At 41.3% G+C, this 134631-nt stretch overlaps 3 protein-coding genes across 4 annotated transcripts; 2 read left to right on the forward strand and 1 right to left on the reverse strand.

Moving 5' to 3' along the window:
- Positions 1-235: 235 nt before the first annotated feature.
- AFG3L2 (AFG3 like matrix AAA peptidase subunit 2) lies at positions 236-51412 on the forward strand. 2 transcript variants are annotated; one of them, XM_049901873.1, is made up of 17 exons: positions 236-398; positions 5185-5284; positions 5621-5698; positions 7387-7493; positions 7649-7801; positions 9873-9947; positions 22418-22542; positions 24549-24822; positions 26532-26669; positions 30820-30973; positions 32459-32566; positions 32660-32785; positions 38506-38616; positions 41330-41445; positions 44366-44566; positions 46469-46663; positions 51146-51412. In XM_049901873.1, the coding sequence occupies exons 1-17, from the start codon at positions 282-284 to the stop codon at positions 51386-51388; spliced, it is 2421 nt and encodes an 806-aa protein (XP_049757830.1). In that variant the 5' UTR covers positions 236-281; the 3' UTR covers positions 51389-51412. The 2 variants fall into 2 exon arrangements, with proteins under 2 accessions (XP_049757830.1, XP_049757831.1); XM_049901874.1 differs by having other exon boundaries at positions 22421-22542.
- Positions 51413-54661: 3249 nt separating this feature from the next.
- TUBB6 (tubulin beta 6 class V) lies at positions 54662-83501 on the reverse strand. Its single transcript, XM_049901881.1, has 4 exons — positions 83302-83501; positions 82683-82791; positions 81387-81497; positions 54662-56150 (listed from the first exon to the last, which is right to left on the reverse strand). The coding sequence occupies exons 1-4, from the start codon at positions 83356-83358 to the stop codon at positions 55090-55092; spliced, it is 1338 nt and encodes a 445-aa protein (XP_049757838.1). The 5' UTR covers positions 83359-83501; the 3' UTR covers positions 54662-55089.
- On the forward strand, positions 83431-87528 carry LOC126085969 (uncharacterized). The gene is made up of 2 exons (XM_049901886.1): positions 83431-83845; positions 84168-87528. The coding sequence occupies exons 1-2, from the start codon at positions 83496-83498 to the stop codon at positions 84379-84381; spliced, it is 564 nt and encodes a 187-aa protein (XP_049757843.1). The 5' UTR covers positions 83431-83495; the 3' UTR covers positions 84382-87528.
- The last annotated feature ends 47103 nt before the right edge of the window (positions 87529-134631 follow it).

The raw sequence follows: 134631 nt of genomic DNA on the forward strand, positions 1-134631 counted from the left end.
CCCGTCCCCTGGGTTCCCACCTCCAGGTACGGTGGGCCTTAGGGGACCTTCGAGACCCCGAAGGAGAGCGGCGGGCCCGGCGGTTGCGCCTGCGCACCAACCTGCAGGAGCGACATTTCTTGAAGCCGAGCAGCGCTATTGGTTACAAGATCCGCCCTTCGGCTGACGTCATCACGCCGGAACGGGGCGGTGGTCAGAGACGGGCGCCGAAGAGCGGGCGTGCCCTCCTCTCCGCGCGTCCCCCGCCGCGCCTGCGCACTCCTCGCGGCGCCCGCCCGGACATGGCGCTCCGCTGCTTGCTGCTGCCGGGTCGGGGCGGCTGCAGGGCCCGCGGCCTCCCGTTGCTCCTGCTGCCCGGCGGCAGCACGGGTCCGAGCGAGCGGCCCTGTCTCCGGACGGTGAGTCCCCGCGCCCCTACCCAGCGCCCGGGCCCGGCGGCGCGGGAGGGCCAAGGTCACCGCCCCGCTCCTCCCCTCCCCCCGCCCACTGGTTGCTGGGGTGAGGGGCCGCGAGCCCGCCCGCCGAGCCCAGGACCCCCAGACCTTCGGACACTTGCCCGGCCGTTCCCACAAGCACGCTCGTACTTGCCAAACCGAGGTGTCGAGTTTTGGAAACATCCCGCCTCCAGTGCACTCGGATCTGTATGCTTCAAGGATCTTCAAAAGATCATCTTGCCAGAATTCTCTGACTTCTTTCAGGGTGAACCTGTCTAACAGATACGGCAGCCGAAGCCTGGAAAGGTTAACGGACTCGCCTGTCTCGGGCACTGGTTGCCTTCATTTTGGTTGTTTTCACGATATTGGAAAGTAGAGTTAAGGTGTTGTGTGTGTGCTTTAGAGTCAGTATAATGAGCATGAGGTAGTCAGAAGCACACGTTTTGGGGTCAAGCTCCTTAACCTTTATGAGCCTCATTCCACCTGTAGAATGGGGCTATGGCTAGCATTCTGGATTTGGTCTTGTATAAAATTTCCTGTCCTCAGCAGGAGGCTATTTCTCTGTTTGTGGTAACCAGTGAGTATAAGGGTACACATGTGGTATGGTAATACATTTTTCAAAGTGATGGGCAGAACCACTGCAGTAATCTGTTTCAGGGAAGAGTTTATTATATTCAATTCATTAGTCAATGCTTAGCTATTTTGATGACAATTTTCTTGCTGTTATTTCTGTAGCCCACAGCCTTGGTCACACAGAGAGCAGAACAGCATGGTGGTTCAGGCTTTGGGGCCAGTCGGACAGGATCTCAGGTTTGGCCACTTACTAGCTGACTGCCCTAGTGGAAGTTAGCTCGGCCTGTTCACTTAGAGGGGGTCATGATGGTACCTGCATTTGTTTTATTATTTTTACTCTTCTATGTATATTCCGTAATCATCATCATCTCTCCTACTCCATGCTTGCACAGTCTGCTTTTAGGGTTCTTGCATTGTATCCATTTTCCCATCTTCTCTTCCTCTAATCTTTTTTTCCCGTAGTGAATATTGAAGGAACCCTGGCGACACAGTGGTTAAAGTGCCCGGCTGCTAATCGAGAGGTTGGCGGTTTGAACCCACCACCTCACCTGCTCTGCAAAAGAAAAGACCTGGTGATCTGCTTCCATAAAGATTACAGCCTAGGAAACCCTATGGGGTGTTCTGCTCTGTCACATAGGGTCACTATGAGTTGCAATCGACTCGACAGCATATAGCAGCACCACCAGCATATAATTTTAAAAGTGCTTTCACATTTGATCCTCCCTGCAGTGTTCCTGGGCATAGTATCCTGGGCAGAGTTTTTTTTTTTTTAACGTTACAGATGTATAACCGAGGCTCCTAATATCATAGGAGTTGTTGGAGATCTTCGTGCAAAAAAAAATTCAGATTTCCAGCTTTAACAAAATGAAAAGTTCAGACAGTACTTTGCGTATTCCCATATGGCATATTGAATGAAGCCAGGTATCAACTTATCCCTTAGAAGGGTACACACAGCCCCCAACACTCTCTTCCCCCATTTGTTTCTTCTCTGACTCCCTAAGGCATTTGAGTTTGATGCTTCTGCTGTAAGCCCAGTGAGTTCAAAACTGAACTATTTTCATCACACTTATTCTTTCTCTTATCTGGATTATAACCGTCACCTGCTACCATTCAGTAGCCTGACAGAAACTGGGGGTTTGGCCTCCTTATTATTCCCTAATCCTTATTATTCCTTATTCCTACATCCAGTTAATTCCCTTGAATTTAACCTCAGTATTTCTTAAATCCATCCCTGAAACCCTGTCTGTCTTTAAACTGGACATCCTCATCTCTTGCTTGCTTTAAATACTAGTACTTCTATACCGTCTTGAATTCCACCATCACTGCGTAAAAACCAAATCTGATTATTATCATCATTTTTTTCTCCCCGCTTCAAACCAAAACAATGAAAATACACAAGCAAACAAAACACTCTACTGGCTCTTGGCACCTATAGTAGCATTTTGTAAAATGTGTCTGTTTAAACGTGAGTTCGAGGGGCTATTAGTAAATTATATAAAAAGAGGGTCTGTGGTCCAATAGAAGCAGCTCTGGTGACCTGGCGGTTAAAGCCTTCGGCCGCTAACTGAAAGGTCGGTTCAAAAAGATGTGGCGGTCTGACCCCGGAAAGACGTACAGCCCTGAGAAGATGTGGCGGTCTGACCCCGGAAAGGCGTACAGCCCTGAGAAGATGTGGCGGTCTGACCCCGGAAAGGCGTACAGCCCGAAGACCCCCTGAGGTAGTTCCACACTGTAAAACCAAAACCAAGCTAGTTGCCATTGAGTTGATTTCAACTCCTGGTGACACCATGTGTGTCAGAACTGTGCTTCACAGGGTGTTCAGTGGCTGTGACCTTTCGGAAGGAGATCACCAGACCCTTCTAAGGCACCTCTGGGGCTCCCATATGATAGGTGCTCAATTAATGGTAGCTGCTGTTAATATTTTCAGGCTCTTCAAGATTGTCTAGCTTTCTCTTTGTCTCTGGTCAACATCTCCACTTGGACATTTTTACAATGTTGAGTTACTTAGTCTCTGAACACAATGTGTTTTGCCTCCTATATTCACTCTTCCTGGAAGGCTCCTAGCCCACTCACTGCTTGGTGAATCCAAGGCTAGTCTTGCTTGTCTTGTGAAGTATTCTCTAGGGTCTTTAAACATGTAGTCACTTCCTCCTCTGCGCGTTAGGATACTATGGTGTAACTGATTGGTTCCCGTAACTGTCTCCCTTGCACATCTGAGTTTCTTAGGGATACGGACAGGTTCTGATTCCCCTTTGGACTTCCCATAGTTTGGCAGCACCTGGCTTGGAGTAGATGCTCAGTGAATGAGTATTGACTTGTTTCCTTCTCTTGCTTAAATAACTGGTTGTTTTCCTCAATGCTTTTAATGAATTTGGCTTTTGCAAAATACTATATTTATTCAACCATTATGAATTCTTACCCATTATCAGTTATTTGATAGGCCATGCGTTCCAGCAGGTCGGGTGGGGACAGGGCTTAACAACATGACCTCTAGATTGTCTTAGATTAGCATCGCTGGTCAACCAAGAACAGTGTCAGTGTTTCTGTCCTATTTTACTGTATAGAATTTTGTATTTATTTGATGTTAAATCAGCTCATTGTTTTTTAAATTGAGGTATAATTTACATATCATAAAATTCATCTTTTTAAAGTGTCTAATTCAGTAATTTTTTAGTATATTCACAAGGTCGTACAGCTGTCACCACTGTCTAATTCCAGAATGTTTTTGTCACTCCAAAAAGAAACTCTTGTTGTCATTACCAGTCACTCCTGTTTCTCCCCAACCATCCCCCTAGCTGTGGGCAACTGCCAGCCTGCTTCCTGTCTCTACGGATTGGCCTGTTCTGGACGTTTTATATAAATGGAATCATGATATGCGGCCTTTTAAATCTGGTTTCTTTCACTTAGCATGCTGTGTTCAAGGTTCATTGGTGGCGTGACGTGTGTCAGTACCTCGTTCCTTTTTAGGGCTGAGTGGTATCCTGTTGTACGCGTATCCCACGTCTGTCCACTCGTCACCAGGCAGTAGGCGCTTTGGTTGTTTTCTGCTTTTGGCTGTTAGGAACAGCACTGCTGGGAGCATTCCCGGACAGGTCTTGTATGGACCCGTGATTTCCTTTCTCTTGGATGTAGACCTCGGAGTGGGATCACCGGGTGATACGGTAACTCTGGTTAACGTTTTGAGGAACTGCTGAACTGTTTCCACAGTGGCAACACCATCTTACATTGTCAACACTTGTTATCATCTTCTTTATCATAGCGAATCTTGGTGTTATGTGGCTTTACTTTTGGGATGTGTTATTTTTCTCATCAGGCCACAAAGGTGACAAATGGTGATGAATTCTAATGCAGATGGCCTTTAAATATTGCCAACTGAATTTAAAAACTTCCTCCCCCCCAAAAAAATATGACGGTGATATTACTTGAATTTTATCACTGCTAAATTTGGATATATCCCCTCCGTATGTCTTGCCATCTATTGCTTTTGTGCAGCTAAAGATTTAATAGGGAGCTTCTTTGGTTTGCTTATGTTATACTTCAGTTTACGTCGACCGTATTTGCAAACAGCTTTTTAGCAGCATATGCGATATAGAGGAGAGACACATCTGTAATGGGACTTGTATGACCAAGGTTTTCACCGGGATGACAATGTATCAAATGTCTTTAGCACATGTTGCTGGTATAAGGATTATCAGTGATGTTGAACCATAACTCTCTTGTCTTGGAACTAAGATAAGTTAATTTTATGCTCAGCAAGCAGCATTGTTCTCTGATGTGTCTTGCAGTGTCAGACCGTCAAATGAGTCAGCAGGAAGCAGCAGTTTTTCTCGTCCTGGGGTTTGTCTTTTGATTGCTGCCAACTGCGTGCGCAGTGCTGAAGTGAATGTGTTGTCAGGGAATTGTATCTGGGCTGCGATTCCAAATTATATGTGGCTTTAAGGTATTGTTATCTTCTGGATAATTTCTGTCTTTTGGTTCTCTCGTTAGAATGGAGTAGCACAAGTTGTGGATACAAAGGAGTCCTTCCTCATGGAGCTGCTCCTCATGAGTGCTAGTCTGTAACACCTTGCTGAAGGGAGAGACGTTCCATTCACTGCCTATTAGGAAACAAAGCTCTTCTTTTTAGCTCTTTATGGTGATGTAACCTTCACACTTTGATTTGCATGTCATGTTTCAGCTTTATCGATATGCAACAGCTCAAGCAGCCACCAGCCGAAATTCTCTTCTGACAGATGTAATTGCTGCTTATCAAAGATTCTGTTCCAGACCTCCGAAAGGTAAACACTTAGGTGTGGTCTTAAGGTGCATGGTTATTTCAGGTGACTCTTAACTTCTGTCCCCTCTGGTAGCCTGCTTCGCTGCCTCATGCAGTGATGAGACTAGGTCACCTTCAAGCATGATGACACGTTTATAGCTAATGAAATTGGCATGCAAATAAGCTTTTTGTCGTTAACACCTCTGGGTTGTGAACTAGACTATTTAGACTCTGATTTATTCCTACCATGTTATACTTTTTTTTTTTTTTTTTAAATGATGTTGCAGCTTTTAAAACACACACAGACACTGATGAATATTAGTTTAAGGGTATGTTTTTTTTTTTCTTTTTCTAACAGGATTTGAAAAATACTTTCCTAATGGAAAAAATGCGAAAAAAGCTAGTGACCCTAAAGAACTTACGGGAGGAAAAAAAGGTACCTTTTCAGAACATTGTTTGAATTTCATATTTTCCCTAATACATGATGTTGATCTAGTGTTATCTTATATCGGTTCTGAAACCATGAGTTACGGGTACATATAAAACCCTAGATCGTATGTTTCATTACGCCTTAATTTTCGTTCATACTTTTTTTTTTTTTGAAGTAACTCAGGGTCACCTTAGAGATGTTGACTGATCAAACTAAGGCATATTTTTTAGATATTTGGTACAAAATATAAACCATTGGAAAAAATCTTGGGAATGTAGTACACACAGTTTATTTGCCACATGTTGTGGCACAGCACAGTGTTCTTCAAATTGTTCCTCAGAGCCTTAACTTAGGGATTCAGAGAGGGTTTCTTAGGGTCAGGTGGCTGCCGGGAGGAGGGGGCTATGTGGGGCATACCAGGCCTCCTGCCCTCCATCTCACACGTGATAGCACTTAGCACTGTGCCTGCCACATGTTAGCATTCAGTTGGCATCCTTTTGGGGGAGAGGAGAATGTAAGGAAAGTTATAATACAGGCCTTGTTCTTTAATGAGCAGGTGTGCAGAGGAGTGAAAGCAAGGCCAGAGGGCAGGGGAAGGGCAAGCGCTAAGTGAGGACGGGCCGCAGTCCATGATTCTAGAGTGGAACATGGGTGAAAAAGGCAACTTCTCAAGTTTTTTTCCAGAGGGATGGAAAGTAGTCTTTTCATCTTGGCTTGGGGTAGATGAATGATATTAGGTTCACTTTTCAAATACAACTGAATTAGTGTCTGTTTGGTACCTTTTGTGTATGCTACTTTATGGGATATTGTCAGACAGCTTTAAACACATGCTTACTCTGTATTTGCCAGTCCTGAGCCTTGTTTGGGGTGGGGTTGAGGCTTGTCCTCATCGTGCCTGTCCAATGTTGGACGGTACTGAAGGTGGAGGTGCAGAAGCTCCTTGTGTGTGTCACAGTGATGAGGCGTGTCATAAAGCCAGGGTGTCTCAGAGCCACTGAGGAAGGCTGAGTGCCTGTAGCTGCCATCCTGCCTTATCTGAGGGCTTGCTTAATGGTAGCTGGAGTTAGATGATACGCGTTTGTGGGTTTGTGTGAGAGGATAGAAAAGTGGAAAAGGGAAGGAAGATGTTAGGAATGGATTTCACATTCTTGCAAACTGTATGTGGGTATTTTTTTCCTTAACTGATTATCAAAATTATATCTTTCCAACAGAAGAAACTGTTAGCAGTGTTTAATTCATGGGAATGGGAGAGGGGAGCATGGACTTTTTAACTATAAGTTGATGCTCAGGAATTTGTTTATCAGGGTTCAGGTCCCAACAGTGTCACTAAATACTGCAACAGATTACTCAACGAGTTACTTAACCTCCCTGAGCTACAATTTCTTTGTCTGTGAAATGGGTATAATAATAGTAAATTTACAGGGTTATTGGGTTATTGTACAGATTTAGTGAGAGAGTGTATGTGAAGCACTTGCAAGCCCTCCTTGAATGTAGTTCATATTAGTACCATGCTTTTTCATGGTATTTTATTTAGTAATCGATCAGTTGTCATACTACGCGGTAAGTTTTATTATTAAAAATTTTATTATTTATTTATTATTAAAAATTATTAGTATTATTAAGTATTAATAAAAACATTTTGAGAGATACAAAATCCTACTATGCTTTTACACACGTTCTTTGTTTTTGAACAGAGTCAAAGCCAGCCAATACGCCGCATTCTTCTGGAGGAGGAGTTGGTGGTGGTGGAAAACGAGGTGGCAAGAAAGATGATTCTCACTGGTGGTCCAGGTTCCAGAAGGTGTGATTCCAAACTGTGTGTTAATTTTGAGGTTACGATGGGGGCCACAGGAAAGGTTGGAAGATAATAATAATATTGGGGGGTTTTCTGTCTAACATATCACAGATGACATTTTGAAATGTTTTTCTTCATGAAAAATTTCTCTTTTGCTGCAGGGTGACTTTCCATGGGATGACAAGGAGTTCAGGATATATTTACTTTGGACTGCTCTGATTTGGAGTGGTGTCGTGATTTACCTTCTGTTCAAGAGCTCTGGGAGAGAAATTACTTGGAAGGACTTTGTCAATAACTATCTTTCCAAAGGAGTAGTAAGTATGGTCATTGTGGCTGAAAGTGGTTCAAAAGGTGACTTTCAGTAGATTAGATTAAAAAAGGGAGAAACAGCACACTATCCAAGTTTGTGCATTTTAAAGTTAACTGTTTTTTACATTGATTTTTTAAAATGCTGAAAAGTGCTGCAAGCAAGAAACCTGTTCGTTTTGATCAAACAACCCCCAGATTTACCAATAAACCCTTTCTTTCACTTCCTCTTAGAACATAGTTTTGGAAACCTGGCTTGAGACTGTTATTCTTGACAGTCTTCCATCTGCCATTGCCATTTTTCTCGTGCCTCAGCTGCCTCTTCGTCCTGTTGTAGCCTGCCAGCCTTCTCAATGCTTTTTGTGTCTTTACTGCTTTTAGACTCTTGTGGCCTTGGAAATCAGGTTAATGACAGTATTAGAGCTGTTTAAAGTAAGAGCAAATGGCTCTGAGTGAGAGTCTGAGTAAGGCCCATGGACTCTGACATGTTTGTCTCCTCATAAGCCTTGGCTCCTTGTTGGGTCTTTATCCAGTGTGATACCATATTTCATCATATTTAAGATGTTATACATTTTGATCAAAGATTCTGTAGAAGAATTCTGATCAAAAGGGAGAAAATGCAGAACAGAATTTCAAATTCTCACAGAATCTAGACTTTATGGAGCCATGGAGAGTAGGTGAACCCCTGGTACAATTGCCCTGAGATAATCTTTAAACCTTAAACTAAAAATATCCCCTGAAGTCATCTTAAAATTGAACCATACCTCAGCTTAACTAGTAAAAAAGGTCTACCTTGAGCATTATGCTCTTAAGAACTATGTATGAAATCAAATTGACCATAGGAACTCGAAAGGTTACATAGGAACCTTAGAGGGGTGTGAGTTTATGTTAATGTGGGAAGAACAACTCAGAAAAAGAGGGTGAGGATGATTGTATAACGAAGAATGTAATCAATGTCATTGAATTGTTCATGTAGAAATTGTTGGATTGGTGTGTTTTGCTGTGTATATTGTCAACAACGATAACTAAAGACACTGTTAATGCTGTTGAATGTAAAACACACATTATTTTATGTATTACTAAGAAAACTTTTAAAAGCTGCCAAACAAAACTAAGATATGCCATTGATTATAAAACGTATCCCAATTTCTGATATGTTAAAATGTGAAAAATGTGCTTCTTAGAATTGATGAAATATAGTGAGAGTAAAAGAACTAAAATTAGGCATGTGTAACCTTGGGTAAGTTCATTAACCTTTCAACACTCTGATTTTTCATTAATGCAATGAGTAGTATAAAGATAAGGGGTAAGTACTTACCAAGGTAGTATGAAGAACCCCAAATTATTTTTAAAGGTCATACAATAAGGTAAAAATGAAAAAATGGAAACGGTCATATTAAGAAAAAAAATTATGGTAAAGTATATATAAGACAAACTTTGGCATCTTAATCATCTTTCAGTGTACAGTTCAGTGACATTAATTACATTCATCATGTTGTGCTACCGTGACCACTGTCCATTTCCTGAGTTTTTCATCCCCCACCCAAAAGTTCAGTACCCCTTCAGCAAAAACTCCCGTTCCCTCCTCATCCAGCCCCGTTAGATGCTGTGGAGTTGATTCTGACTCGTAGCGACCCCGTGGTAAGCACTGATGGATAAAAAACTTGGGGTACGTTCATAAAGTAGAATACCAGTCAGAACTGACATGTTGACACGATAAACTTCACGTATACAATGGTGAGAGAAAGAATAAAACAGAGGATGCGTATGAAATGAGATGATTTTAATGTTTAAGACAGGCAGAAATGCGTCCGTGTATTGTTTAGGGTTACATGCAGGGTAGCACAGGCGTCAGGACATGCTCGGGTGGTGGTACCTCATTCAGAGGGGGTCCCTTCTGGGGGAGGGAGTGTTGGTGGGTACCTGGGCAGCTCCACAGCATTTGTAGTGGTCCTGGTATTACCCTTTATTCTTTTCTGTATGTCTGAAATATCGTGTGCATTTTAAATCAACTTAAAGGAATATTTCAGGTATTTTCTCTAAATTTATGTTTGTATATTTAACTTTTTAAATTCCTAGGTAGACAGACTGGAAGTTGTCAACAAGCGTTTCGTTCGAGTGACTTTTATAGCAGGAAAAACTCCCGTTGATGGGGTGAGTTATTAATTGATGTGAATTAGCTTTAAATGAACTTACAAGGTCTAGAGCTGAAAAGAAAGCGTTCTCTCACGTTGTGGTAGATCGGCAGCAGTATAGGCAGGGCTGCAGGGCTGACAGCTGACGTGGTCAGGGTGTGACTGGGTCACACGTTAGTGATGCAAGGGTTGAGTCCGTGGGTGGTAGTGGTTGTCGTTTTGGGTAACATGTTTTGGCTGTACATTTAGGAAACAGTAAACTCTCAGTTTTCAGTATTTCATTATGGTCTATGATTTTTGAAGACTGAGACAACAGTGTTTTGGTTAGGAAAAAAATCTTAAAATCAGAATTGCTTATGTCTGAGACAGCTTTTTTCAAATTAGATTAAGATACGTTCTGATCATACCTCTCCCAATCCTTTTGTATTATATTAATTTCCATTTCCTATTTTAAAAATAATTTGTATTTTCTTTCCAACCAGTTTGGACTCTTACTACTTCAGAGATTCCTGATGGAGTTGAGTGGGCTAAGGGAAATAAGGAGGAGAGGGGAGGAGAGGAGGACTAGAGAGTATCCCAGGTGATTCCCTCCTACCCCTGACTCTGATCCCCGTCTTCCCTCCTTGTTCCCTGGATGTTTGTGGCCTTTTACCCTCCCTCAGGGCCAGATCCCTCTACTAGGCTGGGTCCCTTCTCCCTTAGGATAATTTTGTTTAACCATTTCCTCATTGTCCTACAGAAGCCATGGTGGCATAGTGGTTAAGAGCAACAGCTACTAACAAAAAGGTCGGCAGTTGGTATCCACCAGGCGCTCCCTGGAAACCCTGTGGGGTAGTTCTGCTCTGTCCTGTAGGGTCGCAATGAGTCAAAGTCCACTTGATGTCAACGGGTTTGGTTTTTTTTTCATTGTCCTACATGGATGGGCAACATTTGAGGACAAACTAGAACTGATGGTAACCATATCTCTCTTTTTAGCAATGTATCAGTAAATAAAAGAATGTCTGTAAAGTCTTACAGCTCTGGTGTTTTAGTCACATTTAGGAAAGTAATTTAATTTTCAATTTTTATTGCGCATTAAGTGAAAGTTTACAAACCAAGACAGTCTCTCATACAAAAATTTATATACACATTGTTATATACTCCTAGTTGCTGTCCCTGCAATGAGACAGCATATTCCTTTCCTCCACTCTCTATTTTCATGTCCATTCGGCCAGCTTCTGATCCCCTCTGCCCTCTCATCTCTTCTCCACACGGGAACTGCCCACATACTCTCATGTGTCTACTTGATCCAAGAAGCTCACTCTTCACCAGTGTCTTTTTCTATCCCATAGTCCAGTCTAATCCCTGTCTGAAGAGTTGGCTTTGGGAATGGTTCCTGTCTTGAGCTAACAGAAGGTCTGGGGACCATGAACTACGGGGTCCTTCTAGTCTCAGTCAGACCATTAAGCCTGGCCTTTTTATGAGAATTTGAGGTCTGCATCCCACTGCTCTCCTGCTCCCTCAGGGGTTCTCTGTTGTGTTCCTTGTCAGGGCAGTCATCAGTTGTAGCTGGGCACCATCTAGTTCTTCTGGTCTCAGGCTGATGTAGTCACTGGTTTATGTGGCCCTTTTTGTCTCTTGGACTCCTAATTACCTTGTGTCTTTGGTGTTCTTCATTCTCCTTTGGTCCAGGTGGGTTGAGACTCATTGATGCATCTTAGATGGGTGCTTGCTAAGCATTTAAGACCCCAGACTCCACTCTCCAAGGTGGGATGCAGAATGTTTTAATAGATTTTATTATGCCAGTTGACTTAGATGTCCCCTGAAACCATGATCCCCAAACCCCCACCCCTGTTGCACTGGCCTTGGAAGCATTCAGTTTATTCAAGAAACTTTGCTTTACGCTTAGTCCAGTTGTGCTGACCTCTCCTGTATTGTGTGTTGCCTCTCCCTTCACCGAAAATAGTTCTTTTCTACTACCTAATTAGTGAAAACCGCTTTCCCTCCCGGCTGTCGTAACCATCAAAGAGTATTTTCTATGCTGTTTAAACTATTTTTTGAGTTCTTATAATACTGGTCTCATACAATATTTGTCATTTTGCAGCTGACTAATTTCACTCAGCATAATGCCTTCCAGATTCCTCCATGTTATGAAATGTTTCACAGATTCATCACTGTTCTTCATCGATGCGTAGTATTCCATTGTGTGAACATACCATAATTTATCCATTCATCCATTGATGTGTGTCTTGGTGGCTTCCGTCTTTTTGCTATTGTGAACGGTGCTGCAGTGGACATGGGTATGCATATATCTGTTCGTGTAAAGGCTCTTATTTCTCTAGGACATATTCCGAGGAGTGGGATTGCAGGATCGTATGGTACTTCTATTTCTAGCTTTTTAAGAAAGCGCCATATCGATTGCCAAGGTGGTTGTACCATTTGACATACCCACCAGTAGTGTAGAAGTGTTCCAGTCTCTCCACAACCTCTCCAGCATTTATTATTTTCTGTTTTATGGATTAATGCCAGCGTTGTTGGAGTGAGATGAAATCTCATAGTAGCTTTGATCTGCATTTCTCTAATGGCTAATGATCCTCATATATCTGTTAGCCACCTGAATGTCTCCTTTAGTGAAGTGTCTATTCATATTTTTTGCCCATTTTTTAATTGGGTTATTTGCCTTTTTGAAGTTGAGTTTTTGCAGTATCGTGTAGATTTTAGAGATCAGGCACTGATCAGAAATGTCATAGCTAAAAACTTTTTCCCAGTCTGTAGGTAATCTTTTTACTCTTTTGGTGAAGTCTTTGGATGAGCATAAGTGTTTGATTTTTAGGAGCTCCCAGTTATCTAGTTTTTCTTCTTTGCATTCTTTATACTGTTTTGTTACACTATTTAAATAATGCCATGTATTAGGGCTCCTAACATTGTCCCTATTTTTTCTTCCGTGATCTGTATCGTTTTAGATTTTATATTTAGGTCTTTGATCCATTTCGACTTAGTTTTTGTGCATGGAGTGAGGTATGGGTCTTGTTTCATTTTTTTTACAGAAAGATATCCAGTTATGCCGGCACCATTTGTTAAAAAGACTGTCTTTTCCCCATTTAACTGTTTTGGGGCCTTTGTCAAATATCAACTGCTCATATGTGGATGGATTTATGTCTGGATTCTCAATTCTGTTCCATTGGTCCATGTATCTGTTGTTGTACCAGTACCAGGCTCTTTTAACTACCATGGCGGTATAATAGGTTGTAAAATCAGGTAAAGTAAGGCCTTCCACTTTGTTCTTCTTTTTCAGTAATGCCTTATTTATCCGGGGCCTCTTTCCCTTCCATATGAAGTTGGTGATTTATTTCTCCATCTCATTAAAGAATGTCCTTGGGATTTGGATTGGAATTGCATTAAATGTATAGATTGCTTTTGGTAGAACAGAGATAATGTTAAGTGTTCCTATCCATGAGCAAGGCATGTTCTTCCATTTGTGTAAGTCTCTTTGGGTTTCTTGCAGAAGTGTACTGTAGCTTTCTTTGTATAAGTCTTTTACATCTCTGGTAAGATTTATTCCTGAGTATTTTATCTTCTTGGGGGCTACTGTAAATGGCATTGATTTGGTGATTTCCTCTTCGATGTTCTTTTCGTTGGTGTAGAGGAATCCAACTGATTTTTGTATGTTTATCTTGTATCCCAGTACTCTGCTGAACTCTTCTATTAGTTTCAGTAGTTTTCTGGAGGATTCCTTAGGGTTTTCTGTGTATAAGATCATGTCATCTGCAAATAGAGATACTTTTACTTTTTACTTGCCAACCTGGACGCCCTTTATTTCTTTGTCTAGCCTAATTGCTCTGGCTAGGATTTCCAGCACAATGTTGAATAAGAGTGGTGATAAAGGGCATCCTTGTCTGGTTCCTGATCTCAATGGGGATGTTTTCAGGCTCTCTCCATTTAGGGTGATGTTGGCTGTTGGCTTTGTATAAATGCTCTTTATTTTGTTGAGAAATTTTACTTCTATTCCTATTTTGCTGAGAGTTTGTATGATGAATGAGTGTTGAACTTTGTCAAACGCCTTTTCTGCATCAATTGATAAAATCATGTGATTCTTGTCTTGTTTTATTTATGTGGTGGATTACATTACTTGTTTTTCTAATGTTGAACCATCCCTGCATACCTGGTATGAATCCCACTTGGTCATGGTGAATTATTTTTTTGATATGGTGTTGAATTCTGTTGGCTAGAATTTTGTTGAGGATTTTTGTATCTACATTCATGAGGGATATAGGTCTCAAATTTTCTTTTCTTGTGGTGTCTTTACCTGGTTTTGTTATCAGGGATATGGTAGCTTCATAGAATGAGCTTGGTAGTATTCCATCCTTTTCTATGTTCTGAAATACCTTTAGTAGTAGTGGTGCTAACTCTTCTCTGAAAATTTGGTGGAATTCTGCAGTGAAGTCATCCGGACCAGGGCTTTTTCTTCTTGTTGAGAGTTTTTTGATTACCTTTTCAATCTCTTCTTTTGTTATGGGTCTATTTAGTTGTTCTACCTGTGCTTGTGTTATTTTAGGTAGGTAGTGTGTTTCTAGGAATTCATCCATTTCTTCTAGGTTTTCAAATTTGTTTTAGTTTTTCATAGTAATCTGATATGATTCTTTTAATTTCAGTTGGGTGTGTTGTAATATCGCCTATCTCATTTCTTATTCGGGTTATTTGCTTCCTCTCTGTTTTTCTTTTGTCAGTTTGCCCAGTGGTTTATCGATTTTGTTGAGTTTTCCAAAAAACCAGCTTTTGGTCTTGTTTTTTCAGTTGCTTTTCTGTTTTCTATTTCATTTAGTTCTGCTCTAATTTTTATTATTTGTTTTCTCCTGGTGCCTGTGGGTTTCTTTTGTTGCTCTCTTTCTATTTGTTCAAGTTGTAGGGATAGTTTTTTGATTTTGGCCCTTTCTTCTTTTTAGATGTGTGCATTTATTGATATAAATTGGCCTCTGAGCAACGCTTTTGCTGTGCTATAAAGGTTCTGATAGGAAGTGTTTTCATTCTTATTGGATTCTATCAATTTCTTTATTCCATCCTTAATGTCTTCTAGAATCCAGTCTTTTTTGAGCAGGGTATTGTTCAGTTTCCAAGTTTTGATTTCTTTTTCCTGCTTTTCCTGTTACTGATTTCCACTTTTATGGCCCTATGGTCAGAGAAGATACTTTGTAATATTTCAATGTTTTGGATTCTGCTAAGGCTTACTTTAGGACCTAATATGTGGTCTATTCTAGATACTGTTCCATGTGCACTAGAAAAGAAAGTATACTTGGTTGCTGTTGGGTGGAGTATTCTGTATACGTCTACGAGATCAGGTTGGTTGATTGTGGCATTTAGATCTTCTGTGTCTTTATTGAGCTTCTTTCTGGATGTCCTTCACTGAAAGTGGTATGTTGAAGTCTCCTACTATTATTGTGGAGCTGTCTATCTGAGTTTTCAGTGCTGATAGTTTGTTTTATGTATCTTGCAGCTGTGTCATTAGATGCATAAATATTTAATATGGTTATATCATTTTGGTGTATTGTCCCTTTAATCATTATATAGTGTCCTTCCTCATCCTTTCTGATGGACTTAACTTCAAAGTCTATTTTGTCAAAAATTAATATTACCACACCTGCTCTTTTTTGATTGTTGTTTGCTTGATATAATTTTTTCCATCCTTTGAGTTTTAGTTTGTGTCTGTAAGTTGGCATGTCTCTTGTAGGCAGCATATAGACGGACCTTGTTTTTTAATCCATTCTGCCACTCTCTGTCTCTTTATTGGTGCATTTAGTCCATATATAATCGGGGTAATTATGGATAGGTATGAATTTAGTGCTATCATTTTGATGTCTTTTTTTGTGTGTTGACAGCTTCTTTTTCCCACTTGATTTTATGTGCTGAGTAGATTTTCTTTGTATATTGTCCTGTCCACATATTTGTTGTTGTTGATTTTGTCTCTGCTGAGTTTGTATTTTTCCCTTGTATTTTAATTTGATGCATAGGATAGTTTGTCTTCTTTGTGGTTATCTTATTATTTACCCCTATTTTTCTAAATTTAAAACTAACTTTTATTTCTTTGTATCGCCGTATCTTTCTCTGCGTATGGAAGGTGTATGATTACATTTCTTAGTCTGTCTTTATTATTTTAATGTTGTCTTCTTTTATATAATAACATTGCCGTTACCCTCTGTTGGGCTTTTTTTTTTTTTTTTAAGCCTTTTTTTTTTTTTATTGTATTTCCCTCTCTGGGTTGACTTCTGGTTGCTCTGCCCAGTGTTCTAGTCTTGGGTCAATACCTGATATTATTGATTTTCTAACCAAAGAATTCCCTTTAGTATTTCTTGTAGATTTGTCTTGGTTTTTACGAATTCCCTCAGGTTGTGTTTATGTGGAAATGTCTTAATTTCACCTTCACATTTAAGAGACAGTTTTGATGGATATATGATACTTGGGAGGCAATTTTTTTCTTTCAATTTTTTAAATATGTCATCGCATTGTCTTCTTGCCTGTATGGTGTCTGCCGAGTAGTCCGAGCTTATTCTTATTGGCTCTCCCTTGTAGGTGACTTTTCTTTTATCCCTCGCTGCTCTTATAATTGTCTCTTTATCTTTGGTTTTGGCAAGCTTGATTATGTCTTGGTGATTTTTTTTTTAAGATCTACCTTATGTGGAGTTCGATGAGCATCTCGGATAGATATCTTCTCATCTTTCACAATATCAGGGAAGTTTTTTGCCAACAAATCCTCAACAATTGTCTCTGTATTTTGTTATCCCTCCCTGTTCTGGTACTCCAATCACTCATAGGTCGTTTCTCTTGATAGAGTCCCACATGATTCTTAAGGTTTCTTCATTTTTTTTTTAATTCTTTTATCTGATTTTTCTTCAAATGTATTAATGCCAAGTGATTTATGTTCAAGTTCAGAAATTCTAGCTTCTGCTTGCTCAATTCTGCTCCTCTGACTTTCTGCTGAGTTATCTAATTCTGTAATTTTATTGTTAATCTTCTGAATTTCTGATTGCTGTCTGTCTATGGATTTTTCCAGCTTATTAAACTTTTCATTATGTTCCTGAATAATCTTTCTAATTTCTTCAGTTGCTTTATCTGTGTGTTCCTTGGCTTGTTCTGTGTATTGCCTCATTTCCTTCCTGATGTCTTGAAGGGTTCTGTATATAAAACTTTTGTATTCTGCATCTGGTAATTCCAGGAACGCACTTTCATTTAGAAGATCCCTGGATTCTTTGTTTTGAGAGCCTGTTGAGGTGATCATGGTCTGTTTCTTTATGTGACTTGATATTGACTGTTGTCTCCGAGCCATCTGAAAGTTATTGTATTAGTTTATGCTTGCTTACTGTGTCGCAGCTGCTTGCTTTGATATTTTTTTGGTATACCCCTATGGGTTGCTTGAGTGAGCTAGCTTGATTATTTTCACCTTTGAAGCTCTGGTGTCCTGTCCCCAGCTGGCTAGAGCTGTTATCAGGTATATCAGCCTAGGAATCCATTCGGTTTTCTTGTATGAATTCGGCTCAGGTTTCCAGGTAGCTGATATCAAGTGTGTGGTACAGGCTGTGTCCTACAGTCTTAGAGGGACAGGGGTAATTGGCGTATGCACCGGTACCTGATTGCAGCAGGGGGTCACACTCTGAACAAGGCAGGGGGCTGAGAACCGACCCCCAAGTGTCTCTGAGGAAAACGCATCTCCGTTCCCTAGAGTGTGCTGGTGGGTGGGCTCTGCAGAGGGACCATGGGCACCCAAAGTTTTTGTTTTAAGGACTGGGAGGTACCAGCTGTCCCTGGACCCCTGTCGTGGGTGGCTGGGTGACCCAAGTGGAGCCACCAGTCCTTAGGTCCCTGTTGTGGGTAGGTGAGGACCTTGTTTAATAGGCAAAGCAATGTCAAACGTCAAACAGCCACCTCTGCACCGCACAGTTGAAATGGTTGGAGTTTGCCAACAAGGGCTTATCCTCCTGAAATAGGTCCACGCAGGTCCGTGCAGAAGGGAAAGGTGCAAGGTCCATAGACGATTCATGCCTGGAGAGGAGTCGCTTCTGTCCTGAGCTCCCCCAGTTAAGGGAGCTGGCAAATTATCTTTTCCCCCCAGTTACAAATTTTTTCCTTCCCCAAGGCCGGGAAGACGGCTGCAGATGTTCACCAGGGTCTATCTCTGGCCCAGGGATTCAGCCGCTGAAGCTGGCTTGGGAGTGGTGGGGGCGGGGGGCGCGGTAGAATATATACAGGTACTTAGCTTTTGCTGAGAGCGTCCTTCTCCTCAGGTTCTGGAGGTGTGAGTGGGCTGTGTAGCTGGCTGCTGCTTCCTGAGGAAACTGTGGCTGAACACTAGTACCAGCCGCTGACGCCAGTGCCATTCTGAGAATGGTGCCTGAGGGCTCCCTACGATTCAGGTCCGGCAACTCCTCTAGGCCACTCCTCTCTGCTTCTGAATGGCCTCTTCCTTCCCCTGCCCCTCAGTTCATTGTCTGAGCTTGCCTTTGATGCTCAGGGCTCCCAGCTTGTCACAGATATACTCTTTTTACTTGTTTTTTGGGTCTTTGTTGTATAGAGGGCTCGTCGGAAGTGTCTGTTTGAAGTGTCTGTTTATTCCGCCATCTTGCCTCCACCTGTCTCCTCTCATTGTAGTTCTGATTTGCATTTCTCTAATGGCTAATGATCGTGAGCATTTCCTCATTTGTCTGTTAGCAGAATGTTTTCTTCAGTGAAGTTCATATCCTTTGCCTGTTTTTTAATTAGGTTATTTGTCTTTTTGCAGTACCGTGTAGATTTTAGAGATCAGGCGCTGATCAGAAATGTCATAGCCAAAAGCTTTTTCCCGGTCTGTAGGTAATCTTTTCACTCTTTTGGTGAAGTCTTTGGATGAGCATAAGTGTTTGATTTTTTGTAGCTCCCAGTTATCTAGTTTCTTCTCTGCTTTGTTAGTAATGTTTTATATACTGTTTATGCCATGTATTAGGGCTTCTAGCATTGTCCCTATTTTTTCTTCCATGATCTTTATCTTTTTAGATTTTATATTTAGGTCTTTGATCCATTTTGAACTAGTTTTTGTGCATGTTGTGAGGTATGGGTCTTGTTTAATTTTTTTGCAGATGGATATCCCATTATGCCAGTACCGTTTGTTAAACAGATTGTCTTTTCCCTATTTGACTGGCTTTGGGCCTTTGTCAAATGTCAGCTCCTCACATGTGGATGGATTTTTGTCTGGGTTTTGAATTCTGTTCCATTGGTCCATGTATCTGTTGTTTTACCAGTACCAGGCTGTTTTGACTACTGTGGTGGTATAATAGGTTCTAAATCAGTAATGCTTTACTTATCCAGGGCCTCTTTTGCTTCCATATGAAGTTGGTGATTTGTTTCTCCATCTCATTAAAAAATGTCGTTGGAATTTGGATTGGAGTTGCGTTGTATCTATAAATGGCTTTTGGTAGAATAGACATTTTTACAACGTTAAGTTTTCCTATCCATGAACAAGGTATGTTTTTCCACTTATGTAGGTCTCTTTTGGTTTCTTGCAGTAGTGTCTTATAGTTTTCTTTGTATGGGTCTTTTACATCTCTGGTAAGATTTACTCCTAAGTATTTTATCTTCTTGCGTGCTACTGTAAATGGTAATTGATTTGGTGATTTCCTGTTCAGTGTTCTGTTTGTTGGTGTAGAGGAATCCAACTGATTTTTGTATGTTTATCTTGTATCCCAGTACTCTGCTGAACTCTTCTGTTAGTTTCAGTAGTTTTCTAGAGGATTCCTTAGGGTTTTCTGTGTATAAGATCATGACATCTGCAAATGGAGATACTTTTACTCTTTCCTTGCTAGTCTGGATGCCCTTGATTTCTTTATCTAGCCTAATTGCTTTGGCTAGGATTTCCAGCACAATGTTGAATAAGAGTGGTGATAAAGGGCATCCTTGTCTGGTTCCAGATCTCAAGGGGAATGCTTTCAGACTCTCTCCATTTAGGATGATGTTGGCTCTTGGCTTTGTGTAAATGCCTTTTATTATGTTGAGGAATTTCCCTTCTATTCCTATTTTGCTGAGAGTTATTATGAATGAGTATTGGACTTTGTCAAATGCCTTTCCTGCATCATGTGATAAGACCATGTGATTCTTGTCTTTTGTTTTATTTATGTGGTGAATTACATTAATTGTTTTTCTAATGTTGAACCATCCCTGCATACCTGGTATGAGTCCCACTTCGTCATGGTGAATTATTTTTTTGATATGTTGTTGAAGTGTTTTGGCTAGAATTTTGTTGAGGATTTTTGCATCTAAGTTCATGCAGGATATAGGTTTGTAATTTTCTTTTTTTGTGGTATCTTTACCTGGTTTTGTTATCAGGAATATGCTGGCTTCATAGAATGAGTTTGGGAGTATTCTGTCCTTTTCTGTGCTCTGAAATACCTTTAGTAGTAGTGGTGTTAACTCTTCTCTGAAACTTTGGTAGAATTCTGCAATGAAGCTGTCAGAGCCAGGTTTTTTTTTTGTTGGGAGCTTTTAAATTACCTTTTCAATCTCTTCTTTTGTTATGGGTTTATTTAGTTGTCCTACCTATGTTTGTGTTAGTTTAGGTAGGTAGTGTGTTTCTAGAATTTCATCTAGGTTTTCAAATTTGTCAGAGTACAGTTTTTCATACTAATCTGATATGATTCTTTTAATTTCAGTTGGTTGTTGTAATATCGCCCATCTCATTTTTTATTTGGGTTATTTGCTTCCTTTCCTGTGTTTCTGTTGTTGGTTTGGCCAGTGGCTTAGTGATTTTGTTAAATTTTTCAAAGAACCAGCTCTTTGTCTTGTTAACTCTTTCAATTGTTTTTCTGGTTTTTATTTCATTTAATTCTGCTCTAATTTTTATTATTTGCTTTCCTCTGGTGCCTGAGAGTTTCTTTTGTTGCTCTCTTTCTGTTTGTTCACGTTGCAGGAATAATTCTTTGATTTTGGCCCTTCCTTCTTTTTGTATGTATGCATTTATTGCTATAACTTCTGAGCGCTGCTTTCGCTGTGTCCCAAAGGTTCTGATAGGAAGTGTTTTCATTCTCATTGGATTCTATGAATTTCTTTATTCCATTTTTGATGTCTTCTGTAACCCAGTCTTTTTTGAGCAGGGTATTGTTCAGTTTCCAAGTGTTTGATTTCTTTTAAGAATGTAATTTTAATTGGTGTTTCCCTCAGTTTGTTTGCCTTATGATGAAATGTTTGTTAATAGTCACGCAGCTGTTTTTTCCTTAGACTTCTAGTGCTTGGAATTAAATTGGTGACCCCTTTCAGGAGGACAATTTGGTGGTGTGTGTATCAGCAGTTTTGAAAGCATGTACACGCTCCGTAATTTTGTTTCTGGTACTTTATCCTAGGGAAATAATTAGGGGTGCACGTACAGATTTCTATACAGGGATGTTCTCAAACATTGTTTATGTAGCAAGAAATTATAAATAAATGTCCCACCTTAGGAACCTGGTTAACACTGGGGAGCTCTCGATTCCTTGCTTTAAGCATCTGTGCCGGGGAGTGATGGTTCTCAGTAGGCAGTGCTCATCCCAAGAGGGGACCTTGTCTTCTAATGGAAACCCGGATGGCGTAGTGGTTGAGTTTGGCTGCTAACCAAAAGGTTGACAGTTCGAATCAACCAGGCGTCCCTTGGAAACCCTATGGGGCAGTTCTGCTGTGTCCTGTAGGGTCGCTATGAGTCAGAATCGACATGATGGCAGTGGGTTTAGGGTGTGTTCTAGTGGAGCCCCGGTCGCACAGTGGCTAAGAGCTTGGCTGCTAACCAAAAGGTGAGTGGTTCGAATTCACTAGCCGATCCTTGGAAACCCTATGGGGCAGTTTTACTCTGTTCTACAGGGTCGCTATGAGTTGGAATAGACTCAATGGCAGCAGGTTTGGTTTTTTTTTTTTTGTATTGTTATGTTAAAGATGTTTTAGTATATCTGGAAGTGTCTCTTTAATGTTTTTTATCCGTAGAAAGGTACGCTCTGTACTAAAACAAACATTTGACTAACTGACATTAGATGGGAATTGTACCTAACTGTTCCTACTTCCATGCAAATCTGACTTAAAGGCAGATTTAGGAACAGAACCCGCACAGGCATTTAGCAAGTCCTCAGCAAGTTTCAGCTGTTGTTGCTATACCACGTTAGTTTTTTAATTTGGGGAAAGGCAGCCGAGAAACACCTGGGAAGTAGAAATGAGGAAAAGAACGTGTATTTATTTATAAAAATGATTGTCTTTCCAAATAGGATTTTAGTTCTGTTCATTATGTTTATGATTTTAGAGCTACTGAGGAGTATTGGTAAAGAAATGCGTATTTCCCAGGGTTTGCCGAGTGTTCTCAGTGAATAAAACTTAATTACCACAACAGTAAAACCAGTCTTTTGCTGTTTTTTTTATTTCCATGTTTTTCAGTAGATTTTTCAGTATTTCTGAAATATTCTTAAAAAGTTGAACTCTTTAGTGAATTGAATCTTTTGTGTTTCTCTCATTCCTGGAATATTTTTTCTATTTTTATAGCAGTATGTCTGGTTTAATATTGGTAGTGTGGACACCTTTGAGCGGAATCTGGAAACTTTACAGCAAGAACTCGGCATAGAAGTGGAGAATCGGGTCCCTGTTGTCTACATTGCCGAAAGCGATGGGTAAGCAGCGCCTAAAACTGTTTGACAGACTCTTCCTGCCCCTCCAAGGCTCACTGTGTGGCCCATGTCACCGGGCGGCAGAGTTACCAATTAAATTCTTAAACATACCTTCCTCAACTTGGGTGGGATTTTTGTTTGTTTTCAAAACCGTGATTAACTTACTGACGTCCCTGGGTGGCACAAAGAGTTTAAGCACTCGACAGCAAACCTGAGTGGTCAGCAGTTTGAACCAACTCGGAGGTGCCTCAGAAGAAAGGACTGGCAGTGTTTCCAAAAGGTCATGGCCTTGAAAGCCCTGTGGAGTGCAGTTCTCCTCTGCACACATGGAGTTGCCACGAGTCAGAATCCACTCCACGGCAGTGGGTTTGCTTTAACTAATTTACAGGTTTTGCACCTGACTGATTCATTTCCCACACATTTATATTTATCTTGATTAAGCAGTGGTTTGGAGTATTAATACTTAATTTATTGTCCTTTAGTAAGATTTATCATGAAGAACTCCTTTGTGTTAAAAAGTGGCATTTTCACCTTTTAACTATCATTTACATTTGTATTTCTCTCGTTTTCCTAGGATTTTTATGTAATTCTTTCACCTGCCTTGTCAGAGCTGCTTCTTTGGGGATTATTTGTCTTTAATGAGACCACTTAAAGGTCTGGGTGGATGCTCTGTTCTCATCTTTCAGGAAGGGCACATTATTTTAAGAGTCTTTGGGTTCATCTGGAAACCTATTGCCTTGGAGTGCATATAAATGCAGAGCCAGGGGCAGAACGCATGCAGTTACCCCGTTTTATTAGATGCAGAAAGTATACCTTGCTATAGAGTGACATGTTTGGAGTGAAATTATAGCTAACACTTAGTTTTTCTGGTTATGTGAGAAGAGCAGAAAACCTGAAAGCTAGTAATTGAGTTACTCGGATTTAGGGGATTTCTTGACTCTTGGTTTGTGTAGACCTATAATCTGCCTGCAGCGTTTGAATCTAGATAGAGCTGTTGCCTCTATCACATCTGTCAGTCCCCTGACCCCAGAGACGGTAATATAATTTTTGAATTTTGTAGGCTGGTACTGACACATTATAAAAATGTTTTGTTGCACCATTCTTTAAACTTTTATTGTCAGTGCATGGGTTTGTTTTGTTTCCAAAAATAAGCCACAGGTAAATTTTTCATGATTGTCACTGCTTGTTATAGCAGCATTAAAAATTTCGTAAGAGAGGAAAAATTAGAAAGCAGATCCTGGTTTTTGTTTTGAACCTTAATTACCTTAATTGTGTATGCAGTTGTGGTTCACATTTCTCAGGATAAGTTAAAATTGTATCTGTACCCATACTTAGGTTGAAGTAAGTTTTTTAAACAAACAAACTAAAGGCAAAAGGCACCCCCGGTTTTGAAGTCATTCCCCTTCCCAAGAGGCCCCACCAGCCAGCACGTGTTGCCGCCCTCCCTGCAGTCTCTGTGGAGCCCACACAAGGAGCAGAGAGTAGACATGGCAGAATTAACCAACAGAGGTTCATTTCTTAAGAGACATTGACCTTGAAGTAGATACACTGTTAAATTAATAAGGATTTACTCTTTGGAAGACAGTTTTCAGGATAAGTTAATACATCCCAATCAGAGATTCCTGACCAACACCAGAATCTTGTTAAAATTTTTGAGTACTTTGAACACTGTTTTCCACTGGGATACAATGACTGTACATCAGCTAGGCTTGTACGTGGTGATTGTTGGGCTCGGAATAAAAACCAGTCGCCGGCACACGTTGAGATGAGACTTTTCTCTGGTCTTGTCTTTTGTGATTCTACTTCAGTGGCATAACACACTGAAATTCTCTTTGTACCTCAGATAAAATCTTAGAATATTCAGGGTTTTTTTTTTTTTAAAATAGAAAATGTATGCAATTATATCTCAGGCAGTTTTATCAGAAAATATATCTTTCAAAATATTTAAAAAAAAGACCAAGGATTAACAATTTTAAAAACAAATTCTTGTTGTGTATTATTCCCTTCAGTTCATTTCTTCTGAGCCTGTTACCCACAGTCCTCATAATTGCTTTTTTACTCTACACCATAAGAAGATGGCCTGCTGGTATTGGTCGAACAGGCCGGGGGATGGGTGGATTCTTCAGTGTTGGAGAAACCACTGCCAAGATCTTAAAGGATGAGATCGATGTGAAATTCAAAGATGTGGCTGGCTGCGAGGAGGCCAAATTAGAGATAATGGAATTTGTGAATTTCTTAAAAAACCCAAAGCAGTATCAAGACCTGGGAGCAAAAATCCCAAAGGTAACATGAACTTTCAGATTATTTTCAACTCATTAACCTAAATTTCTGAAGTATTTCTTGATCTGTGAAGTTATTATTTTATGAAGTCTGAGTGCTAATTACAATATAACTTTTTTTTGCTCTTCCTATATCTTCACCTATGAGTCTGCTTAACTCGAGTCTTTTTGGGCTAGTTTTTCAGTGTGAATGTGTCATCTTGCAGGTGATGTGTAGATTTCTGAAAACCCATAGGGGTTCAGTCGATTCTAACTCACAGCAACACTATAGGACAGAGTGGAACTGCCCCATGGTGTTTCCCAGGAGCGCCTGGTGGATTTGAACTGCCAACCTTTTGGTTAGCAGCCAAGCTCTTAACCATTGTGCCACCAGGGCTCAAGACTTCTAAAAAGACTCGTGTTATTTCCTCTTGGATGCCTTCCCTGATCCTCCTTCCCCTGACTCTAGTCTGGCTGAGATGCTCCCACCGCCTGCAGCCGTAGCACCCTGAGCATGTCACACACTGTTGTCTGTCATCCAGACACTTGCTGCTTCGACAGGTGACTGTGGACTGTCACTGTTCACAGCACAGGGATGCAGTGGAGAAAAGATCAGACAGCACTAATTGTCACCCTCCCTCCTTCAGCAGACACACACAGTCCCACTGTGCTAGCTCCAGGCCCACACCTTCTGGCTCTCTACCCCCAGGGCTAGGCACAGAATAGGAACTTGATAGTTGTTGACTGGTTCAGTTATTAAAGGAATGACTGAATTAAAAAAGTGTTTAAGTAATTCTTTTAAAGTTTACTTTAAAGGAATCCTTGTAAAGGGAATCATTTCCTTGTTTTTTATATTTTGTGTATATGAACAAAAAGTCATTATTTTATAATTTGCTGTTACGTAGTTGGTAGGGAGTTGGTACCTATTTACATCTTAAATAATTATATATTGTTGAATCGAACACTTACATTTTTTCTTCTTAACTAAGTTCATCATTGGTCATTAGATTCTTACTTCATTTGTGAAAATTTTAAAGGGAAGAAAGTAAGCACACAAAAAATCTTAAGAGTTTTATTATGAAGTCTGGAAAAAAATTTTGTGACCATGTTAGCCACCTCCTCATACCCAGTATTTATGGTAGTGTATCTCTTTATCAAAAAGAGAGGACACTGCTTATAGCTAGTCACTTAATGGAAAATAAATATAAAAGCAAAACTCATAGAGTTAGGTTTTAAGTCACATGTTTGTTCTTGCTAAAGATTGTTCAGCTGTGTGTGAAAATAGAGGTGGGAGATGGGGTTTATCGAGTTCAAAAACCAATTTTACTTGAAGAATGTCAAAGAATTATGTAGATTAAGAGTGTGTTTGTGTCTCCTTGAATTATTTAAGCAAACCTCAGCTGGTTTACTGATACATTCCTATCTTAAGTCACCCTTCATGTACTATTAAACTGATTATCGAAGAAGCAGCACTAAAAATCTTATAAAATAAGAGGTATTTAAGATTACACATTCTTACCTAATCTTTTAAAACAAAATGATTTCTAATAATTCTTTTGTATTCTTCTTACTAATAATATAAAAATGTTCTACTGTAGGTCAAATGTTTAAGCAATATCTAGCGTATATCAGTAAGATTTATAGACAGGTTTATACCTTGAAATTATTTGTGGATATGAGGTTCACTCTTCTGAAATTCTCATTAAATATAATTTGTCTTTTGTATATTTGAAGGGTGCCATTCTCACTGGTCCTCCAGGCACTGGGAAAACGCTGCTAGCTAAAGCGACAGCCGGAGAAGCCAATGTCCCTTTCATCACAGTTAGTGGATCTGAGTTTTTGGAGCTGTTTGTTGGTGTGGGTCCAGCTAGAGTAAGTCTGCTGTGTAATCTGATGGTACAATTGCCCTCCAAGGCCCTGTCTCACCAGCCGCTCGCTGCCTTGAGCTCTTTCAGAGCCAAGCCAACATCAGGCTGGTGATTTCTACCCACCTTCCCCCATCCCTACGAGCACTGTAAACTTTTATACAATATAGTTTTAATTCATGTATTTCAAGAAGTGGCTTTAGTTTGTGGGTTTTTTTTTTTTTTTTTGGTAACAGCTTTGTTAAGATATAATTCACATATAATACAATTCATCCATTTAAAGTATACAATTCAGTGGTTTTTAGTATGTTCACAGATTGGCATCACCACAGTCAATTTTAGAACATTTTCATCACTCTAAAAGAAATCCTGTATCCACTAGCAGCCATTACCTTATTACACCAGTCCTAGGCAACCACTGATAAACTCTCTTTTTGTATAAGTTTGTCCGTTCTGGGCGTCTTATATAAATTGGATCATAGAATACATGGTTTTATGCCAGGCTTCTTTCACTTAGCACAATGTTTTCATGTTATAGCATGTATCAGTCCTTCATTCCATTTATTACCAAATAACATTCCATTGTATGAATATACCACATTTATTAGTCCATTCATCTGTTGATGACATTTGAGTTTTTTCCATCTTTTGACTGTGGTGAATAACGAATGCTTCTGTGGACACTCTTGCACGAGTTTTCACACAGACAGATGTTTTCATTTTTCTTGGGTATGTGTGTAAGTGGAATGGTGGGGTCATATGGTAGTTCTGTGTTTAACTTTTTGAGGAACTGCTAAACTCTTTTCTACAGCAGCTGCATTTTACATTCCCTCCAGCAGTGTATGAGGGTTCTTTCTCGATGCCCACATCGGCGCTTATTTGTCTTTTTGGTTATAGCCATCCTAGTGGGTGCGCAGTGGCACCTCATCGTGGTTTTGGTTTGCATTTCCTTGATGACTAATGTTGAGCACGTGCCTGTCACCCATGTGTAAATCTTCTTTGGACAAATGTCTGTTCAGCTCCTTTGACCATTTTTAACTGGGTTATTCGTCTTTTTGTTGAGTTGTAAGAGTTTTTTATGTATTTTAGATATGATTCCCTTATCAGATATATGATTTGCAAACATTTTTCCAGCTTTCTTGATAGTGAAGCACAAAGTTTTTAATTGTGATGAAGTCCAATTTCTTTGTCCTTTTGCTCTTATGCTTTTGGTGTCATATCTAAGACTCTTGCCAAATCTGAGGTTCTGAAGACTTACCCCTATGTTTTTTTCTAGGAGTTTTGTCTTTTACATCTAGATCTGTGATTCATTATAAGTTAATTTTTGTATGTGATGTGAGGTAACGTTACAACTTTTTTTTAATACCGTGTTTTCGGTGAAGGTTTACACAGCGGTTTAGGTTCCCATTCCACAATTTGTACACAAATTATTCAGTGACATTGGTTACATTCTTCACAATGCATGAACATGCTCCTTATTTTCATTCTTGTTGTTCAGTTTCCATTAATCTCGTTTCCCTCCACCCTTACATTCTCATCTTTTTTAAGGTAATTGTTGACTGTGCACATTCATTCTTGGCATGTGGCTATCCAGCTGTTCGAACATCATCTGTTGAAGAGACTATTTTTTCCCCGTTGAATGGTCCTGACACCCTTGTACAAAATAAATTGACCATAGATAGATACATGGGTTTTTTTCTGGGTTCTCAGTTCTTTTCCATTCATCTGTGTGTCTGGCCTTATGCCTGTATCATAGTGTCTTGATTACTGTTGGTTTGTAAGTTTTGAATTCAGGAAGTATGAGTGTGGATTAATTTTTAAATAAATGCTCAAGTTTTTTTACTCTTTGTGTGTTTTACCCGTATCTAAAATGTTGCCTTTTTTAAAAAGTGCCACTGAAATGCAAAGTGCTATCACAGTTACTTTTCCAAACATCAGGATGCAAGTTACGGTCAATAAGAAAGCATTGTGTCATAAATTGACAGTATTTTTTCTTTCTGGCAAGTATGGTAATGATGGGTCTTACAATTGACGGCATCTTTGATTAGATGAAATATATTAGGTGAATGCATATGGGTTTTGCCAGGCAAATAAGTCTTCTGAAAAAAAGGGAACATGGGGGAGTTGAGTGTTTATAATGGTGGGCCAAGGAGGGAGCTGAAGACAGGATAGGACTAGGGATGGTGAGAAAGCAGTGGGACTAATGGAATGGAGAGCTGAGAAGTAGGGGAAGAACTGAAGAACTGTTAGAATGAGATGCTTGAGTCTGAGGGATGATAGTCAGGGGAGTGCCTGAGGCTGGTTGTTTGGAGGGGACCTTGCCAGTGGTAGCCATACCAGAGTAGAGCAAAAGATTGTGGAAGAGGTGGGTCAAGGAACTGAGAGACCAAGAGCCCCATAGATGTGGAAATCACTAAGAAAATGGGAAAGTGAAGGATGGAGAGGAAGAGCCAACACTCTGCGAATAGGCTGCACCAAGGAGCCAGGCCCACAAACAACTACACCAAGGAGGGAGAGAGTGCCTCCCAGTGGCTGAGCCTTAGACTGTTGTTAGGTGCGGTCGAGTCCAAATTCATTGTGACACTATGTATATACAACAGAACGAAGCATTGCTCAGTGCTGTGCCATCCTCACAATCATTGCTGTGCCTGAGCCCATTGTTGGGGCCACTGTGTCAGCCCATCTCATGGAGGGTCTTTCTCTTTTTCGCTGACCCTCTACTTTACCAAGCATGTTGTACTCCAGAGACTGATCCTTGATAACATGTCCAAAGTATGTGAGACGTAGTTTACCATCCTTGCTTCTAAAGAGCATTCTGGCTGTACTTCTTCCAAGACAGATTTGTTCATTCTTCTGGAAGTCCATGGTATATTCAATATTCTTTGCCAACACTACAATTCAAAGGCATCCGTTCTTTTTCACTCTTCCTTATTGCTTATGAAGGGACTGAAAACACCATGGCTTGGGCCAAGGGTGCCTTAGTCTTCAAGGTGGTGTCCTTGCTCTTAGGAAGAAGGTCCTGGTGCTCTACTTCTGAAGAGAGTCATCTGGTGACAACCTCATGGAGAGCAGTGGGCTTCAAGAGCAGGCTGTTTATTTCCCGGCAGCAGACAGTAATGGAGTGTAATAAAGGCCCCACCCCAGCTGGTCTGGACGAAATGGATTAGAACTCCTTCTACTGGAGAGGGTTAGAGGGGCAGCCAAGTGTCATTTCCAGCAAGAAGGTGAAGGAATACTCTGAGAAGAGCTTGAGGGCACAGGGAGCCTGTTGATCACCCACGTGGAGTACAGTACAGCAGTGGAGGCAGGGAGGGTCGTGAGTTATAGTAGGGCTGTGTTCAGAGCAGTGTAGGAATGCAAATCCAGAAAGGCCGGCTGCAGGGGTGACGAGGGAGACTTAACTTCTGGTGACTGAGGTGAAAAGGGGCTGTGAGGCCTTCTGAGCTCGCTTCGAATCTCCAGAAGGGGCCAGGTGAGGAAGCTGAGACCCTGGACTCTTAGCCGATGAAGAGGTGTTAGAATGGATGCTCTTTAAGTCCAGCCGAGTCAGTCCTGAGTGGGACGGGCTTAGGAGGTGAGTGTGTGAATGCAAAGGCCTCTGTACCCGCTACGGGTTGCAGCGGGGTCTGAGCAGGGGGGTGTGAGCAAGGAGACCGTTGCCTTTCTGTGGTGGGTGATGAGCCTTCTGTAGAACCGGGTGACCCTCTGGGAGAGTTGGTTTTATGTGTAAGTATTCTATAAATCTATTAGTGAGTCTCTGCTTGTTAATAACTGCTTAGGCATAAAATGTGAACCCCAGAGTAGGTATTAAGTATTGAACTTTTAAATTCAATGTAAGTCTACAGCTGTATTATGTTGTCTTTTTGTAAAATACACAGTATTAATTTTTTGATGTTATAAAAAATAGCTGATAGTGTTCATTACATATATAGTAGTTTGTGGGATTATAGAAATAACTTTTGCTCATCTTCAGTTACCCACCATGTTGCTAATCATTTGCTGCTCTGCACTCATGCCTACGCTCTTTCCTGGCTCTATTCAGTATGTGGTGAACAGTGTCCCATCTGGGACAGGAAACCTGACAGCTTGTTGCCTATCAGGAGAATGAATGATGCTGACTAGTTGAGCGTGACTCCGCTGTTTATACTTTTGCTAAGGTCCGAGACTTGTTTGCCCTGGCTCGGAAGAATGCCCCCTGTATTCTTTTCATTGATGAAATAGACGCCGTGGGAAGGAAGCGAGGAAGAGGCAACTTTGGAAGCCAGAGTGAGCAGGAGAACACACTCAACCAGCTGCTTGTGGAAATGGATGGTGAATATTCAAGTCTTTTGCATTTTAAATGACATTTTCTAATTGTTTTCTATGTCTCTAAAATGGCAGTCCTTATGCTGATGGCAAGTACAAAAAAAGCATTCCCTAAAAGAGGCAGCCCTCGTTAAGGCTCCACTCTACCAGCACAGATGATAGCAGAATGTTCTTGCCTGGCAGCCTGCCGTAACTTAACTAGTATTGCTGTTAAGATGGGATTTGTACCTAGTGGTGAATAAGAGAAAAATTGGTGAGATGATTCATAAGAGAAACTTAGTCTCATTCTCAAAATCATTTATGATTTTGAAGCAACAGGAACAGGAAAATCCATGTGTGATCAAGTGTAAATTTGGCAGATTTAGAAAGAAAGTAGCAATCTTCCCATTTTATTCAGGTTTTTTCTGTGACTTAGTATAGTCAGTTCTTTGGCTGAGCCACATCCTCCTTGTCGCACACAGTACATGGGGATGCCTGGCTCTGTGTTCAGGAGTGTTGGGCTGCTTGATTGCTAAGCCAGGGGTAGCCCCCAGAGTGAGAAGCCACCTGTGTGCTGTGAAGGTCAGTCCACACTTGGAGCCGCCTATTGCAGTTGGAGCCCGCATTTGAAGGAAGTCAGCAGACGAGCATTTCCAGTGGAGGGCGTCCTGAGTGTGGGGTTGACATTTGAAAAATGGCTAATAAAACTGTGCCTCTTGAATCTGGAAAAGAGATGACCTCGATGCAGGTTGATGCGTTCCTCCAAATATGTACTAGGTTGTCCTCTGGCCCAGGGCGTTTTGTTTAGATACAGCATTTGCAAATTGAATATTATTGATTTTAAAACTTTTTGATAGTCAACATCTTCTAAGTTTCTAGTTGAATAAATTAAAATCTTTGGTTATTTGCTTTTAGAAAATTGATTCTTAAAGTTAAGATGCCTGGTAGGAAAAATCAAGTTTGTGACTTAAAAATTACTGGATAATAAATAGGAAGACATTTTTAATATAGTAATGTATTCGTTTTTGTTTTGTGTGTTATTGAGTTGATTCTGACTCACAGCAACCCTATAGGACAGAGTGGAACTGCCCCATAGGGTTTCCTAGCCTGTAATGTTTATGGGAGCGTATTGCCAGGTCTTTTCTTCTGTGGAGCACTGACGGGGGGTTAAGACCACCAGCCTTTTGGTTAGCAGCTGAGTGCTTAACGATTGCACCACCAGGGCTCCTTAATGTGTTTGTAGTGAACGTAAATTCTTTTTTTGAATCTTGGTCGACTGTATATACCAAAACATTTCCTGTTCCTGCATTTTGTACGTGTAAGTCAGTGACGTCAGGTACGTTCATTGTGTTGTACAACCATCACCACTGTCCGTTTGTAAATTTCTTCCTCACCCTTCGCAGAAGTTCAGTGCCTCCTAAACAGTGACTCTCATAAATCCTCAATGGGCACACTATGGTTTCTACCTTGTGTCCTTAACCAATGGTTGCATCTTTGTTACTATCTTTTCAGGATTTAACACAACGACAAATGTAGTCATTTTGGCTGGCACCAACAGGCCAGACATCCTGGACCCTGCTCTGCTGAGGCCGGGGCGCTTTGACAGACAGATCTTTATCGGTGAGATGTGGTCATTGGCGTCAGTCTGGTTCTCATGGGGATGGATGTAATTGTTTCATTGTGATTTTTTTTCCCTTAAAAATAATTCTAAAGGCCCACCAGATATAAAAGGAAGAGCCTCTATTTTCAAAGTTCACCTCAGACCACTGAAACTGGACAGTGCCCTGGAAAAGGAGAAACTAGCAAGAAAACTTGCAGCCTTAACTCCAGGGTTTTCAGGTGAGTGGAAATAAGCTGCTGTACTGCTTTCGGTGTGTTAAAGTCAGTGACAGTTCTGAGGTACTCGTCCCGTTTCTTACTTCTCACCTTGGGCTTCCTAAGTATCTATTTTTAATTTTTTATTAGAAATTTTGAACATTTACAAAGTTGAGGAAATGATGTAACGAAGCCCTGTGTACACTTCGTTTAATTCGTGTCCAACCTTGTTTCGTTTGTACCCCCACTTCCTTCCCTCTGCCTCTGCATTATTTTTTAACAAATTCCTGACACTGTATATTTATCCATAAATATTTCAGGAATTAAAATGTACAGTTCAGTGGTTTTTTAGCATATTTACAAGAAATGTGCAGCCATCACTATGATATAATTTGAACATTCTTATCACCGGAGAAGAAGCCCTGTGCTCGTTAGCAGCCATTCCTCCTTCCTACATTCTCTTTGCAAGTACCAATAGATTTCTTGTCTCTGTGGAGTTGTCTCTTCTGGACCTGTCCTGTAAATGGAATTGTACAACATGTGGTCTTTTGTGCCTGGCTCATTTCACAGAGCATAATGTTTCCAAGGTTCACTCCTGTTGTAGAATGTATCAGAACATCATTCCATTTCATTAACAAGTGTTGTTCCATTGGGTACACCACGTTTTGTTTATCCATTCATCAGCTGATGAACATTTAGATTCTGTCTGCTTTTTGGCTCATAAGAGTAATGCTGCTCTCCAACAAAAGAAACCCACAGGCACCAGAAGAAAACAAATAATAAAAATTAGAGCTGAACTAAATGAAATAGAAAACAGAAAAACAATTGAAAGAATTAACAAAACCAAAAGCTGGTTCTTTGAAAAAATCAGCAAAATTGATAAACCACTGGGCAAACTGACAAAAGAAAAACAGGAGAGGAGGCAAATAACCCGAATAAGAAATGAGATAGGCGATATTACAACAGACCCAACTGGAATTAAAAGAATCATATCAGATTACTATGAAAAACTATACTTAAACAAATTTGAAAACCTACAAGAAATGGGTGAATTCCTAGAAACACACTACCTACCTAAACTAACACAAACAGAGGGAGAACAACTAAATAAACCCATAACAAAAGGAGATCGAAAAGGTAGTCAAAAAACTCCCAACAAAAAACAGTGCTGGTCAGGACGGCTTCACTGCAGAGTTCTACCAAACTTTCAGAGAAGAGTTAACACCACTACTACTAAAGGTATTTCAGAGCATAGACAAGGATGGAACACTACTAAACTCGTTCCATAAAGCCACCATATCCCTGATAACAAAACCAGGTAAAGACACCACAAGAAAAGAAAATTTGAGACCTATATCCCTCATGAATGTAGATACAAAAATCCTCAACAAAATTCTAGCCAATAGAATGCAGCAACATATCAAAAAAATAATTCACCATGACCAAGTGGGATTCATACCAGGTATGCAGGGATGGTTCAACATTAGAAAAACAAGTAATGTAATCTACCAGGTAAGTGAAACAGAAGACAAGAATCGCATGATTTTATCAATTGATGCAGAAAAGGCGTTTGACAAAGTTCAACACTCATTCATGATAAAAACTCTCAGCAAAATAGGAATAGAAGTAAAATTTCTCAACATAATAAAGAGCATTTATACAAAGCCAACAGCCAACATCACCCTAAATGGAGAGAGCCTGAAAACATTCCCACTGAGATCAGGAGCCAGACAAGGATACCCTTTATCACCACTCTTATTCAACATTGTGCTGGAGGTCCTAGCCAGAGCAGTTAGGCTAGGTAAAGAAATAAAGAGCATCCAGATTGGCAAGGAAAAAGTAAAAGTATCTCTATTTGCAGATGACATGATCCTATACACAGAAAACCCTAAGGAATCCTCCAGAAAACTACTGAAACTAATAGAAGAGTCCGGCAGAGTATCGGGATACAAGATAAACATACAAAAAATCAGTTGGATTCCTCTACACCAATGAAAAGAACATCAAAGAGGAAATGACCAAATCAATGCCATTTACAGTAGCCCCCAAGAAGATAAAATACTTAGGAATAAATCTTACCAGAGATGTAAAAGACTTATACAAAGAAAACTGCAGTACGCTTCTGCAAGAAACCCAAAGAGACTTACATAAGTGGAAGAACATACCTTGCTTGTGGATAGGAAGACTTAACATTATAAAAATGTCTACCAAAAGCGCTCTATACTTTTAATCCAATTCCAATCCAAATCCCAAGGACATTCTTCAATGAGATGGAGAAACGAATCACCAACTTCATATGGAAGGGAAAGAGGCCCCAGATAAAAAAGGCATTACTGAAAAAAAAGAACAAAGTGGGAGGCCTTACTTTACCACCACAGTAGTCAAAACAGCCTGGTACTGGTACAACAGCAGATACATGGACCAATGGAACAGAATTGAGAATCCAGACAAAACTCCATCCACATATGAGCAGTTGATATTTGACAAAGGCCCCAAAACAGTTAAATGGGGAAAAGACAGTCTTTTTAACAAATGATGCTGGCATAACTGTATATCCATCTGCAAAAAAATGAAACAAGACGCATACCTCACTCCATGCACAAAAACTTAACTCAAAATGGATCAAAGACCTAAATATAAAATCTAAAATGATAAAGATCATGGAAGAAAAAACAGGGACAACGTTAGGAGCCCTAATACGTGGCATAAACAGTATACAAAGCATTTTAAAGAATGTAGAAGAAAAACTAGATAACTGGGAGCTCCTAAAAATCAAACACTTACGCTCATCCAAAGACTTCACCAAAAGAGTAAAAAGACTACCTACAGACTGGGAAAAAGTTTTTAGCTATGACATTTCTGATCAGTGCCTGATCTCTAAAATCTACGTGATACTGCAAAAAGACAAATAACCCAATTAAAAAATGGGCCAAAGTTATGAATAGACACTAAAGAACACATTCAGGTAGCTAACAGATGTATGAGGAAATGTTCATGATCATTAGCCATTAGAGAAATGCAGATCAAAACTACAATGAGATTTCATCTCACTCCAAAAAGGCTGGCATTAATCCAAAAAACACAAGATAATAAATGTTGGAGAGGTTGTGGAGAGATTGGAATACTTATACACCGCTGGTGGGAAAGTAAAATGGTACAACCACTTTGGAAATCAATTTGGCGCTTCCTTAAAAAGCCAGAAATAGAAGCACCATACGATCCAGCAGTCCCACTCCTTGGAATATATCCTAGAGAAATAAGAGCCTTTACAGGAACAGAGATATGCACACCCATGTTTATTGTAGCACTGTTTAAAATAGCAGAAAGGTGGAAGTAACCAGGGTGCCCATCGATGGATGAATGGATAAATAAATTATTGTATATTCACACAATGGAATACTACACATCGATAAAGAACAATGAGGAGTCTGTGAAACATTTCATAACATAGAGGAACCTGGAAGGCATTATGCTGAGTGAAATTAGTCAGTTGCAAACGGACAAATATTGTATAAGACCACTATTACAAGAACTTGAGAAATAGTTTAAGCTGAGAAGAAAACATTCTTTTGTGGCTACGAGGGGGGGAGGGAGGGGGAGGGTAGGAGAGGGACATCCACTAATTAGATAGTAGATAAGAACTATTTTAGGTGAAGGGAAAGACAGTACATAATACAGGGGAGGTCAGCGCAATTGGACTAAACCAAAAGCAAAGAAGTTTCCTGAATAAACTGAATGCTTCGGAGGCCAGCATAGCAGGGGCAGGGGCCTGGGGACCATGGTTTCAGGGGACATCTAAGTCAATTGGCATAATAAAATCTATTAAGAAAACATTCTGCATCCCACTTTGAAGAGTGGCACCTGGGATCTTAAACGCCAGCAGGCAGCCATCTAAGATGCATCAATTGGTCTCAACCCACCTGGATCCAAGGAGAATGAAGAACACCAAAGACACGAGGCAATTATGAGCCCAAGAGACAGAAGGGGCCACATGAAGCAGCGACTACATCATCCTGAGACCAGAAGACTAGATGATGCCCGGCTACAACCGATGACTGCCATGACAGGGGACAGGACAGGAACCCCTGAGGGAGCAGGAGAGCAGTGGGATGGAGACCCCAAATTCTCCTAAGACCAGACTTAATGGTCTGACTGAGACTAGAAGGACCCTGGTGGTCATGGCCCCTAGACCTTCTGTTGGCCCAGGACAGGAACCATTCCTGAAGCCAACTCTTCAGACATGGATTGGACTGGACAATGGGTTGGAGAGGGATGCTGGTGAGGAGTGAGCTTCTTGGATCAGGTGGACACTTGAGACTATGTTGGCATCTCCTGCCTGGAGGGGAGATGAGAGGGTGGAGGGGATTAGAAGCTGGTGAAATGGATGCGAAAAGAGAGAGTGGAGGGAGAGAATGGGCTGTCTCATTAGGGGGAGAGTAAATGGAGTGTGTAGCAAGGTGTATATGGGCTTTTGTGTGAGAGACTGACTTGATTTATAATCTTTTACTTAAAGCACAATAAAAATGATTTAAAAAAAAAAAGAATAATGCTGGTCTCGACATACGTGTCTAGGTTTTTATGTGGACGTATGCTTTCATTTCTCTTAGTTAAGATGCCTAGGAGTGGAATTGCTGGGTCACATGGTAACTCGGTATTTAACACTTTGAGAAACTGCCTACTGTTTCCCCAAGGGGCTGCAGCGTTTTACGTCCCGCCAGCAGCTAGGGAGAATTCCAGTTTCTTCATGTCCTCACCAACAGTTGCTATTGTCTGTGTTTTTATTACAGCCATCTTAGTGGGTGTAAAGTGATATCTCATTTGGTTTTGATTTGCATTTCTCTACTGACTAGTGATATTGAGCATCTTTTTGTACACTTCTTCCAAGTGTTTTTTAATGTAAAATGTGATTCTTCCTCATTCTCTATCTCCCTCCTTCTAAAATAAAAATGAAATAAAAAGGAACATTTGAAAAGTGTAAGAAGTTTATATACAAGCATATGGTCAGAAAAGGATGATCATCTTCAATTTACCAGGGGTCCTGACTTTTTACTTATCTTTAAACCTTGGAATTTATAATGTTTTAATATTTGTTCATTGAGCACATACATTGTATGGTAGTCTATTTGTGGTACCATATTTTTAATCTGAAAAGTTAATTTAAAGAGACCTTTTTTTTTTTTTTATGGCTCTAGAAGCCACTCAGCAAGCTTCACAAGTTTAAATTCAGTTTAACCAAATGTACGAGACTATTTAATGTTTGTTTTCCATTATACGTCAGCATGTTGTCTGATATCCACATAAACCATTTTCCAAACTGAGATGGTGTTAATTAACAGGCCTTTTTAAGTACTTTTAGTTTGTTTTTATGTGAGCTATATTGACTATTAAGTAAATACCTGTTTTTTCACAAGTAATGCACGCACACATACAATGCTTATGAAAACAACATGGTTGGGGGGAACTGTATAAAGTGTGCATTGTTCATATAGAAATACAATAGCCTGTTGTAATTACCTATTTATTACTCATTCTGATATTTGAGTTCCGAGGGCCAGGATTGTACCAGGTTATTGCTGCATGCTAGGACAGCGTAAGGTTAGGAATCAAATTGAATTATATTTACAGAAAACCATTACCTAACCTGTGCCTGGTTGAGAGGTGACTCTTGGCTTGGTCATCGGTAATGCGAGTCATCCGTTTGAGTGGATCTTGGTCTGTGAGCTCGTCTGCTATTTCTCTTGCAGGAGCTGATGTCGCTAACGTCTGTAACGAAGCTGCTTTGATTGCGGCCAGGCACCTTTCAGACTCCATAGATCAGAAACACTTTGAACAAGCAATTGAACGAGTGATTGGTGGTAAGGCAGCTGAATGTAACTCAAGTCAAAGGGCTGATGAAATGAACTCCAGGAGAGGATTTCTGTGTTTTGGCAAGATGTAGAAGCAAAGAGTAGTATATCCAGCTGTGCAGGGGCCCACTGTCCCTGCCTGGGGCCTCGAGCGAGCCATCTGCCCTCCCCAAGTTGAGTAGAAATAAGTTATGTCGGGACAGTTCTGACAGACACACATGGGGCTTGAAGCAGTGGCTCACACTCAGCTTCACTCTCGGGCAGCAGGTATCCGGGATTAGAAAAAGTTCACCATCTTCCTATTTCTGAATACTTCATGAGTTAAATGTGCTCTGTGTAGATATTGGTGATGGACATACAAGTTTACCCGACAAGAGCTTACTCTCTGCCAGCAGTGGGGAATGCACGCTGTGTGCTTTCCTTGCTCTCTAAAGAGCTGCTAATTTAATACTCAAGAGAAGAGAATGGCAATTCAGGTCTTTGGGAGTTCAGAGGAGGAAGAGCCCTGGATGGCAGTGGCCAGGCAGAGCTTTGCAGAAGAGGTGGAATTGAAACAAGGCTAACAGGAAAATGGGATGTGGCATCAAGTGGTGTGTGCAAAAGAGGCTGAAGGTAGCAGTGTAAGAGGCTGAAGGTAGCAGTGTAAAGCAAATAGTTGACAGGTTCCTATGGGCAGGCAAGGCACAGTTGGAAAAAGTTGTTTAAATTTTGGAAAGCCTTGAATGCTAAGCTTTAAGGGCTCTATAAATTTTATACTGTAGCCAGTATGGAGCTACCAAGGGTTTTTTCCTGAGCCACTGAATAAGGTAATCAGTGCTATTTTAGGGAAGAGAATCTGGGTTTGAGGAGAGGGAATCATCTGGGGGCAGGGACCTTGGAGTCATTATGTGAGATAACAGGGCCTAGCGTGGGCAGTACCTCCGAAAACAGGCAGACAAAAAGCCTGAAGGAAGAGCGGGTGCTCCGGAGGCAGCTGGTTTAGGCAGAAAATGAGGGCGAATTTGAGATAGGCAGTGTCCACTGGAGCTGCCTTGCGGCACTCCATGGAGGACAGGCTCTGTAGTCCCCAAGGTTGCTGGCTGGTGAGGATGCTTAGGAACCCCAGTCGTGGCGGGGGGTGGGGGGACCACGTGTGGTAACAGGAAAGTGAGTCGCAGAGTCACCAGGGCTTCTGCGGTTCTGCACTAAAGGTGCATCGGTGGATAAGGAAGTGGCGCTGAGAAGGTTGGGGGATTCAGGACACAAAGGCAAGTTCCTGAAGGAGGTTATTGGCAAGGTCAGGTGATGTGGGATAATGACCTTTGGGTTTGGTAGTGAGACTGTTGAGTATAGAGTACAAAAGCAGATTTATGAGACTCCAGGGAGGGGAGCGGCCAGTGTACCAGTATGCTTAGCGTGGATTAGGTGCTAAACAAGTAAATAATTATTGAATGAATAAATTAATAGGCCATTTAATCTAGAAGTTTGAAATTGAAAAAGATCTAAGATGATGGACTTGTTCCTGGAATTAACAGTGACTTCAGAGACAGGTGAACGTTGTGTATTTGCACCTTTTTATGCCAAGGGGATCTTTCAGTGCTTAGTGCAAAAGTGAGAATATGAAAGTGAGCAGAGAATACCAAGTAGCCTGTGGTTTGAGGTAGACAGAAGTTTACCTATCACTGTTCAGCCACTGTAGACTGGAATCCACAAGCAATTGTTTTGTAGTAAGATAGCATACTGAGAAAAAAAAATTCCTGTAATTCTAGGGGGGAATTCTTTGTTTTTTCAGATAAGAAAGGCTTATCTGTGGAAAACAGGATTTGTTGGCCCATATCCCTGTAACTTCCTACCGTTGTAGCCTGTCATGTACTTGACTTGGATTTGTATCATGGGGAACATAGCTTTTTTTCTTTTAATCTTCTAGACTCCTTAATATGTTCTGAGTTGTGAAATTCTCTCAGATGAGTTACCTTAAACACAACAAAACTGCTTTTGTCATGAGCGTGATGATTTGTACTTTGATGAACTATGTAAAAGTCAGTCACAAGTACAAAACTAGGCTCAGAGTATGTCTTTGTCCAGGCCAGAGAAGACTCTTGCTTAGATGAGAGATCCTTCAGTTGTGCAGGTAGATATGCAGCCCCTCACAGGAGCTTTCCCAGATACCGCGTCTCTGCGAAGTGGCCTTCTTAGGTCCACCATGCTGCTTCCCTGGCTGCCCCTTAAGCTCCTGGGTATTTCCAGATCTTTAACTAGCTCACTGCCTTCTCTACTACCGCCAGCCTCCCATCAGGAACACAGAACAGTCAGTCTCCTGTGGCAAGCATCTTTTTTGCCCATTACCTGATAATTCTGTATATTCAGACTGAGCAGCAGTGACCTTTTCAGGATTCTTTTTTTTCTATGAGTTTTATATTTTTTAAATTGAGTTAAGTGCTGGATTTTATTTTGCATTTCTGTTTATTTCCCAGAACAGCATGTGTGGTTCAAAAGAGCAGGAGAATTAGGCAAGCAGCAGGCCTGGGGTGGGATGATGAGTGTGTTTGTGCCTGTAGTTGGGTGTATTCTGAAGTTGACCTTTTTTTTTATTCTGACCTCGTTTGGGAAGTTTTGAATTGTCATAGGCAGCTAAGTCTCTAAATGGATTCCTGTATTTGTATTTTATACTGTGTTAGTATTATATTACTATCCTTTTATGTCACTGAAACAGTGGTCTTGGTGTTTTGTTATTTTTTGTTAGGTTTAGAGAAGAAAACCCAGGTTCTGCAGCCAGAGGAGAAAAAGACCGTGGCATACCATGAAGCAGGCCATGCGGTTGCAGGCTGGTACCTGGAGCATGCAGACCCACTTTTGAAGGTAAAGCCATGTGTGTTAAACATAAGAGAGCCAGCTGAGCATACGAACAGTGCTTGAGAAGAAAATTGGATTCCCACAAAGGATAAATATATGATGTTTAAATTTAAAGGAATTTGCCAGTTTAACTGGTAGACCACTTACTCCTGAAAAGCAGAAAATGCAGTGGCTTTCTTGTGTGAAGGTTTTTCCTGACCTCCTCGGCTACGGTAGTGGAAAACACTGGCTTTATTATCTAGAGATGGCAGAGGAGAGAGTTCAGGATTTGAAGAATACTGGAAATTTAGTGGGAAAATCCTGGAAGCAAGAAGACTACAGGAGAGGCCCAAATTTGAGTTAAACTGCCCAAATCACTCAGTGATGGCCAAACTGCAGGTGGCCCAGTTGAGACCAGAGGGGCCTCAACCCTGAGAGGCAGAGCTGCATCTGGTGACGCTTCCCAGCTTTCTGGTCTTTAACTGAGTGCATTCCTCAAGCCGGTGTAGCGTGGGCAACGGAAAGCAGAAGTCTTACTGACTTAAGATGCCACAGGACAGCCGAAAGTTGGGGGGGGGGGGTCCCCTAAAGCAAGGGAACCAGAGAGGAGGTGGTGTTCAAGTTGCACGAAAAACATCCTAGGGAATCTCCAAAAAAGCCACAAAAACTAGTAAATAAATTTAACAGTGTTGCAGGATTCAAGGCCAGTATACAAAGATCAGTTGTATTTCTGTATATTAGCAATGAACAGTTAGTAAGTGAAATTTTAAAAGTTCAGTTTAATTTACAATAACATCCAAAAACAAAACACTTAGAGAAAGCTTTAACAGAAAATATGTAGGAACTATGCAATGAATTAAAGAAGACCTAAATAAAAATAGAGGTGTACCAGCCTTGTTCATGGAATATTATGATGTCAGCTCTCCCCAGTTGATGTTTGTTTTAGGGAAATTTTTATCTTAATTACAGCAGGGTTTTTTTTTTTTTTGGTGGAAATTGACAAGCTGAATCTAAAATTTATATGGAAATACAGATGAACTAGAATAGCAAAAATATTTAAGTCAAAGGGATTACACTATTGATTTCAGGTGAGCAATAAAGATCATTGGAACAAAACAGAGTCCAGAAATAAACCTACACACATATTTGTTTCATTGATCTTCAGCAGAGTAATTTAATAGTAATTCAAGGGAAAGGATTGCCTTATCAACAGATAGTTCTGGAACAACTGAATATTCATATTTTAATAAGTGAACAGAGGAAGTATATGAGAACTCTACTTTCTGCACAGTTTTTCTGTAAGCCTAAAACTGCTCTAAAACGCCTGTTTTTTAAAAAAAAAGGTGAACATTGACCTTTCCCTCACACCATCCACAAAAAATTAATTTGAAATATAAGAGCTATATAACTTCTGGAAAAAAATCTTTGTGACCTTCAGTAGGTGAAAATTTCTTCGGACACAAAAAGCATGAACCATACAAGAAAAAGTTGATAAATGAAATCTCATCAAAATTAATAACTTTTTGCTCTTTGAAACACATTGTCAAGGAAATGAAAAGGCAAGCAGCACACTGAGAAATACCTGCAGTGCAGATATATGACAAAGGACTTGTATCTAAAATATGTAAAGTATTCTTAAAACTCAGAAGAAAACAAGATGTGAACAGATACTTCACACAAGAAGGTACATGCACATGAAAATATTCAGCCCCCTCAGTCACCAGGGAAATGCAGATTAAAACCATAATGAGGTGCCACCATACAAGTTAACATTTAAAAGACGTGTTGGTCAGGATGTCCAACAGCTGGAATTTGTACGTTGCTGATGGGAATGTAAAATGGTACAACTATATTGGAAAACATTTTGGCCGATTCTTTCGAAGATTAACATTTCTGTACCACCAAGCGGTCTCACTCCTAGAGAAATGAAAACATATCCACACAAAGACTTTTACTGCTTTGTTCATAAAAGCAAAGAACTGAAACCAATCCTGATGCCCATCAATAATGAAACGGATGAAGAACTTTTGGAAATTTGTTCATATAAGGGAATGCTATATTTTAATGCATATTTATATATATATATTTTTTAAATATATTTATATATATATAATTTATATTTTAATGCATATAATGCAATAAAAATGAACAGACTGTTAATACACACAACAGTATAAATGAATCTCAAAAACAGTGACAGAAACCAGACACAAAAAAGTACGTACTGTGTGATTTTATTTGTGGGCAGTTCTACAAATTCCAAACTCATCTGTAGGGATCGCTTAGCAGTTGCCTGTGGTTGAAGGTTAGGGAACGATTGACAACCAAGGGGCCTGAGGGAACTTTGGGGGAATAACACAAGTGTTTTGTGTCTTTATTGTGGCAGGGGCTTACGTTTGTCAAAACTCATCAAACTGTATATTTAAAATGGGTACATTTTATTATATGTAAGTCATTTTTCAAAGTTGATTTTTTTTTTTTTTCTTTTTTAAAGGAATTTACTCAGCTACTAAAAGAGGAATAGAAAAAAAAAAATGAAGGCAGGTAAAAGCTGCCCTGGCACCTTGGCCTGCTTTTTCCTTCCCTCACTAAGAAAGGCGTGGCTGTGTCTGAGACCGAGTGTAAACCTGTCTGCACAGCTTGCGATCGGCCAACACGGGCTCCCACCTGGGACAGGCGTGGCTCACCAGTGGTCCTGTTGCCACCACTGAATAATTTCAGTTGAGTTTTATAAAAAGACAGGAAATATTTTATAGAACTCCAAGGTTATGTTGTCTTAAGAGCAAATACAGATGTCTTCTAGCCAAGGCTGGTGGGTTGCCAGCCACTGTGGCAAGCTCAGTCTACTGAAAAGCTGGTTCAGTGAGTTTTTCTATGTACATGAAAACATTGTAATCAGATCTACACTTGGTGGTGCGGTCTTCGTTTGTGTGTTTTCTATTACTAGGTATCCATCATCCCACGCGGCAAAGGATTAGGTTATGCTCAGTATTTACCGAAAGAACAATACCTGTACACCAAAGAGCAGCTCTTGGATAGGATGTGCATGACCTTAGGCGGCCGAGTGTCAGAGGAAATCTTCTTTGGAAGAATTACAACTGGTGCTCAAGATGACTTGAGAAAAGTAACCCAGAGTGCATATGCCCAAGTAAGTGTGTGAAGCAGTGTTTCTTCCTCCTTTTCAAGGTTGCGTGAGAAATTGACATTCTTGAAATAGCCCTGAAACAATAGTATTGTGTTTGACTGGTTTAGGCGTTCGAGGCAGATTATTTTGTAAAAGAAATAAATTTTACTGCAGTCAGAACTTATGAAAATAAGCCTTATTTTTGTAGTACAGTGTTGAAAGTTTATTTCCTAAGAGTATACAAAGCATTGGGGAGTTAATTGCTTTAAAAAAAAAAAAAAAAGTACATAAGGCATATATGTAGTTAATATGTAATTATAAACCTGTGTAATCTCAATAGAACGTTGGCAGTACATTGGAATCTCTGAAAGTGCCTTTCCCTTACCACACACCCCTCCCTTCCTGCTGTAAGTAACCACTGTTCTGCCTCTGTTATCATTTCCTTGTTTTCTTTAAGTTTTACCACTATGCCATAAATAATACATCCCCAAACGATATAGATTTACTGTCTTTGAACTTGATACAAATGACATAGCTCTTCTTTGCCTATTTTCTGTATCTGTCACTTTCTCAAATCCTTTTTAAAGCTTTGTATTTTAAAAAGAAACTATCAAGTCGTATCGCATTTTACCTTCTGTTTCTCTTAAGGCATTGTTTGTTGGGATTATTTGCTGTTGTGTTCTTGCTAGTTGAATCTTCATTTCTAAAATAGTTTTTCTTTTATATCTAATTCTTCTTGAGTTCTAGCATCCATCTAACTTCTAATTATGACTTACGTTCTTTCATGTTTTCTGTTGTTTTCCTAATTTCTTTTAGTCTTTCTCGAAATAGTAGGTTACAGTTTTCCTCCATTTTGTGGACTTGCCTTTCCCTCCTGCTTTTTCTTCCTTTTTTCTCATAATGACTTTATAAGGGATTTTTCTGTTGCATTTTTTTCTTAATTTTATTGTGGCAAAACATATATAACAAAAAGTTTGCCATTTTAACCACTTTTTAAGTGTAGAGCTCAGCGACGTGACCTTCACCGTGTTATACAGCCATCACCACAGTCTACTTCCCGAAGTTTCCCGTCACTCCCAGCACACTCAGTGCCGCTTCCGCAGTGACGCCTGTTCCCTCCTCCCCCAGTTCCTAGCAACTACTAATAATCTGTTGCTCATTTGACGTGAGGAGGAAGGAGTGGTTAGGACAGCTTTTCTAATTTCATGGCTTCAGAGTTCCTTTTTCTGTTTACATGAAGTGTTCAGCACAGCTTCCTGCTCAGTCTTCTCTCTGCTCCTCTTCCCCACTTTTGTCTGGATCTTCCCTCGTCTAGTCAATTCAGATTTTACTTCCAGCAGTTTCTTCTAATGTGAGGCTTTGTCTAGAAGGGAGCTTTGTCTGGTTAGTTTTTAAGAGTTCCCAGGGTCCAGTCTCCTCAGACCTTCCCATGAGCTTCACCCTATAGACTCAGTGGTCTGCAGGATGCAGAGCCCTTCTAGCTCCAGTTGGCCTTACACGGGCGTGCCACACTTCCTAGAAAGAACGGTTGGCTGTTTCGGGCTTCTTTTCTTCTCAGGTCTGTCGAGTCTTGCTTCTCCTTTCCTTCCCGTTGTACAAATAGTAACATCATGCAGGCCTTATAGCTGTTGGTGACTTGTCCCCACCCGTTTGTCACCTAATGTTGTTGTAGATGTCTGTGGTTTTCTGGTTTTGCTTTCCTAGTTGAGTTTAAAACACTATGCCATTGCTGCCACCGTCTACACAGACTACCCTTGTCTGTGTAGCTGACTCAAGGCCACCATGTAGATATTTCCAGGTTAAAGAGTAGTAGTAGTGAAGTATGTGAATTTGATGTCATTTTAAAGACTTACTGCCATTTTATAAAAATATACTGACCAGTCAAGAAAAATGGATGCCCACCACTAACCATATATTCTTTTTCAGATTGTTCAGTTTGGCATGAATGAAAAAGTGGGACAAATTTCCTTTGACCTCGCCCGTCAGGGGGACATGGTGTTGGAGAAACCTTACAGTGAAGCCACCGCAAGACTGATAGATGATGAAGTACGAATACTTATTAATGATGCTTACAAAAGAACAGTAGCGCTTCTCACGGAAAAGAAAGCTGATGTGGAGAAGGTAGGTGTGGTCATATGACTAATTCTCTACCAGGTGTTGCAGGAAAAGAGTAAAGTGATGACTGGATATTTTGGTTGGTTTATCAGAGCTTCCCCTCTGGCCAGCTCTTGGACTCAGTGATACTGGAGTTTCAGTGCCAGCTCTTGTCTCAGCGAAGTGCATGGTGAGCACAAGCGGACACAGCCCCAGCCTTGGCGGCATGGCGTCAGCCGCGAGTAGGGGTGAAGTCTCTTAACAGCTGCAGCATAAACAGCAGTGAGAAAAGCACTGTTCCCCACCGAGTGTTCCACCAGAGCTGTAATAGGGAGTTCAGCTGATTGATTGGAGCTTACTGTTGTTTTTCACCTCCAGAATAAATGGTAGTGAAAGATGAAGAGGCAGAATAGAATTAGCCACAAATGAGGTAACTAGGGAGTAAAATTTGGCTTGAGTATGCTCCAACGTGGATAAACGTGCCTGCTGGTTTTCGTTATTGCGTCTCACTGATAGCACCTATGAGAAGGGAGGGTTCTCGCTGAACCGACTGGAGTTCTTGCAGCCAGTGAACCAGCTCCTCAGGATTTACACAGCAAAAGTGGAGTTTTTGTTCTTTGGACATTCCACACTAATGAGAAAAACACAATTGGAAAAGCCACTTATAAAGGATAGACTCAAGTAAAAGCATATTCTAAGATACATTATTCAATCAGCAAGTCTTCAGACAAGCTGCCGTGAGCCTGCCCTGGCGTCTTCTCAAAACTCACTGTCTAACTGGCAAGAGAGCTGGTCCACTGAAACACACTGAGGAATGCAGCAGGAGCCAGAGTGATGTAAAAACGGTATGGAGGCGACGTCTGACCTCCTCTGACTTCACCAGGGGAAAAGAGAATCAGGATCAACAGCCCAAGGCTGATTCCTGTGAGGCGGAATCCAGACATGCCTCCTCTCTCTGCCGTCTTTACCAATTCTGATATCACTGTGTCTCCTACGGCACTCTTAGTGCTCTGTTGTGTTTGATAGTTCGTTGCAATGGCCACACACAACTCACAGATGATACTTAGGATTATAGGGTTTATTGGGGAAGTTACAAGTTACAATTCAGGTTCAGGAACACTCAGGATGCAGTTCTTCCATCAGGATAGCCTGTTCTCAGCCGTGTTGCAGGCAGGCCTCTCTCTGACCCTTGGCTGCTGCCCCACTTCAGCAAGTGTTACAAAGCTCTTTTAGGTCTGCCAGTAAGTGCCCAGAGGGACCCCACTCCACCAGTAAGCTGTGGCCCAGAGGCATTCAGCTCTGGCTCTGTGGATTGGCAAACCTAGCCCCACTAAGTGTCCCGAGGCACCCTATTCTGCCAGCAAGCCTCCTACCCGAAGGCACTCAGGAAGCCCACCGTGCTATTTCCTGCTGCTGGTCTCCTGCTGCCATTTCTCTGCTACCACTTCTCGCCGTCTTCCATCTTAAAGCTCTGGCTCTCTCTTTTGGTTGCCTGGTTTCAAAAGTGTCTCAGCACAAGGTCCAAAGGACATGCTTCACTCTTGGCTCCCCGGTGGTGGTAGGATCCTCTCTTTGCCGCCTCTGGGATGGCTCATTTTAAGCCTGTGGGATGGCAAAACTGACCAATACCTTTGGTGGCCCACAATTACCTTATGTACACAGCCCCACCCAATCACTTGGGTGGAAGTTTCAAGACCACAGCAGGAAAGGCCACACAAAAGCAGCCCATCACGCTGCAAGTGGTCAGAGAAGGCTCTGTAAGGACGGATAAGATAGGGCTTAAATTTTACCTTGAAATTGATCAGGGTAGAACATGTAAAGGAAAGGAGCCTGCGGTGTGGAGGCCTGAGAGCAGACACGTGTGTATAGTGGAGACGGCAGGACCGGGGTGCCTGCCTGGAGCTGACAGTGAAGGGTGGTTGGCCTGGATTATGAAGGGCCTCAAAAGCTAAGCAGAAAACACAGTATTAGAAATAGACCCATACCCATTCTGCCCCATAGGGTTTTCAAGGAGCACCTGGTAGATTTGAACTGCTGACCTTTTGGTTAGCAGCCGTAGCTCTTAACCACTATGCCACCAGGGATTAGAAATAGAATTGACCTTAAAAATTATCTAATCTGGCCCCCTTGTGTTAATTGGGAGTCCTTAAGGAATTGTGAGTAGAAATGATGAAACGTTCATTGTGCAAACAGATGTGTGTGGCAGCAGTGTGCCATTCTGTTAGCGTGGAAAACACTGGACAAACAGGCCAGCTCAGACATTCCTGAGATGATACCCGTGGCGGCAGTGGAAATAAAAAGGCAGAGGCGGATCTAAAAAACAAGACTTACTGATTAAATAGAAGAGAAAAAAGACCTCAGGATGACCCCAAGACTTGGACGATGGCAGACGTGGGCTGGCGGAGGGCAGGAGAGGTAGGCAGCGCTCAGTGGGATACCCAGGAGGGGGTGAGCAGTGGGCATTTGCAAATGGAATATGGATAGGAGGTCCAGGCCTAGGCAAAGATCTGTTTATGGTCCCGTATAGCCATTTGTTGAAGACAAAGAAGCTGTGAGAGACAGCAGCAGAGCACTCACTCTGGATGACCAGCTCTGTGAGAGCAAAGAGTGTGTGTGAAATTTCTCAAAGTAGGGATTCTCCTTGCGTGTAATAGATGCTCACATGTATCCAGGGAATATAACCCAGTTATCGTGCTCCTTCCATATTTATAATGCATGTGATGACAACATTTGGCAACGAAATACCTGTTGAAAGGTAATTGCTTTAACATAGTGAGGTTCTTGAAACACTGAAGAATTGTGAACTTTCTGGTCCATCAGAGAAAATTATATTTAAAAAGTTACCTCTCTTTTTTTAGTAGTTATCTACAACTGTGTAAGTGTGTGTGTGTGCACGTAAATACATATATATGGTTAGGCAAATTGAGAATTAAAGATGTCTAAGAAGGAATTAAAAACATTTTGTTACTCCAGATCTTATGTCTGTAAACAATGTATTTAAAAAACTAGAGCATTTTAGTATTCTCATTGTTTTTTGAAGAATCCTTACCTCTTAGAAATGTACAAAAACGTATATGAATAAATGGTATGACATCTGAGATCTTCTTCAAAATAATCCAAGGAGTAGATAAAATAAAAATGGCTCTAAGTTGATACTTGTTGATAATGGGTACATGGGGATTGGTTATCCTTTCTGCTTTTGTGCATACTGGAAATACTCGATAATAGTTTTTAAAAATTGAAAAGAAGAAAAGTTGAGTTATAGGCAGTCCCCAGGTTATGAATGAGATCCGTTCTTAACTGTCTTTAAGTCGAATTTGTAGGTAAGTGGAACAGGTGTATACGGTTCTTACCCAGCTTTACTTTAGTGCAGGAAGAGGCTCGAAGCCTTTGCAGTGATACAAGAGCTGCAGGTGATTGGGGTGAAGACTCTCTTTGGGGCAGGTAGTTTCACAGTGAGAGCAAATGCACATAACAACATGAAAGGGCAAGTGCGGGTTGTCCACAGTCCGACGTTCGAAACCTGAGGACTGCCTGTATTTTATGTCTTTAAAAACATAGCTTTTAATGTAAACTACAGATGTGTTGAATTTCTAACATTATTTCTTCCACTGTCTTTGGAACTAAATCCATTTATGAGATAATTCATAATTTAAACTGCTTAGTTTCTTTACAGCAGTCAGGTGACCTAACGTGAACACTCTTACCTGCTCTCCTGACACCATAGCTTGCCTCCACAGACATAACTGGTCAGGTGTCCCCTTTGCTGTGGCCTGCTAAAATACATAGTTCTTCCATAACAAATGAATAGAACTTCAAGAGAACGTATTTTGGTATTAACCTTCCTTTTGTATCTCTGCCCTTGTTTGTCTTTATTCTTTTTCAGCTTTTTTTTTTTCTTTAATTTTCTGTTCACTCCGTTTCTATCCTTTCCCCAGCCTGCCTCCCATAACCACGTTTATTTCTTACACATCCTTCCTAAGAGTTCTGCTGCTAACCAAAAGGTCGGCAGCTCGATCGAGTCCACCAGCCACTCCTTGGAAACCCTATGGGGCAATTCTGCTCTTTCCTGTAGGACTTGGAATTGACTCAGCATCAGCGAGCTTGATTTACTACATCCTTCCAGAATTTCCTTAGGTATAGATAAACACAGATGACATTCTTTCCTCCTTTTAAAATAAAATGTAGCACACTATACACATTGTAGATCTTGCTTTTTTCATTTAAGTCTGTATCTTTGGTATATATATAGAACAAAGAGAGCCTCCACATTCTTTATTACAGGTCATAGCTGTTCACTGTGTGGATGTACCAGTCCTTTGTTGGTGTACATTTTTGTTTACGGTGTTTTATGCATCTTTCTTTAAAATGGTGTAACCTAATGTATGAGACATCTTCTTGAGTGATCTTAAATCCTTACTTGGAATGGGGTGGGCTATAAATGAAAATACTGTTACCTCTGAGTAGACATTTACTGAGTAACTATATTTAAAATTGTTCATATTTCAGGTTGCTCTTTTATTGCTAGAAAAAGAAGTATTAGATAAGAATGATATGGTTGAACTTTTGGGCCCCAGACCTTTTGTGGAAAAATCTACTTACGAGGAATTTGTGGAAGGAACTGGCAGCTTGGACGAGGACACCTCACTCCCAGAGGGCCTGAAGGATTGGAACAGAGAGCGTGAGAAGAAGAAAGAGGAGCCCATGGATGAGCAAGTGGCCAACCAGATCAAAGGAGACATGCCCTTCTAATTGTCTGTGTTAGGGTTTCAGTTTGCACATTATTTCAACTTTGGCTTTCTCAGAAGAAGGAGAACACTGCTATGTTGATTTTTAACCAACTAAAAAATCAGCTGACTCAGGTGAAGTGGTGGGAAGAGTGGTACTTAATCCTCCACCTCCGAGTTGCCGTGGGGATGGCAGTGGGACTTTCGGAAGGCACTGAGGGAAACAGGCTGCCCTCGGCCTCATTGGGCTCTCGGTACAGCGGCAGACAACTCGAGACCAGTGCCCTGGAGCGCTGGTTTTTCTCGGACCCACAGGAAGGCCTGCTGCTGAGCAGATGTTGGGAAGTGAACATGTGAAGTCTTGACTACCTGAGAGCTCCTTCTCTCTCCATGGCCACTCTTCATTCCTTTTCCCTTCAGTTTCCCCTTTTCTGTCTCCATGGCCACTCTTCATTCCTTCTCCCTTCAGTTTCCCTCTGCAGATGCAGGGGACCCCGGGGCTGTGAAATTAAATTCAAATTCTGATAAGAATATTTTAATTTGATTTAATATTTTAAAGATTGAATCCTGATCACTTGTTGCTGTTTTAATGGAATGGTTTTCTACAAAGAGCTGTAACATATTGAAAAATAGGATTGTATTGTATAAATATGGCTTCATTACATCAAGATAAAATGTAAACGATGTCTTTTTTTTCCCCTGAACACACAAAGGGTTATTGTTTATGCTTAGGATACTTCTGAGAAAATACATGGCAAAGAATTAAGTGTTCCTGCTTTTTGGAGGGAACCCTTTTCTCATCAGCTCCCACAAGAGGGTTAATGGGTCTAGATTCTTGCGTCCTGGACTGACATACCAGACTCTGGATATAACACGTACACGATGCACCGGGAGTCGGTGGGTGTAAGGATCCAGGGCGACGGTGTCAGGTTAACCCTCACTGACCAGTCACGAGCAGGCTTTCCCCACAGGCTGGGTCTAGGGTTGATGAGTAATCATGGCAAGTTGGGGCTGTTCCAGACTGTCCCCCAGGGTCCAGGAAGGAAGAGTGAGGCTGAGGTGTTGAGGCCCTGCGGCAGTGGTTTCCTGCAGCTTCTCAGTAAAGTAGTCGGAACCATCAGCTCCCACTTTCCGCTCCCAGAAGGGAGCTGTGGAATCCATGGTCATGAAGACAGTGCAGGACCGGGCACACGTGAGGACGCCATGAGGCAGAGCCGACTTGACGGCAGCAGCAACAAGAGGTGTAACTGGCATAGTTGCAGAAAAGGAGCCTCTGCTAGTAGTCTACAGAAGTACCATGACTGCCTGGCTTCCTCGTAGGACAGGTTTAGGAAGCAGTTCAATGAAGAATTGTTTTAAAACTAAGATTTACCTAGTCATGAGGCATTGGTGGTTCGTTGGTAGAATTCTTGCCTTCCGCGTAGGAGACCCAGTTTAGTTCCCGGCCAGTCCTCCACCTGTCCTTCATTGGAGGCTTGCATGTTACTCTGATGCTGAACAGGTTTCAGCGGAGCTTCCAGACTAGAAGAAAGGATCTACTTCCAAAAATCAGCTAGTGAGAACCCTATAGAGCACAACAGTCCAGTCCACAGCCAGTCATGGGGCTGGTGCAGGACCAGGCAGTGTTTTGGTTCATGTGTATGGGGTCGCCATGAGTTGGGGATGTAGGGTGGTTTCTCCACAGCACTGTAAGATTAAGAGATGCTCTTTCTCCCCACCTGCGCTTCTGCAAGGAAAAGGTGCTGCCTGGACTCTGGTGGGCCTGGCCGGGCCCTCTGTGGACTAGGCGAGCTGTACCAGTAAGACAGGTGACAGCCCTGCATACAAGACTTGCTGAGGGTGACCCATGTCCCCCTGCACTGCACTGAGCCAAGCTGCACTCGAGCTCTGGCGGCTTAGATGGTCTGAGACAGCAGCTTAGGCTTGGTGGTTTTCCTCTGCTCCAAGGAGAGCGATAAGGCCTTTGCCCGCCCACTGTGAGGGCTGTGGAGCCCAGCACTGGCACTCACCACACTCATCTTTTCCTCTCCTCCAAGATAAACCGAGATTCACATGTTTTCCAGTTAGAACATGGATGGTGAGCTGATTTTTATTTTTACTGTAACCTCACAGAACAGCTGAGTTCTGCAAAGGGGACGTGCTGTCACGCTGGTATCCAGTCCTGCTGCTGGCTCAGTCTTGCCCAGGCCGGGGGTTGGAGTGCTGAGTCACCACACACTGGTGCAGGCCAGGGAGCACCGCGGTGCCAGGCAAGGGTACGCCGTGGGCAGCCTGGGTCTGTGACTCCACATGAGAAACGACCATTCTTACTCTGCAGCACAGTTCAGAGGGGTTCTGCTCAGCAGCTCACTGGGGCCAACTGCCACCACCTTGAAGGGGGAATCAGGGTTCCTTGAGGCAGCTGGGGCAAAGCAGGGGAGTCACCAGCACCATGTACACACGTCCACCTGGAAATGACATGCCACTCATATATTTTTTTTTTTTTTTTGGCTAAAGCAGTCACATGCTCACAACTAGCTTTTAGGGGGCAGAGGGACAGAATCAGGAACTAGTGAACAGCAGCTTCCTGGGGACTGTGTTTGGCAAGGCCTTGTTGAAGATGTGACTGTTTCTCAAAACTATAACGTGATTAGTTACACCAGAAGAAAGCCCCATAGCCTTCAGTCTGGGCTCAATCGGTCTAGCTGCTCACAGAGGCACAGCATCTCGGGAGCTGAACAATCCTTGTGTTCCTGTCCCTACGCCCGCCCCCACCCAGATGCATCCAGAAGGTTCAAGGCTGCTTTCCATGGATCCCTTGGCCATCTTAGCTGTGCTGTTACGGAAGGCTGGGACACACCTGCCCAGGACATGACAAAGCAATTCGTAAATTCTGTGGGAGGACTAGGTGGTGGTTGCCATGGGGAAACCGGCTGCCATCAGGTTGACTCTGACTCATGATGACCCCGCGTGAGTCAGAGTAGAACTGTGCTCCACCAAGTTTTTGATGGCTGATTTTTCAGAAGCAGACCACCAGGCCTTTCTTCTGAGGCACTTCCAGGTGAACCTGAACCTCCACGTATGCTGGCAGTCATACATTCTAACCTTTTGTACCACCCAGGGAAGAAGTGTCTTTTTCGCGCTTGTACCCTACCCGTAAGCCACCGCTCTTAAAGCCTCCAGTTTGAGAAGGGCCCTTTCAGTTCTCTTTAGGGCTACAGGGGCAGTTTACCCCCAGGAACAAAGGGAAGCGACAGAGTAACCATTCTACCAAACTAAAGTAACTTATCAAATAAGTAAGTAGCTGAAGAGACTGATGAACAATGTTTGGTGTTTTATTATGGCTGGAGTGTTTCAGAGTTCTACATTGCGTATTCAGACAAGGTAACACTGCACTGCTTCAGGTTTAGTCACAACGGATGAAAGGACACTTCTCTAACTTCCCTCCATGCTGATTCTCAGACGGGGTGAACACTCAGTGGAAGGTGAGGTTGTTAGCCCTCCCTGGCCCTCAGGCCTTTTGAGGGGATCTCCACAGCTGATCTGCTGGGGGAGGGGGATGCCACTTCTCTGCTAGTTTAATGTACTTTCTTTACTCCACACCATAGAGAATACAACTGCTGCATCTGGAAAGGGTCTCCACCAACAGATTCAGGCAGTGCATCACTCCGGCAGCAGTCAGGGTCAAGATGCACCAGGGTTAAAGAAATAACATCTGTGTTGAGTATTTGTGAAAGGGAAGCTCCTCTATTCATCCATCTCTTCTTCATCCTCAGAAGTTTCTTCTCCGTCATTAACTGTAGCTTCTTGATACTGCTGGTACTCTGACACCAGGTCATTCATGTTGCTCTCGGCCTCGGTGAACTCCATCTCATCCATGCCCTCTCCTGTGAACCAGTGCAGGAAGGCCTTGCGTCGGAACATGGCCGAGAACTGCTCCGAAATGCGCTTGAACAGCTCCTGGATGGCCGTGCTGTTGCCGATGAAGGTGGAAGCCATCTTGAGGCCGCGGGGCGGGATGTCGCACACGGCCACCTTGACGTTGTTGGGGATCCACTCCACGAAGTAGCTGCTGTTCTTGTTCTGGATGGCCAGCATCTGCTCGTCCACCTCCTTCATGGACATGGGGCCCCGGAAGACGGTGGCCACGGTGAGGTAGCGCCCGTGTCTTGGGTCACAGGCCGCCATCATGTTCTTGGCGTCGAACATCTGCTGAGTCAGTTCCGGCACCGTGAGGGCCCGGTACTGCTGACTGCCCCTGGCCGTCAGAGGGGCAAAGCCGGGCATGAAGAAGTGGAGGCGGGGGAAAGGGACCATGTTCACGGCCAGCTTGCGGAGGTCGGCATTGAGCTGGCCGGGGAAGCGCAGGGAGGTGGTGACCCCGCTCATGGTGGCAGACACTAGGTGGTTCAGGTCTCCATAGGTGGGGGTGGTTAGCTTCAGGGTACGGAAGCAAATGTCATACAAAGCCTCATTATCGATGCAGTAGGTTTCATCTGTGTTCTCAACCAGCTGGTGAACGGACAGGGTGGCGTTATAGGGCTCCACCACGGTGTCAGAGACTTTGGGGGAAGGCATGACGCTGAAGGTATTCATGATCCTATCGGGATACTCCTCTCGGATCTTGCTGATGAGCAGAGTACCCATGCCAGACCCTGTTCCCCCGCCCAGGGAGTGGGTGAGCTGGAACCCTTGCAGGCAGGCACAGTGCTCACACTCCTTCCTCACCACGTCCAGCACCGAGTCCATCAGCTCGGCCCCTTCTGTGTAGTGCCCCTTTGCCCAGTTGTTTCCTGCACCAGTTTGACCTGGAATAAATCAAAAGGGAGTAGCATGAAATTTAAACAGGGTGATCCAAGAAGGAACAACTCATTATTAAGTGTTTTTTAAATGGTAATGGAAAAGATGTGCTATCCAACAATTAGATCATCCATTATTAGCCAAAGCTGGGGGAGGGGGAACAGGCACCCACCAACATTGCTGGTGGGCGTAGGATTCAGCAAAACTTCTTTCAGGGCTCACAACTTCTTGAGGTAAGTGAAATTATCAAATTTTAAGATACACACTTTGACCTGGTAAGTCCATTCTTATTTTTTAATAGGTAATTCTTACACATGGTAAAATTTAAAGGGGACAAAAGATGTACATTAAAAAATAAGTCACCTTCCCCTCTCCTTTGAGCATTCTGAATTTTGTACTACATACAAATATTTTCTTTGTGAAACAGTAATAATTTTCCATGTTAATAAAGCCCCTCCTTCATTATCCTGAATTACTGTTGCAAAGGTTCCTGAGAGCCAACTCTAGATTTTGCAACTATAAATAGTCAACACAAGAAGTGATTCCTGCCTCAAATTGTTTCTATTATGGAAGGTTGTGGAAAGGAGATTTACATACTTGGAAGACTTTTTATTTTTATCCCAGGAGTTAAGCAACTTTTAGAAAAAGACCTCCTGTGTAGTCTGTCTACTGCATGATGGTGCATTTTTACCTAATATGCTTATATCTTACTTCACAGAAGAAATTTTGGAATTGAATAGTTAGCTCTTAAATTTAAAATCCTATTTTTCCGTTTACATCATTACAAAATTAGAGATATATCACTAGAGAAAGTACTTTTTCCAAGTTGTAAAAATAATATAGGCCTGTGTGAATACGTGAATTGAAAAGCAATTGGTAAAGAAGACTGGGAGTTACTGATTTTAGTGTTTGCTTTTCTGGACACTGCAACTCTCCTATAGTGCAGTGTTCTTCACACATTATTGCTCTTGTATTCTTGAAAATATTTACAAACTACCCTCATACATCCTTAAGTTCACATCTAATTTTTCTTTATAAATTCAAGTAGTTGCAAATAATATAATCTTAATTTCTGGGGTGCTATAAATATTCCTTTTTAAAAACAAAAGTGTTGCATCATTCTGTTAAATGTATCCAGTGGAGTATATGTAAAAAAAAAAAAAAAGAAGTAAACATCAAATAAATCCAATAATTGAAATTGTTTTTAAATTCCTGTGATTACAAGGTATTCAAAATTTATTATAATTATGTATTCTTTTTAGGGAGTTCATTTATCCAAGGCTGAGTATTAAATATTGCCAGAATGAGGTTTGGCTTCAAATTTAACCTTTCTTGTTTTTATATGTATAAACACAGAAATCTTGGTCACATACCTATGAACATGGAAAGGAGTGATATTCTAACAATGCCACTCAATTCTTTGACCTTCTTCAGAGTTAGATGCCAAAAATCAAATAGTGATCTATGTTTCTAATCCGCCATTGGTGGGAAGCAGAACTGAAATGACCCGACTTGCACACTCACACGTGACCCTGTCACAACTGCCTTCGTTTCTGGAAGTACACCAACAGGCTTTCCCAGGGCAGATGGACACAGGCTTTCTAACTCCTTCACTTAAATGTACTTTGTTTAGTCCAATTTACTTAGAAAGACGGGACAGTTGAAATATTAATTCCAATACAACTGTGCCAATAGGATTTGTTTTTAATGAAATGTTTTAAATATATTTTTTTCAAATTTTCAGGTTGCAGATTTAACTTATTCAAGTTATTAAAAACTTTCATACAATCTAATGGACAAAGGCAGTCCTCATTATCAAAGCAATCTTCCAAATCAGATTTACTTTCTGTCAGAAAAACAACTTTATTTTTCAGTTCAAGTCAATATGCACTTAACAGATTATTAGAAAAACCATCGAGAATTCAATTATAGAGCACACTGTAAGGGAAATTACAAAAATCAGTAAAATCAAAGTAAATAATGCAGAGATAATGGAGTTTATCAACTTAGTAATAAACTATAAAAACAAAGTAATACTGTTTCTCATTACTTAAGCTAGTGATAAGGCAATGTAATACCTAACTAAAACTATGATTTATTTAGGAAGAAAGGAAGGTGATAAAAAGGCATTGTATTCCTTTAGTAAATGGATATCTCAAACTCTGATTTTGAGGCTTTGAAAATAAGTAAGAATCATGTATAAAAAATAAAAAATTCATTAATCACCCCTTATCAAACTTTTCCTGTACATTAATGACAGAGCCAAGTGCATACTGCTGAAATGGCAGGTAATTGTAGAGTGTTAACTAGAACTGGACAACAGAGAAGGTCCCTGGGTGACACAAGCTGTTTGCTTTCAGCTACTAACCTAATGATTGGCGCTGTGAACCCACCCATGAATGCCTCAGAAGAAAGGCCTGGCAATCTGCTTCTGTAAAGATTACAGCCAAGAAAATCCTATGGAGCAGTTCTACTCTGTAACACGTGATGTTGTCATGAGTTGCATTCAACTGGATGGCAACGGTTGGGTTGGTTTGGCTTAGACGATATTGAAAAGGAGGCAGAGATGCTGAGGCCTATATGCCCTTCCACTCTGCACTAAAACACTGTTTGCATTTCAGTACATGACCTTCTCCCAACTTAGTCCAAAAATGTTAACAACTTAATTTTTTGGCTAGACACAGCTGGTGGCAACAATTCACAACAAGAATAACAGACAGATTTCTCTGTTCTAGCATGATGCTGGCAAGTCAGTGCCTGAAGCCGGCTCTCCAATGGAAGAGGCTAGTTATAAGCCAGTGAAATTACGAAGGTTGCCTCTTGAGACTAACAAGGTGCTACATTAAATAAAATAAAAAAAAAGACAAATTAGCCTTTACTCATCGATCTTACGAATAGGAGATGTGAGGCTCTTGGGCAGGGCCGCCATATTGTGAAATTAGGGGAGGGGGACCACTCACATCCTGTCTACTGATTGCCATTTCCTGAGCCCTATAAGGCATGGCTGGTCAGCCTTATACAGTAGCCCTGCTCCTGGAGGGGGTGGTTAGCCAATGGACACAGCTCAAATTTTCTTTGAGTCTTCCATAGCATTTAGCAATACTGAACACGGTAAGTGTTACGTGGAAGTCTGTAAAACAATGAAAACAACCAAAATCCTGTGATTGTTCCATAAGTTTAAAATGTACTGAAATATTAGTAACTATTTATCAGAAATACCTTTTTCAACAACATAAACAAAGACTATACACGTGGACCTCACCAGATGGAATACACAGGAATCAAATTGACTACATCTGTGGAAGGAGACGATGGAGAAGCTCAATATTATCAGTCAGAACAAGGCCAGGGGCTGATTGCAGAAGAGACCACCAATTGCTCCTATGCAAGCTCTTAAAAAAAAAAAAGCTGAAGTTGAAGAAAATTAAAACAAGTCCATGAAAAGCCAAAGTATGACCTTTAGTATATCCCACCTGAATCTAGAGACCATCTCGAGAAAGATTTGACGCATTGAACACTAAGGACCAAAGAGCAGATGAGTTGTAGGGTGACATCAAGGACATCATACATGAAGAAAGGAAAAGGCCATTAAAAAGACAGGAAAGAAAGAAAAGGCCAAAATGGATGTCAGAAGAGACTCTGAAATTTGCTCTTGAATGTAGAGTAGCTAAAGTGAATGGAAGAAATGATGAGGTAAAAGAGCTAAACAGAAGATTTCAGAGGGCAGCTCGAGAAGACAAAGTAAAGAATTGTAATAAAATGTGCAAAGACCTGGAGTTAGAAAACCAAAAGGGAAGAACATGCTCAGCATTTCTCAACTGAAAAAAACTTAAAATATTCAGGCCTTGAGTTGCCATATTGAAGGATTCTATGGACAAAATGGAGCCCTGGTGTCACAGTGGTTAACAGCTCAGCTGCTAACCAAAAGGTTGGCAGTTCGAATCCACCAGCTGCTCCTTGGAAATCTTATAAGGCAGTTCTACTCTGTCCTATAGGGTTGCTATGAGTCGGAATTGACTCAATGGCAATGGGTTTGGTTTTTTTGTTTGTTTATGGGCAAAATATTGAACAACACAGGAAGTATTAAAAGAAGATGGAAGGAATACAAAGAGTCACGTACCAAAAAGAATTAGTTGATCAACCATTTCAGGAGGTAGCATATGATTAAGAACTGATGGTACTGAAGGAAGAAGTCCAAGCTGCACTGAAGGCACTGGTGAAAAACCAGGCTCCAGGACCTGCTGGAATACCTATTGAGATGTTTCAATAATCGGATGCAATTCTGGAAGCGCTCACTCGTCTATGCCAAGAAATTTGGAAGACAGCTGTCTGGCCAATCAACTGGAAGAGATCCATGTTTGTGCCCATTCCAAAGAGAAGAAATAAAACAGAATGTGGAAATTATCAAACAATATCATTAATATCACATACAAGTAAAATTTTGCTGAAGATAATTAACAAAATGGTTGGAGCCATACATCGACAGGGAACTACCAGAAATTCACTGCTGATGTCAGATGGATCTTGGCTGAAAACAGAATACCAGAAGGATGTTTACCTGTGTTTTATTGACTATGCAAAGGCATTGAATTGTGTGGGTCATAACAAATTATGGATAACATTGTGAAAAATGGGAATTCCAGAACACTTATTTGTACTCCTGTGGAAACTGTACATGGATCAAGAGGCAGTCGTTCAAACAGAACAAAGGGATACTGCATAGTTTGAAAGGTGTATGTCAGGGTTGTATCATTTCACCACACTTACTCAATCTATATGCTGAACAAATAATCTGAGAAGCTGGACTATGTGAAGAATGATTGGAGGACTGGAGGAAGACTCATTAACAACCTATGATATGCAGATGACACAACTTTGCTTGCTGATACCGAAAAGCACTTGAAGCACTTATGGATGAAGATCAAAGACTATAGCCTTCGGTATGGGTTACACCTCAACATAAAGAAAACAAAAATCCTCACGACAGGAACAATAAGCACCATCATGATAAATGGAGAAAATATTGAAGTTGTCAGGGATTTCATTTTACTTGGATACACCATCAATGCCCATGGAAGCAGCAGTCAAGAAATCAAAAGATGCGTTGCATTGGGCAAATTTTCTGCAAAAGATCTCTTTAAAGTGTGGAAAAGCAAAGATGTCACTTTGAGGACTAAGGTACACCTGACCCAAGCCATGGTATTTTCAATTGCCTTATATGCATGTGAAAGCTGGACAATGAATAAGGAAGACTGAAGAAGAATTGATGCATTTGAATTATGGTATTGGTGAAGAGTATTGAATATACCATGGACTGCCAGAAGAATGAACAAATCTGTCTTGGAAGAAGTATGGCAGAGTGCTCCTTAGAAGGGATGTTGGCGAGACTTCATCTCATGTACTTTGGATTGTTATCAGAAGGACATCATGCTTGGTAAAGTAGAGGGTCAGCTAAAAAGAGGAGGATCCTCAATGTCATGGATTGACACAGTGGGTGCCACGATGGGGTCAAACATAGCAATGATTGTGAGGATAGCACAGGACTGGGTAGCGTTTTGTTCTGCTATACACAGGGTCCCTATGAATTAGAACCAACTTGACAGCACCTAACAATAACAACAATTAGTAGCTCACATCACGTACAAAGGGATACCCTCTTTAAATATCTAAAGAAGTTCTACAAGTTAGTAAGGAAAACAGCAGTTATTGCGAGAAGAGACAAAGGAGGTAAGCAGACAGTCTGCAGTAAAGGAAATTGAGATGACTCTTATGTATTTGAAATAATGTTCAACATTCCTCATAAGGGAAATGCAAATTAAAATAGGGAGATACAATTTTTGCCCTATGAATCTGACAGAGATTAAAAAGTTTGACAGCATGGTATTGGCGAGGGTTTGAGGCAAAGAGATGCTTTCACATGCTGCTATGGAAGTATAAATGAGAATAGCCTCATGGGGAGCAATTTGGCAATATCTTTCAAAATTAGTCCCTAAGATTTAGTGATTATAGTTCTATAAGTTTTTCTAAAGATAGATATACCCACACATGTACAAAATGAAATATATACCAATTTTCACTGAGGAGTAGTTTGTAATAGAAAAGACAAAAGGAAACAACCTAGATATCTACTAATAGGACTGGTTAAGTCAGTGATGGGATCCATGCACGGGAACATGATCAGCATCAACAAGAATGAGACAACTCTAATACTAAGAGGAAAAGATTTTCAAAATAAATTGCCAAGAGAAAAAAACACAAGTATAAATAGTGTATCTAGTGTACAACCACAGTATGACTGTAATGCAGATGTTTGTGTGTGTGTGCAGAGAATACATGCCAAAGGATGCACAAGAATCTTACGGTGGCTGCCTCTGGGAAGGAGGCCTGCAGTGGAGGTGGGGGCCAGCTGGGGGCAGGAAGGAGGTACACTTTTCACTGTATACCGTTTTGCTCCTTTTGAATCCTGTACCATGTAAATGTTTTACCTAGCTGGGAAAATGAAAATATTTTTAACTTTATGAAAACATTTAAGAATACAACTACTGTTTGTATAAAAATTTATTTATTTATTTATATAATCACTAGGAGCAAAAGAGAAGGGAGGAAAGCAAAGTCTCCTAGAAGAAACTATTCTACAGGGCTAGTAGCCTACACAAGCCACAGCCTCATCTACCCTGAGATCAGAAGAACTAGATAGTGCCTGGCTACCACCCCCAATCACTGTGATCAGGGCCACAAAAGATGGACCCTGATAGAATGGGAGAAAAATGTGGAACAGAATTCAAATTCTTAAAAAGTCCAGACTTACTGAAACAGTTGAGTCTGGAGGTCTTCCTGAGATAAACCAAAAAACCAAACCCATCGAGTCGATTCTGATTCACAGCGACCCTATGGGACGAAGTAGAGCTGCCCCATAGGGTTTCCAAGGAGCAGCTGGTGGATTCAATCTGCCAGTCTTTTGGTTAGCAGCCAAGCTGTTAACCACTGTGCCACCAGGGCTCCTTGTGCTGAGATACTCTTTACTTATTTATTTTTAATAATAATTTATTGTGTTTTCAGTGAAGATTTACGCAGCAGTTTAGGCTTCCATTCAACATTTCTACACATTTTCCATTCAACAAATTTCTACAAAAGTTTTTCAGTGACACTGGTTACATTCTTCACAATTCATGAACATGCTCATCATTTCCATTCTGGTTGTTCTATATCCATTAATCTAGTTTCCCTGACCTTTAGATTCCTATCTTTGTCTTAAAGTAATTGTTGACCGCTTGGTCTCATATAGGTGATTTTTTAAAAGGAGCACAGTACTTATGGGTGATATTATTTTTTTAGCCAATTTGTTATTTAGCTACAAGATGACCTCAGGAGTTAGTTTCAGTTCAAAGTTTGAAAAGTATCTCAGGGCAATAGTGTTGGGGAATCCCCCAGTCTCCACCAGTTCAGTAGATCTGGTTTTTAGATTTTTTTTTTTTTTAGGATTTTGAGGTTCTGTTCAACATTTTTCTCCCATTTTATCAGGGTTCATCTCTTATGGCCCTGATTAGAACGGTAGGTAGTGGCAGCTGGTCACTAGTTCTCGTTGTAATATTTTTAAAGCAAACACAGATAGTTTCATTTTTGTTCATTATTTTCCAGTTTTGTCCACATCAAGAACTAGAACAGATATTTTCCCCTAGTGATAACCACGCTACATGTTCCTTGTTCACATAGCATCTGAAACACACGTCCATGTTTCCACAGAGTTCCCTTAATGGCTTTTGAGAGTGGGAGTGAGAGGAGAGAAAGGTGTTGAGGTATTGTATAGGGCCATCTCTAGAGCGGGGTCCCAGGGACAGACCCTTAGCAGCCTGGTGGAGCTCCTGGACCCCTTCTCAGAATAATCTCTCCAAATGTAGGATATGTAGGATTCCAAAACAAGCCAGTCACACTGAAATACAGTTATCAAAATAAAAATATGTAATGTAACAATTATATATTTACTTCTTTATGCATTAAGTAACAAGATCTACCAGCAGGTCAATTTCTATCAATTTCAAAGTAGTGATGAGCACAACTGATATTTTGAGATATCTACAACACAATAATGTGTTTGAAAACATCTGTGAATTCTGTTGGTGGCAGTCTCAGGTTCACTAATGTTACGGTGGGGTCCATTGCCTACACTCATAAAAAAAGAAAAAAAAATTTTTTTTTTTTACACTCATAGTTGAAGGAAAAGCTCCATTTCATCTGAAGCTAGAGAAAATAAAAACACCAGACCTCCTGAATTCTACAAGAGGCAAGAGTCTCCCACTCCAGGGAATTTCTAGATTTATTAGCCTGGGAAAGGTGAAAGAAGCAAATTCTTTCCAGACCTCTTTCCCCCTTTCATTTTTTTTTTTTTTCTGTCCCCTCTACCCAAGCCACCAGCTTCTCCTTCACTTCCTGTGATGATGCGATCATTCAGAATCAACGTTTGGGTTTCTCCCATCTTTAGCCATCTGCCCAGCCCCTAACTACTTCCACTGTGGTCATTCTCTGCAGCCCACACAGAGAGAAGTCTGTCTTGCCATCTTCCAACTCAGCACGTTTCATATTTGAACTAGATTTAACATGCACATCCCTCCTTCTTCTTTCCTGGTAGTTACGAAGTTGCCTAACAAGTCCAGTCAATTCTGAACGAAGGAAGTTGGGTACTCTGCCTACTTATTGGAGGCTGCCTAACGTAAATAGGTGGTTTTCCTCAAGGACTCTGCAAATCCAGAGGATCAGTCTCCACACAATCATCAGCACTGGAATCATTTCTGAAATCACCGGCACCAACCAGGCTCTGGTTCTTGGCCCAGGCTGTAGAAATTATCCGACATTGTACTCTCTCCTTTTCTTCTACCAATAATTATAAGCATGTTGCATTTGTGTGGCATCATATGCTTGTCAGAATTAATGTTCACATACAAAATGCTGTTATCCCAGAGCCAGTATGTGGGCCCAGAGCTCCGGATTCCTCAGCCAGTGCTCATTCCATCACTCCATATTTCCGTTATTACTATTTCCATTATAACACGGGATTCCTTAAGCCTAATAAACCCGTGTCCCCTTTAGATAAACATTAAAATTTTATGCTTCCCTTTAATGTTATTTGAAATTTTAAAATGCTTCAATTATTACAATAAAAAACAAAACAAAGCAATGAGAACTGAAAGAAGAAAACATTCTTATTTTGATCTTTATAAACGATGTCTATTTAATTTGAATCATACAATATCCTAGGGTGATCAACTTGTGCCAGTTTACCTGGGACTGACCCAATTTTAAAATGAAAATCCTGTGTTCCAGGAAACTTTTCAGTTTTGGGAAAACAGTCCTGAGCAAACCAGGTGTGTTGGTCACTGTAGATGTCACTATGAGCTTTGAGGTTTCTTTCTAGCCACAATTTTTTAAAATCTTGAAAAGGGTTCGGTAGTACAGCATGATTCACTTTCATTACCTCACCTGTGCTAGTCCACAAAGACAGACCAATGGAATAGAATTGAGGGCAGAAATAAACCCACACATCTGTGGTCAACTGATTTTTGACAAGGGTGCTAAGTCCATGCAATAGGGAAAGAATAGTCTTCAATAAATGCTGCTGGGAAAATTGGATTTCCACATGCACAAAAATAAAATAGGGATCCATGCCTCACACCATACATAAAAACAAATTCACGTGGACTAAGGACTTAAAGGTGGAAACTAAAGCCATTAAATCCTTAGAAAAGAACGAGCAGAGGCAACCCTATCAGGCCTAGCTTTAAACAATGGATTATTTAACATACTAATAAGAGCAAAAGGCAAAATAAATAAATGAGACCTCACAAAAATGAAAAACTATTGTGCTTTAAGTGAAAGTTTACAAATCAAGTCACTCTCTCATACAAAAACTTATACACACCTTGCTATGTACTCCTAGCTGCTCTCCCCCTAATGAGACAGCACACTCTTCCTCTCCACCTTGTATTCCCCGTGTCCATTCAACCAGCTCCTGTCCCCTTGTGCCTTCTCAACTCGCCTCCAGACAGGAGTTGCCCACATAGTCTCATGTGTCTACTTGAGCCGAGAAGCTCACTCCTCACCAGTATCATTTTCTGCCTTAATAGTTCAGTCCAATCCTTGTCTGAAGAGTTGGTTTTGGGAATGGTTCCAGTCTCGGGCTAACAAAGGGTCCCGGGACCATGACCTCTGGGGTCCCTCTAGCTTCAGTCAGACCATTAAGTCTGGTCTTTTTACGAGAATTTGAGGTCTGCATCCCACCGTTCTCCTGCTCCATCAGGGATTCTCTGTTGTGTTCCCTTGTCATGGCAGTAATCGGTGGTAGCTGGGCACCATCTAGTTCTTCTGGTCTCAAGCTGATGTACTCTCTAGTTTACATGGCCCTTTCTGTCTCTTGGCTTCATCTTTACCTTATGTCTTTGGCATTCTTCATTCTGCTTTGCTCCAGGTGGGTGGAGACCAATTGATGGCCACTTGCTAGTGTTTAAGACCCCAGACGCCACTCACCAAAGTTTGTTGTAGAATGTTTTCTTAATACATTTTGTTATGCCGATTGACCTAGATGTCCTCTGAAACCATGGTCTCCAAACCCCTGTCCCGGCTACTCTTTGAAGCGTTTGGTTGTATTCAGGAAACTTTGCTTTTGGTTTAGTCCAGTTGTGCTAACCTCTCCTGGATTGTGTGTTGTCTTTGCCTTCACCTAAAATGGTTCTTGTTTACTATCTAATTCGTGAATACCCCTCTCCCTCCCTCCCCACCTTCGTAACCATCAAAGAATATTTTCTTCTGTGTTTAAACTTTTTCTTGAGTTCTTATAATAATGGTTTCATACAATATTTGTCCTTTTGCAACTGACTAATTTCACTCAGCATAATGCCTTCCAGATTCCCCTATGTTATGAGATGTTTCACGGATTCATCGTTGTTCTTAATTGTTGTGTAGTATTCCATTATGTGAGTATAAAAAAAAAAATGTGAGTATACCATAGTTTATTTATCCATTCATCTGTTGATGGGCACCTTGGTTGCTTCGATCTTTTTGCTATTGTAAACAGTGCTGCAGTGAACATGGGTGTGCATATATCTGTTCGTGTAAAGTCTTTTATTTCTCTAGGATATACTCCAAGGAGTGGGATTGCTGGATTGTATGGTAGTTCTATTTCTAGCTTTTTAAGGACGGGCCAAATCGATTTCCAAAGTGGTTGTACCATTTTACATTCCCACCAGCAGTGTATAAGTGTTCCAGTCTCTCCACAACCTCTCCAACATTTATTATTTTGTGTTTTTTGGGTTAATGCCAGCCTCGTTGGGGCGAGATGGTATCTCATTGTAGTTTTGATTTGCATTTCTCTAGTGGCTAATGATCATGAGCATTTCCTCATGTATCTGTTAGCCACCTGAATGTCTTCTTTGGTGAAGTGTCTGTTCATAATCTTTGCCCATTTTTAATTAGGTTATTCGTCTTTTTGTAGTTGAGTTTTTGCAGTATCGTGTAGATTTGAGAGATCAGATGCTGATAGGAATTGTCATAGCAAAAACTTTTTCCCAGTCTGTAGGTAATCTTTTTACTCTTTTGGTGAAGTCTTTGGATGAGCATAGGTGTTTGATTTTTAGAAGCTCCCAGTTATCTGGTTTCTCTTCTGCATTGTTAGTAATGTTTTATATATTGTTTATGCCATGTATTAGGGCTCCTGGCATTGTCCCTATTTTTTCTTCCATGATCTTTATTGTTTTAGATTTTATATTGAGGTCTTTGATCCATTTTGAGTTAGTTTTTGTGCATGGTGTGAGGTATGGGTCTTGTTAAAATGAAAAACTTTTGTTCATCAAAAGACTTTACCAAAAAAGTGAAAAGACAAGCTACCGACTGGGAGACTAACTTGGGAAACCACGTACTCGACAAGAACCTAATAACCAATATATACATTACTTCAGCAATTTAACAACCAAAAGACAAATAACCCAATCATAAAACGGGCAAAGGACTTGAATAGACATTTCACCCAAGGGGGCATCCAAATGGCCACCAAACATGAAAAGATGCTCAGCGTTGTTAGCCATGACAGAGGTGCAAATCAAAACCACAATGAGACACCATGTCACTCTCACTAGGATGGCTAAGATAAAAAAATCCAGAAAATAACCAATGTTAGCTAGGGTGTGAAGAAATTGGAACCCTTATTATTGCTGCTTGGAATTCAAAATACTATAGCCATTGTGAAAAACAGTGTGGCAGTCCCTCAAAAAACTAAAAGTAGAACTACCATATGACCCAGCAATTCCACTCCTATATACTTTAGGTATATACCCAAAATAATTCAAAGCAGAGACTCAAATAGAGACTTGTACACCAATATTCATAGCAGCACTATTCACAATAGCCAAAAGGTGGAAACAACCTAAATGTCCTTCAACAGATGAATAGATAAACAAAATGTGGTACATAAATACAATGGAATACTACTCAGTCAGTAGGAGAAATGAAGTCTTGATACATGCCACAGTATGGATGGAACTTGAATACATTACACTGAATGAAATAAGCCAATCACAAAAAGACAAATACTGTATGACCCCACTTTTATAAAAAGACAAGAAAATGCAAATATATAAAGAACAAAGTTTATGAGTGTTTACCAGGTGCAGGCGGGAAAGAGAAAACGGGGGTTAACAGTGATGGAAAAATAGCATTTATTAAGGGAAGGGCTGCACAACTGATTACTGTAATTTCTGTCAATAAGTTGTACCCCTATAAAAAGTTGAACCGAAAAAATTTGTGTGTAGATATATTTACAACAACAACAAAAAGTAGCTTCCAAGGCTGCTTATGTACAACCAAACACCTCATGGGATTTGGTTACCTGGTTTGGAGGTTTAGAGTCATGGTTTCATGGCCTAGTAACATGTTTAATGCTTCTATTCTACCACCTAGTTCAATGATTACTGCCTGTGGTCTTAAAGGCTTGCAAGTAGCCATTCAAGGTACAACAATTGGTCTCTATTCACCTGGAGCAACACGGGAAGTAGGAGAGTCAGGTATAGGAGGAGGAAATGGAATGTGTGGCTAATTGCTTCCACAAACAACTGCCTCCTTTGCTATGAGACTAGAACTAGGTGGTGCCCAGCTACCATTACTGAGTGTTTTGATCCAAGATTCCATAGAAGAATCCTGATCAAAAGGGGGAAAATGCAGAACAAAATCTCAATTTTTCATTTGAGATTTTGTTCTGCATTTTCCCCCTTTTGATCAAGATTCTTCTATGGAATCTTGGATCAAAACACTCAGTAATGGTAGCTGGGCACCACCTAGTTCTAGTAATGGTAGCTGGGCACCACTCTAGACTTTCTGGAGCCATGGAGGGTGGATGAACCCCTGAAACTATTGCTCTGAGATAATCTTTAAACCTTAAGCCAAAAATATCCCCTGCAGTATTGTTAAAACCAAACAATAGTTTGGCTTAACTAGTAAAAGATACTTGCCTTGAGCATTATGCTCTTTTAAGAGCGATCTATGTGGTATCAACTTGACAGCAGCAACTCAAAAGACGAGACAGGAACCTTACGGAGCAGTGAGTTTATGTTAATGAGGAACAACTCAGAAGAGGAGGGTGAGAATGGTTGCACAACTTAAAAAATGTAATCAGTGTCACTAAGTTGTACATGTAGAAACTGCTGAATTAGTGTATGTTTTGCTGTGTCTATTCTCTACAACAACAAAATAAATAAAATTTAGGAAAAAAAATCTCAAAGGCCATCAGAAGAGATCAGGGGGTTTCTCTATATCCTGTGCACTGTCTTGAAAAGTACGTGCAAGCAGTTTGCTTTGATTTTGTAATAAAAACATTAAACACATTTCAGCAGTAAGGAGTCATGCTTCCAACAAGTGGACCTGCCCATCTGAGCAGCTGCCTCCTGGCCCTGTCTTCCATGTTTCCTTTGCCCCATCTGCTCTGTCACAGGCAAGGAGGCCCTTGGCCTGGCTAGTCTGTGGCTCCCCAAAAGGGGCCCTGGGCTGGGCAGACACCCCTGCGTTCATCTGCCAGTGGTACCTGCCACCTCAGCCCTCTCGAGGGCTTGTCCCCTAGTGGTGTTTTCCTTGAGCCCTTGCCATTGTCGAGGATGTGCCTGTTCCTCTTAAGAACAGAGAATTCTCTCTTCCTGCCCAGCTGTGTGGCACAGAGAAACTTGGCTGGCCTCTCTTAGCCTGCTCCAAAAGGGTCATGTCCTTCCTCAGCACCTCCCACCCCAAATTCTTGTCTACCATATCCCATCCAGCCCTGCCGGCCAAAGCCTGGCCAGAGCACGACAGAGACTGAAGCCCAACTCTGGTGGCTGGGAGGAAAGACTGTTAGTACAATCCTTGAAGACAGGCTGGGAATTACTTCATTAAAATAGCAGAAACCAGCAACTGAAGATAAGTAGAGGCCTTTAGGCAAACATAAAACCACAGAAACCAAACTGGCTTAGTCTTAAGTGTACAGAAACTCTGAGCTTGACTCTTCCCCTTCCCCAGTTCATACCATTTATTCTGCTTCCTAAATATTTACAGCGGACTGATTATGCTCTTGACAAAAGAAGGAAGCTGCCGACTTCTGAAAATATTTTGCCACTGTCTCATAGCAACAGATGTTCCCAGTCAAATATTTGGGGGTCATGAGTTGAACATCTTCTGTAATATGTTGTGACATCAATCAGCAACTCCAGATTGTAAAACATGAGGCTGCGGCAGACCCAAGGCTTCCTTAGAGCCCACGCTCTGTTTACGTGCCCGTCTTCTTGCCCTGAATCTGGAAGGAGCATGTTACCTTTCTAGTGCTTCACTTCCCCGTAAAGCTCCTCCTTTCCACAATCTAACAGGCTTGACTGCTATGCAACCATCAATTAATAAAGAAGAAGTTCTTTTAAAAAGCATATTCATGTATTCAAAACTCAAAGGCAGGCAGGTTTTGTTATACATTATTTCAAAGCAGTATTTTGGGGGGGCATTTCAAGCTATATCTGAAGATAGAATGACAACTGGTTTATTTTAATTCACCGACACTAACTGAAACCATGAGCTATAATGCTATGGGGGATGAACCATCCCCAATTCTGATAGTTTTTGCCTCTTTTACTAGAGAATGACTTAAATACAACTGCTTAGCCAAATAATATAGTATGTTTATACATTTTGGATATTCTACATACCCCATAACAAAAAGCATTTTCATTTAAGCAATCCACAATTTTAATTATAAGTGTCAATTTTTTAAAAATTACAATTAAATAAAACTATTTCATCACTGGGAACCACGGTCTCGGGAGACATCTAGCTCAACTGGCATGACAGAGTCTATAAAGAAAATGTTCTACATCGGACTGTGGAGAGTAGCCCTTGGGGTCTTAAAAGCCTGTGAGTGGCCATCTAAGATACATCTACTGGTCCGAGCCCGCCCAGAGCAAAGGAGAATGAAGACAACCAAAGACACAAGGGAAAAGTCAGTCCAAAGGACTAGTGGACTACAACTACCACAACCTCCACGAGACTGAGCCCAAAACAACTAGATGGTGCCTGGTTACTGCCACAATAGAGGGTCCCAGGCAAAGCAGGAGAAAAATGTAGAACAAAAATCAAATTCACACACAAAAAAAGACCAGGCTTGCTGGTCTGACAGAGACTGGAGAAACTCCAAGAATATGGTCCCCAGATACCCTTTTAAAAAAAAGCTATTTCATGTCAGTACAACCTGTTAAAAATGTAGAATACTCTGAATCAGACATAGAATGCATGTTGTGACAAAGAAGCGGGGATGCAAGAAGCAACCTTTCGAGACACTTCAAATGCCACAATGATGTCGTTGCTAGCATTTTGACGGTTTACAGGAACGGTAGTTTACGTAATGAAATGACCACTGTAGGTGCGGTCAGTCTTAATTTCTTAATCTTTTTTGATTCTGTTTATTAACAGCTAAGAAGATAAAACCAGAACTTTTCATACTCTCCCAATTTTTAGTTTGAATTTCATTTGAACTGTGGTTTAATTTATGAAAAAGATCCCCGCTGCAGAAGCTGCTGCTAGAGAGACTTGCTTCCACGCCCTCAGTAGTCTGTGAAGGATCCAGTTCCACAGAAATCAGTTCAGGGTTTGGCTCCCGGGCACCTGGGCTGGGGCGGCTCATTGCCTGCAGCCATGGGCAAGCAAGTGGGGCAGAGAACCGGGCAGGGTGCGGGCACAACCCTTTTCCAAGAAAGCTGTACTGAAGAAGTGACGCCTTGTGACAGAGGTGGGAAAGAGTATAAGAATAACATAATGAGTATCTGTGCACTCACGACCCATCTGAGGAAACAGAAAATCACCAACGTTACATGCACCCCAACGGAACAAATTTGAGTTTGAAATGTAAGCAATGTAAAATTGGAATTTTTTTTCTTATTTTTTTCTAAAAAAGCATTAAGTGTGTGTGTTCCAGCTAACTACCCTTCTCCCTTGAAACAGTGTTCACTGCATTTTAACACTGTCTTCAGGTTTCTGTGGGGGTGGGTTTGTGTATCTTTTGTACAAATTTGTTTTTTTTACACTGACAACTTATACGCTAAATGGCCCAATTAAGAGAATTGGTTTTGTATTTCCTACAAAGCAGTTCTTAAAACACTATCAATTTGATTTAAAAATTTAATTACTGGGGAAAGCACAGCAAAATCAGTACTCTCAAACACTGCCAGTGGCATTGTAAGTTATTACAATATGATTAGGAAGGATATGGCAAAATATATAAAAGGTTTAAATATGTTCACCCCCTTTGACCCAGTATTGTTACGTTTGAGAATCTATTCTGAGATCAGAGTCATAAACAGACACATTTATGTGAGCCAAGATGTTCATTACAATATTCTTTTATGAGAGCAAAAATTAGAAAAACCTACTCCCTGACTATTGGCCGATATAAAGTTAAATAAATAACTGGTTACACATTACATGGCTATTAAAAATTACAGACTTTAGAAATTATATATAAACATGGAATATAGTTTATAATATAACACCCAGTGGGAAAAAAGATACAAAATTATACAGTATGATTACAACTAATGAACATCAGCAAAACAAAAGGAATGATGGATGGAATTGTACCAAAAGGCTAACAAGGATTACAATGAGATGATGAGCACATGGAGTAATTTTCAATTCTTAGTCTTTTAATAATGTCGTTATATTAGCTTTTGTTTCATAAAAAAGCCAAGTAAAAATTATAAGTAAATGACATGTCGCCTACATGCTTCTTTGTTTGGATTTAGCTACCAGAAACTCAGAGCTAAAATTGCTTCTCAGCCACGAGTGAATAAACCCTCCTGGTTGACTTTGTGCTGTAAACTATCACATTTTATGCCCGTCTATTATTATATAATATCCTCCTTAAATGCAGGAAAGGTATGTGCTTTAAATAAAATATCTCAAGAAGGACACCAACCAGACAAGCCACAGTAGTGTTCTCCTGGAGGGGAACCAGGGGGACCGGGAGGGAGTGAGGCCAACTGACCACCGTATAACCTTTAGTGTTTATTGAATTTTGTAAACATCTACATGTATTGTCTCTTTAAAAAGAAGTATAATTTCTTTAAAATGATGAATCATAATTGATGATGAATAATAATTTTGTTTGGTGAAGTTTCCTGAGACTAATTCTGATTCCAGGACTCTTAGATACCCTCTTAGGTTCTCACCAGGAATCCATGAGCCCTCAGGGAAAGAAACTGTGAGAACTCTGCATGTCTGTATATGTTTATGGAGGTGGTGGAACCAGTCCATAAACTCCCTTGGATTCTTGCAGCGGTCTACGACCCCAGGATGCTTGAGGGCCAATGGAATGTAACCCCTTCGGTTCACAGGTTGAAAACTGAAGAAGCCCAGAGAAGGTAACTGATAAAGCAGAGGTTACAGAGCTGAAGTTAGCGGCCACGTTTCCCTTTTCCTGATTCAGTGTTCCATACTAACTCTGTGCTCCAGCAAGAAGGAATCTACTGCTGCGAAGAGTCCATACTAACTCTGTGCTCCAGCAAGAAGGAATCTACTGCTGCGAAGAGTCCATACTAACTCTGTGCTCCAGGAAGAAGGAATCCACTGCTGCGAAGAGTCCATACTAACTCTGTGCTCCAACAAGAAAGAACCCACTGCTGCGAAGAGTCCATACTAACTCTGTGCTCCAACAAGAAAGAATCCACTGCTGCGAAGAGTCCATACTAACTCTGTGCTCCAGGAAGAAGGAATCCACTGCTGCGAAGAGTCCATACTAACTCTGTGCTCCAACAAGAAAGAACCCACTGCTGCAAAGAGTCCATACTAACTCTCTGCTCCAACAAGAAAGAATCCACTGCTGCGAAGAGTCCATACTAACTCTGTGCTCCAGGAAGAAGGAATCCACTGCTGCGAAGAGTCCATACTAACTCTGTGCTCCAACAAGAAAGAACCCACTGCTGCGAAGAGTCTATACTAACTCTGTGCTCCAACAAGAAAGAATCCACTGCTGCAAAGAGTCCATACTAACTCTGTGCTCCAACCAGAAAGAACCCACTGCTGCGAAGAGTCCATACTAACTCTGTGCTCCAACAAGAAAGAATCCACTGCTGCAAAGAGTCCATACTAACTCTGTGCTCCAAAAAGAAAGAATCCACTGCTGCAAAGAGTCCATACTAACTCTGTGCTCCAACAAGAAAGAATCCACTGCTGCAAAGAGTCAATACTAACTCTGTGCTCCAACAAGAAAGAATCCACTGCTCCGAAGAGTCCATACTAACTCTGTGCTCCAACAAGAAAGAATGCACTGCTGCGAAGAGTCCATACTAACTCTGTGCTCCAGGAAGAAGGAATCCACTGCTGCAAAGAGTCCATACTAACTCTGTGCTCCAACAAGAAAGAACACACTGCTGCGAAGAGTCCATACTAACTCTGTGCTCCAACAAGAAAGAACCCACTGCTGCGAAGAGTCAATACTAACTCTGTGCTCCAACAAGAAAGAATCCACTGCTGCGAAGAGTCCATACTAACTCTGTGCTCCAGGAAGAAGGAATCCACTGCTGCGAAGAGTCCATACTAACTCTGTGCTCCAACAAGAAAGAACACACTGCTGCGAAGAGTCCATACTAACTCTGTGCTCCAGGAAGAAGGAATCCACTGCTGCGAAGAGTCCATACTAACTCTGTGCTCCAACAAGAAAGAACACACTGCTGCGAAGAGTCCATACTAACTCTGTGCTCCAACAAGAAAGAACCCGCTGCTGCGAAGAGTCAATACTAACTCTGTGCTCCAACAAGAAAGAACCCACTGCTGCGAAGAGTCCATACTAACTCTGTGCTCCAACAAGAAAGAACCCACTGCTGCGAAGAGTCCATACTAACTCTGTGCTCCAACAAGAAAGAATCCACTGCTGCGAAGAGTCCATACTAACTCTGTGCTCCAACAAGAAAGAATCCACTGCTGCGAAGAGTCCATACTAACTCTGTGCTCCAACAAGAAAGAACACACTGCTGCGAAGAGTCCATACTAACTCTGTGCTCCAACCAGAAAGAACCCACTGCTGCGAAGAGTCTATACTAACTCTGTGCTCCAGGAAGAAGGAATCAACTGCTGCAAAGAGTCCATACTAACTCTGTGCTCCAACAAGAAAGAATCCACTGCTGCGAAGAGTCCATACTAACTCTGTGCTCCAACCAGAAAGAACCCACTGCTGCGAAGAGTCCATACTAACTCTGTGCTCCAACAAGAAAGAACCCACTGCTGCGAAGAGTCCATACTAACTCTGTGCTCCAACAAGAAAGAACCCACTGCTGCGAAGAGTCCATACTAACTCTGTGCTCCAACAAGAAAGAACCCACTGCTGCGAAGAGTCCATACTAACTCTGTGCTCCAACAAGAAAGAACCCACTGCTGCGAAGAGTCCATACTAACTCTGTGCTCCAACAAGAAAGAACCCACTGCTGCGAAGAGTCCATACTAACTCTGTGCTCCAACAAGAAAGAACCCACTGTTGCGAAGAGTCCATACTAACTCTGTGCTCCAACAAGAAAGAACCCACTGCTGCAAAGAGTCCATACTAACTCTCTGCTCCAACAAGAAAGAATCCACTGCTGCGAAGAGTCCATACTAACTCTGTGCTCCAGGAAGAAGGAATCCACTGCTGCGAAGAGTCCATACTAACTCTGTGCTCCAACAAGAAAGAACCCACTGCTGCGAAGAGTCTATACTAACTCTGTGCTCCAACAAGAAAGAATCCACTGCTGCAAAGAGTCCATACTAACTCTGTGCTCCAACCAGAAAGAACCCACTGCTGCGAAGAGTCCATACTAACTCTGTGCTCCAACAAGAAAGAACCCACTGCTGCGAAGAGTCCATACTAACTCTGTGCTCCAACAAGAAAGAATCCACTGCTGCGAAGAGTCCATACTAACTCTGTGCTCCAACAAGAAAGAACACACTGCTGCGAAGAGTCCATACTAACTCTGTGCTCCAACCAGAAAGAACCCACTGTTGCGAAGAGTCCATACTAACTCTGTGCTCCAACCAGAAAGAACCCACTGCTGCGAAGAGTCTATACTAACTCTGTGCTCCAGGAAGAAGGAATCAACTGCTGCAAAGAGTCCATACTAACTCTGTGCTCCAACAAGAAAGAATGCACTGCTGCGAAGAGTCCATACTAACTCTGTGCTCCAACCAGAAAGAACCCACTGCTGCGAAGAGTCCATACTAACTCTGTGCTCCAACAAGAAAGAACCCACTGCTGCGAAGAGTCCATACTAACTCTGTGCTCCAACAAGAAAGAACCCACTGCTGCGAAGAGTCCATACTAACTCTGTGCTCCAACAAGAAAGAACCCACTGCTGCGAAGAGTCCATACTAACTCTGTGCTCCAACAAGAAAGAACCCACTGCTGCGAAGAGTCCATACTAACTCTGTGCTCCAACAAGAAAGAACCCACTGTTGCGAAGAGTCCATACTAACTCTGTGCTCCAACAAGAAAGAATCCACTGCTGCGAAGAGTCCATACTAACTCTGTGCTCCAACAAGAAAGAACCCGCTGTTGCGAAGAGTCCATACTAACTCTGTGCTCCAACCAGAAAGAACCCACTGCTGCGAAGAGTCTATACTAACTCTGTGCTCCAGGAAGAAGGAATCAACTGCTGCAAAGAGTCCATACTAACTCTGTGCTCCAACAAGAAAGAACCCACTGCTGCGAAGAGTCCATACTAACTCTGTGCTCCAACAAGAAAGAACCCACTGCTGCGAAGAGTCTATACTAACTCTGTGCTCCAGGAAGAAGGAATCAACTGCTGTGAAGAGTCCACACCTACTTGCTAAGTGAAAGTCACTCAGATAGCACTGGGCTGTATAAAGAAAGTGGGGAGGCATCGTCCTTTTTGCCCTGAGAAACAGAAAATTAATGTTATCCAAGTCAGTGTTTTATTACAGTGATGAGAGTTCAGGTCCTTTGAAATGACAAAGATTAATACCAGGAAGGGCAAGTTCCCAGACTCACTAGGAGGGCGTGTAAACAGGTTCAGCTCTGTGGAGGCAAAATTGCAATTTCCATGTTGCATGTGCAAGCGTTTCTGCAGACAGACTTCCTGAACTGAAACTGACGCATCAAAAAAAAAAAAATTTTTTTTTTTTTTTTGCATCAAAATTTTCAATTTGCTGAATTTACTAAGTTGTCCTCCAAACAATGTTGTTGTTGTTAGGTGCTGTCCAGTAGATTCCGACTAATAGCGACCCTAGGTACAACAGCAAGAAACAGTGCCTGGTCCTGCACCATCCTCACAATCGTTGTTATGCTTGAGTCCATTGTTGCAGCCACTATGTTAATCCATCTCATTGAGGGTCCTCCTCTTTTTCACTGACCCCCGACTTTATCAAGCATGGTGTCCTTCTCCAGGAACCGGTCCCTCCTGATAACATGCCTAAAGTATAAGACTGTTTATTTCCTCAAACACCTTCACCAACACGACCTGTTAGCAGTTTTAAAAATAGTGGCCAATCTCAAAAATTGAGTGTTAGATGTAGTTACGACAAAAAAAAAAAAAAAAAGCTGCTCAGACTGCTTATGTACAACCAAACATCTCATGGGATTTGGTTCCTTGGTTTACAGTCATGACTTTCATGGGAGATCCCAGTTAGTTGGCCTAATAACACGTTTAGTGCTTCTGTTCTACTTCCTGGTTCTTTCCATAGAGCCTGAGGTCTTAAAGGCTTGCAAGCAGCCATCTGAGGCACAATAATTGGTCTCTATTCACTTTTATTCACTTGGAGCAAAACAGGAAGTAGGAGAGTCAGGAATAGGAGGAGGAAACGGAATGTGTGGGTAATTGCCTCCATGAACAACTGCTTCCTTTGCCATGAGACCAGAAGAACTGGATGGTGCCTGGCTATCATTACTGAACATTTTGATCAGAGCTTTCATAGAAGAATCCTGATCAAAAGGGGAAAAATGCAGAACATAATTTCAGTTTTTTATGGAATCTACATTGTCTGGTCCATGGAGGGTGGATGAACCCCTGAAACTACTACCCTGAGATAATCCTTAAACCAAAAATATCCCCTGAAGTCTTCTTAAAACCAAACAATAGTTTAGTTATATAGCAAAGGATGTCTGCCTTGAATAGTATGCTCGTTTAAGATCTATCTATATGGACTCAAATTGACAATGGTAACTTGAAAGATTGGACAGGAAACTTGGGGGCAGTGAGTTTATGTTAATGGGGGAGGAACAACTCAGAAAAGGAGGGTGAGAATGGCTGCACAACTTGAAGAGTATAATCAATGTCACTGAATTGTACACGGGGAAACTTGAATTGGTTATGTTTTTGCTGTGTATGTTCTCAACATCAACAAAAATAAATTACTAAAAGAAAAAAATCTTCCTTTACTCATTCAAGTGTTATTAAGGAAACACCCATAATATAAGAAAATCCCCGTATATAGGACATATGTATTCCCAAAGCTGGTAATTTGGTTAACGAATGCCTCAAAAACTTAAGAGCTGATATGTAGAGTAAGGATTTTTTTTTTTTTTTTTTTTAGCATATTGTTTTTTTCACTGTGGTACAATAAACTGATGACATATTAAAAAAACAAAAAATACTGGCCAATCTGAGAGGATTGTTTCAATGACTCTGGTCCCCTCCCCCACATTACTAGTGAATATTGTCTATATGGTATTTGTAGCTACTATTGCTAACTTGAATATATTTTTTCCATTATATTTTATAATTGATTATTGCTTTTAAGGTGACCAATCTGCTCCAGTGTGCCTGGAATTTTGCCAATTTTAGCACTAAATGTCCAATGTCCTGGGAAACTCCTCAGTCCCCGGCAAATCAGGATGATGGGTCAGCCTAACTTTAACACAGCCAAATCTGTTTTGCTCTGGTGATGCAATAAGGAGCCTGGTGTCACAGTGGTTAAGCGTTCAGCTGCTAACTGAAAGGCTGGTGGTTCAAATCCACCAGCTGCTCCACGTCTGTATTTCTGAAGTGCACTTGATCTATAACTTTTGCTTGTACGGTCTAGCAGAAGCTATGCTGGCCTCACAGGAAATGTTGGGAAGATTTCCATCATTTCCCATCTGGAATGGTTTTTAAATAACTTATGGCTTCTCTCTTGTTCTCATGTGAAACCCTCTCTACGTGGTGACTTTTGATGAAGGGATTAGAATGTAGATCTTTGATAATATACTCAATTTCTATACCATAGTGCCTTCAGATGATGCTAATCGAAAGGTCAGCAGTTCAAATCCACTGGTTCCAATCCTTGGAAACCCTATGGGGCAGTTCTACTCTGTCTTACAGGGCCACTATGAGTCAGTATCAACTTGACAGCAACAGGTTTTAACATTAAAATAAAATTGTCATATGGGAAACTTTTAAATCTGTCACCCTTCCCCTGGGACTCTTAAGATAGAAATGGCTATGAAAGGCCACAGGTTTACATGTCAGTTTTTCATCTTCTCTCCTTATTCCCCTAATTTGGTAGAATATCTCTATTAAGGCCTTGAGCACTGCTGTGCAAGAGAACTTTCCGCAGTGGTGGAACTGTTCTATATCTGCACTGTCCAATATGGCAGTCACTAGCCGCATCAAGCTATTGAGCATTTAAGTGTGGCTACTGTAAACTGAGGAATGGAATTGTTAATTATAGTTAATTTAAATAGCCACACCTGGCTAAAAAAACCCAAACCCTACTCTGTCATACGGGGTTGCTGTGAGTTGGAATTGACTCAATGGCATACGACAACAACAGTAAAGAAAGGTCTAGTAAAGAATGTAAATGTCTGTGTTTGTGGACAGTAAAAAATGTTGGTAATGTAGCTTTTCTGGTGTACAAAAAGGGTCATCAGTGAGTCTAGTCTTAGTCTCTATGGAATATCAAAGGCAACAAAACTCCAGGAGCAAGTGAGTATCAGAAGTGTCGCCTGCCCCCTTGTGGGGATTGTCATGGTAAGGAGGAGGGGATGATACTTGGAGGACTTATAAAATCTTTGTGAAAATTGGTCTTGCTAAGACACCTTTGCAACAGACCATTGCCTGATTTCTCTACAAGATAATTGACTTGTGTGCCAATAAAGTCTCCCAAGATTCTGCTTCCTCTTTTACACTTTGAAGTAACCTCTGACCCTAGAAACCACGGCTGCAGGGTGATGGAGCCTGGGAACAGTGACAACACCACTTTGTTTAATTTTCTATAATTTTCTGTAGGAGTCTGTAGATGCGCATGTGCTATCATCATTTTTTAGGTGGAAGAAGGGAGGAAAACAGATTTGCCCAATTCTGATAAAACAAAACTCACATGGTGCCATAGCCTTTAGAAAGAAAGTAGTACAACTGTCTAGAGATGGTGGAAAAGAAATATTGGTGTCAACACACTCACTGAAAAGATGACAAAACAGAGGAGCCAAAAACAAATGGTGAAAATGACTTTTTTTATGAGGGAAAGGTAGACATTAATGTCTAAAATTGTTGTTTTTTCAATCCAGAACTATCTGTATAAGCAAATCACTTGGAGATGTAAAGGTTACTTCCCTGAAGAAAAAGTCAAGACTTAAAAGAGGGGCCCAGTGAGGAGCCCAGCTGGGGTGGGAGTGTGGGGCTGAGGACTACTGACTTCCATTCTAAACTTTTCTAAGCCATTCGGTATCTCTAATCTTGCACATAAATTAGTTTGATTTTTTAAAAAAGAGGAAGAAGAGCACAGTACAAGGCAGAACCTACCGAAGATGAAGTTGTCTGGTCGGAAGAGCTGACCGAAAGGGCCGGACCTCACACTGTCCATAGTTCCCGGCTCCAAGTCCACAAGGATGGCCCTGGGCACGTACTTCTGAGCTGGAGGAGAATAAAAATCACCCCACAAGGGTTAGGTTTACATTTCTAGAATCCTCCGCATGGCAACTTCCCCATATCAAGTCCCACCAGCCCGGAAGGTGTAAACTAGGGTCCTTCAGGGAGGCACTGTGACTCCTCAGAATCACAGCCTTTTAACACCATGACAGACCCTGGAGAACACCAGCCTGCTCCTGAATTTTTCAGATGAGGAAACCAGCCCAGGTACAGATGGGGTTTTGGGAAGAAAAATGAGAGAGCAGGTCTCCTCACTTTCTGCCTAGTCTAGCTTCCAGTTAACTGGGACACCTCCTTACTGTTGGAGAGCTTTACTTTTTCACTTCCATGGAAATAAACCCTGTGTGTTGCAGTTTGCAGTGACATTCTTTTGGCACCTCCCTCATGCACACACCTACCTGCACCAAAGGTACAGCCTGACTGAGCACCTGTACAGGCATCATTCCACTGTCTCTGTCTCCCGCAGAGACAGTCATTTAGGAGTAAGTAAGCCACTTATTTCATTTGTAAGCTACTTTCAGGCCAAGTGGGCAAGAAATTGTTCCCAGCCATCCAGTGAGGATGGAATTAAATTCGATCCCACCCTGCTGTGGAGTGAGAAGGGTGTGGCCAAGCCGGACAGGAGGGTTAAGGGGCTCTTTGTAGAGAATCTAAACATGTCATCTTCTATCCCCTGGTGCTCCACCAGCCTTTTTGTCTGCAAAGGCCCAGAGAAGTCATCTAAGAGAGTGCTTTACAAACTTCTAACCAAGAACCCCCAGGAAGAGGTACATTGTAAAGTGAAACAAAAATACGTGTTGAAATCTGCAGTTCTCGCTAAGGATCCTCAAGAAGCATTCTGATTTATTCTGAAGCTTTGTTTCATTCCATTTCTTTAAAAAAAAAAATGCTGGACAAGACCCACTAAACTGATTTCTCAACCCGAAGGAGTTATGAGTCGGAGTTATGACTCGATGGCACTGGGTTCTGGTTAAGGAGTTGTCAGATTCCAGAGCTCAGACCAGCGGGATAGGCCGAATCCCTCTGTTTGAAACAAACTGACGAAGGATTTCCCGCCCCGAGGGGAGCGAGGGAGGAGCCGCGGCCCGCCTAGGAGCCGGGTGAACTTTCCTCTGCGCGCACTTCCCCCGCGCGGGGCAGGGGCCGGGCGGGTCCCGCCGCGCTACTCACAGGATGACTCATTGTAGTAGACGCTGATTCTCTCCAGCTGCAGCGCCGAGTCACCCACATAGCCTCCGGCCGGGTCGATGCCGTGTTCATCGCTGATCACTTCCCAAAACTAGAGCAGGACGGAGGGCGCAGGGACAAGCTGTCAGATCTCGGGGCCCCCAGCGGTAACCCTCTCGAGCTGGCGGCGCGCGGGGAAAGGGTCCGGGGGCCTGGGATGGAGTACTCTGGGTTCCCAGGGTGCCGGGAGCCCCAGGGCTGGGGAACTGCGGGGAGGGGACTGGAGGCTGGACCGGGAGATTGGGGGCGCCGGGCCGGGTCGTGGGGGGACGCAGCAGCCGAACTCGCGGCGCGGCTGAGCGGGCGGCGCTGCTCCAGGCTTTGGGAGGAGTGAGAGTCAAGGGGTCCCGGGCTGGCTGCCCCCTCCCCCGCCGCGCCCCCGCTCGCGTTCTCGGGGCGGCCGCGCCGCCGAGCAGGGTTCCAAGTGCGGGCGCACACACCGGCGTCTGAACCCCGGGCGGGCTGTGCCGTCCCCCGCCGAGGCGCGTCCAGCCGGGAGACTCCGGGTCCAGCCCCGCTCCCCAGAGCGCAGTGAAGGGAAGCGGCCCGTCCCGGGGCCCACCTTAGTGCCGATCTGATTTCCGCACTGCCCCGCCTGGATGTGCACGATCTCCCTCATCGCGGACAGCGCGCTGGCTGCGGGCTCCAGAGGCGGCCGGGCTCTCGGGACGACGGCGGCGTCTGCGGTCCAGCTCTCCCGACACTGACCGCCCGGCGCGCCGCCGGCCACCCTCCCACCCCGGCCGCGCCGGACCAATGGCCGCCCCCTCGCCCCGGGCCCCGCCCCGCCGCCGCCGGATACGCCCTTCCCTGCGCGCCCCGGCCGGGCCCGGCCAGCCCCCTCCCCGGGCTCACCCTCCCTCCCCGGGCGCTCAGATCCTGAGCCCCACTAGGAGGGTGCTTGGGCGGTGGGACCCGAAAGCGGGAGTCTCCGGAGCAGCGGAGGGAGTCCTGTCGGGGAAGCCGAGCAGGGAAAGCAGCCGGTCCCTGGAGCATCCCCCTGAGCAGGGCAGCGGCGGGAGTCAGGGTGGGAAGCCTGCCCGTGCCGGAAGAGAGGAAGGGAAGACGGCTCCCGGCGCCCACCCGCACTGCCGCCCCACCCCCCAGTGAGACTGGTGACGCGGAGGGGTCGGGAACCGGGGGCCGTCTGGGTGAACTCCGCCCCGAGGCGCGGGAGCGCAGCGCCACGCCGGGCCGGGGCTTCCTGCGGACCCGGGCCCCGCGCCCCGCCGGGCCCCGCGTCCTCTACCCGGCTGCTGCGCTCCCGTCCCTGCCCCGCCTTCGGATTCAAATCCAGGGGGCAGACGGGCTTTGAGACATGAAAGTGGACTTTGTCAGGTTGTCTGTCTCTGACCCCTGCCCCGACTTAATCCTGGGCGTCTGTTCCGGTTCCCTCACCCTCCTGCCTCTCTTTTCGGGGAATACAAGCGCCGGTCCATTCGACGACTGCGGGGATTTAGTGAACGAACACTGGGTCTGCTGCCCTCGCCTGTCTTCCTGCCCTACAGTTTCCCAGTTGGGAGGGGGTATGGATGTGCGGGTAAGTGCAGGGCTTGAGGTGAGAAGGAGCCGGGGCCTGGAAGGAAAGCACGTCTACCTTCCTGCTGGTCCCAGCGTCCAGCGTCCGCTTTCTGCAGACTGAGGCAAGCGTTCCCGGACGTGAGGACGGTTACGGAAAGCGTCCCTCCGTGTTTCTCCAACAAAATGGTTCCCGATCTCTCTCCACAGCCCTGACCTCCCATTTCCAGCTGGACATCATACCCTGTTAAACTGTTCCCGATCAGCTTCTCCAACCAGTCCCGACTTGGGGGGCGCTGGGCCCCAGGGCTCTCCAGGTTCTGCCCCACCCTCCTGCTCAGTTGCCCTTTCTCCATTCTGGGGGCTGTTTGCCCCTCACAGCCAGGGCTCTGCCTCTGCCTGCCCTCCCACACCATGCCGGTCCGAGATGCTCTCTAAATCGACTAAGTCAAGGTTACTTCTTGGCATGCATTAGGTCCTCTTCTGGGCCAATCTAGTGTACAGGAAAGGAATGACCACAGGATGGTGAGCCAGGCTGACTCAATTTTTAATTCTGGCTCTTTCCAGTTAGCCCTGTTAACTCAAATGCCCTGGCCTTCGGTTTACTCGTCTATACAGTCAAAGGGCTGTCCTAGGTGACAACCAAGAGCCTTTCAAGCTCTTCTGCGGCTCTGTGGCACCTTCGATGCCGCATGTGCATCCAGCAAAGACTACTGCATGCGTCCCCCCGTGAACACTCGTGGTAGGGAGGACCCAGATCCGGCGCTGCGGACCAGCGACAGAGCATCGGCAGCGGCCCCTCCAGGCCAAGCGGGAATGTCGGCTACTGAGGGGGCGATTGCGCGGGAGATTGAGGGAGCGACTATGCTCTGTGATTTGCACCAGCGGTTTCTTTTCAGATATATGAAAACTTTGGGGGAAATCCTAAATTAGATGTGTGTGTGTGGTTGGATGGGAATGGAAGACTTTAAAAACATTTCCTCTGGAGTTTTAAAAATGTTTATATATATATATATTTTTTTAAATCACTGGAGTCCTGCCTCCACTCTATGGCAATGCTACTCCTGGTTGTTCTTGTAGGTCCTCACATCTGTCCACTACACACAGCTGCCCTCCCAGTGTCTCAGGTAAGGAGGCCACAGCCTGGCCCCACGTCCTACCTGTCACCCATTATGGAGCCTGAAATTACCTGGCTGCCCTTTTCTGAGTGTTCAGCCCCTTCTTTAGGTTGTTTGTTGCGTTTACGTGCTTTAATTATTGACTCCAAGTAAACCCTGTCGGAATCGGTCTGGGTGGTGCTGGAGTCTCCTGCGTGGGGGAGCTGGGCAAAGGGAGTGTCTCTGGCAGTTCCTTGGGAAAGCTTTTCCTTCAACTTTGGCCCCCCTCCCTAAGATAGTAAGCCCTTAAGCAGTTTAAAGAGAAGTGTCTACTTTCCAAGCTTCAATGCCTTACTGACAGCACCTTTTCAAGTGCTGGTCCTCTGGTTGGCATTTGAGTCTGAGATATTCCAATCTTGGTATATAGAGTAGGTCTGAGTGTGGCTTCAGGAACTCAGTTATAATCCTGCATTCAGTAGGGTCAGAGCTGATTGACACAGGTCCCTGGTATACTCTCTGTAGACCAGCACCTCAGCCCAAAATCCACACTACATTGTGTGGACAATCACATGATACTGGGAATCATGGCCTAGCCAAATTGGAACACATTTTTGGGGGACATGATTCAATCCATGACAGATAGCAACAAGGTGGACCTCCCTGGGTGTCTGTTCAGAGCATGATAGCCCCTCCCCCAATCAGTAACTGTTGGCTGCTGGACTGATATGAACACCTACAGAAGTGGAGCCAGGAGGTGGGTCACCTAAGTGAAGATTGCTCCCCCAACCACCATAGATCTCTCAGAGGTCCTTCTGGGGAATGCCAACCTCTCTTCCTCCTGAAACAGGGGAAAGTCTGCCTGTGCTTTCCCTGAATGCCAGCTCAGATATGTGCAGCCCCCACCGAAAAGGGAAGGAAACCTAAGGCAAAACTGAAGGGCAATACCTAATGAAAAAAAAAGGAAGACTATAATACAGCAATGTTAAAATAATTGAAGACTTAAGGGAATAAAAAAATAAAAGAAATAAGGAAAGCAATGTAAGAAAAAAATGAGGACCTTAAAAAAAAGATAAATCAAACAGAAATATTGCAATTGAAAGGATCAATAACTGAAAGGAGAAGTACATGGAAGGATTTACCAACATATTTAATCAGAAGAAAGAATCAGTGAGTTAGAGAATAAGATACTCAAAATTACAGAGGCTGAAGAGCAACAAGAACAGAGGATCAAAAAGGCTGAGCACAGTTTAATAGAATTATGGGACAGCATAAAGAGACCTAATATATGCATCATGGGAAATCCAAAAGGAGACGAGAAAGAAAGGGACAAAAGAATATTTGAAAAAATAATGACAAAGAAATTTCCCAGTTTTTTTTTTTTTTAAATGAAGAACATGAATTTACAAATTCAAGAACCTCAAAGAACCCCAGGCAGGATAAACCCAAAGAGATCTACACTGAGACACATCACAGTTTGGCTACCAAAAAGTAAGGATAAAGAAAGTATCCTGAAAACAGTGAGAAAGAAGCAAACAGTCACATACAAAGGATCCCCAATAATATTAAGTGCGGATTTCTCCTCAGAAACATTGGAGGCTAGAGGCTATGAAATGATATATTTAAAGTGCTGAAAGGAAAAAAAAAAAAAAAAAACCAACTGTCAACCAAGAATACTATACCCAGCGGAACTGTCCTTCAAAAATGAGAGTGAATTTAAAATATTCTCAGACAGAAGCTGAGAAAGTTCATATCTACCAGACCAGCCCTATAAAAAATACTAATGGGAGTTCTGCAGATAGAAGGAAAATGACACTAGAAAGTAGTTCAAAGCTATACATAAGAAAAAAGATCCCTAATAAAGGGAATTGCACAGATAAGAGTAAAGGGCTAGTAATAAGGTACTCATGCTTGAGAATTCTATTTTTTTTTGTCCTTCATGCTTTTTAATAACAAAGGTATAAAAAACAAGGATAAAATTATGTTGCGTATGAAATATAGAGACATAATTAGTGATAACAAAAATAAAATGGGGGGATGGTAGAGGTATAGAATTTCTTGTATGTTACTGAAGTTAACTTGGTACCAACTTACCCTAGGATGTTTGAATACAAGCTGTTAAATGGAATATTCATGCTAACCAGTAGGAAAATATCTAAAAAACATATACAAAAGGAAAGGAGAAAGGAACCAAGGTGACTTACTACAATAAACCAACAAAACACAAATGCAAGCAGTAGTAAAGGACAAAGAAAAAGAAGCATTAAGACACAAAAAATAAATACCAAAATGGCAGAAGTAAGTCACTTCTTATTGGTAATTACAGTGAATGTAAATGGACTAAATACACCAATCAAAAGGCAGAGAGTGGCAGAATGGATAAAAAAACAAACACGATCCAACTATATGCTGTTTACAAGAGACACAGCTTAGACCCAAAGATACAAACAGATTGAAAGTGAAAGGATGGGAAAAAATTCCATCCAAATACTAATCAAAAGAGAGCTAGGGTGGCAATCTTAATATCACACAAAGTGGACTTTAAGACAAATTCTGTTAGAAGAGATAAATATGGACATTAGAAGATTAAATAATCACAAATATATATGCACCCAACACCAGAGTACCTAAATATATAAAGCAAACACTGATAGAATTGAAGAGAGAAACAGATAACACTACAATAATAGTTGGATACTTCAATACTCCACTTTCAATATTGGATAGAACATCTAGAAAGAAGATCAACAAGGTAACAGAGGTCTTGAATGACACTATAAATCAACTAGACTTAACAGACATATGTAGAATGCTGCACTCAACAACAGCACAACATACGTTCTACTCCAGCGCACAAGAATCATTCTCCAGAATAGACCATACCTTAGGTCACAAAGCAAGTCTTGTTAAATTTAAAAGAGATTGAAATCATACAAAATATAATCTCTGACCACAACAAAGTGAAGCCAGAAATCAATAACAGAAAAAAAAATACACAAGCATGTGGAAATTAAACAACACAATATTAAACTACCAGTGGATTAAGGAAGAAGTCAAAAGAGAAATCCCAAATTTCTTAGAGTCAAATGAACTTGAAGGCACAACATACCAAAACTTATGGGATGCAGTGAAGGAAGCACTTAGAGAGAAACTTAGCAATAAATGCTTTCATGAAAAAAGAAGGTCCCAAATCAACAGCCTAACACAATAACTTGAGGAACTAGAAAGAGAAGAGCAAATTAAGCCTGTAAGAACCAGAAAAAGGAAATAACACAGATCAGAGCAGAAATAAATAAAATAGAAAAGATCAACAAACCTGAAGCTGGTTCTTTGAAAAGAACAATAAAATTGACAAACCTTAATCTAGAATGACAAAGAGAAAAGATGCAAATAGCTAAAATAAGAAATAAAAAAGAAGATACTACAAGTGACCCAACAGAAATAAAGAGACTTATGACAGAATATTATGAACAATTGTATGGCAACAAACTGGAAAGCTAGACAAAATAAACAAATTCTTAGAAGTACACAAACTACCCAAACTGACTCAAGAGGAAATGGAAAGTCTCAACAGACCCATAACAAGTGAAGAGATTGAATCAGCGATCAAAACCCTCCCAACAACAACAACAGCAAAAGTGCTGGACCAGGTGGCTTGATTGAGGAATTCTACCAAACAATTAGAGAAGAATCGACACCAATACTTTTTAAACTCTTCCAAAAGAGAAGGAGGGAATACTCCCTAAACCATTCTATGAAGCAAACATAACGCTGGTACCAAAACAAGAGCAAGAAAGAAAACTATAGGTCAATATCCTTATGACTATAGATATCATCAACAAAATACTAGCAAACAGAATCCAGCAGCATATTAAGAGTTAACCATGACCAAGGGGGATTTATTCCAGGAATGCAGCAATGGTTAAACATTAGAAAATCAATCCGTGTAATACACATCAATAGAACAAAGGAAAAGGACCACATGATCATCTCTAGGAATGCAGAAAAAGCATTTGATAAAATCCAAAACTCTGTCTTGATGAAAAATCTCAAAATTGGAATAGAAGGAAGGTTTCTTGATGTGATTCAGGGCACATATGAAAAGCCAACGGCCAACACTCTGCTTAATGAAAAAAGACAGAGCTTTCCCCTTGAAATCAGGAACAAAATAAAGGTACCCACTCTCACAACTTCTATTCAATATTGTATTAGAAGTCCTTGCCAGAGCAATAAGACAAGAAAAAGAAATAAAAGTTCTCCAGATTGAAAAAGAAGTAAAATTATCCCTATTCATGGATGATATTATCCTATATATAGAAAATCCCAAAGTGTCCCCAAAAAACCTCTAGAGCTAATAGAGGAATTTAGCAAAGTTGCAGGGTACAAAGTCAACAAACAAAAATCAGTTGGGTTTCTATACACCAGCAATGAGAAATCTGAAATGGAAATTAGTAAAATGATTCCATTTTCAATAGCATCTAAGAGAATAAAATACCCAGGAACAAATTTAACCAGGGACACGAAGGAAAGAGATTAAAGACAACTTAAGTAAGTGGAAAGATGTTCCATGTGTATGTATTGGAAGACGTAATATTGTTAAGATATCAATACTACCCAGTGCAATCTATAGATTCAATGCAATCGCCATCAAAATTCCAACAGCCTTCTTTACAGAAATGGAAAAACTAATCTTTGACTTTACATGGAATGGAAAGAGGCCCTGAATAGATAAAGCAATGTTGAAAGAGAACAAAGTAGGGAGGCGACTCATATTTCCTAATCTTAAAACATACTATATAGTCACAGTAATAAAAAAAAAACAGCCTGGTAATGGTATAACAACTGACAAATAGACCAATGGAATAGAATTGAGAGTCCAGAAATAAACCCATACACCTGTGATCAACAGATTTTTCATAAGGGTGCTGTGAGTCAGTTCGATGGGGGAAAGGAGAATCTCTTCAGTAACTGGTGCTGGGAAAATTGGATTTCTATATGCAGAAAAATGAAACAGGATCCATGCTTCACACCATACACAAAAACAAATTCAAAATGGATTAATGACGTAAATGTGCAAACTAAAGCCATAAAATTCTTAGAAGAAAACACAGGGGCAATGCTGTTGGGCCTAGCTTTTTACAATAGGTTAATATAATAACAAAAGCACAAAGAGCAAAAGACAAAATCAATAAATGGGACCTCATAAAAATTAAAAACTTTTGTTCATTAAAAGACTTTACCAAAAAAGTGAAAAGACAACCTGGGAGAATATTTTTGGAAATCATTTATCTGATAAGAATCTATGAACCAAAATTTATATAAACTTCAATAACTTAACAACAAAAAGACAACCTAATCATAAAATGGACAAAGGACTTGAATAGACCGGTCACCAAAGAGGACATTCAAATAGCCATGAAACACACGAAAAGATGCTCCACGTCATTAGCCGTTAATGCAAATTAAAGTTATGATGAGGTACTATTTCAATCCCACTAGGGTGGCTAAGATTAAAATGAACAAAAAAAAAACTAGAAAATGACAAACATTGACGGGGATGGGGGAAACTGGAACCTTTTTCAATTGCTGGTGGAAATGCAAAATGATACAGCTGTTGTGGAAAACAGTGTGGCAGTTCCTCAAAAACCTAAAAAGAGAACTACCATTAAAAAACAAAAACAAAAAACCCCGGTGCTCTCGAGTAAATTCCGACCCATGTTATTGTTAGGTGCCGTTGAGTCTGTTCCGATTCATAGCAACCCTATGCACAACAGAAACACTGCCCGGTCCTACTCCATCCTCACAATTGTTGCTGTGCTTGAGCCCATTGTTGCAGCCATTGTCTCCATCCTCTTTTTCGCTGACCCTCTACTTTATCAAGCGTGATGTCCTTCTCCAGGGACTGGTCCCTCCAGATAACGTGTCCAAAGTATCTGAGACATAATCTCGCCATCCTTGCTTCTAATGAGCATTCTGGTTGTACTTCTTCCAAGACAGATTTGTTAGTTCTTTTGGCAGGCCACGGTATATCTAATATTCTTTTCCAACACCACAATTCAAAGGTGTCAGTTCTTCTTCGGTCTTCCTCATTCATTGTCCAGCTTTTGCACGCATATGAGGTGATTGAAAACACCATGGCTTGGGTCAGTTGCACCTTAGTTTTCAAGGTGACGTTTTTGCTTTTCAACACTTTAAAGAAGTCTTTTACAGCTGATTTGCCAAATGCAGTGCATCTCTTGATTTCTTGACTGCTGCTTCCGTGAGTGTTGATTGCAGATTCAAGTAAAATGAAATCCTTGGCAACCTCGATCTTTTCTCCAACTCATGATGACCCTATATGACAGAGTAGAGCTGCCCCATAAGGTTACCAAGGAGCAGCTGGTGGATTCAAACTGCCGACTTTCGGTTAGCAGCCATAGCTCTTTACCACTGCACCACCAGGGCTCCGTATGACCCAGAGATTCCACGCCTAGGTATATACCCCAAAGACTTGAAAGCAGTGACTCAAACAAAGACTTGTACACCAATGTTCATTGCAGCACTATTCACAATAGCCAAAATTGGTAACAACCTAAATGCCCATTAATGGATAAATGGATAAACAAAATGTGGTACATACATACATCGGAATACTACTCAGCCAGTAAGAGAAATGAAGTTGTGATACATGCTGCAATGTGGATGGAGCTTGAAGAAATTATGTTGAGTGAAATAAGTCAATCACAAAAATGTCAAATATTGAATGACCTCTTGTAATACAGTAGTAGTTGCACTGGATTTGTCTAGATTTCTTAGGAATAAGAAGCAGGATCAGCCCAAAGCTGATTTCTCTGAGGTGGAGGTCAGACACACTTACACTCTCCAGCCTTTTTATCAATTCTGACACCAGCTGTCCTCCCCGTGGTACTCTCTACTTCTCTGCTGGATTCGGTAATTCGTTACTATGGCCATACACAGCGCACAAACTCTACTTACTGTTGAGTGATTTATTAAGGAAGTAACAGGGTACCACTTGAGACCAGGATCAACAGGCTATAACTCAGGATCAGGATCAAGAATCATTTAGCCAAAATCTGGAAGACTCCCCTGAAGTAGAGAACACATCCCTCCCATCTTCAGCAAAGGATGGCTCTTTTAGCTCCTCTTGACCATGCAAGCAAGCAGGCCCTTCTCTTTGTAGTGCACTCCCCCTCTTGGCTATGCAGGCTTACTCTCAGCCCCCTCAGGATAGGCCTTCTATTGGCCATGTACGTCCCCTCTCAGCCTTTCAGTCTTCTCTGCCTTCAGCCTCCCTGATGTCAGCCTCCCCACTGCTAACCGGCTCAGCTCACAGCCAGTGTAGCAGCTTTGTTCGCCTTCTTAGCTGCATTCCTAGCCGCAGGTTTCTGCTGTCATCACCAGTTCTGCCACAGGGCCCCTTCTAGGCATGTTGCCACTGGCTCTGCTGTACGGCCTGTCCAGGACCCTCTCTGTCTTCAGTGTAACAGCCTGGGTTACAATTCTTTTAGGAGGTTCCTCACCTCTTCTTACTCTGCTTCTCCCTTCTTGCTTTTCTTGCCTTTTTTCTCTCCTTTCTAAAACCTGTGTGGGGTTGGTTGCTTCTGTAAGCAAACCCCTTGTTAATTTCAAGGTATGGCCCTCCCAGTAGGGCCACAAAGAGACCAATCCCCTCGGTGGACCACAATCACTTCATTTGCATAGTCTATAGTCACCTCATTTGCAAAGTATATTGACCAATCTCTGCAAGATGTGTACTGATCACAGGGCAGGCTGCAGCCCCGGGACCAGACAGAAAGTATCAAACCATCAAGTTGATTACAGCTTGCCCAGGAAATGTTGATCAACCTGAACAAAAGTAACAACCCTCTGGGGTAGAAAACTAGGCCAAAGGTAACTCCTCAGGGTATAGGGGAAAAAAAATCTCTCAAGCTGTTTTTTCCAAAGAACCTAGGCAAAAGGCCACATAAAGGAACTCATTTCACCACACTTCGTTATATGAAACGACAAGAAAAGGAAAATGTATAGAGACAAAGTTTATTAGTGGTTAGCAGGCATGGGAGGAAGGAGGAAAGGAGGAGTTATTTATGTATACTGAGTTTCAGTTTACTGTGATGGAAAAATCATATTGGTTAAGGGTAAGGTTGCACAGCTGATTAATGTAATTGCTGTCAATAGGTTGTATACCTTTAATTGGCAAAAAGTTGTATGATAGATATATTTACAAAAATGACAAAAAATAAATTAATAAAAACAGTAGCTGCTGAAGCTCCTTACGTAAAGCCAAACACGTTTTGGAATTTGGTTCGTTGTTTGGAGGTTTATGGTCATGGTTTCATGTTTAGTGCTTCTGTTCTACTTCCTAGTTTGATGCATAGTGCCTGGGGTCTTAAAAGCTTGCAAAGGGCCATCCAAGGCTCAACAATTTGTCTCTCTTCACCTGGAGCAACAGAGGAAGGACAGTCAGGAATAGGAGGAGGAAATGGAATGTGTGGTTAATGACCTCCATGCCTCCTTTGCCACGAGACCAGAAGAACTGGATGATGCCCAGCTCTTATTACTGAACAACGATTTCATAGGAGAATCCTAATCTTCTATGAAAAGGGGGAAAATATAGGACAGAATTTCAAATTCTCATGGCCTCTAGACTTTCTGTAGCCATGGAAGGTGGATGAGCCCCTGAAACTTGTCCTGAGATGATCCTTAAACCTTAAACCAAAAATATCCCCTGAAATCTTCTTAAACCAAGTAGTAGTGTTACAGGGCAGGGCTTTCCAGCTCGGCACTAAGCCCTGCCTAGGTTCTTACCTTCTTCTGACCAAGAATGACCAGGAGAGGCTCAGAGATTCCACATGAACAAAGGTTTATTAGGCACAGAGTAAAAGGCTCCCGAGGGAGAGAGGGAAAGGAGTTTCCACCTATGCTAGCCTCCAGTCTCTCACTGGACAAAGGATTCCCTAGGGCTTATAAAACTTTTTAGGTGGGAAAAAGGCGTTATTTTTATTCATTAGGTGGGTGATTTCCAGGAGAAGGGGAGGGATTATGAAAATTAAATGCGTGAGCAGTTAGAACTCAAGATGAACTTCCTCGCAGAGCTTGCTGGAAACAAGATGGAGTCTGTCACAAAGGCTGCCGGGAGGTCAAACAAGACTTATTTTGGGATGTTGTGCTTGTGTGATGCCTCTGGATCTTGGTTTGAACTCTGGCGATGGGTCCCTATTCATGTTCATCTAATGTGGAAGGTCATTCATGGTCCACGCTGATCTTTACTGCGGATGCTCTGTACCTGGTGCAGCTTTGAAAAACAACTCAGAAGGATTATCAGTAATTTATAGTTGGTCAAGCACACAGGGCCTTGAAATGTAGCCCCTTATCTTGTCTAAGCGCCTAGTTCATTAATCACAAGTAGTTTTCAGGTACCAGCAGCAAAAGTTATATGGTGGTCTGCACTTAGGTTGAGATTCAGAGACTATTTAACTAAAGCTGGTCAAGCACACAGCGCCTTGAAATGCAGCCTTTATTTAATTCAGCCAGCCGGATCTCTTCTCTGTCTCAGTAGCTTAGCTGAACTAGTAAAGCATGTCTCTTGAACTTTGTGCTCTTTTAAGGTCTATCTGTATGGGATCAAATTGATAACAGCAACTTGAAAGATTATGTTGGAAACTTAAGGGGCAGTGAGGTTATGTTAATTGGGAAGGAACAACTTTGAATAAGAGAGTGAGAATGGTTGCACAACCTGAAGAATGTAATCAATGTCACTGAGTTGTACATGTCGAAATTGTTGAATTGGTGTATGTTCTGCTGTGTATATTCTCTACAACCACAAAAATAAAATAAATTATTAATTACATAAATATATATATATAAGATCTAGCGAAAAAGATGGACAGCATATATGAACAGATGGAGAGTTGCAGCTGAGACAGAAACTATAAAAAACAAGGAAAAATGATATGATCACTTACATATTTTAGAAAGATGACAGTGACAGCATAGATAACATGCAGGCAGCTAGGGAATTACAGGTAGTCCCTGACCTATGATGGGGCCTGTTCTGACGACTCCATTGTACGTAAGTTCTAACTTAAGTCAAATAGCTCATTTTTTAAGAAAAGTTTTTATTATTATTGCCTTTTAGTATCAGTATCTTTATAAATCCGATCTTTGTCTTTGGAGGGTTGGAAACATTACATATATACTTCTGTATAATTTTATATATATACGTATATATAATTTTATTGGGCTTTGAATGAAAGTTTACCGTTCAAGTCAGTTTCTCATACAAAAATTTATACACACATTGTTATGTGACCCCAGTTGCTCTCCCTATAATGTGACAGCCCACTCCTTTCCACCCTGATTTCCCATGTACATTCAACCGGCTTCTGTCCTTTTCTGCCTTCTCATCTTGACTCTGGACAGGAGCTGCCCATTTAGTCTCACATGTCTACTTGAGCTAAGAAGCACTCTCTTCCCTAGTATCATCTTATGTCTTATAGTTAAGCCTAATCTTTGTCTGAAGAGTTGGCTTCAGGAGTAGTTTCAGTTCTGGGCTAAGAGAGAGTCCAGGGGCCATGTCTCCTGGGCTCCCTCCAGTCTCAGTCAGACCATTAAGTCTGGTCTTTTTACTAGAATTTGAGTTCTGCATCCCAGTTTTCTCCTGCTCTGTCAGGGACTCTCTGTTGTGTTCCCTGTTCCCTGGTAGTAGCCGGGCGCCATCTAGTTCTTCTGTTCTCAGGCCGATGGAGTCTCTGGTTTATATGGCACTTTCTGTCTCTGGGGCTAATATTTTCCTTGTGTCTTTGGTGTTCTTCATTCTCCTTTGCTCCAGGCGGGTTGGAACCAACTGATGCATCTTAGATGGCAGCTCGCCAGCTTTTAAGACCCCAGATGCCACTCACCAAAGTGGGATGCAGAACATTTTCTTAATAAACTTTGTTATGCCAATTGACCTAGAAGTCCCCTGAAACCATGGTCCCCAGGCCCCCGTCCCTGCTACTTTGTCCCTTAAAGTGTTTGGTTGTATTCAGGAAATTCCTCAGTTTTTGGTTTAGTCCGGTTGTGCTGACTCCCCCTGTATTGTGTGTTGTCCTTCTCTTCACCTAAGATAATTCTTGTCCACTGTCTAGTTAGTAAATACCCCTCTCCCTCCCTCCCTTCCTACCATCTTACCATCAAAGAATATTTTCTTCTGTATTTAAACCTTATGAGTTCTTAAAATAGTGGTCTCATGCAGTATTTGTCCTTTTGTGACTGACTAATTTCACTCAGCAAAATGCCTTCCAGATTCATCCATGTGATGAGACGTTTTGAGGATTCCTTGTTGTTCTTTATCATTGCATAGTATTCCATTGTGTGAATGTACCATAATTTGTTTATCCATTTGTCTGTCGATGGACTCCTAGGTTGTTTCCATCCTTTTGCTATTGTGAACAGCACTACAATAAACCTGGGTGTGCGTATATCTTAAACTTACAGATATATTTTAGTGCATATATCCAACCCACATCCATTACTGTTGAGTCAATTCCAACTCATAGGGACCCTATGAGACAGAGTACAACTGCCCTATAGGGTTCCCAAGGCAGACTTTATGAAAGCAGTCTGCTGCAACTTTCTCCCTCAGAGCTGCTGGTGAGTTCAATCTACTAAACTTTCAGTTAACAGCCCAGCACTTATACACCTCACCACCAGAAAACCCATTGCCATACAGTTGGTTCTGACTCAGCAACTCTATAGCACAGAGTAGAACTAAAAATACATGAATCAAAAAAATTTGCTCCAACGATGAAGAGTTGCATGACATTGGCATTTTGTCAGTTGCAGTAATAACTCCTCTTGTAGAAGGAATGGGGATGGCACTTCTAGTCAGAAAATTATTGAAAGCTGTCTGTGTATGGTCCTTTTCTTCGTACTATTTCATGGTAACGTCTCACTGCTTCCGGAATGTGCCTATTGACTTTAGTAAAGCAATCAGCATTTGGGTCTATGTTTCATGTAACTGAAGCCCCTGATTTACTTTAGAAAAAAAGTCGAGCTAATCCTTTCACTGTAAAATAGGATCACTCTATAGGCCTGGTCTACAGTTAGGTCAGTATCAGTGTCGTAACAATGAAACTGGAGTCCTAATGCTGTCGGGCTTGTGCACAGTTCATTGTCATAGGTCTTCAGAGTTGAAGTTGCCCAACTTTCTGTCTCTTATGACTCCTGACACTGACACTGACTTCATTTTAGACCAGGCCATAGCCTGCTATATGACAGTATTTTGAACAGTAAATCATAAAATTGAACATGTGTGAGTGAATATCTGAGAATAATAACAACAGCAGCTTACACTTTGCAACATCATATGTAGTACATATTACTAACCATAAGACGTACAAAAAAAAAAAAGGATGGTTGTACGTACAATTCATCTTAACTCAAATACATCATAAGTCAGGGACTATCTGTATTGCGGTAGACAAGACATGAGGGGGCCTTGACCGAAGGGGAGGCCCTGGTAGTGCACTGGTTAAGAGCTTAAGGTCAGCAGCTCAAATCTACCAGCTGGTCCTTGAAAACCCTATGGGGCAGTTCTACTCTGTTCCATAGGGTCACTACGAGTCAGAATTGACAGGACTGAAACAGGTTTGTTTTTGATTGACCTGTGGCTGGGACAGACTTATTTAGGGAGGGTCTTGGTAATTATTTGAGTTACTTTCATGTTAATTATGACTGGTGGCGTATGAGAGGCAAAGCACACACTGCAGAAATATCCTTAAAATATATTTAAATTTTTACAATTAAGGCACTCACATTCTACAGCTCCATAAATAAATCTGTCTGTAAGACAATATCCTTGAGGAGCATAAGCCTTTCAATTGAATACAGTTGAGCCTGCCTTACCTATGGGCAGAGTGGGTGGTTAACGGCTATTGGCTATGTGATTTGAATAGCTCCAAAAGGGTTCCCTGACTCTAAACTATTTTTCTGCCCCTGAGGGCCATGGTGTCTTGGCCTCTGCCATTAGAAGCAAATTTCTCTGGGTTAAGAGAACTTACAGAGGAAGGAGGATACTTCCCTCTGATAAAATATTCATGCCAGGTAACACTCAGCTTTTTCTTAGTGTGAGTGAAAAAGAACTTCTCTCTAATGAGGGGCTGAGGTTGGAAGATCCAGGGACTATGAAGAGTGTGAAGTGACTTGGAAGGCTTGGGAAAAAGAGGAGGAGAAGAAGAAAGACTAGAAAGCAAGAGATAGGGCCCTTGCAAGAACATCAGCCTAAATCACTGGCTTTCAAGCTTTTTGACTTGACCTGCAGTGACAAATGTATCTGTGATTCAGGGCACACACACGAACTTGCACACACAGAAATAAAGCTTCACAAAATAATCTTACCCTTATAGCGTGCTTTGTATTCTGATTTTTGTTTCTAGCCTATCCCATTTTTTAAGTGCTGTGACAACCTCCTAAATTGATTTTTAACAACTTTATTCAGGTATAATTTACATAACATAAAATTCACCCATTTCAAGTACACAGTTTGCCTTCTAAGTTGGTTTTAAAACCCACTAGTAGGTGAACAATGAGCTTTGGTGATGCAGTGGGTAAGCACTCAACTGCTAACTGAAAGGTTAGCAGTTCGAATCCACCAGTGGCTCTGTGGAAGAAGAGACCTAGTAATCTGTTTCCATAAAGATTACAGCCTAGGAAACCTTATTGGGCAGTTTTACTTTGTTCTATAGGATCACTATGAGTTGGAATTGGCTCAACAGCACACAATAACAATAGTAGGTGACCGGCAGTTTGAAAGCACTGTAAAAGGCAAGAGCACTCTGAGTCTGGATTTTGACTGTGGGAGGAAAAAAGGGTGTGTGGAGGCTTGAGGTCCCACCCTGCCCTCCCCACACACCGCTACTCTGGTTCCCACCCCACTCCCTGTCTTTCCAGATCCACCAAAAACCACTCTCTGGCTGCCTTTGGCTCCCAATCCAGTATGATGCTGTGCCACTGCTCATGAGTTAACCTTCTCAGCCAACAGTGTCCAGTCATTGGAGGCAGCTTGGAGGATGCCCTTAAAGGACCATTGACTGGTTAGTTTTTTTTTTTTTTTTTTGGAATAATATTTCATTGTGTTTTCATGACAGTTTACGTAACAGTTTAGGTTCTCATTCAAAAATTTCTACACAAATTGTTCATTGTGTACAATTGGTTACTTTTTTCACAATGCATGAACATTCTCCTTATTTTTGTTCTGTCTGTTCTGTTTCCATTATCTAGCTTCCCCACCTCCATACATTCTTGTCTTGGTTTTAAAGCAACTGTTGACCGTTTTGTCTCATACAGGTGATTTTTTATATAAAGGAGCTCTGTACTTACAGGTGATATTCACTATTTTATGAGCCACTCTGTTATAAGCTACAAGATAACCTTGGGTTAGTTTCTGTTCAAGATTTGAAGAATATCTCAGGGCAATAGTCTTTTTAAGTATTCTCAAAGAGTCGTCCAGTCTCAGCCAGACCAGTAAGTCTGGTTTTTTTTGTTTGTTTGTTTGCTTGTTTGTTTTGCTTTGTTTTGTTTATAGGAATCTGGAATTCTGTTCTACATTTTTCTCCCATTCTCTCAGGGTCCATCTATTATGGCTGTAATCAAAATGGTCAGTAGTGGTAGCCAGGCACCATCTAGTTCTTCTGGTAGATAAGGCTGTGGTTTATGCAGACTCTCTTTCCTGTAGACTAGTTTCTTCTTTGACTTCTTTCTCTTTTGCTCCGGATGAGTAGAGAACAATAGTTGTATCTTAAATGGCTGCTTGCAAGCTTTTAAGACTTCAGACACTACTCACCAGACTAGAAGGCAGAACATCACTTTTTGAACTATATTATGCCAGTTGACTGAGATGTCCCATGAGGCTATGGTCCTAATTCTTCAAACCCAAAAAACCAATCCTGAGAGGTATTTGGTTACCTCTAAGTATCCATACCAGAGTATCCATGCCTCCGACCCGATGTGCTTTATTATATATATGAACGTATGTACATAAAGTCACATAGATAAATATGCATATACATACACCTATATATACACACATGTATACTCACATATACATACCCATGCACATATATGCCTACATACATGTATAAAAAAATGCACATATATTTTTTGGTTGTTTTTTGCTGTTGTTTCAAATTCATATATGTCATAGCAGTTACCAACAGGTTCTTTTTTCTTGTGTTTATTTTAGTGACATCATTTAACTTTGTCAAGCTGTGAACACTTCACCCTCATTCACTGTCACCTTTCCCATCACCAAAAACAACATGTCTACTATCTAGAGACTGAACCCCCTCTCCCTCCTATCCCTGGCAACCACTAATGAACATTAGTTTCTGGGTATTTATCTGTTCATGTCATCTCATAAACATGAGAACATACAATGTTTGTTTTTTTGTGACTGACCTATTTTGTTCAACATATGTCTTCCAGGTTCATCTACATTGTAAGATGTTTTGGGAACTCATTTTTCTTTATCACTGAACAGCATTTCATTGTATATATGTACCGCATTTTACTTATCTATTCATTTGTTGATGGGCACTTATGTTGTTTCCATCTATTTGCTGTGGTGACTACTGCTGCAATGAACACATGTGTGCATGTGTCTGTGTTACTTCTTTTAGATCCCTTGGGCACATACCTAGGAGTGGAATTGCTGGGTCATATGGCGGGCTGGTTAAGTTTTTAATTCTTCCCATTTTAAAACTGAGTCCATCCCTTCCAGGCTCAGATTTAAAAGGGTCACAATCCCCTCTGCTTTACTTTAAGATGCTAGAGCCCGCTTTGCTGAGGACATGGCTTTGATGGAGTGGTGACTGCTGTCCTCTGTGAACTGCAGGGATGGCTCGGAGCCTCAGACAGCACCTCGACGGCTCATCCCCTGTGCTGCCTGAGCACTTGGCCCTGAGCATTTACCCTGCTCAGCCACCTGTCTCACCCAGGGGGCCAAGCTACTGAGAGTAGAGGCTTTGCCATCGCAACGGTCGTGGACCTGGAGCACCGCACGGGGACTCACGGGCTGGTCTTCCACAGTGCAGAGGAGTGTGCGCGCTGCTGCCTTGTGGGGTGTGGTAGGAGAGGCCCAGGAGGAAGCAAGCAGGGCCTTTCCCGGTGACTGCTGACCACCAGCACTTATTTTGGTCTTTCTGTTGTAAGTCTAATTACAGAAGATCTGGAAAACTTGAAGTATTCAAAATAAAGTAACAATGATTGTTCAGTGTCAAAAAAAAGTTTAAAACAGACATCTCACTTTAATTTCAATGGGTTTCTCTTATCCATGAGCCAAAAATCAAGAGTAAGAGCCTGACCTAAACTACAAAACCCTTGACTTGTTTTTTTTAAACCAAGAGTTACTAACTACTCACCAACATTGTCAATTTGCCTTTTCTTGCTGAAAAAGAATAGTGAGTAACAAACCCATTACCTTGTGATTTAATGAAAAACATGGCGTGCTTCCTTAATTTGAACTTCAAGATGTCTCATAGCTACAAATAGGTAAAATGTCAGATTTTCAGGAATTACCTTTTTAGTGCTAGCTCAATAACCATTGAGTACCTCATCACCATGGAAATGTGCATTCGTTAAGCAAAACAGGTATGTAAGCTTCTGTAAAGTCTCCAATACTCCAGAATGTTTTCTCTTTTTGCAGGGAGACAGACACTTCTCCAATTTGGAAAATATTAATTAAATTATGAAACAATAAAATATTAAATTTTTGTTTGAGCTAATTCAAAGGTTTATTTTTTTTAATAATTTTTATTGTGCTTTAAGTGAAAGTTTACAAATCATGTCAGTCTGTCACATATAAGCTTATATATACCTTACTCCATACTCCCATTTACTCTCCCCCTAATGAGTCAGCCCACTCCCTCCTTCCAGTCTCTCCTTTTGTGACAATTTTGCCAGCTTCTAACCCTCTCTACCCTCCCATCTCCCCTCCAGACAGGAGATGCCAACACAGTCTCAAGTGTCCACCTGATACAAGTAGCTCACTCTTCATCAGCATCTCTCTCCAACCCATTGTCCAGTCCCTTCCATGTCTGATGAGTTGTCTTTGGGAATGGTTCCTGTCCTGGGCCAACAGAAGGTTTGGGAACCATGACCGCCGGAATTCTTCTAGTCTCAGTCAGATCATTAAGTCTAGCCTTTTTATGAGAATTTGGGGTCTGCATCCCACTGTTCTCCTGCTCCCTCAGGGGTTCTCTGTTGTGCTCCCTGTCAGGGCAGTCATCGGTTGTGGCCGGGCACCGTCTAGTTCTTCTGGTCGCAGGATGATGTAAGTCTATAGTTCATGTGTCCCTTTCTGTCTCTTGGGCTCATAGTTATCGTGTGACCTTGGTGTTCTTCATTCTCCTTTGATCCAGGTGGGTTGAGACCAACTGATGCATCTTAGATGGCCGCTTGTTAGCATTTAAGACCCCAGACGCCACACTTCAAAGTGGGATGCAGAATGTTTTCATAATAGAATTTGTTTTGCTAATTGACTTAGAAGTCCCCTTAAGCCATAGTCCCCAAACCCCCGCCCTTGCTCCACTGACCTTTGAAGCATTCATTTTATCCCAGAAACTTCTTTGCTTTTGGTCCAGTCCAGTTCAGCTGACCTTCCGTGTATTGAGTATTGTCCTTCCCTTCACCTAAAGCAGTTCTTATCTACTAACTAATCAGTAAATAACCCTCTCCCCTCCCGTAACCACAAAAGTATGTGTTCTTCTCAGTTTATACTATTTCTCAAGATCTTATAATAGTGGTCTTATACAATATTTGTCCTTTTGCAACTGACTAATTTCACTCAGCATAATGCCTTCCAGGTTCCTCCATGTTATGAAATGTTTCACAGATTCCTCACTGTTCTTTATCGATGCATAGTATTCCATTGTGTGAATATACTACAATTTATTTAACCATTCATCTGTTGATAGACACCTTGGTTGCTTCCAGCTTTTTGCTATTGTAAACAGTGTGCAATAAACATGGGTGTGGATATATCTGTTCGTGTAAAGGCTCGTATTTCTCTAGGATATAGTCCGAGGAGTGGGATTTCTGGGTTGTACGGTAGTTCTATTTCTAACTTTTTAAGGAAATGCCAGATAGATTTCCAAAGTGGTTGTACCATTTTACATTCCCACCAGCAGTGTATAAGAGTTCCAATCTCTCCGCAGCCTCTCCAACATTTATTATTTTGTGTTTTTTGGATTAATACCAGCCTCGTTGGAGTGAGATGGAATCTCATCGTAGTTTTAATTTGCATTTCTCTAATGGCTAATGATCGAGAGCATTTTCTCATGTATCTGTTAGCCGCCTGAATATCTTCTTTAGTGAAGTGCGTGTTCATATCCTTTGCCCACTTTTTGATTGGGTTGTTTCTCGTTTTGTGGTTGAGTTTTAACAGAATCATATAGATTTTAGAGATCAGGCGCTGGTCGAAGATGTCAGAGCTGAAAATTTTTTCCCAATCTGTAGGTGGTCTTTTTACTCTTTTGGTGAAGTCTTTAGATGAGCATAGGTGTTTGATTTTTAGGAGCTCCCAGTTATCTGGTTTCGCTTCGTCATTTTTAGTAATTTTTGTATTTTGTTTATGACTTGTATTAGGGCTCCTAACGTTGTCCCTATTTTTTCTTCCATGATCTTTATCGTTTTAGTCTTTATGTGTAGGTCTTTGATACACTTGGAGTTAGTTTTTGTGCATGGTGTGAGGTATGGGTCCTGTTTCATTTTTTTGCAAATGGATATCCAGTTATGCCAGCACCATTTGTTAAAAAGACTATCTTTTCCCCAGTTAACTGACACTGGGCCTTTGTCAAATATCAGCTGCTCATATGTGGATGGATTTATATCTGGGTTCTCGATTCTGTTCCACTGTCTATGTGCCTGTTGTTGTACCAGTACCAGGCTGTTTTGACTACTGTGGCTGTATAATAGCTTCTAAAATCAGGTAGAATGAGGCCTCCCACTTCCTTCTTCTTTTTCAGTAATGCTTTACTTATCCGGGGCTTCTTTCCCTTCCATATGAAGTTGGTGATTTGTTTCTCCATCACATTAAAAAATGTCATTGGAATCTGGATCGGAAGTGCATTGTATGTATAGATGGCTTTTGGTAGAATAGACATTTTTACTATGTTAAGTCTTCCTATCCAGGAGCAAGGTATGTTTTTCCACTTATGTCGGTCCCTTTTAGTTTCTTGCACTAGTACTTTGTAGTTTTCTTTGTGTAGGTCCTTTACATCTTTGGTAAGATTTATTCCTAAGTATTTTATCTTCTTGGGAGCTACTGTGAATGGTATTGGTGATTTCCTCTTCGGTGTTCTTTTTGTTGATGTAGAGGAATCCAGGTGATTTTTGTATGTTTATTTTATAACCTGAGACTCTGCCGAACTCTTCTATTAGTTTCAGTAGTTTTCTGGAGGATTCCTTAGGGTTTTCTGTGTATAAGATCATGTGATCTGCAAATAGAGATAATTTTACTTCTTCCTTGCCAATCTGAATGCCCTTTATTTCTTTGTCTAGACTAATTGGTCTGGCTGGGACCTCTAGCACGATGTTGAATAAGAGCGGTGATAAAGGGCATTCAAAGGTTTATTTTTAAATAAGTGTAACTATCCTACTTTGAGCGACTTGTTTTTAGCAACAAAATGATCTCCCTGCATTCATACAGAATAAATTAAAAAAAAATTTTTTTTTTTTAATTTCAAGCAGCTATGCATACAGAATAGCTACTTGAAATAAACCCTGTGTTTTGATTATTTTTAACATCAGGATAAAAAACAAAAGACATAGGAAAGGTGAAAAGAACTGTGAAGGAGATAACCACAGAATGCTATGCATGAACCCTGATTGGATCCTTTTTGAGAACAACTGGGGAAATTAGATGATATATAATGGGTATTTTTTTTTTTAAGTGTAATAGTTGCTGTCATGATTATGTAGGAGATGCATGCAAAATATTTTGTAGTGAAGAGTTGTAATGCATGCAACTTATTTTCAAATGCTTCATAAAAATTTTGTGTAAAAAATTTTTTTTATGTACAGAAAGAAAGAGAAAGCAAATGTGACAAAAATGTTAACAATACGTTAATCTAGGTGAAGCATTCATTTTATTATTGTATTTTTCTTTCAAATTTGCTATAGGTATGAAAATGTTTTTAATAAAAAGTTGAAGGGGAAGAGTTGACACCGATTCTACTCAAACTATTCCAGAATGTAGAAAAGGAAGGGATACTCCCTAATTCATTCTATGAAACCAGCAGAACTCTAATACCAAAGCAAGGTAAAGACACCACACAAAAAAGAGAAAATTACAGATCAATATCCCTTACGAATATAGATGCAAAAATTCTCAACAAAATCTTAGCCAATAAGCATATTAAAAAAAAAAAATAATACATCATGATCAAGTGTGATTCATACCAGGCATGCAAGGATGGTTCAACATTAGAAAATCAATCAGTGTAATTCACTGCATAAATAAAACAAAGGAAAAGAATCACATGATCATCTCAATCAATGCAGATGAGGCATTTGATAAATTCCAACACCCTTTCCGAATACAAACTCTGAACAAAATAGGAATAGAAGGGAAATTCCTCAACATAATTAAGGGCATATATGCACAACCAATAGCCAATGTTATTCTCAATGGAGAAAGATTGAGAACATCCCCCTTGAGAACAGGAATGAAAAAAGGATACCCATTATCACCACTCTTATTCAATATTGTACTGGAAGTCCTAGCCAGAGCAATAAGGGAAGAAAGGGAAATAAATGGTATCCAAATTGGAAAGAAAGAAGTAAAACTATCCTTATTCACAGATGACATGATTCTGTACATAGAAAATCCCAGAGACTCCACAAGAAAGTTGATGGAACTAATAGAAGGATTCAGCAATGTGGCAGGGTACAAGTTCAACACACAAAACTCAGTTGGGTTCCTCCACACTAATAGGGAGAGCTCCAAAAAGGAAATGAAGAAAGCAATACCATTTACAATAACTCCCAAAAGGATAAAATACCTAGGAATAAGCCTAACCAGGGATGTAAAAGAACTTATACAAGGAAAACTATAAAACGGTGCTGCAAGAAACCAAAAGAGACCTACATAAATGGAAAAACATTCCATGCTTGTGGATTGGAAGACTTAACATTGTGAAAATGTCAGTACTACCCAAAGAGATCTATAGACATAATGAAACCTCAATCCAAATTCCAACAGCATTCTTTAATGAAATGGGAAAACTAATCTCCAACTTTATAAGGAAAGAAACGGGCCCCGAATAGCTAAAGCCATACTGAAGAAGAAAAAAGTATGAGGGCTCACACTTTCTGATCTCAAAACTTACTAGACAGCCACAGTTATCAAAACAACCTGGTATTGGTACAGTGACAGACACATAGACCAACAGAATGGAATTGAGAACCTGGAAGTAAATCTATCCAGCTACGGGCAGCTGATAATTCAATAAAGTGTTGAAGTCCATTCAATGAGGAAGAAACAATGTCTTTAACAAATGGTGCTGGTAAAACTGGATATCCATTTGTAGAAAAATGAAACAGGATCCATACCTCAAACACCATGCACAAAAACTAACTCAAAATGGATAAAAGACTTAAATGTTAAAGTGAAAACTATAAAGTTCCCGGAAGATAATATAGGGACAAAACTAGGGGACCTAATTTTTAGTATAAATAGACTCAAATACAACTGAAAATGGATGAAGAACAGAAGATAAATTAGATTGCTGGGACCTCCTAAAAATTAAATACTTATTAAAAAAACTTCACCAAAAGAGTAAAAAGAGAATCTACAGACTGAGAAAAAATCTTTGTCAATGGCATATCTGACAAGGGTCTAATCTCCAAAATATATAGAAAACCAGCAATTCAACAACCAAAAGACAAGTAATCCGATAAAAAACTGGGCAAAGGACATGAACAGACACTTCACCAAAGAGGACATTCTGGCAGCCAACAAATACATGAAAAGATACTCTCTATTGTTACCACTAAAAACAGCAAAACAACCCGTTGCTGTGGTGTTGATTCTGACTCACAGTGACCCTATAGGACAGAGTAGAACTGCCCCATAAGGTTTCAAAGGAGGAGCTGGTGGATTTGAACTGCCGAACTTTTGGTTAGCAACCTGAGCTCTTGATCACTGTGCCACCATTAGCCACTAGAGATATGCAAATCAAAACTACAATACAATGCCACTTTACACCTGCAAAAATGTCACTGATCAAAAAATCAGAAAACAACAAATGCTGGCAAGGTTGTGGGGAGATTGGAACTCTAAGCAACAAATGCTGGCAAGGTTGTGGGGAGATTGGAACTCTAAGCAACAAATGCTGGCAAGGTTGTGGGGAGATTGGAACTCTAAGCAACAAATGCTGGCAAGGTTGTGGGGAGATTGGAACTCTAAGCAACAAATGCTGGCAAGGTTGTGGGGAGATTGGATCTCTTACACACTGCTAGTGGGATTATAAAATGGTACAACCACTATGGAAAACAGTATGGTGCTTCCTTAAAAAGCTAGAAATAAAAATACCTTATACTCCAGCAATCCCACTCCTAGGTATATACCCAAGAGATATGAGAGCAGTGACATGAATAGACATAGCCATACCTATGTTCATTGCAGCATTCTTCACAATAGCAAAAACATGGAAACAACCTAAGTCCCCATCGACAGTGGATAATCAAATTGTGGTACATATATACAAGGGAATACTATGCAACAATAAAGAATAATGATGAGTCCATGAAAATCTTTTAACCTGGATGAATCTGGAGGACATTATGCTCAGTGAAATAAATCAATCACAAAAGGACACATATTGTATGGTCCCACTATTATAAAAAGTTAAGGATAGATAAACACACATAAATCAACATTCTTTGAGGGTTAGCAGGGAGGGGAGAAAGGGAGGAGGAATCACTTTCTAGATAGTAGACACTTGTTATTTTTGGTGATGGGAAAGGCAATACCAAATATGAGTAAAGTCTGCACAACCTGACCAAGGTAAATGAAGACACTAAGAAGTACACAAGAAAAAGGGACAGACAACTACAGTAAAGGATATAAAATACACAATTTTGCAACAACAGTAATAACAACCAAAGGAAAAAAATGTGTATGGTTGCATAGGCACATATGTGTGCACGCATGTGTGTACGAAAGCATGTGTGAGCACATGCACATGCATTTATAGGTGTATCTGTAGGCATATGTATACACAGTTTTGCGTGTGCTGCATACATATCCATATATATAATAAAGCACATAGGAGGTACAGTTATGGAGACTTTCTAGACATATCCATGCAATTCCAGGAATTGGTTTACTGGGTTAAAATGCTTAGGGCCATAGTCTTGGGGGACAATTTAGTCAGTTAATATAACATAATTCATAAAGATAATGTTCTAAACCCTGCTTTGGTGAATAGTGTCTGGGGTCTTAAAAGCTTGTGAGTGGTCATCTAACTATTGCTCTCTACTTGTTTGGAGCAAAAGAGAAGGAAGGAAACCAAAGGCTTAAAGAAGAAACTATGCCACAGGGCTCTCCTAACCTGAGACCAGAAGAACTAAACGGTGCCCAACTAATAATACTATTGGCTATTCTGACTAGGGTCACAATAGAAGGTCCCAGACAGAATGGGAGAAAAATGTAGAACAAAATTCAAATTCCTAAAAAAGTCCAGATCTATTGGACTAATAGAGACTAGAGGAACCCTTGAGACTATCGCCCTAAGACACCCTTTGAATTTGGCACTAAAGCCGCTCCTGGAAGTCACCTTTCAGCTAAATAATAAATAGTCTTATAAAATAAATATATCACCCATGAGTAATGTGTCCCTTAAACAATCAACTATAAGAAACCAAATGATCAACATTTACCCAGAGCAAAGATGAGAAGACAAAGAGGGGAAGTGAAGCTAGGTCAATGGAAATAAACAGAATGGAAATACTGAGAAAGCTGACACATTGTGAAAATTGTAACCAATCTCATGGAACAATTTGTATAAAGATTGTTAATTGGGAACTGAATTTGCTGTGTGAACTTTCAACCTAAAACACAGTAAACTGTTAAAAAAAAAAAAAAAAAAAAGCTGGGTCAGGGAAGAGTGATGTAGCCCCAGGAGTGGAGTGCAGGAGGGCAGGGACACAGTCTAACATCCGTCTCCGTGAGGACAGAGGAGGGAAGCTGTGTGCAGTGCCCTGTTTGTTGGCCGCAGCGGCTTTGAGGGAGGAGGACTGCAGAGGGTGGAGAAAGCTATTGCTTGTGGTTTGCCATTCCCTTCTTTGGAAGTCTTTAAAGACAGCCTCTGATTATGATTTAAGTGTGAAGAGGGCGGGGAGTTGTGAGTTCCCTGCGTTCTAGGACTCTGAGGTGTCATTTTTGGAGTTTATTTAGACAGTGGCAGTTGTCAGCTTGCCCACAGACCACCTCAGGCTGCTTTTGTGTAGGGTTGGAAACAAAAATAAAGATGCCATTTTATAAGCAAGAGTCCAGACAGGTTTGGATGTAAGATTAGACAATATTTTTGTTTTCATGGAATTGCTAACTCCCTAGAGTGCTACAGAAAGTCCCCTGCCAAGTCTGCAGCCTGCTTTGTTTTACGTAGGAAATGAATCATAAATCCAACTGCATCCTGGAAGTTCTAGGTTTGGATAAGATCAGTTTCCTCGGCAGTGGGGGTGTAACACCAGATGATCTTCAAATTCCCTCTCTGTGACTCACCAAGACCTGTCCTAACAAATCAGACAAAAACTGTTTGGTACAATACCCTGTGACCTATTAGGTGCCACAATGGGACGGCCCTGTTCCACCCATTTCTAGGAAAGTTTTTTTTTTTTTTAATGAGCATATACCTATGAAGTATACATGGAAAGATACGGTAGTACTTACAACAAGTATGATCGACAGCTGTCTGATGGGAGATGAAGTTGTTACTGGGTTGTATAGCAATTAATTGTGAAGGATTAGCATACCTCACAAACAGCTGTGATCAAATGATTTTTACACAAAATAACCTAACTCTTGGTTTGTGATTTTCCGTAGCTCCCACGCTGACAATTTTCTCGCCACCACTCACAATGTAGTAGTCTTCAGCAGGTTTCCTAGGGAAGAGCTCTGAATGAGAAGACAGACCCTGGGTTCTAGTCCCTGATGAGCCCCTAGCAAGCTGTTTGACCTTTCTGAAGCTCAGTTACATCCCCTCCAGAACGAGGGGGCTGACTTAAACCACATGTAAGGACCATGGAGTGCAAATGCTCTGGAATTGCCTCCTGCCACATACTGTGGGATGGGACCATCCATGTCTACTCACCCTTACCCTGGCTCCCGTATCTTGCATCTAATACACAAGGACGGTGCAAGGAGCCTGGAGAGCTGGGAGCAGTTGAGATCAGTCGGGAGGATGTACTTGGGCAGAGGGGGGAAGAAGGAAGCTAGCTGGAGTGTGGGAGGGGAGTGGAGACCCAGAGAGGAGCTGCCCAGTGGGAATGGTGGTTTAGGGTAGGGGGAGGGGGCAGGGAGAGAGGCCTTCACCCAAGGATTTTTTTATTTAGTTTTTCTTTTTTTATTGTACTTTAGATGAAGGTTTACAGAACAAACTAGTTTCTCATCAAACAGAACACACACTGTTGTATGACGTTGGTTAACAACCCCATGACATGTCAGCTCTCTCCCTTCTCAACTCTGGGTCCCCTATTACCGGCTTTCCTGTTCCCTCCTGCCTTCCAGTCCCTGCCCCAGGGCTGGTGCACCCCTTTAGTCTTGTTTTGTTCCATGGGCCTGTTCAGTCTTTGGCTGAAAGGTGAATGTCAGGAGTGACCTCTTTACTGAGCTGAAAGAGTGTCTGGGGCCCATACCCTCAGGGTTTCTCCAGTGTCTGCCAGGCCAGTAAGTCTGGTCTTTCTTTTTCAGTTAGAATTTTGTTCTACCTTTTTCTCCAGCTCTGTCCAGGACCCTCTATTGTGATCCCTGTCAGAGCAGTCAGTGATGGTAGCCGGGCACCATCTAGTTGTACTGGACTCAGTCTGGTGGAGGCCATGGTGGATGTGGTCCGTTATTCCTTTGGACTAATCTTTCCCTTGTATCTTTAGTTTTCTCCGTTATTCCTTGCTCCTGAAGGAGTGAGACCAGTGGAGTGTCCTAGATGGCTGCTCACAGGCTTTTAAGACCCCAGATGCTACTCACCAAAGTAGAATGTAAAACATTTTCTTTATGAACTATGTTATGCCAGTTGAGCTGGATGTTCCCCAAGACTGTGGTCCCCGCAGCCCTCAGCCCAGTAATTCAGGCCCTCAGGGAGGCTGGATGTGCCTTTGGAGCTGCCATGACCTTGCCTTGTACAGGTTGTGCTGGCTTCCCCAGTATTGTGTACTGTCTTACTCTTCACCAAAGTTACCACTTAATGTATTGTCTATTTAGTGTTTTTCCACCCCCACCCCCTCCTCTCCCTTGCAACCATCAAAGATTGTTTCTTTTCGTATATAAAACTTTTCAGTACAGTAGTGGTCTCATACTATATTTGCCTTTTGTGGTTGACTGATTTCACTCAGCATAATGCCCTCCAGAGTCATCCATGTTATGAGATGCATCACAGATTCATCGTTGTTCTTTATCATTGTGTAATACTCCATTGTGTGTATGTACCACTGTTTATCCATTCATCTGTTGACAGGCAACTAGATTGTTTCCATCTTTTTGCTATTGTGAACAATGCTGCAATGAACATGGGTGTGCATATGTCTATTCATGTGATGACTCTTATTTCTCTAGGATATATCGCCAGGAGTGGGATGGCTGGATCATACGGTATTTCTATTTCTAGCTTTCTAAGGAAGCGCCATATTGTTTTCCAAAATGCTTGTATCATTTTCATTCCCACCAGCAGTGCATAAGAGTTCTGATCTCCCCACAGCCTCTCCAACATTTGTTATTTCCTGTTTTATTGATTGTGCCAGTAATGCCGGACTGAGATGGTATCTCATTGTGGTTTTGATTTGCATTTCTCTGATGGCTAGAGATCGTGAGCATTTCCTCATGTGTCTGTTGGCTGCTTGAATGTCTTTTTTGGTGAAGTGTCTGTTCATTTCCTTTGCCCATTTTTTAATTGGATTATTTATCTTTTTGTTGTAGAGGTGTTGGATTTTCTTGCAGATTTTAGAGGTTAGACCTTTGTCTGATTTGTAATAGACGTATTTTTTTTTTGCCAGTCTGTAGTTTCTCTTTTTAGTCTTTTGGTAAGTTCTTTTGAGGAGCACAAGTGCTTAATTTTTAGAAGATCCCAGTTATCTAGCTTATCCTCTGAAGCTTGTGTGTTATTTGTTGTGGTTTGTATCCTGTTAATGCTGTGTATTAGGGCCTCTAGTGTTGATCCTATTTTTTCTTCTATGAACTTCATAGTTTTTGGCTTTATATTTAGGTGTTTGATCTATTTTGAGTTAGCTTTTGCATATGGTGTGAAGTATGGGTCCTGTTTCATTTTTTTGGAGATGGACATCAAGTTTTGCCAGCACTATTTGTTAAAAAGACAGTCTTTTCCCCATTTGATGGACTTTGGGCACTTTTCAAAGATCAGGTGACCGTAGGTGGATGAATTTACATCTGGGCTCTCAATTTTGTTCCATTGGTAAGTGTATCTGTCACTGTACCAGTACCAGGCTGTTTTGACTACAGTAGTTGTGTAGTAGTTTCTGAGGTCAGGTAGTGTGAGTCCTCCTATTTTATTCTTCTTCAGTAGCGCTTTATTTATCTGAGGCTTCTTCCCTTTCTGTTTAAAGTTAATGATAAGTTTTTCTATCTCTTTAAAGAATTTTGTTGGTATTTGGATAGGTATTGCATTGTATTTGTAAATCGCTTTGGGTAGAATTGTCATTTTCACAATGTTGAGTCCACCTATCCGTGAGCATCGTATGTTTTTCCATTTATGTAGCTCTCTTTTGGTTTCCTGCAGTAGTGTTTTGTAGTTTTCTTTGTATAGGTCTTTTACATCCCTGGTTAGATTTATTCCCAATATTTTATTTTTTTAGGGGCTATTATAAATGGTATTGTTTTCATGATTTCATTTTCATCCTTCTCTTTATTGGTGTATAGGAAACCAACTGATTTTTGTATGTTTATCTTGTATCCTTCTAATCTGCTGAATCTTTCTATTAGTTCCAATAGTTTTCTCGTGCAGCCTTTTTGGTTTTCTACATATAGTATCATATAATCCTCAAGTAGGGACAGTTTAAATTCTTCATTACAATTTGGATGCCCTTTATTTCTGTTTCTTGCCTTATTGCTCTAGCTAGGACTTCCAACACAACGTTAAACAGGAGTGGTGATAAAGGGCATCCTTGTCTTGTTCCTGTTCTCAAGGGGAATGTTTTCACCCTCTCTCCATTAAGAATGACGTTGGCCATAATTTATTATGTTGAGAAATTTCCCTTCTATATCTATTTTATTAAGGGCTTTTATCAGGAATGGTTGTTGGACTTTGTCGAATGCCTTTTCTGTGTCAATTGAGATGATCATGTGATTCTTTTCTTTCCTTTTCTTTATGTGGTGGATTACGTTTATTGATTTTCTAATGTTGAACCATCCTTGCATACCTGGTATGATTCCTACTTGGTTGTGGTGTATTATTTTTTTGATATGATGCTGAATTCTATTAGCTAGAATTTTGTTGAGAATTTTTGCATCTATATTCACAAGAGACATTTGTCTGTAATTTTCTTTTTTTGTGGTATCTTTGCCTGGTTTTGGTATCAGGGTTATGCTGGCTTCATAGAATAAATCCAAAAGTATCACTTCCTTTTCTATCTTCTGAAATAGTTTAAGTAGTACTGGTGTAAGCTCTCCTCTGAATGTTTGGTAGAATTCTCCAGTGAAGCCACCTGGGCTAGGGCTTTTTATTTTTGTTGTTGTTGGGAGTTTTTTTTTTTTTTTTTTTAACCTTTTCAATCCCTTCTGTTGTTATGGGTCTGTTCAGATTTTCAACATCATTTTGTGTTAGTTTATGTAGGTAGTGTGTTTCCAGAAATTTGTCCATTTCCTCTAGGTTTTCAAATTTGTTGGAGTATAGTGTTTCATAATACTCTGTTATGATCCTTTTTATTTCATCTAGGTCAGTTTTAATGTCCCCCATTTCATTTATTTTTTGGGTTATTTGCATCCTCTCCTGTTTTTCTTTTGTCGGTTTTGCCAGTGGTTTGTTGATTTTGTTGATCCTTTCAGAGAACCAACTTTTGGTTTTGTTGATTCTTTCTATTGTTTTTCTAGTCTCTATTTTATTTATTTCTGCTTTGGTCTTTGTTATTTCCTTTCTTCTGTTGGCTGTAGGCTTCTTTTACTGTTCTCTTTCTATTTGTTCAAGTTGTGCAACTAATGTTTTGATTTTGTCCCTTTCTTCTTTTTTGATGTGTGCATCTATTGCTATAAATTAACCCCTGAGGACTGCCTTTGCTGTGTCCCAAAGGTTCTGTTATGATGTGTTTTCATTCTCATATATTCTAGGAAATTTTTTATTCCATTTCTGATTTCTTCTATTATCCAGTGGTTTTTTGAGCAGGGTGTTATTAAGTTTCCATGTAATTTATTTTCTTTTTCCTTGCTCTTCCTGTTGTTAATTTCTACTTTGATGGGGTTGTGGTCAGAGAAGATACTTTGTATTATCTCAATGTTTTGGATTATATTGAGGGTTGTTTTGTAGCCTAAAATGTGGTCTATTCTGGAGAGTGTTCCATGTGCATTAGAAATGAATGTGTACTTTGCAGCTGTTGGGTAAAGTGTTCCATATATGTCTATGAGGTCAAGTTGGCTGATTGTGGCCTTTAGATCTTCTGTATCTTTGTTGAGTTTCTTTCTAGATGTTCTATCTTTTAGCAAGAGTGGTGTGTTGAAGTCTCCTACTATTATTGTGGAACTGTTAATTTCTCTTTTCAGTGCTGTTAAAGTTTGTTTTGTGTATTTTGGAGCCCTGTCATTGGGTGCGTAGATGTTTATTATGGTTACGTTTTCAGGATGGATCATCCCTTAAATCATTATATAGTACTCTTCTTTGTCTTTTATGGTGGATTTTGTTTTAAAGTCTATTTTATCTGAGATTAGTATTGCCACTCCTGCTCTTTTTTGGTAGCTATTTGCTTAATATATTTTTTCCATCCTTTGATTTTTAATAAATTTATGTCTTTGTTTTTAAGGTATGTTTCTTGTAGGCAGCATATTGATGGATCCTGTTTTTTAATCCATTCTGTCTCTCTGTGTCTCTTTATGGGTGCATTTAGGCCATTTACTTTCAGTGTAATTATTGATAGGTGTGAGTGTTTGCTGTCATTTTGTCGTGCTTTTTTTGTGTGTGATGCTAACATTTTCTTTGTTCCTCTTACTCTCCTGTGCTGAGTTCCTTTTGTTTGTGGGTTTCTTTTTCATTTCTTTTGTTTTTACTGAGACTTTGTTTTTCTTCTTTATTTTGATGAGTAGGTTTGTTAACTTTCTTTGTGGTTACCTTGAAATTTACCCTTTTCTTGCTAGGTTTGAACCAGTCTATTATTACTTGGTATCACCTTACCTTCCTCTCCATTGGAAAGTTCTATACCTATACCGTTTATTGCTCCTTTTATTGTTCTGACATTGTTGTCATTTATAGATTAACCTCTCTGGTTCTCTGTTGCCATTCTTTTGGTTTTGGATAGTCCTTGAGATTTCATTTCCTGGGTTGGTATCTGGCTGGTACAATCTTGCATCCTAGATTCAGGCTGTGGTCTGATGTTGTTGGTTCTCAGACCCAAAGACTCCCTTTAATAATTCTTGTAAGTTTGGTTTGGTGTTTACATATTCCCTGAATTTCTGTTGATTAGGAAATATCCTAATTTCACCATCATATTTGAACGAAAGTTTTGCAGGATATGTTATTCTTGGTTGGCAGTTTTTTTTTCTTTTATATATGTCATCCCATTGCCTTCTTGCCTGCATGGTTTCTGCCAAATAATCAGAAGTTAGTATTATTGTTTCTCCCCTGTATGTGACTTTTTGTTTTCTGGAGCTGCTCTCAGGATTTTTTTCTTTGTCTTTGGTTTTAGCGAGTGTCATTATGATATGCCTTGGTGTTTTTTCTTTTGAGGGTCTGCCCTATATGGAGTTTGTTGAGCTTCTTGGATGGTCACCTTTTCATCATTCATGATATTAGGGAAGTTTTCTGTCAGCAATTCTTCAATGATCCTCTCTGTGTTTTCTGTTTTCTCCCCCTGTTCTGGAACTCTTGTCACTCGTAAATTTTTGCTTTTGATTTTATCCCACATAATTCTCAGGGTTTCCTCATTTTTCTTCATTCTTTTTTTCTGATTTTTCCTCAGAGTTGTATCCAAGTATTTGTCTTCAATTTTGCTGATCCTGTCTTCCATTATTTCAAACTTGCTCCTCAGCCCTTCTATGACACTGTCCATTTCCAAAATCTTATTTTTATCTTTTGGATTTCTAGTTGTTGTTTTTGTATGATTTCTAGTTGTGAATTCATTTTGTCTTATTGTTCCAGTATTATTATTTTTGGAATTCTTCCATTTTTTTTAATCTGTATTTTCCATGAATTTGTCTGCCTTTTCCAAAAATTTGTCTTTTCCTCATTTTTGTCTGCTTTTTGCTTCAACTCTTGGATTGCTCTGAATATTAAAGATTTGAATTCCCTGTCAGGTGTTTTAGTACCTTTTCTTCTACTGGAAAGCCATCTGGTGTTTTATTTTGGAAGCCTACTGGAGCCATCCTGTCCTATTTTTTATATGTTTTGATATCATCTGTGGTCTTTGGCACATTAAGTAGTTATTTTCTTTGCTTCTTGATTGTAGATTTGTTTGTTTCATCCTGCTTTTTTGTTTTACTTGATTATGTCTGAGTAGGTGGGCTTTGTGTTCTTTGTTGTTTGCTCATCTGTAGTCATAATACTTTTCACCTCCTTGTCCAATGGGCAGGGCCAGTCTCTCAGCTATGGTTCAGCGGGGCAGGTCCAGCTGCAGCGGAGAGGCTGGGATGGGTTGTTTGTTGCACATACAAGGGCCAACAGGGCTAGATGGAAATCAGTGCTGGGCAGGTTCTGGTAGGCCGTGCTTGTGCTGCTTGGGGCTGTGATGTTCAGAGCATAGTGCAGGTAGGCAGGTAGGTGGGGGGGGGAGGTTGTGATGTGTGGAGCTAATATGGGGATGGGAAAGAGGCAAGAGAGGAGACAGAAACAGGAGCCAAAACAAACAAACAAAGGAAAAAATAAAGAGTGCTAAGGGAGCTTACCTTTGGAGTGAAGAGATGAGAAGCCAAGAAATGGAGAAAAGCAAAATGGAAAAAAAAAACTAGATAAAAATTTGCAAAAGAAAAGACCCCAGTGGTCCCACCAGTGGGGCTGCAAAGACTGGGAAAATGGCTCCCAGGCTGCACAGTATAGCCTGGCTAGAGGAGGTATAGATGTCTCACAGTACCAGGTATTCAGGAGACAGGAAAAGAAAGTAAGTATAGAGAGACAGGAACTGAGAAATGAAGACAGAAAAGGAAAAAGGGAGAAAAAAAAGAAAGAAAGAAATGCCCCCAGGGATCCCAGCTAGGTGGCTGTGTGGATTGGAGGAGTGACTTCTAAGCTGTGGAGTGCAGCTTAGCTAGAATGGGCTCCCAAGCTGTGAAAAGAAAAAGAAAACAAATAAAAAAAACAAAACAAGGAAAAAAAACTCCCAGCGATCCCACCAGCATGGTGTCATGGGCTGGAGGTGTGGTTCCCCAGCTGAGCGGGGCTTCACAGCCTTTCAAGAAGAAGTAAAGATGGCACATGGAGCCAGGTGTTCGAGAGAAAGGAGAGGGAGGTGGTGGGAGGCATGATAGAAGCCAAAAGAAATGGAAAGAAGCAACATCAGCCAGGGAGCCGACCAGTGTGGGCAGGGTAAATCCAATTGGCCTGGGGCAGTTGCCTCCCAGCCAAGAGACTGCAGCTGGCTGGAAGAAGAGGAGATCGAGGGGGAGTGTGGAGAAGACTGGGGGTTAGGAAAGCATATATCACTGGTTACTGGGTGCTCTGTCTCCTGCTGGGAACTTCCTGAAGCTGCTTTCCTGTACTCCCTGTCAGCTGATCTCTTATGTGGATGGGGTGAATCCAAGTGGCACTGATGCTGCATGTCCTGGCCTGCCAAGCCACCACAGCCAGCCAGGAAGTGGTGGTAGAGCAGTGGGGAGAGGATGGGAGGTGGGAAAGCGTGTGTCTATGGTTTCCGGGTGCTCTGTCTCCTGCTGGGAGCTCCGTGAAGTTGCTGTCCCATGTTTCCTGTCTGGCGATCTCCAACAGGTGTCCAAGAGGGTGAATCTGTGCTGCATTAGCTGATAGGGGACCTCCGCACGTGTCTCTCCTCGCTCTGTCCTCTGTCAGTTTCTTATTCCATTCAGCATTTGGCTGAGTTCTTTATCACTTCATTTGACACTTTGAGTTTCAGAAATGACATTTGTCTCTGTTTTACTTAATTTTTGGGGTCTTTGCTGTGGAGGGATGGCGTGGTGCTTCTGTCTATGGTGCCATGTTGGCCAGAAGTCCGACACAAGGATTTTTTTTTAATAATTTCTATTGTGCTTTAAGTGAAAGTTTACAAATCAAGTCAGTCTGTCATATATAAGCTTATATACACTTTACTCCATACTCCCACTTACTCTCCCCCTAATGCGTCAGCCCACTCCCTCTTTCCAGTCTCTCCTTTCATGACGATTTTACCGGTTTCTAACCCTCTCTACCCTTCCATCTCTCCTCCAGACAGGAGATGTCAACACAGTCTCAAGTGTCCACCTGATATAATTAGCTAACTCTTCATCAGCATCTCTCTCCAACCCATTGTCCAGTCCATTCCATGTCTGATGAGTTGTCTTCGGGAATGGTTCCTACCCTGGGCCAGCAGAAGTTTTCAGGACCATGACCGCCAGGATTCTTCTAGTCTCGGTCAGACCATTAAGTCTGGCCTTTTTATGAGAATTTGGGGTCTGCATCCCACTGTTCTCCTGCTCCCTCAGGGGTTCTCTGTTGTGCTCCCTGTCAGGGCAGTTATCGGTTGTGTCTGGGCTGACCCAAGGATTTTTAAAGTCAGCTGAATCAGGGCAATTTTCAGGACTAGACTTTGGCAGTTTATATTTTTAAAATAAACTTTACATTACTTTCCCATTAATAAGTGGCAGATGAGCTTCACAAAAATTGGAAAAGGCTGAAAATAGAAAAAAGACAAAATTCGACCCCTGCAACACCATCAATTATATATTGTTAGTTTAGTACACTTCTTGCTAGTCTTTTATTCTATAACTATTTTTTAAGAAACATAATTGGGTTCCTGTGGCATGTAGACTTTAAAAAATTAACTTTGCAGCCTAACTTCCTTATGTTAGCATGGCAGGTACTTCATGAAAACTGGCTTTAATGGCTGCACAACATTTCATAGTGTATTGGAATTATCCCCTTTGCTGGACATTTGGATGTTTCTAATTTTTCACAGTTATCAATACTGACTGCTTCAACAAACATCTTTGTGCATGAAATATTTTTTGAACTTAGAATTGAGGATAGGTTCCTCGGAATGGAATTTCAGGGTCAAGTCGTATGGTTCTTTACAAGGATATAGATACATGTCATCAATCTTCTTTCCACAACTGGCACCATGTCGGTCACCACGTGAGCACTCAGCACAACCTGTGCCAAGTGCTGCCTAGTGAGGAAGACGGCCCTCAGTATCCCACTCGTCTCTGGCAGTGGAAGTGCATCGCGCACATAGAGAATCAGGGCTGCGCAGGTCTCATGCCTGTCCCGGGCCTGGCTTGTGTGGTCAGAGATGTCAGCTCTGCCCTGATTGAGGGTGGGGGTGACGCTGGGAGGCCAAGGTTGTCACTGAAGTGCAAAGGAGGGTCTGAGGCCCCCAGGACCTTGCCCTCATAATTCCCAGTGGATTCCGACTCATGGCGACCCATGCGTGTTAGAGTAGAATTGTGCTCCATTAGGGTTTTCAATGGCTGTGACCTTTGGAAGTAGATTGCCAGGACTTTCTTCTGAGGCACCTCTGGCTGGACTGGAACCTCCAACCTTTTTGTTAGCAGCAGAGCAAGTAACTGTTCGCACCACCTGGGATCCCTCTGCCACTTCATCCACCACCTTTTAAAAGGACAGCCCCTGACAGTGACATCTGCATTCCCCCCTCCACCTTTGGGAAACACTAGTGCACACAACCCCCTTGCTAAGAAATACAGGTGGCTGGGATTAGTATGTAGTGAAGTGCTAGGGTCTGACCAAGCGGGGGTAAAATGGGGCAAGTCATTCCAGCCTTACAGGATTGTTTTTCAAAAAATGTGTTTTCTTTTGGAGCCTGGCACACAGCTGGCACTCCACATGTTGGGCTCACTTATGTTCCTCTCAGTCCTGGTGCTGCCCCTCAGCAGAAGAAAATGACCTTGCTTTATTAAAGTCATTGGGCTTTAAAAAATAAAGTTTACATAAAGTACAAATTGATCAGCATGATTATTGATTGGAAAGATGGTGGTGTGTGTGTGTTTTAGGGATAAATACTTAGCAATATATATTTATATACTCAATCATCTTTTATTTAAAATCATGGACAGATATTTACTTCGTTGACGTAACAAACAATAAAATAAGCATTCAGTTCTGTAATTTATTCAGACAAGAGAAAAGAGAGGGCATCGGAAGGGAATGAGGGAATAGGGAACACAGAAAAGGGTAGAAAAAGCATCATGCGTAAAGGGGAAATGAGAAACGTGGAGAAAGCTGGTGAGCTCTTCTCTGGTGGGGCTGGCTGGTCCTTCTCCAAGCCCTACCCTCCCACAGGCCAACAGAACAGTCAGCGCGTAGCAGGCCCAGGGAGAGAGGCCTTCCAGCGAGAAGCTCAGGACAGCATTAGCTTTGTCTGCTGATTTGGGTGGACGGTACTTTTTTGGGTAGTTAGTGAGGATTCCTTGATTTACTCATTCTTTTCTTCAACAAATATCAAGTGCTCACTACGTCCCAGACAATGCCCTGGGTGCTGATTATTATAGCTGCGGCAGATAAAGACCATGCAATTATAATAATGTGATGCACCAGGGGCGAATAGTGATTGCCATCCTTCATACTACTGAATGACTTGGAAAAATTTTTACATTAATTTAATGGAAGAAAATGATGAAAGCGAGTGAAGGCGGCTGCCCTCAAGCCAGCAGGCGGAAGGCGTGGGTGGAAGAAGATTCCAATAGCCTTGTGCATGTAGGAAAACGACCACTGGACACCTGGGGTCCGAGGGGCCCTTTCTGACGAGGCCAGGAGCTCAGACAGTGAGGTCTGCTGCACAACTTCTCAACTGGATGCCAGAGCCACTGGCCTGCAGAGCCTGGCTGTGCAGTACTGCAGAGGATCTTGTGTCCAAAGTCCCAGGGAAATGGGTTTCTCCTAGACGTCTCGGCCACCTCTGCCTTTTCTTACCAGACCCATGTTCTGAAGAACCCAACGAGCATTTGCATGCATACTAGGTAAGTTTTTGCGACACTCTTACAAGCGAGATGTGGGTCCATTCATTAGTCATCTCACTCTTTTCATGTGACACTGAACCTTGACCCTTGGTTCCCTTTGGCTCTCACCCTGCTTCCCTGTGATTAAGACCCCGCCTTGGCCTGGTCGTGGAACAGGACCCTCCAGCCTAGTCCCTGGAGGCATCTGGATGCTGCCTGGAGCCTCTCCAGGAGCTGGTCCAGCCCTGGGGCAAGGCTCCCATTTCTGGTCCCTACTCTCTCCTCACCGGCTGCTTCCCAATCCTGGTCCAGACTTCCACCTCCGTCTTCTGTTTGGCTTGGCGCTCCTGGTACCCGTGGGTCTCGCGGCCTTTTAGACATGTTCATTTTTTCCCCAGCCTTTTCTACACCAGTGGAGAGCTATCTTGTAAGGGAAGGGCGTCACCAGAGGCAAATAACTAAAGTACAAATGGGAATGTTTGGGTTTTTGCAGTTTAGCTTTGTGAATTGGGTTCAATTAAGTTAATCTGTATCCTCCCATCTCCCGGCTAGAATGATCCAGTACGCTCTTCTCCAAATTCTGGTCCCAGATTCCTGCTCTACATGACATTACCATCCAGGACTGTCAGTCCCAGGCCAACCGTCCTCCCCTGTGTCTCTGCCAACCACAGTATCACCCACTCTCTAGGTGTGGCCTAGGGTCAGATAACCCAAGTATTTGACATTTATATCTTACTAGCCCACTAGATTATAAATTCCTTAAGGCTAAAGGGTAGATTTCCTGTATATTCTCCATCCGTTGCCGTCAAGTCGATTCCCACTCATAGTGACCCTATAGGACAGAGTCGAACTGCCCTATAGGGTTTCCAAGTCTGTAATCTTTAAGGGAGCAAACTGCCACATCTTTCTCCTGTAGCAAGTTGGTGGGTTCGAACTTCCAAGATTAGCAGGCAAGCACTTAACCACTGTGCCACCAAGACTCCTTATGTTCTCCATAGCACTCAGTGTATTACTTCATAAGAAAACACACTTAGTAACTGATTGTGAATGAGGAAAATGGAATGGCAGAAGATTTGCGCAGATAGACTTTCCTTTCCTGGAAGGAAGACCCAGAGTACTATGATGGGAAATAAAAATTAAATAATGCTGACCTAAACAAAGATGTTTCCACCAGGGTTTTCTCAGAATTAAGTATAAATTCAGATCGTTTTTTAAAATGGAGTCAGATGGTCCAACACCTGATGTGATCAACCAGTTATTTGGGAGTTCCATTCCTGCTCAGGCCTTCACATTTTAGTTAGGGATTGAAGTTTGTATCTAGTGTAGTCTTGGCCCTGAATGTTTCTTTGCGGGTAAGGGGAGGAGTGGCTGGTGGTAGCGGTGGTGGTAGAGAGGTTGGATGTGGTCCCATCCTTGCCTGTCCCTTGCATTAGCTATGTGACTTGGCCTCTCTGAGGCTCTAGGGACCTGCTTCCTGTGCCTCACAGTCCTGCTGGGAGAGCTCCTGTTATCATGACTGTAAAGAGCTTTGTAAACTGTGTATGACTCAACAAAATAATGTCAGAATTCTTATTATTTCTCCTCTATGGTAAAACTGTGGCTATCTGGAGAGTGTAACTCAGTTTAAGCAAGGGTCTATGCCTTCTCCCAGCGGTCTCAGCTGTTCTCAGGAATTCTGGAAGTCATTCCCTCAGCTCTCAGCTGGCCCAGTGATCCAGAAAACAGCTTTCCCCACTCATCCCAACAATGCTCATGCCTGATTTCCCAACACTTTCCTACTAAGTTATATTTGTGAACAATGGTTCACTTGTTCAAACAGTGGAGAAAAAAAATGACCTGGTACTGGGCACACACAGGGCTCCAAGAATTGAGCTGGGTGCTTTCACACGTCTTCTCACTTAATTACCATCATTTCCAAAGCAGACAGTACTTCTATTTTTAGTCGAGAGGGCCTAAGTAACCTGTCCTGAGTCACATATTTGGATTCTAGCTTCTTACAAAAACTAGGTCCCTGGGAGCTACAGATGTATTTATAGCTGGCACGTGCCAACAGAACAGTTTCCACTGCAACAGAATTGATTTTAGAAACTGATTAACAGGAAGAACCATTTCTTCGTTGCTCATTCCAGAGAGAAGAAAATTCTACCAGGGAGGGCTGGAGGCCACAGCTTCCTCTCTGTTTGATGAGGTCTTGCTGCACCCTCTCTCTGGACCCCCCACTCTCCCACCCGCACAACCCCGAGCCGCTGAGGGCACCCTCTGTCCCTGCCACGCATTCCCTCAAGTCTCTACGGCAGACACCTCGCCCGCTGCCCTCTCATCTGCTTCCACTCAGTAGAACAGCCGGGCAACGGGCATCTCAAGGCCCACAGACTATTTTTATGTGACCATCTGTCCTGAGACTGGCCCGGCAGGCAGCAGCAGGTCGAGGAATGACATACCACGCGGGTGACGCCCGAACAGCTGCAGATGCTCAACCCTGTCTTTGACCGTTGTTCTATCTACTAACTCTGGAAATTTGGAGTGAGGAGACCTAAAGGAGGAAAAAGAAGGCCTTTGAAAAATCATAAAACTTGGGCAATGTGGTCGAGCTTTCTTCCTTTTCCACGTCTATAAAGTGCTGAGGCCAGCTCTGTCCTGCCTTTGCCAAGGTCTGTCCCAGGAGGCCAGTGAAGCGACCAGGTCTTCGTCTCAGACTTGGGCCAGCTCCCTGGACGCTGACTGCTGTGAGTGAGGATTTCACTGCCCACAAAGGAGAGGGCCTGGGAGAATTCTCTGCAGAGGAAATTAATTCACAGGAAGCCTTTGGCCTCAGTTTGTGATAAGACCCTAAGATGTCAACAGTGTAGCCCAACTTGACTGAAAATAGCCTGAGACAAAGTCAAGTAGGAGGCTTCTCTGCCCAGGAGACATAAAGGGGCACAGAATACTCAAAATTAGAAGAAGTTATTTTGTGAAAATCAAAAGCACAACAAGCTATCACTTCACACCGATTAGTATGGCTATCATAAAAAAACAGAAAATAAGTGTTGTCAAGAATGTGGAGAAATTGGAATCCTTGTGCATTGCTGGTGGGATTGTAAAAGGGTGCAGCTGCTGTGGAAAACAGTTTGGCGGTTTCTCAAAAAGTTGAACATAGAATTACTATGTTTAGTATATTGTAGCATTCTACTCCTAGGTATGTACACACACACACACACACACGCACAAAACTTGAAAACTGGACTCAAACAGATACTTGTACACCAATGTTTATTTTGTGACATTAACCACAATAGCCAAAAGGTGGAAACAACCCAAGTGTCCACACAGATGAATGGATAAATAAAATGTGGTATATCCATACAATGGAGTATTATTCAGTCATAACGACAGATGAAGTTCTGATATATGCTGCCACATGAATGAAACTTGAAAACATCATGCTGAGTGAAAGTAGACACAAAGGAACAAATATATCATCCCACATGTATAAAATATTTAGAATAAGCAAATGCATAGAAAAACCAAAAACCAAACCCATTGCAGTCAAGTCGATTCCTACTCGTAGCCCATAGCGACCCTACAGGACAGAGTAGAGCTGCCCCATAGAGTTTCCCAGGAGGGCCCGGTGGGTTTGAACTGCTGACCTTTGGGTTAGCAGCTGTACCACTTAATCACTATGTCACTAGGGTTTCCAAATTCATAGAGGCAAAGGCTTATTTGTGGTTACTGGGAGCTAGGGTAGGGAGACTGCTTAACGGGTACTGAGTTTCTGTTTGGGGTGGTGAAAAAGTTTTGGAAATAGTGGAGTTGGTTGTACAACATGGTGAATATAATTCATGTCACTGAACTGTACACTTAAAAATCGTTTAAAAGGCAAATTTCATGTTATATATATTTTATTACAGTTAAAAAGAAAACAAAAAGGAATTATTTGAACCAACAGGGGCCAGCAACTCTCTTTTGGGCAGTTAAACTGCCCGCCGAGATGGAGAGATTGAAAAATTAAGCCACACTTCCCAAACTGCCCTGCGAGGAGGGTTCTGGATACAAAATACCATTGCTAATAAGATGTTCTTGGGCACAGCTGAGCAGCGGTACTCTTGCTGTTTCTCTTATTGATGGCAAGCAAGACCAGCATGGAGAGGAGCTGCTGGGTGATGCAGGGTGCTGCCCCACTATGGTGGTGTTGGGGACAGTTTGGTGGCAGTAGAAGCAGTGCCCTGACCTTTGGGTTAGAGTCTGTTGGTGGCCCTGCCCCACTCCTGCAGTGCTTTCCGCCATTTTGCTTGAACCGTCTGGAAGGATTGCTCTTCCTTAATTGGAGACTGCTGGAGCTGGCAACGCAGGGCTGCATGATAAACCAGCCTCCAGGACTCGGATCCACTAGGCCTGGCTCTCCCTGTCTCTGGTTGGTTTTGGTCTCTGTTGCTGTCATTCTCTTAGACTTTTTGGGTACCAGGAACACGATGCTGATTGCGCCCACCTGGATCATGTAACAAGTGGCAGTGTGTTTTTGTGCTGCTGGTGTTTTTATAGTCAGTGATCTTGTCAAATCTCCTGGTGTTTTAGCTACAATATTGTGGTAATTAGCATGGGGGTGTCTTAATTATCTAGTGCTGCTATAACAGAAATACCACACATGGATGGCTTTAACAAACAGGCATTTATTATCTCACAGTCTAGGAGGCTAGAAGTCCAATTTCAGGGTGCCAGTTCCAGGGGAAGGCTTTGTCTCTCGTCAGCTGTGGGGGAAGGTCCTTGTCATCAGTATTCTCCTGGTCTAGGAGCTTTTCAGCACAGGGACCCCAGGTTCAAAAGACCCACGCTCCTGCTGTTCTTTCTTGGTGGTATAAGCCCCACCCTCCACCCCATCTCTCTGCTTGCTTCTCTCTTTTATATCTCAAAAGAGATTGACTTAAAGCACAACCTAATCTTGTAGATTGAGTCCTGCTTCTTTATTAACATTACTGGTGCTAATTCCACCTCATTAACATCATAGAGACAGGATTTACAACACATAGGAAAATCACATCAGGTCACAAAACGGTGGACAATCACACAATAGTGGGAATCATGGCCTAACCAAATTGACACACAATTTTGGGGGACACAATTCAATCTGTAACAGCGGTTTACGCCATGAGTTACTGCACTGACACTAACCCTAGTGATGCCACTGGCAAGTGGGCAGCTTCTCCCCCCAAAAAACAGTCAAATAGGGTAAGGGCTATTTGAGGGTGAGCTTGTCTCACCTGAAGAATGGGGAGGGCTGCTGCACAGAGAGAGCAGCACATGCCAATTCATGCAACTCCACACAAGTATTAGCCAAGAAAATGAAAATAAGTGCCGAACTCTGGTGTCTGGGGGTTGCATTTGGTGTTGCTGAGTCACACTGTGCACCGAGGCCCTCCTCCCCCAACGCAGTGGCTCAGAAAGACCAGCACCTATTTTCTTGCTCAGGGGCCACAGTTGGCTGGCAGCTCTGCTTGGTGCCTTGGGGCAGCTTTGGACATGGGGGTGGGACCTCTGTCACATGTACTAATCTGCCATGCCCAGTGTCATGGTGGGGACACCATTCCCATACCCTTCACCACAGAAGCTGGAGACACTGAGCCTATTGTGAGGGTGGCAGGAGAAAACCATTTGTTTCATGTTCCATGAATTGAGTTAATCTGAACGTTGTTTTCATAAAGGATTTTCTTCACTAGTAGAGCCAGGTGGCCTGCTTCAGATTAAGCTTTTTGCTGTTTTTCACAGTGATCAAGAACAATGTATAGAGAGGCTGAGCCAACATGGCATTATAGACAGAAGCACCACGCCATCCCTCCACAGCAAAGACCCAAAAACCTAAGTAAAACAGAGACAAATGTCAATCCTGGAAATTTAAGCATCAAATGAAAGAAGAAAGAACTCAACCAAGCTCCGAATAGAATATAAAACAAAACTAAAAGATTTGCAACAGGGAACCACAGAGGTTAATCTGTAAACAACAACGTCAGAACATAAAAGAGGGAATGAACAGTGTAGGTATACAACTTTCAAATGGAGAGGAAGTCAAGGAGATACAAAGTAATAAAAGACTGGTTCAAACTTAAGAAGACAAGGGTAAATTTCCAAGTAACCACAAAGAAAGTTAACAAACATACACATCAAAATAAAGAAAATAAATAAATAAAGTCTAAGTAAACACAAAATCTATAATAACAAAAGAAACAGAAAAAAAAAAAATACACAAACAAGGAATTCAGCACGGGACAGTAGAGGAACAAAGAAAATGTTAGCACCACAAAAAAAAGAAAACTCTATAAAATGACAGCAATAAACTCACACCTATCAATAATTACACTGAATGTATATGGTCTAAATGTATCCATTAAGAGACAGAGAGTGAAAAAGTGGATAAAAAAACAGGATCCATCAATATGCTGTCTCCAGGAGAAACATCTTAGAAACAAAGACATAAATTTTTTAAAAATCAAAGGATGGAAAAAAATATATCAAGTAAACAGCTACCAAAAAAGAGCAGGAGTGGCAATACTAATCTCAGATAAAATAGACTTTAAAACAAAATTCACCATAAAAGACTAAGAAGGCACTATATAATAATTAAAGGGACAATCCGTCATGAAGACATAACCATAATAAATATCTATGCACCCAATGACAGGGCTCCAAAACACATAAAACAGACTCTAATGCACTGAAAAGAGAAATCAACAGTTTCACAATAATAGTAGGAGACTTCAACACACCACTGTCGCTAAAGGATAGAACATCTAGAAAGAAACTCAACAAAGATACAGAAGATCTAAAGGCCACAATCAGCCAACTTGACCTCATAGACATATATAGAACACTTTACCCAACAGCTGCAAAGTACACATTCTTTTCCAACACACATGGAACATTCTCCAGAATAGACCACATTTTAGGCCACAAAGCAACACTCAACATAATCCAAAACATTGAGCTAATACAAAGTGTCCTCTCTGATCACAATGCAAAGTAGAAATTAACAACAGGGAGAGCAAGGGAAAAAAGTCAAATAAATAGAAATGAAATAACAGCCTTCTTAAAAACTACTGGGTAATAGAAGAAATCAAAGATGGAATCAAAAAATTCCTAGACTCAAATGAGAATGAAAACACATCATACCAAAACCTTTGGGAAGCAGGAAAGGCAGTCCTCAGAGGTCAATTTATAGCAATAGATGCACATATCAAGAAAAGAAGGGACAAAATCAAAACGTTAGCTGCACAAGTTGAACAAATAGAAAGAGAACAGCAAAAAAAAAGCCCACAGCCACCAAAAGAAAGGCGATAATAAAGATCAGAGCAGAAATAAATGAAATAGAGTATAGAAAAACAATAGAAAGAATCAACAAAACCAAAAGTTGGTTCTTTTAAAGGATCAACAAAATCAATAAACCATTGGCCAAACTGACAGAAGAAAAACAGGAGAGGATGCAAATAACTCAAATAAGAAATGGAATGGGTGACATTACAACAGACCCAACTGAAATAAAAAGAATCATAACAGAGTACTATGAAAAACTATACTCCAACAAACTTGAAAACCTGGAGGAAATGGACAAATTTCTAGAAACGCACTACCTACTCAAATTAACACAGACTGAAGTAGAATATCTGAACAAACCCATAAAAAGAGAAGAGATTGAAAAGGTAACTAAAAAAAACCCAAAAAACAAAACAAAATGAAAGACCTCCCAACAAAAAGAAAGCCCTGGCCCAGATGCCTTCACTGGAGAATTTTCCCAAACATTCAGAGAAGAGCTTACACCAGTACTACTCAAACTATTTCAGAAGGTAGAAAAGGAAAGGATACTTCTTAATTCATTCTATGAAGCCAGCATAACCCTGATACCAAAGCCAGGCAAAGCCACCACAAAAAAAGAAAATTACGGACCAGTATCTCTCCTGCATACAGATGCAGAAATTCTCAGCAAAATTCTAACCAATACAATTCAGCATCATATCAAAAAAATAATACACCACAACCAAGTGGAATTCATACCAGGTTAGAAATCAGTCAACGTAATCCACCACATAAATAAAAGAAAGAATCACAAGATCATCTCAGTCGATGCAGAAAAGGCATTTGACAAAGTCCGACACCCATTCCTGATAAAAACTCTCAATAAAATAGATATAGAAGGGAATTTCCTCAACATAATAAAAGGCACCTATACAAAACCAACAGCCAACATCATTCTTAATAAGAGAGGCTGAAAATATTCCCCTTAAGAACAGGAACAAGACAAGGATTCCCTTTATCACCACTCCTATTTAACATTATGCTGGAAGTCCTAGCTAGAGCAATAAGGCAAGAAAAAGAAATAATGGGCATCCAAACTGGTAACAAAGAAGTAAAACTGTCCTGTCCCTATTTGTGGATGATATGATCCTATACATAGAAAACTCAAAAAGACTCCATGAGAAAATTATTGGAACTAATAGAAAGATTCAGCAGAGCACTAGGATACAAGACAAACATATAAAAATCAGTTGGATTCCTATACGCCAATAAAGAGAACTATGAAAAGGCAAGCAGGAAAATAATACCATTTATAATAGCCCCTAAGAAAATAAAATTCTAAGGAATAAATCTAACCAGGGATGTAAAAGACCTATACAAAGAAAACTATAAAACACTACTGCAAAAAACCAAAAAAGAAATACATAAATGGAAAAACATATCATGCTCATGGATAGGTAGACACAACATTGTGAAAATGTCAATTCTACCTAAAGCAGTCTGCAAATACAATGCAATCCCGATCCAAATAACAACAGCATTCTTTAAAAAGATGAAAAAACTAATCATTAACTTTATATGGAAAGAGAAGAGGCCCTGGATAAGTAAAGCACTATTGAAGAAGAAGAATAAAGCAGAAGGGCTCGCACTACCTGACCTCAGAACCTACTATACAGCTACAGTAGTCAAAACAGCCTGGTACTTATATAACAATAGATACATTAACCAATGGAACAGAACTGAGAATCCAGATGTAAATTCATCCACCTACGGTCACCTGATCTTCGACTGGGGCCCAAAGTTCATCAGATGAGGAAAAGTCTTTTTAACAAATGATGCTGGCAAAACTGGATGTCCATCTGCAAAAAAATGAAATAGGACCATACCTCACACCATACACAAAAACTAATTCAAAATGGATCAAAGGCCTAAATATAAAACCAAAAACTATAAAGATCATAGAAGAAAAAATAGGATCAATGCTAGAGACCCTAATACACGGCAATAAAAGGATACAAACCATAACTAACAACACACAAACTCCAGAATATAAGCTAGATAACAGGAATCTTCTAAAAATTAAACACTTAGGCACATCGAAATACTTTAACAAAAGAGTAAAAAGAGACTCTACAGACTTGGAAAATTTTTTGGCTATGATAAATCTGACAACGATCTAATATCTAATATCTACAGGAAAATCCAGCACCTCTACAACAAAAGGACAAATAATCCAATTAAAAAATGGGCGCAGGAAATGAACAGACACTTCACCAAAGAAGACATTCAAGCGGCCAACAGACACATGAGGAAATACTCAAGGTCACTAGCCATTAGAGAAATGCAAATCAAAACCACATTGAGATACCATCTCACCCCAACATTACTGGCACGAATCAGAAAATAACAAATGTTGGAGAGGCTGTAGGGAGATTGGAACTCTTATGCACTGCTGGTGCAATTACAAAATGGTACAACCACTTTGGAAAACAATATGGAGCTTCCTTAAAAAGCTAGAAATAGAAATACCGTATGATCCAGCAATCCCACTCCTGGGAATATATCCTAGAGAAATAAGAGCTGCCACAAATAGACATACGCACACCCATGTTCATTTCAGCATTGTTCACAATAGCAAAAAGATGGAAACAACCTAGAAGCCCATCAGCAGATTAATGGGTAACCAAAATATGGTACATACACACGATGGGGTACTACCCAACGATAAAGAACAATGATGAATCCACGAAGCATCTCACAACATGGATGAATCTGGAGGGCATTATGCTGGGTGAAATAAGTCAATCACAAAAGGATAAATGTTGTATGAAACCACTACTACAAAAACTCATGAAAATGTTTACACACAAAAGAAACAATCTTTGATGGTTACAAGGGTGGGGAGGGGTGGGGATAGAAAAACACTAAATAGACGATAGATAAGTGGTAACTTTTGTGAAGGGTAAGCCAGCACAACTTGTACAAAGCAAGGTCATGGAAGCTCCATAGACACATCCAAACTCCCTGAGGGACTGAATTACTGGGCTGAGGGGTGTGGGGACCACGGTCTCGGGGAACATCTATCTCTATTGGCATAACAGTTTATAAAGAAAATATTCTACATTCTGCTTTGGTGAGTAGAGTCTGGGGTCTTAAAAACTTGTGGGTGGCCATCTAAGACAATCAGCTGGTCTCGCCCCATCAGGAGCAAGAAAAAATGAAGAAAATGCAAGACACAGGGAAAGATTAGTCCAAAAGACTAACGGACCACAAGTACCACAGCCTCCCACCACCACCGACTGCTTTGACATGGATCACTACAGAAGTTCCCGACAGGGCTGGAGAAAAATGCAGAACAAAATTCTAACACACACACACACACACACACACACACACAAAAAAGACCAGGCTTACTGGCCTGACAGAGACTGCAGAAACCCTAAGAGTATGGCCCCTGACACTCTTATAACTCAGTACTGAAGTCACTCCTAAGGTTCACCCTTCAGCCAAAGATTACACAGGTCCATAAAACAAAATGAGACTAAAGGGGCACACCAGCCCAGAGGCAAGGACTAGAAGGCAGGAGGGAACCCAAGATCGAGAAAGGGAGAGTGTTGTTGCCGTGTCATGGAGTTGGCAACTTATATCACAAAACAATATGTGTACTAATTGTTTAATGAGAAACTAGTTTGTTCTGTATACTTTCATCTAAAGTACAATTAACAAAAAAAGAACTATGTATATATCTGGCATTATTTAATAAAACCTTATTTTTTGTGTTTGTGTTATAATTTTCAGTATGCTTTAATATCCATTATCTTATTCAATCCTTATAACACTGTAGATGGAATGGAAAAACAACACTATACCCATTTTACAGATGCGGAAATTAAATCTCAGAGATATTAAGTAACTTCCTCAAGGTCAAACGGGTAACAACACAGTAGAACTGGGACTAGATAGTGCATGAGTCTTCAAGAAAAATCTATGGGCTTCACACACATAATTTTGCAGTTTTAGGATTCCATAACTTGAAATAATTTAATACTCTTATTATAGTTTTCATTATGTCATTAAACTACAAATACGTTTTTATGTAATTGATTAGACAATTTAATAGCTTTTCTCTTGGAATTGAAATTTCTCTTTGTTTATCTTAAAATGGTATTTCATGTACCTTCATTTCTAGCTCATAATTTATTTTATTTTATATATTCAATCACTTTTATCTTTATGGAATTAATCTGACATCATCAATAACTGAAAAAAATTTCTTTTATGTAAAACTAAAGAAAGTATTGGCACCTCTATTAGATTATAATTTATTATTTCTACATCTCTCACATAATTTTTATTTTCCAAAGTTTTAATGACTTCCATTTCAGAATTTTTTTATTAGAGTGAAATATGAAGCCCGATAGGATTATAAGCTGCTTTTATAACTCTAGTCTTACAGACTACCCAATGAAGCCTTCTTATCTCAGTTTCCAACTTTTCAGACATATTATTTAATTCTCTGTGATATTTATGTGATATCTGGTAGTAATTAAAAAGTTTATAAGAAAGATTTAAAGTGAGTTCACATTTACAAATTTTGTTGCATTATCCAGAGGTAATTAAACAAGGCAATTTAGACAACGACTTAAACAGCTATAAGTTTTCCAAAACTTTTGCTGGAACGTGAGGCTTTTTCATTAGCATTACACTGGTCCTGCTGTACAAAGTTTCAAGTAAATAGTTTTCAAGTAAATATTTCTGAATGAGACCATTTTTCTTGAGCACCAAAAATTAGGTTGATACATCAGATGTTTTTCCAACTTCATGAAATCAACAAAAACCATAAAACTATCTTCAAACAAGGACTTGGATCCTGCATTTTAAGTAAGTGATTAAAACACTTTAATGTGAAATTTTATATGAAACAGTTGAAGCTTTGTTGATAGTAACAGTTTTACCATTTTCACAGATGCATATTTTAGAGCAAGCAGAACCATGAACTGAAATGACCATATCTCCAAATCATGAAAACCAAATCATGAAAACACTATTGAAATGTCGTATTTCATATGAATGTTTTCTTAAAGTTCTATGAAATACATGCTGCCTGAAAATGCTTGATTTGTAAAAAAATTTTATTATAGAATATATTAAATATGAACAAGAGTAGAAAAAATAGCATAATGAACCCCCATGTACCCATCACCTGGCTTCAACAATTAGCAACTCAGGACTAATCTCGTTTGATCTATATTCTCATCTATTTTTCCACACCACTCCAAATTGCCTTGAAGCATATCCCAGATAACATTTAATTCATCTGTAAATATTTTCTAACTCTAAAAGGTTGAGAGTCCTTTCCAAATCATAATCATTACACACCTAAAAATTGATATTTAATACTATGTTTGTTTTTTTTAACCATACAACAGACAAGGCTAACAACTTTGGTGTGTTCTAAATGCTTTTCATTTGCTTTATCATTTTTCTTTAATAAAATATTTGAAAAGTTTTATTA

This window comes from Elephas maximus, chromosome 11, assembly GCF_024166365.1.
Source record: "Elephas maximus indicus isolate mEleMax1 chromosome 11, mEleMax1 primary haplotype, whole genome shotgun sequence".
NCBI classification, from domain to species: domain Eukaryota; kingdom Metazoa; phylum Chordata; class Mammalia; order Proboscidea; family Elephantidae; genus Elephas; species Elephas maximus.

Coding starts and splice junctions, on each gene's coding strand:
- AFG3L2 (XM_049901873.1), top strand. CDS start 282: ATGGCGCTCCGCTGCTTGCTGCTGCCGGGTCGGGGCGGCTGCAGGGCC. Junction 9,948..22,417: donor GAAAAACTCCCGTTGATGGG/GTGAGTTATTAA, acceptor CTATTTTTATAG/CAGTATGTCTGGTTTAATAT. Junction 24,823..26,531: donor TGGGAGCAAAAATCCCAAAG/GTAACATGAACT, acceptor GTATATTTGAAG/GGTGCCATTCTCACTGGTCC.
- LOC126085969 (XM_049901886.1), top strand. CDS start 83,496: ATGGCCGCCCCCTCGCCCCGGGCCCCGCCCCGCCGCCGCCGGATACGC. Junction 83,846..84,167: donor CACTGCCGCCCCACCCCCCA/GTGAGACTGGTG, acceptor GGGGAATACAAG/CGCCGGTCCATTCGACGACT.
- TUBB6 (XM_049901881.1), bottom strand. CDS start 83,358: ATGAGGGAGATCGTGCACATCCAGGCGGGGCAGTGCGGAAATCAGATC. Junction 82,792..83,301: donor GAAATCAGATCGGCACTAAG/GTGGGCCCCGGG, acceptor GTCCTGCTCTAG/TTTTGGGAAGTGATCAGCGA. Junction 56,151..81,386: donor ACCAGACAACTTCATCTTCG/GTAGGTTCTGCC, acceptor GATTTATTCCAG/GTCAAACTGGTGCAGGAAAC.